Raw genomic sequence first — 144,179 nt, forward strand, 5'->3', positions numbered from 1 at the left:
CTCCTAGGATCCATAACCATAACAATCTCCTGTTCCCAGATACTAGATATGAATTCCCACAGTTACGGTTCAAAACATCTTTGACACGCTTGTGCAGCATTACATAATGATGAATAATATAAACATCCACTGCGGTTGCACAGTGAGATACAAAGATGGGGTGATGTAAACTTGTAAGGCGATTGCTGGCAATATGCCTTCTTTGTCTGCTGGCCTATAAAACAGGTGGTCACTAGACAGCGAATGGGGAACCCTTAGGGTTGAATGCACAAATGCTGTGTGTGCCTCAACTGGCCCCCATTGAGGCTTGGGGGGAACCTGGGTTTGCCTCAAATGGCCCCCATTGAGGTTTGAAGGGACCTAGGGGAAATACAAATTGTGCCTGTCTCCATGGACCCCACTGAGACCTAGGGGTAGTTGCCTTCCTTTCTCAGAGATCCCTGAGAGAAAGGTGATTAGGGAATGCCTTAGGAGTTTGTAGTCCCATTATCAGCAATCCTCTTCTGAGAAAACTAGACTAGAATAACGTCAGATTATTAACCCCTTCTTAGTCTTTCCTGTCTAACCAAATCTTGAGTGAATCTGTGCTAACAGCCCTCAAATGTGCTGTATTTATCTGTCTTACAAGCCTAAAAGTACTTGCCCACTTACACAAGCTGTTGAGAGGGATACGAACCCAAGATCTCTGGCTCCTCCAGAGTACCTTCCTTGTACACAATTGTCTCTGCCATGAGATGGGGGGAGCTTGGCTTTGCACTTCCGATGTTTAGCCTAGTGCCTGACCCGTCCCAGGCTTTGATTAAGGGTTTATGGACCGGCTGACAAATGCCACACATTTTCCAATGCTCCATGACCTTTCTAAAGTCCCTTTCTTCTCTATACTGCGATTCTGATTCTAGAGGCCTGGCAGAAGCAGGAAGGACACACAGCGGAGATGCGTCTGCAGTTTAGCCCGCTCCTGCACGACCTCCAACCTAGGCTCACGCCCACTTGATCCTCCCCTCCTCTGGGCCAATAGACCGTCCCCCCGAGGGCGGGGATGGGGCGGGGCCTGAGTATCCGAGCCCGCTGGTTGGGTGGAAGCTCCCTTTGGCCCCTCCCAAGCTGACTCTGGGGCTGAAGCTTAGGGGCGGAGCGCGTCGCGCGGGAGATTTGACCGAGAAGCGCGGGAAAGTTCCCAGGTCCGGCGCAGCTGGGCAGGCAGTCTTAGCTTTCTCCTGGTGGGCCGGCAGCTCAGCTGGAGAGGAGTTCCAGCCAAGGGCGATGGTAGAAGGGCCGGGATGCGCGCTGAATGCAGAGAAAATCCGGGCCCGGGTGCGCCCGGGTCAGGCGGTGACCGGAGTACGAGGCAGCGCGTTGCCGCCAGCTGGGGCACCTGCATCCTCTCCCTGGGTAAGTTTACCCAACTCCCATGAGGTTGAAGAGGGAGAACCGTAAATTTAGGGTTAGAGCAGACCTTTGAGCTCATCCCCCTTTTGCAGATGAGGAAACTGAGGCCTGTAAAGTAACTGGCCCAAGATCCCCCAGGGAGTCATTGGTAGAATCAAGATTTGAGCCCAGGTCCTTGAACTCCAAAGCAAACTTTCTTCCCTTCTGCTCTCCTAAAAGGAGAAAGTGGAAGTAAAGGGCCTTTTCATCTAACTGGACTTCCCTGGGGCTTCCTTCCTGGTTCAGACCCACCTGTGCTGGCCAAACAGCGACCCTAGCGGCGCGCCCAGTTTCCAGAGTTTGCTACTGTTGCCAAGAGTAACAAGCCGGGATTTGTTTGTTTCAAAAGTTGTTACAGAAGCTCCGTCTCCCATTGAACTTTCCGCTTCTGCTTGGCACCCAAATCTACTTCATTTGTGCGTAGTGGACAGTTCCTCGGCCTCCAGCCTCCTCTGTAGATGTATTTCCAGGGGTTAATATGTAGTCTGCATGGCAAGATCCTAATTTTAGAGTGGGGAGGGCTCTTGGAGGGGGGGTGGCCGTTATCTAGTTCATCCCACAGTTTAGGAAAAGGAAACCCACAGACTTTAAATGACTGCCTTATTCAAACAAGTAACAAAGTACAGTGCTAGGATTTGAACTGAGGTTCTCAGATGCCAAAACCAGGGTTCTTTTCCACTGTACCAGGTATTTCATAGATTTTTAGAGTAAGAATGGGCCTTGGACAGTATTTCCAAATTACCTTGTATTTATTTTGGTATATCTTTGTTTAGACTTATAAATGCCCCTCTTCCACCATAGAAAATGATTTCCTGGAAGCCAGAGCTGCTTCAGTTTCTTTTAGGATCCTCTGCACCTAACATAGTTCTGATGAATAATAGACATTTTATAAATGCTTTTTAGCTGATTGATCTAATGGGAACCGATGAGTGATAGGGCCAGGATTTCTATTCCAGACCTTTCTTGTCGAAACATAAAGAAAATAGAAGAATCTTTGAGATGACATAGGTTCATTTTGCAGGTGAAGAAACTGAGGCAGAGAGAAAGAAAGAAAAACTGAGACAGAAAGGCAGAGAGAAACTTGGCCAAGATAACATGGCTAAGTAGTATGATATAGTATAAGGAACAATTTGAAGACCCGAAATATTACAGTGGTCCTCAGTTTCCTCATCTATAACAAAAGCAGTTTAGAGGATGATGATCTCTGAGGTTCCCTTCAGCTATAAACAGATCTGTGATTCTGTGAAGTGACCTTGGGAACAGTGGGCTGTTTCTCTGCTTTCTTTCTCCTCTTTTTAAGTTGATGGATACACTTAACTTTGAAGCTTTCAACTATAATTGCCCTTTTCTGCCTCTCTTAATATTCCACAACTGCAACTGATATATATTTCACACCTAATATGTAACACTTCAAATGCATACCAGAGGCTTAGTTCAATTTTCCACTCATCACAATTTTGCATTCTAATAAATATCTCTAGGGACTTTTACTTCCCAGAAGTGGTTAGTGTCTTATTTATTTATTTATTTTTAATTTGCCTTAGCACAGCTATTATTTCTCGCTTTGTGATGCATTCATTGAAGATGAGGGGGCATTCCTTTGGTAAGAACTTCGAATCTGTTCTCCAAAGATTCAGTTTGAGCCATCCTGCAGAAGAACCCCCAGGAGGTATGGCTCCTTTAGTGGTACTGGATGGCTTTCACGTGGTAGTATACATTAATTCTCATTGCAAAACTTTCATTTTTGCCCTAGAAGGGAAAGGAAAGTAGCCAACCATGAAAACTAGCTTATCTTTTTTTTCTCTTCCCCCTCCAACCTCTCCCCCATACTTCCCCCCCCAACCTCTCCCCCATAATAAAGAAATTCATTCAACAAATTTTTATTGACCATCAGTTATGTTCCATGTATTAAAAGGAATCCAGCCAAGAATCTCAAGAAATCAATCTACTGACTTCCTGACTCCCTTCAAGTCCCAGCTAAAATCTCACTTTCTACAAGAAGCTTTTCTTAATTCCCTACTAATGCTAGTGCTTTCCCTCTGTTGACTGTCTCCAATTTATCCTGTCTATAGCTTATTTGTACCTAGTTTGCATCTTATCTCCCCCATTAACTCCTGGAGGAGGAACTGTCTTTTGCCTTGCTTTGCCTCTCTTATCACTTCAGGGTGCCTGGCATGTAAGTAGATATTTAATGAATGCTTGTTGACTGACTGATTAGTCCTAAAGAAATGGAATAAGCTTTCCATCTTTAACTTTTTTTCTTTTTTGAGGGGGAGGTTAGCCTTAATGGGAATGTTAATGTTAGGGCTGCAAAATCATCAGTTAAATGATGAAGAACCTAGGAGAATTGAAATGACTTGCCCAGCTGGGGATCATGGATTTCAGAGCTAGAAGAAACTAAACAGGTTATCTGGTTCCAACTCTTCATTTTACAAATGTGAAAAGTGAGGTCCAGAGGATTGAAATGATTTGCCCAATGTCATATTGGAAATAAATGACAGAACCAGGTTTGAAATTAGGTTTTCTGATGTAAGTGGCAGATCCAGGACTCCCAACCCAAGTGTTTTGACTATATATAATTCGTGATAATGTAATAATAGCTAGCATTTATATAGAATTTAAGGTTTGTTTACAAAGCACTTTACAAATATTATCTCTTTTTGTCCTCACAACAATTCTTGGAGGTAGATGCTCTTTTCCAATTTACACATGGGGAAACTGAATCAGGCAGCAGTTAAATGACTTGCCCAAGGTCACACCAGCTAAGATATCCTGAGGCTGGATTTGAACGCTCTATCCACTGGCCACTAGTGTTTTGTTCTCTATACCATCCAGTTTCCTTCCTGTGAGTGATTTATGTAGTTTTTTTTTTTGTTTGTTTTTTTTTTCCATAGAGAGTTCTTAAGATCTTGCTTTTGGTTTGGTCATAAAAGCATAGAGTTAAAGCTGGGGAAGACCTTTGAAATCATCTTGCTCAACTCTCTCCTTTTTATGGATGAGGAAACTGAGTCCCTATGTATTCCTGTTTATAACAACAATGAAAAACAATTTGTTAACTGCATACTGTATTTGAGGCATTATGCCAAGTGTGGATGATGCAAAGAAAAAGCAGGAATACCCCTTGCCCTCAAGGAACTTATATTCTGTTGGGGGTGGGGGGTGGGCTATATGTATTACCTCAAAAGATATGGATATTTCTCTGCATCCCTCTCTTAATAAATTTGTGTGTGTGTGTGTGTGTGTGTGTGTGTGTGTGTGTGTGTGTAAGAGAGAGAGAGCAAGGGAATGCACGTACAAGGTAAATACAGAGTAGATGGAAGGTAACCTTAGAGAGAAAGGCACTAACTTCTTTGTGGGAACTAACAAAGATCTCTTGGGGAGGGAGGATGTGACTAAGTCTTATTTTGAATTGAGTTTTGAGAGGGAGAGCATTGGGCATGGGAGGTAGTCAGTCCCAAGAGGCAAAGACAAGATAGATTGTTCTAAGGCCAATAAGGCTGAACTGAGTAGAGAGGACTGTTAAAAGGAATGTTAAAAAAAAAAATAGAAGATAGGAAGGAGCTGTATTTTAAAAGGCTTTAAATGCCAGTTGGAGTTTGTATTTGAGACTGAAGGTTATAGGTAACAATTGTAGTATATTGGAATGGGGGAAATGACCCATCTCAGGCCTTTAGTAACATCAACTTGGCCGCAGTGTGGAGGATGGATTGGAATAGAGACTTGAGGCAGGGAGTCAAACTAAGAGGCCATTGCGGTAACCCAGGTGAGAGGGGATGGGGACTGAATTAGAATGGTAGCTTTGTAAGCAGAAGGAATGTGACATATGCAAGAGATCTTGCAAAGGAGGTATTACAGGATTAGGCAACGGATTGTGTATAGGTGGGGTGAGCAAGGGAGAGGAATCCAGGATGACACTTAGGCTATGTATTTGGGTGTTAGAGACACTCAACACTAAAATGGTATCAAGGAAATTCATTACATTGGAGTTCAGAGGAATTGAACACTTTGGCCAAAGCAGACCCCCACCCTCTTTTCAGGAGGAGGGAGCACTGAATACAGAAGTGAGATGAGCTGTATACTGTTACTCCAAGACAGATCCTCCCACCAGGAGAGAGACTGGTTCATTCTTCATTCTTCATCTTCTCTACATGCCCATTACGTAACCACCCTTGGTGTCATTCCCCCCTCCCAAATATGCTCTAACATAGGACCCATGATCAGAAAATGGAGGGATAATTTTATGCGGGGTGTGTCTGCTTATATTCATGAGGTTCATTAAGCAAGCACAGTGAACGAAAGCTTTCTCCAAGTTATTCTAGGTCATTTTTCCTGACTGATTCAGGCCAGTTTCAGGCCTGGATCTTCTTAACAAAAATTTTGTGACTTCCTGAAGGCCATTGTCTGTCTCCTGATAGGTGAAGTTCACCTGTAATCTGCTGACTTTCTTATTATCTGACTTATTCTCAATGACTTCATCAACTAATAACTTCAGTGGAAACTTAACTTTTTGCTGTCTCTCACATTGGGTGACCAGAAGGATGGTATTACCCTCAACAGAAAAAGGGGAAGTTTGGAAGATTGCAGAGCTTTGGGGCAAAGATGATGAGTTTGAGATGGGACAATCACTTTGAAATGTCTGGTAGTCAATTGGCGATGTTGGACTGGAGCGTAGGAAATAGACTAGTTCTGGATAAATGTATCTGGGAATCATCTCCATTCAGATGATAATAGAACCCATACTTATGTTCTTGTTTATGGGTTAAATCAATATTTTTTTTCCTCCTAAATTCTGATTTCTTAACAAAATGGGAACTAATTTTTCAAATCAACAACCATGTTAATTGCTGGGGAAACAAAGATAAAAATGAAACAGAATCTGTTCTCAAAGAGTTTATGGTCTACTGGAGAGAAGGGGTGGAATGTGGAATAACAACTGATTTTAGATAGATTGTGGTTAAGAGGTTGGTTTGTTTTTCACATTATCTCCCCTTGTAAAAAATGAGCAGGGTCCTTTCTTTGTATCCCCAATATTTAACATAGTGATTGGAACATAATAAGCATTTTATAAATACTTGTTGACTGCCTGACTAAATAGGAAACCATTGAAGTTTTGGTGGGGGGCACTGAAGGTAGTGGATAATCAAGTTATAAAGATTATTGTCATGTATGTGAAAACTGTGTTAGAATGGGGAGAGACTAGTGGCATGGAGAACCTGAACAGATTTTCATGTGACTTTTAACAGTTTGCATTTCCTCCTTTGAAAATTATCTGGTTATGAAAAAATGCTCTAAATCACTATTGGTTAGAGAGATGCAAATCAAAACAACTCTGAGGTACCACATCACACCTATAAGATTGGCAAACATGACAGAACAAGAAAATGATAAATGCTGGAGAGGATGTGGGAGAGTTGGAACACTAATTCATTGTTGGTGGAGCTGTGAGCGCATCCAACCATTCTGGAGAGCAATTTGGAACTATGCCCAAAGGGCTACAAAAATGTGCATACCCTTTGACCCAGCAATATCGCTACTAGGACTATATCCCCAAGAGATCATAAAAATGGGAAAGGGTCCCACATGTACAAAAATATTTATAGCAGCACTCTATGTAGTTGCCAAAAACTGGAAGTCAAGGGGATGTCCATCAATTGGGGAATGGCTGAATAAATTATGGTATATGAATGTAATGGAGTACTATTGTGCCATAAGAAATGATGAACAAGAAGACTTCAGAGAGGCCTGGAAGGACTTATATGACCTGATGCTGAGTGAAAGGAGCAGAACCAGGAGAACTTTATGCACAGCAACAACCACAGTGTGTGAGAGTTTTTTCTGGTAGACTTAGATTTTTGTAATAACACAAGAACTTCTGAAAAAAAAAAAAAAAATCCCAATGGTGGACCTCAAGGCAAAAAGCCTTCCACACTCAGAGAGAGAAATATGGAAGTCACTCACATAATGTAGCAGATCATGTTTGTGTATGTGTATCTGTTTGTGTATCATGTTCTGATTTGTTATACGGATTCTTTCATTTATCTTAGTCTGACTACACAGCATGACGATAGTGAAAATATACTCAATAGGAAAGTTTATGTAGAATCTATACAGAATTGTATGCAGTCGTGGGGAGGGAGGGAGGTAGTGGGGGGTGGGTGGGGAGGGATAAAATCGCAATTGTATGGCAGTGATTGTTAAACATTAAAAAAAATAAAAAAATTAATAGGAAAAAAAAAAAAAAAAGAAAATTATCTGGTTATGTCCCTTGACCAGTTTTCTATTGGATAGTGAATGTTACAGTGTTACAAGTTACAATGACAAGTTCCTTTTAAATTCTAAATATCAGATCTTAATCTTTCTCAGCTGAGGACCCCTTCTCCTTCCTGAGAAAACTGAGCCCATTCGACATGAACTGCCTCTCCTTCCCTTCTCTTTCAGAATGCCTTTACACTGTTATTCATTCCCTGACTCTCTCCTCTCTTCCCCTAGACTCTAACAGTGACATGCCCCTTCTCCATGCAGGTGCCAATCCTTCTACTTGTATGCTCTGGCCTCTCTTATTCCTTTGTTTTTTTTTTCCCTCTCATCCTTTTTTTAAACAATCTTCCCCAATCTTCACCCCCTCTTTATCTTCTGTTTTCCTTCCCTACTATCTTAAAATCTTCCCAATTAGTAAACAGCCTTCCACAGATCTTAAAACCCCTTAAACTGTAAGTCTTATATCCCTCTTTCCTTTCACCAGTTCCTAGAAAAAGCTACCTATACTTGGTGCTTACACTTACTTTCTCATTGTCTTCTAAAATATCTGTAATTTAGCTTCTGACCAGATTATTCACTGAAACTGTTCCTCTTTCGCATTTCCAGTGATCTCTTACTTGCTAGATCTAATGGTCTTTTATTCAGTCTTCATCCTTCTGGACCTATTTGCTACATTTGACTCAACACCACTTCTCTTGGATATTCTCTGTTTGGGTTTTCTTAATGCTCTTCTCTCCTGGTTTTTCCCTTGCCTGACTCTTCCTCCTCAGTTTCCATTTTAGCTCATTCATACCCTAACTGAGGAGCAGCTAGGTGGCATAGTGCTGGACTTGGAGTCAGGAAGACTGATCTCCCTTTGTTCAGATCTGGCCTCATAAACTTACTAACTGTGTTACCCTGCTAAAGTAACTTAACCCTGTTTGCCTTGGTTTCCTCATCTGTAAAATGAGCTGGAGAAGGAAACGGCAAACCACTCTAGTATCTTTGCCAAGAAAATCCCAGATGGGGTTATACAGAATCAAACACAACTGAAATGATTGAACAACAACACCCTAATTGTAGATATTCTCAGAACTCTTTCCTAGATGTCTTCTCACCTCTCTCTGTAATTTCTTTCTGGGTAACCTCAGCAACTGCCATGGGTTTCACTGTCATCTCTTTACCAATGATTCATAGATCATTGTAGCCAGCCTTGGTCTGTCTCATGAGTACACGCCAGAATCATCTATTGAACATTTCAAACTGGATATCCTAAAGATGTCTCAACACAAAACGCAACACATTCCAGACTGGATCTTTCAGCACCACAATTCTGTTGAGCCCCCAAGTTAGCCTCATGCTGTATTTGTCATTCTTCCTCATCCCACATATCAAACAGTTGCTTTGTCTTTACCATGTCACATCTTTCACAACTCACATCTTCTCATTACTCACAGTCACCAGAACCTCACCACCTCTCACCATAGACTTTCAGTGACTTCCTTATTCATCTCCCTGCTTGTCTTTCACCCATTGTAATCCATCCTCTGCACTGCTGCCCAAGAGATTTTTCATAAGCCCAGAGGTGACCGTCATTCATCTACTTTTAAAAAAATTAAATTATATTTCTTTCAGTTAACAAAACTATTTTCTCTTCCTCCCACTTCACATTAAAAAAACCACCCCCAAACGCTTTAACATCAATGCATAATCAAGCAAAACAAACTCCGCCATTTAGCCATGTCCAAAAAGTTATTTTCTCATTCTGTAAACAGTTCATTATATTTGTGTCTTGGAAATGATCCCCTTTTCAGAGAGACTTTCTGCAGCTGGGGCACACTTCACTACTTAATAAACTCCAGTGTCTGGCTCCCTGTTGTCTCTAGGATAAACCATAAACCAGTCTATTTGTCAAGGAACAGGTCTGTCCTCTCTAAGTGCAAATGTAGTGTTTCATGCCTATACTACTTCACCCTACCTCTTTAATAAAAGATTGGCAGAGAATTTTCTTATTCTTTCTCTGGGGCCACACATAGAGGCCTGTGCTGTTTTAGCAGCATAGCAGATGACAAATTGGAGAGGGAGGAGACTAGAGGTCAGGAAACTAGTTAGGAGGCTTTTGCTTTTTATTGGTGTTTGGGGCTTTTTCACTATTGTGTTTATTTACAGGCTATTATCTACTTCCCCTGCTAGGGAAGTAGATTCATTTGAATTGGGCTCTTATGAGATGATTGTTAGGAGAGAGCAGCACAGCCTCGTACTCAAGCCTCACTAATGATTACTCAGTTATTATCATGTCACCTATAATGTGGTAATGAGATAGCCCAAAGAAGTCAAACCTCACAGACAAGAGGAAATAAACCTAAACTGTGCTGGGAGGGACTTAGCTGAGAAAATAAGAAGGGATTACCTCATTGGGAAAGATAACAGAAACTAGGATGGATCACAGAAGTTAAAACTGTACATCTATTTCTCTTTTAAAAATTAGATTTTAGAACAAATGTTCAGTTAGAATCTCTGAACTCTCAGTACAGTCTTAAATATTCTTTCTCTGACTTTTCATTTTCTGGTTCTTCTGATCCGAAGGATAATCTTTGGTAAAACATAATGAATAGAAAGATGTTATTTGGAAAGATGAATTTTGGAACATGACAAGTTTATGTACTGCCAGCAAGATCATGTTAGTGTCATAGTATTTATTAAGTGCCTACTGTGTGCTAGGCCCTTTGCTAGTTGCTGGAGGTACAAAAAAATTCAAGAGACAATCTCTTCCTTGGAGGAGGCAGCATGCAAACAGAAGTGTACAAGTAAGCGACATACAACATAAATAGGAACTAATCAATAGGCAGAAGCAACTAGAATTAAGTGGGATTGGGAAAGGCTTCCTGTAAAAGGTTGGGCTTAATCCAGAGAATCCTGGAGATGACTGAAGCAGGAGAACATTCCTAGCATGGGAAACAGCCACTGAAAATGCCTGGAGCTAAGTATCTGATTAAAGGAACTGAAAAGAGGCCAGTGTCACTAGATAGAGGATTATTTGGCAGGGCTATAAGGTGTATGAAGACTAAAAGGGTAGGGGAAACCAGGCTACAAAGAAGGGCTTTGAATAGCAAACAGGATTTTATACTTGATCCTGAAGGTAATAGGGAAACACTGGTGTGCTCTAGGAAAATCCCTTTGGTAGCTGAATGGAGAATAAACTCACGTGGCCAGAGACTTGTGGCGGAGAGACCACCCAGGAGGCTATTTTAACAATCCAGGTGTAAGGTGATTAGGGTCTGCACTAGGGTGGTAGTAATGTCAGAGAGAGATGTTACAAAGATGAAATCAGACATCCTTAGCCACAGATTGGATGGGAGGGAGGAGAGGGATAAAGAGAAAGTAAAGAGTTGAGGGTGACACCCAGATGAGCCTGGGGGATTGGAAAAATGGTGGTGTCCTCTACTATAATAGGGAAATTTGGAAGGGGAGGGTTTTGGGGGAGGAGGATAATGAGTTTAGTTTTGGACATGTTGAGTTTGAGATGTCCAGTTGGCAATTGGAGATAGGAGACTGAAAGTTAGCAGAGAGGTTGGAGCTGGTTAAGTAGGTTTGAGAATTAAATGAATCCTTGAATCCATGGGAGCTGATGAGATCACCAAGTGAAATAGTATAAAAGGAGAAGAGAAAACCCTGCACAAAGCCTTATGTGACACCCATGATCAGGAGTGATGTGGATAAAGATCCAGCAAAGAAAATGAGACAGAGAAGTCAGATAGATAGGAGGAGAACTAGGAGAAAGAATATAGTGTCACAAGAAGCTAGGGAAAAGAGAGTAATCAACTATGTCAAAGGCTGCAGAGAGGTCAAAAAGTATGAGACAGATTCCATGTTTTCTAGGCATTTGTGACAGAAAGCTGAAGATGCTAAAAGGTTTCTGCCATATTATTCCACAGATCAGCATTTAAAACATACTTAAGGAAACCACATAGTATGTTTCTTATAACTGAAGCCTAAATTACAGAAAGCATCCTAAGAAACATTTGTTTAACTTTAGATTAAGAAAAAAAAATAACATGGTGCAAGAAAAGAAACTGAGTCATTAGTAATTATCATAGGTTTCTAGTTCTTTATTTTACATATAACATATAACATGGGATCTTAGCTTTGAATCAGTGAAATTAAAAAATATATTTTGATAACTGTATTTCAGCATAATTGGTTCTCTTTGTAATCCTATGTATATTTTTTTATGCAATTAAAACATTATTCAAATCAATAAACATTTATTACCTGTTTACACTAGGAACTGGGCTAAATTTTGGGAATATAAATGCAAGGAAAAAGGAACACAATGTTTGCTCTTGAGCTTATGCCCCAAAGGAGGAAGATAATATATAAGAGAAAGTTGAAAAATATAGATTCTGAGAAGGTGACCAGAGGTTTCACTAGATTGCCAAAAGGGTTCATGACATACAAAAATGTTAAGAACCCTTGCCATAGAGTATATCTCTTCATTCCAATTTTTAAAAAATTACAAACAGTCCACCCAACAGGATGTCTTCATATAATCACCCTATTTTTATTACACATAAGTGTGAAAAGATTGGCCATATAAGGACCACTAGTTATGGTATTCTATGGGTTTGGAGCTATAGTACTCTTGCATAATCTTATGCAGATAGCAGTGTAAGCACATTTTGTAAAACTCTGTTGGATGTTGCAGAAACCTTATGGCCAGAAACAACTCTAGAATATAAATGAAACACATCTAATTGATGAGCTGTGAAGAATCATTCTTCCAGTTTCATTTAGCATCATAGAATTTTAACACTGGAAGGACATCTTAGAGATGATTGAATCCTATCCCTTCATTTTACAGATGAGGAAACTGATTTTGCCTTGCCTGAAACACATTCCCTTCATATAACCTTCTTAAAAATGCAACCAAAAACAATTAACCTACAAGATAATGCTCAAAGAGATAATATAATCAAAGAATCATTGGCCTTCAAAAAATAATGAAACAAAACCTAAATAATATTTTTTCAAGCCCTATAAAAAAGATAGTTGCCTAGAAGTATTTCTACCAGAGGGCAAAGTATAGATAAATTGGATAAAGGAACCACCCATTTAACTCACTTAGACATGGGATTGGGCAGCTATGTGACACCATGGATAGAACTCTGGACCTGGAGTTAGGAAGACCTGAGTTCAAATCCAGTCTCAGGCACTTAATAGCTGTGTGACCTTGGGCAAGTCATTTAATCCTGTTTGCTTCAGTTTCCTTGTAAAATGAGCTGAAGAAGGAAATGGCAAACCACTCCAGTATTTCTACCAAATGGGGTCACAAAGAGTCAAACTGAAAATGACAGAACAACAACACATCCCATACTGGGGAATTCTAGTCAACGAATAAAAACAGAAATTGGAATATGATATTATGCTGAAGAGGAAATCAATTGTACTGAAGGATAATTTGTTCCAAAAGAATATAATTCTGCAAGAAAACAAGTGATCTTTTAACAACTGAGAATTTCCATATGTTCCTTGTTGGGACTCTTCATTTTGTTTGAATATATTATGTATAATGAAACAGAATCAATACTAAATTTTTATTTTCCATGTCTAAATACTTAATAGGAAAAGATAACTATACATAATTTGAAATAACTTCTTTCAGATTTCAATAGCTATATCCAGGAAGATAGTGACTATAATATTATGAACAGAATGTTATAAAAATTAATATGGTAGAGTTTTGGGAATTACTGAATTGGAATGAATAGGAATCTACCTAATTTTTAACAAGACAGTTCCCTAACAAAGGAGGAAAGATTCCTCACAGTGTCTCCCTTTCAGAGACCTATAAAGTGTTTATGACTTACAGTACCACTCTGGGTGGGTGTCCAGTTATGGTTGTTACATAACTGTGCCTTTGCATTGCTTCTCTCTGCCTCCTTCAGACTATGCTGTTCTCAGCAGGCGTCTCTAGTTAGGGCTCCCCATTGTTCTCTCCATGCATTATTCTGCCCTACTTCTCTTCATTTCTAGCACTTCGCAGTCACTTTACTGTCACTGACATCCTTGGCAGCTTCTGTTAGTTAGCCTACTGTCAGTTCTTCTCTATTCCCCGGTCTAGTCACTTAGCAGTTCCATTTGCCTCCAGGAAATGCTCTGTATCACCTGGTTTTATTGCTCAGCTTATAGCTCTAAGCAGTTTGATTCTTCAGGTGATTGATATAGTATCGACTGTTCCTTGGCCCTTTCTGAAGCCATACCGGCTCTCAGGATGATGACCATCTTCCAGGTGAAGGATCATCCTGTTAAGGAGGTGTAACACCAATGTGATACCCACGGAAGCCACTGTGAATATGCATGCATATTTCCAGGGTAAATTCACAAAATATAAATAACTCTCTTCCTCAAAGGCAAAACCAAAATATTTGTTCAGATACCAGAAAGCCAGTTCCACCATGGCAACAATGAAGTTTATCCACATCAACAATCCAGAGAGCACCAACAATCCCTAAGCCTTCCTTCCATTAGGCCTTCTCACAAACAAGCTCCCTTAGGCAAAATTCCTCCCTCTCTCACTCATGCTAACTATTCTGCCTCAGCTCTGCCTTGTTCTCTTCAAGCTTTGCCCCTCTCTCTTCCTGCTCTACCCTTCTTGCCCCACCCATTTTACAAACTCCTCCCAGCATGCCATGTGACTCAGTGCTCCATCACAGCAGTCAACTGAGTCTGAGCTCAAAGCAGGTTACGTAGGCCTACTAATGGGCAGGAAAGATCTTCCTGTTCTATTAACATTACAGGAGGACACTAGCAAGAATCTTGCCAGCAATGACTAAGAGACAGACCCTGCTGTGATTGTCACCGGACGATCTATTTCTTTTACCTTTATAGAGATGACAATGGCAACATGCTTGAACTCATGGGGGATAATCTCCTCTTGCCATCTAACCTGGAAAATTTCAGTCAGCTTTTGTATGAGTAATGAGTCCCCTACCTTGTAAATCTCAGCTGGAATAGAATCAGCACCAGGTGTTTTGCCACATGAAAGGAGCCTAATGACACACAGGGCAAACATTCACATGGTGGTCAGAAGAAGTGATACAGGGGTACTCTCAAGATCTCTCAAGAACTTTGGAATTGATTGTATGACATGGGAGACACTGGCTCAGGACCGTTCAGCATGGCGTGCCCCCATCAGGAAAAGAAAACAGAATTGAAACAGCTCAAAGGAAAAACAGGATACACAAAATTGGGGTATCCACCCCAAATGTCCACATGAACTATTTGTGCCTGACCTGTGGTAGAGCATTCCGAGCTCATATTGGTCTGATGAGTCACAGTCAAAACTTGACTCTAGCATAGTGACAAATAGTGATGTCATTTTGGTCCTCTTCGAGAATGAAGGACAACTACCAGTCTTCAGTAGAGATAACCCCATCCCTTTTCATGGAACCTAGCCCATATGGGACAAATCTCTTAGTGTGTTCAAAGAATAACAACCATTATATCATAAATATTTATTATATAATAATCATTATTTTCAAGCCTGTTTTGTGTGCAGTATACATTCTTCCAAAACATCACACTGATTTAGCATATAGGAAAATGGTCATGGGGACTCCTTCTTCTCGTACCAGAGAAGCAAAATTCTGTTTCTAGTCCTAGAAGGCCTAGCAGGCATATGGTGAGTCATCACCACCAGCCTTCTCTATCCCTTAGCATTTCTGTGATTTGTACCCTGTTGGCATCACCACTTCTTAATAGACCTCAGGGTTTGGAGAGGATATCCCCTACTCTCTCCCAAATTGTTCCTTTATCCCCTGTCTTGCCTCCATGTCAGTGGGGCTGCTTCTGGAACATCAAGAAGAAAGGAAATAGAGAAACACTAGCATAAGTGAAATCTACCTAATTAAAGCACACTTGTATCAAGGACAACTCTGTCAGTGACTTTCTTCCCCTTGCTTTGATGCATCCATGATGTTTTTAGTGGAAGTACTCCCTCCACTGATGCAAATCATGTTCATTCCATGCCTTCTGCAATTCTTGTTGAGGGTTTTCTATTAATCTTTCATAAAAGATAAATTATTCACGAGCCTTTATTCTTCTTGTTTCAGTATCTCAGCAATTCTACTAGGCCATGCAAATTGCCTCCCTCTTTTCTCTCATTCAACCCACATGATCAGTCTGCCTCCTTTGTTGATCATACACATCCTTGATAATACCTTATATTGGTCCCTGTGTACAAGTTACTGTTGGTGACAACCTACAATCTGCTTATCTCTCCATGCTTCTTTCCATTTCCCAGTGGCTTGTTTGGAATGTAAATTGTTCTGATGGTAGCCTCATAATTTGCAGCCCCATGGCATTATTAATGGAAGATTGGCATGAAAAAGATGGTCTTTTGCTGTGGTGGGAAGTTAGTGGTCAATGAGAACACTAATTATTTATTAGTCATTTTTGTAGTTCAGCATAATGTCCTTCCTATTCAATTTCATTTTATTCATCTGCAGTGCTTTTTATCCAAAATGTGTCACATTGAAAAATAAGTTTAGTATGCTACTTCGTTAGTTCAGGCTATTCATTCAGTTGCATGTTGTAATCTGCCATTCATCCACTTTGTTTTTCAGTGTAGATGGTTACACTGCTTTTTTTGTATAATTGGGGATTTCTCTGAGGAGTACTTTTAGCATTCTAGGATTCAATACAATTAATACATCACCTAGTAATAGAGAACCTCATCATCAAAAGGATATTATTTTATTTTGCCCTTGCACTGAAGAAGCCTCCTGTAGTAATTTTTATATAATGATTTTCATATATGCTGGTCTACAGAGAGCTTGCTTGAATATATATTCAAGTATATACAATACAAACAGTATATACAGTAGGACCTACACCTCTAAGCCCGTTGTGTGTCCATACAAATGTGATCTGCTAGAAAAAGTCATCTGAAAGCATACCTGTCTCCTCATGTTTTCATCCATACAATAATAGAGACAATGTATTCATAGAAGTTTTATAGCCATGAGAAAATAAGGATATGGGTCTGTAGGTGATGACTGATTCTTTTCCACCCTCCTCCAACTTCCATTGAGAAAGCAAGCAAATAAAACAACATTAAAAACATGTATAGTCAAGCGAAACAAATTCCCACATTGGCCAGGTCCAAATATGTCTCAGTCTTCATTTTGAGGTGGTCAGCTCTTTATCAGGAGGTAGGTGCTTTATTTTTGTCATCAGTCTTCCAAAATTATGGTCAGTCATTGTGTTGATGAAAGTTCCTCCCTAAGTCTATCCACGTTGTTTGCCTTTACATTATTGATGTTCTCATATAATTTGTTCTCCTGGTTCAAAAACAGCCTATTTTCATTCTCTTCTTGTTGCAGTTGTCCCTTCCTTGAAATAATCCTGCATTGCCTTCACAATTCTATTTCTCCAAATAATTTTTTTTTTCCATATGTGAGAAAAAATAAATGTGACTTGCACTGGAGCTGAGATATTTATCTATGGAAAAACCTTACTCTTCAATGAGAAAGTCTATCTTCTCTGTGTTCAACCATGCATAGGCAGGATAAATGTAATCAGCACAATAAATCACATGTTGTTGCTCTAAAAATGTGTGTTGTTTTGAAGATTTCTTATTATTAAGCCATTCTAAAATGGTCAGGGGAAACCTCTCTCAATCATACTTAGGTATGACAAAGAAGGGATGGGGAAAAGTGTAAATGTCAAGTAATATATTAACTGCTGTATAGAATTACAAAGGACATCATGAGAAAGTCAAGTGTTCATTGTCTAATTGTTTATAGCTTGGGCCAAGATAAGTTTCCAGCAGCTAATTTTTGATTTACTTCTGGTTAGTTGTGGGTTCTGTTGAAAAAGATGATTATAGTTCATATTGGACTAATAAGCGACCATGCCTTCTCACTCATAAGCTAATGATAATATTCTCACCCTTGTACAAGAAAGTAGCTCTTAGAGATCCTAGATCTAGGATCAGAAGGGACCTCAGAAACCTTCTTGGCTAGCCCCCTCATTTTATAAATAAGGAAACCAAGGTCCAGGAAATACAGTTGACTTACCCAACGTCATATAGGCAGAGTATGCATCAGAGATAGGCTTTGAAATTAGGTGTTTTGAATCTAAAGCCAGAGTTCTTTCTGCTCTATCACACAGCCCTTCAGATTAACAGAAACAGAGAACAAATGGTGCTGGAACTTAACTCTCACCAGAAGTAAATAAAAGCCAACAAAGTTCATGAAGCTTAAGTATAAGAAAAAAGTTGAGAATTCTGCTTAGAGTCTTTGTCGTTAAGACTCCATTAATTCAAACTTGGTTAATTTAGAACTAGCAGTTTGGTGTATGAAAAAGACAATGGAAAGGGATTCTGGAGACTGGGCTTTATTCCTAGCCCCACCTTTATTTTAACTTCTACACACCTCAGTTTTCTCATCTATAGAACAAAGGACTTGCATTATATGATCTTGATGATCTGTTTTAGATTAAAAATTCTATAATTCTAAGTTATTAAATGAAAAGTACTCTTAAATTCATCTTTGGATTAGCTATTTTTTTAAATAAAAGAATTTAATAAATGCATGCCAAGTTCTTCCAAGGCTACATATCCTTTGTCCTAGAACTGGGTATCAGTCAGCTGCTTTGGGCTCCTTTTTAAAAGGGAATTGGTGGAAAGGGGTGGGGAGTGGGGAGGAATGAGTGATGTGAGGCATGGAGATTTATGAGAGATCCCTTGGGTGTCATAGGTTGGAAAACTTTGAGAACTACTGCAATCTTATGACCTATCTTACCTTGGTAGAAAGAGAGGGAGAGGAAAGAAGTCCAGTTTTTCATTCAGACATTGCCACTACCCAATATCTTCTGAGACAATAGCACCAGTCTCCACAAGGCCCTTAACTCTCTCCCAAGATCCACTGAGGACTCTTGGCTTCGCTATAAGAAATATAACTCTGGAAAGATGTGGATTGGAAGGCATATTTTTATATCTTGCCTTAGGAAAGAGAGTGTATGTGTGTACTTATGTGTGCATGCTGATGTATACAGACACAAAATTGTCACATACCTTTCAACTTTCTTTCAATAAAGAAATTCATGTTCAGAATTGTGGCCCTGAAAGAACAAATTTTATGACAAGAATTTTCAGTTTATTCCAGCTGTCTGCTAACTACTGCTCCTACCCCTCATTTCTTCCGGCTTCTCTTTTTAAATGATTGCATAGCAATTTGGCAGGATCTCCTCTCTTTGTAAGCAGCTGATTATATTACCTGACTTTTGGAGACAATCTCACCTCATTTAGATGCACCTGTGCGTGTGGTAATATATGTTTAAGAACTGAATTATAATTTTGTTTGTTGTGTTTGTATATGTGTATGTGTCTTTCCTGCCAGACTGCTGCAACGAACAGTAATAAAGATTCCTGTTGGAATTTCCCAGGACTGCTTAATGGATGCGTTTACAGTGGTGTAGAAACTTTGGGGAAGGAGCTTTTTATGTACTTTGGGCTAAAAGCTTTAAGGTAAGATAAATATGGATCAGCATGTTTGTGTTTTTAAGAGATGCTTCTAGGAGGATTCTTCCTACTGTTATATGATCTGGTAAACCATGACTGATAAGATCCCAAGTAAGTAATTGTGATGTTATTATGGAGTAGTGAGCAAATTCAGATTGTGATGTCATCATAAATGGAGACTTTGGGGGAAGGGCACACACAACTGTGTATTTTCATTTTTAAATGTCTGTTTATGAGAGATCACAAAATGTGTTTATGATATCTCCATTATTTACTTTTAAAATTTCATTTTTTAAAAATTATGATTTTTAAGAATGAACAAAAACATTCTCATTTTTAAAAATTAATAACTATTTATTTTTCTCCCACCTTTCCCCCATTGACAAAAAAAAGAGAAAACTATCATTACAAATATTCACAGTCAAGCAAAGCAAATTCCTGGAAACAAATATTTCAATATACAAATAACACAAAAATATTATATATGCAACTATTTATGTTATGCGTGTGGTAGCTCTGTGACTATAACTTTTTCTCTTGGTATATGGAGCAACTCTTTAGTACCCTAAATTGTGATGACCTGTGTAAGTGGAGGGAGTTTCTAGACAGATGAAATAAGAAGACCAGCCCAATAAAACCCTCAAAACAAACTCCTCCTTAGCTGTCAGGTTTATTATGAAGAAAAAGCTTTGTAGAATTTAAAGCACATTGTAAAAGAGTTATTACTTCTATAAATAGCAATTTATTGTATATCTGTGTATGTATCTATATGGATATGTACACATATATATATATATGAAAAGTCTCTGAGTTAAAATTTTGATGCCAGCCTGAGTCTGGGCTGTGATGATTTTTATTTACAAAGTCTAATATTGACTATCTTGAAAGTTATCATTCTATCTTTGAGGTATAGTCTTAAAGCATAAAATGAACAAATTGAAAACCTATAAACTTCTTTAAAAAAAGAAAAATATTAATGGGTCCTCTGCTCCTAAACAAAGGAGAATGCGCTTGTGACTACATCTTTTTTTAGTGCTTTACCCTGGGCAGTGTTTAGCATATTTGAGGTTTGTTTGGGTTTTTTTGGCTCCTCTTTTCTGCAAGGACATGTCTTTCTTCTTTCTTGGCAGCTTTCTTCTTGGACACCAACATCAGGTTATGATCCTTTTTTTCTGAAATTGGTAATGTCAGCAAATATCTGAAAGTACATGTAGTTATGATATGTTGCAGGTTTCATTGTTGATGTAGGAGAGAGATGTCATTGGGGGGAGGGTGTATAGGGTGGAATTGAGCTGTGAACAATACAATTTACACTGGAATCTGTGTTGGAGATGTATAAGCATTGATACATTATCAATGGGCCAGGTGTAAGGTGTGGATTTATTGTTCTGGAATGAGAAGGAGGTTTTATTTCAGTTTTAATTTTTTTTTTTTAAATCAAATGCTCTCCACTAGGCTTACAAGAGGAAAACAACAACACTTCTAAATCTAGGGATATCAGTTGTCTCTCATGTAGTGCTAAAATCAGAACACTCTTTGGCTTCTCGCTGAGCATTCCATTCCCATCCTTGGGGAATATGTAGCTCATCATCAAGATGGAGAAAACTCCTAAAGATTGCCTCTTTTGTACTCTTACCTACCAAAAGAAAGCAGAGATGTAGCATTTTCTGAGGCTGGTAGAAAGCATCTATTTGAAGCTGAACTTGGGGACCTAAAATCAACTGTACCTTCCATAGCAACCTAGCATAGTGTTCTGAATATAGTAGGCAGTTTATCTACAAAAACAGACCCATGTTAAAGATGGAAGGGATTTTAGAATTAAATTTCAGTTAAATAATTTTATTAATAATATCAGTGAAGTGAATTGCTCTATCACACAGCAAGTTAGTAACAAAGTCAAGACTAGAACGTGATACTCAGCCTGCAATACCAAATCTTTCCACAATCATTCCTTTCTTCTATTTTTATGTTTTTTTCTTTTAAAATGTGTCATTGATGCCCCTCTCTTTTTTGCATCATTCACACTTCCCAATGATTTTCCCAACTTCCTTACCCCACCCAAATAGAACCTACCCTTGTAAAATAATAATAATAAGCATAATTAGACAAAGCCTTCAGCACATTGACTGTATCTGAAAATGTATGGTCCACTCCACAACTATACTCCAGGAAGTAGAAGGCATAATTCATCATTGGTGTCTTGAAGTTAGGCTTAGTAACTGCATCAGTCATAATTCTGAAGCCTTTTAATGACTGTTCTCTTTTACACTAATATGTTCATCGTGTGAATTGTTCTCCTGGTGTTGCTAACTTCACTCTGCATCACTTCATACAAGTCTGTCCGAAGTTTCTCTAAATTTTTATATTATTCATTTTGTGCTGCCTAATTATATTCATGTGTGTACCCTGGACAAGTACCCTGATACATCCAGGATGACCTGCTGGCACATGTTCTTAGATCAGCTTTTCTAAAAGGAAAGCAACTTTTGAGGGGTCAACTATCACTTTAATCAAACACATATACCAACAGAAAATACAAACAGAGAAATAAGGACCGAAGGCAGGGCTTCTAACTGTTTGACCATAAGCAATACATAGAGATACAACTGTCTGACTATTACATACATATGTAGTTACCAGAGACAGAAGCACCAACATCTAGGTTTTCAAAGTGGGAGGGAGGTCTTCAACGGCTACCCAGAGTTTCATCTGGCACATGAACCTTCTTCTAAAGATTAAGCCCCAAAGCAAAACTTCACCTAAGAGTATATATACACATTTCAGAGCTGGAGGACATGCCCCTCCTTATCCAGTGCCTCATTAGCAATTAATAAAAAGTATGGCCCTTCCTACAAAACCAAGCTCACATAATCAAACTTCCCTTAATGGGCTCAACCCGAGACCCATTAATGGGGGAGGAGGGGGTAGAGCTTTATATTAAAATATGCCATGATTCAGCTATTCCACAATTCATAGGTACCTTTCAGTTCTTTGCTACTGCAGAAAGTGCTGTTATAAATGTTTGTTGTTATACAAGATAATTACCTATGTCTTCAGCCTCCGGGGATTTTTTTTTTTTTTAGCCTCCTATTGCTAATTGAGTTATTAGTGAATTTTTAAATTTAATTCCAAATTGTATTCCATAATGGTTGAACCAATTTGCAACTCTTAACAATGGGGTATTAGTATGTAGGTTTCCTATAGCTCTTCTGGTAATGACTATTGCTATTTTTTATCATCTTTCCAATTTTCTGGGTGTGAGTTGGAACTCCAGATCATTTTCTTTCTCTTATTAGTGATTTGAAATAATCTTTCATTTTCCATTAATTGCTTATATTTTGTCTTTTGAAAATGTACTGTTCATATCTTTTAATCACTTTTTCACTGGAGAGTGACTCTTGGTTCTTATATATTTATATCAACTTTCTCAACTTCTTCAAACAACATGGGTTCAGTCTCTTATGAGAAGCCTTTCCTGATCTCTTCCCATCCCCCAAGTATTAATACTTCTTCCCTTTGAAATTACACTGTTGGTTGTACATAAAACTGAAAAGATTTTGAATAAGCAAAGCCAATGCAACTAGAATTAAAAGACATATAATTAACTGGGAAAAATCTTTGCAGCAAACATACTTGATAGAAACAATTGATATCCAAGATCTTTCGGAAATTGATGTAAATATATAAGAACCAAGAGGCACTCTCCAGTGAAAAAGTGATTAAAAGATATGAACAGTACATTTTCAAAAGACAAAATATAGTACTCTCTTCCCCTTGAAATTACACTGTTGGATAAGTGAAACCAAGAAAACTACCTAAAGTGACTATAAGAATGGAAATGGAAAGAAAAACCATTAAAAAAATTGAAATAAAATGGTGTAAAATGACAAAGAACAAGTTTTGCTCCAAAGAAGAGATGTTAGAAGATGCTTCTCACTTCCTGGGTGATGTAGGGGAAGAAACTGAGGGATTTTCCATGGTGAAGGTAAGAAAGAAATATCTTCTAGACATGGGGGAGATCACTTAAGGGCAAACACTCTTTAGAAAGAGATGAAAGGTCACCTACTGGGAACAGCTCACAGGTCACTTCAACAGTACTAGAAAGTTCTTGGGGGGAGGGGGAGGATACAATGAAATAAGACTAGATTGATGTGCAAAACCAGATTATAAAGGGCTTTAAAAGAGTTATATTTACACAGTCGTACCTTTTGTGTAAAGTAACTTTGGTACTACCTAACATTTTCACTTCTGACTACTGTCCTACAGTTACTCCTAATGACATATATTTCTTTTTTTTTAAAATTATTTATTTATTTATTTAATTTTTAACATTCATTTTCACAAAATTTTGGGTTCCAAATTTTCTCCCCTTTTGTCCCCTCCCCCCACCCCAAAACACCGAGCGTTCTAATTGCCCCTGTCTGCCAATCTGCCCTCCCTCCCTCCCCACCCCTTCCCTTTGGAAGGCAAGCAATTCAGTATAGGCCAAATCTGTGTAGTTTTGCAAATGACTTCCATAATAGTAGTGTTGTGTAAGAACTAATTATATTTCCCTCCATCCTATCCTGTCCCCCATTACTTCTGTTCTCTCTTTTGATCCTGTCCCTCCCCATGAGTGTTGACCTCAAATTACTCCCTCCTCCCCATGCTCTCCCTTCCATCATCCCCCCCACCCTGCTTATCCCCTTCTCCCCCACTTTCCTGTATTGTAAGATAGGTTTTCATACCAAAATGAGTGTGCATTTTATTCCTTCCTTTAGTGGAATGTGATGAAAGTAAACTTCATGTTTTTCTCTCACCTCCCCTCTTTATCCCTCCACTAATAAGTCTTTTGCTTGCCTCTTTTATGAAAGATAATTTGCCCCATTCCATTTCTCCATTTCTCCTCCCAATATATTTCTCTCTCACTGCTTGATTTCATTTTTTTAAGATATGATCCCATCGTCTTCAGTTCACTCTGTCTCTATGTGTGTGTGCGTGTGCGTGTGCATGTGTGTGTGTGTGTGTGTGTGTGTAATCCCACCCACTACCCAGATACTGAATAGTTTCAAGAGTTACAAATATTGTCTTTCCATGTAGGAATGTAAACAGTTCAACTTTAGTAAAGTCCTTTATGACTTCTCTTTGCTATTTACTTTTTCATGCTTCTCTTCATTCTTGTGTTTGAAAGTCAAATTTTCTTTTCAGCTCTGGTCTTTTCATCAAGAATGCTTGAAAGTCCTCTATTTCATTGAAAGACCAATTTTTCCCCTGAAGTATTATACTCAGTTTTTGCTGGGTAGGTGGTTCTTGGTTGTAGTCCTAGTTCCTTTGACTTCTGGAATATCCTATTCCACGCCCTTCGATCCCTTACTGTGGAAGCTGCTAGATCTTGTGTTATCCTGATTGTATTTCCACAATACTTGAATTGTTTCTTTCTAGCTGCTTGCAATATTTTCTTCTTGACCTGGGAACTCTGGAATTTGGCCACAATGTTCCTTGGAGTTTCTCTTTTTGGATCTCTTTCAGGCAGTGATCTGTGGATTCCTTGAATACTTATTTTGCCCTCTGGTTCTAGAATCTCAGGGCAGTTTTCCTTGATAATTTCATGAAAAATGATGTCTAGGCTGTTTTTTGGATCATGGCTTTCAGGTAGGCCCATAATTTTTAAACTGTCTCTCCTGGATCTATTTTCCAGGTCAGTTGTTTTTCCAATGAGATATTTCACATTATCTTCCATTTTTTCATTCTTTTGATTTTGTTTTGTGATTTCTTGGTTTCTCATAAAGTCATTAGCCTCCATCTGTTCCATTCTAATTTTGAAAGAACTATTTTCTTCAGTGAGCTTTTGAATCTCCTTTTCCATTTGGCTAATTCTGCTTTTGAAAGCATTCTTCTCCTCATTGGCTTTTTGAACCTCTTTTCCCAATTGAGTTAGCCTATTTTTCAAGGTGTTATTTTCTTCAGCATTTTTTTGGGTCTCCTTTAGCAGGGTGTTTACTTGTTTTTCATGCTTTGCTTGCATGTCTTTCATTTCTCTTCCCAGTTTTTCCTCCACCTCTCTAACTTGATTTTCAAAATCCTTTTTGAGCTCTTCCATGGCCTGAGCCCATTGGGTGGGCTGGGATACAGAAGCCTTGATTTCTGTGTCTTTCCCTGATGGGAAGCATTGTTCTTCCTCATCAGAAAGGAAGGGAGGAAATGCCTGTTCACCAAGAAAGTAACCTTCTATAGTCTTATTTTTTTTCCCTTTTCTGGGCATTTTCCCAGCCAGTGACTTGACTTCTGAGTGTCCTCTCCACCCCGACCTCGCCTCCAGATCTGCCCAGCCAGCACTTGGGGTCTGAGATTCAAATGCTGCTTCCCAGCCTCAGGGCTTTGGGCGGGGGCAGGGCTGCTAGTCAGTATGAGATTAAGTTCAGGTGCTCAGGTCAGGGCAGGGCCGTCTCACCGTTCCCTCAGGGGGTTTATGCAGAGACCTTCAACAATGGATCTGGGGTCTTGCCTACTTGGGGAGCCCTGGTCTGCTCCCGCCTCTGCTGCTGCTTCCCGAGGGGGCCTGAGTTATGGGGGCATCCCACTCCCCTCTCAACCTGCCAAAGAGACCCTCTCACCGACCGTTGTCACCTGTGGGTGGAGGGACCTGCGTGGCTGCTGGAGATTCCGTCCCTGAAACCTGCTCAGATCTGCTCCTTTCAGCGCTGCGCCACCATGGCAGGGTTGGGCTCTGCTCCGGGTCCCGGGCGGGAGGGACCTTTTGCGAGAGGTTTTCAGGCTCTCTAGAGCAGAAATCTTGTCCGCTCCATTCTGTGGCTTCTGCTGCTCCAGAATTCTCTGGTGGTTCTTTTTTTTACAGGTATTTTATGGGCAGTGGGTTCGGAGATAGTGTATGTGTGTCTTTCTACTCCGCCATCTTGGCTCCGCCCCCCTAATGACATATATTTCTGAGTCCAGATCGACAGAGTTGTTTTTTCATTAAAGTATTTGCTGGAAAAGATTATTAAAAAAAAATCATTTCAAAAGATATTTGAGCTTTCTAGTTTATGATTATCTGACTTTCTCATTGTTTTGAAAATTCAAATACAGATAAGCTCCAAAAAGTATACTTGAAATGTTTTGCAGCATATGTCATTTTAGAGACTCTTACCATGGAGTGAATTGTATGATGTCTCAGAGTGTTGTGTGATGTGTACCTCTTAACAGAGCTGTGGAAGATAATACAGCCTGCTTTTTAGCAGGCTAAAAGATCCCTATGGAATCTGTTGAGTGCTACTTATAAGAAGTTTTACTGCCTAAATATGCCTTCACAGACTTTCACTTATGGGATAGTGGAATGTGGATTGCAAATAACAAAGATGATTCAGAAGATAATCAAATCTCTTTTAGTTTAAGAAATGGAGGTTCTTTTTTTTTTTTTTTTCTCTTTTTAAGACTTAAGATTGCCTTATCCATTACTGGGGCACATGTCTTTCTTATCTGTCCTCTTCTCAAAATTCTCTTTATCATCTGAGGGAATGAGGTGGCACTGTGAGTAGAGCACTGAACCTGGAAACAAAAAGACCTGAGTTCCAAACCAGCCCTGGATGCTTACTAGCTATGATTCTTAGAAAATTACTTAGCTACTTTCAGCCTCCATTTCTTCATCCACCTTGCAGGATTGTTAGGATCAAATGTGGCTAAAATAAGAAGCATTTATTAAGCATATTTATATACAAATAAGTATGACTATATATTTGTGTATAGTTTCCCTGATAGAATGGAATCTTCCTGAGGCCAAGGACTATTTCATTTTGATCTTAATACTGAATGTGTGGATGCTTAATAAATGTTTCTTATTACAATCCCCTTTAACACATTTTAGTGCATTTTTTAATGATTTTTTTTTCAGTGAACAAAAATTAGTTTCCTTCCTATCAGCTCTCCCATTGCCAAAGAAACCCTTTAACAAATATGCATAGTAAAAAAAATTGCTTATATCACCATGTCTAAAAAATTTTATACCCTTAGTTTATCACCTGTCTATCAGGAGAAGGGTAGAATGCATCATGATTCGTCCTCAGGAATTATGGTTGGTTGTTTCACTGATCAAAATGTCTGATTCTTCCAGAGCAGTTTGCTATAGAAATTATTCTCCTAATCCTGAACTGATCTGCATCAGTTCATATAAATCATCCCAGGTTTCTCTGAAACTGCCCCCTTCACTATTTCTTACAGTGCAATTATATTACATTACATTCACATAGCATAATTTATTAAGTCATTCCCTAATTGATAGGTACCTTCCCCCCACCCCAGTTTCTTCTAATTCCTTGCCAACATATAAAGGGAAGGTAGGAATAAATGATTTATAATTGTATATAATTATATATTACACATCATCGTAATACAATGAATTATAATTTGATTTATTAAGTGCCTACTATTTGTCAGGCACTGTGTTACATGCTTTACAAATATTTCACTCAAAAAAGAGCTACTATAAATATTTTTTACATGTTAGTCCTTTTCCCCTTTCTTTGATCTCTTTTGGTAATAGGTCCCATACTGGCATCATTTGGTCAAAGAATATGCTCAATTTAGTAACTTCTGAGGCTAAGTTACTTTCCAAAATGGGTATTTCTAGAATAGTACCAATAGTACATCAATGTGCCTGTTTTTCTAGACTTCCTGCAACATATGTCATTACCATTTTTTTGGTCAACTTGCTAAAACCTAATTTGTGTGAGGTGAGACTTCAGAGATGCTTTATTGCATTTCTCTAATTGTTTTTTTTTATTTGTTTTTTGGGAGCTTGGATGCCTTGCCTAAAAAACCTTCTATTCATATAGGGGCAGCTAGGTGGTGCAGTGGATAGAGCACCAGTGCAGGAGTCAGGAGGACCTGAATTCAAATCTCACCTCAGACACTTGACACTCACTAGCTGTGTGACCTTGGGCAAGTCACTTGACCCCAGTTGCCTCATCCTGGGTCATCTCTAGTCATCCTGATGAATATCTGGCCCCTGGATTCAGATGGCTCTGGAGGAGAAGTGAGGCTGCTGACCTGCACAGCCCTCCCTCACTCAAAACAAAGTCAAGTGCAAGTCATGTCATTGTTTCTCTGATGGCATGGTCTTCTTCAGCAACCAAGGATGAACACACACAAATCTGTTCATATACTTTGATTATTTTTCAGTTGGAAATGGCTCTTACTGTTATCAATTTTGAACCATTTTCTCATAAATATAGTTTGAAAATGAGACCCTCATCAGAAAAAACTTGCTATAAATGTTTTTTTTTTCCCAGTTACCTTTTTTCTTTCTAATTTTAACTATATTGATTTTATTTGCACAAAACCTTTTCAATTTTATGTAATCAAAATAGTCATTTTATCTCACTGTCCCTTGTTTGGTCATGAATTGTTCCCCTATCCATAGATCTGAAATTTAATTTCAAAAAATAATTTCTTCCATGCTCCTCCATTTTTTAATGATGTCACTTATCATGTTTAAGTCAGTTATCTATGTAAAACTTATTTCAGTTATATAGTAAGAATGTTGGTTTATACCTAGTTTCTACCAGACTACTTTCCAGTTGTCCCAGCTATTTTTGTCCAATAATGAATTTTTACCCAAGGAGCTAGGAGACCCTATTCCGTTTGCTAAACACAAGGCTACTTACTGTGTTCCTTTACTTCTTTGTGTTGAGTACCTAATCTGGTCTATTGATTGATCTCTCTGTTTCTTGACCAATGCTAAATTATTCTGATCAGTTGTGGTTTGTAGTATAGTTTGATGTGCAGTACTGCTTGGCCCTTTTCCTTCTTACTGTTTTTTTCATTCTTAGTAAATATGACTTGTTTGATTGGTATGTGTCTAGCCTTGGATCAGAGCATCATACAGCTAGAACTGGAAGGCTGTCTCAGAGGCCATCTAGTCAAACGTTACCATTTTACAGGTGAGGAAACTGAGGCCCAAAGATGCTAAGTAATTTACCCAAGGTTGTACAGGTAATAAGCATAAGAGTTAGGATTTGAACCTGGGCCCGCTGAATCCAGTGTCAACACTCTTTACCCTGTACTGTCTTACCTCTGACCTGCCCTGGGTTCCGTTTCTGAATCATGTAAGAAAGAAGTAAATGACATCATATAATTTTTCCTTCTAGATTTATAAAGAAACCGAGTCACAGAAAGGGTTTATGACTTGCCCAAATTTACACTGATAGGCTTATAAGAGTTAGACCTGTAACAGATCTTTGAGGTCATACCCCAGTTCTCTAGAGTCTAAAACTGATATTCTTTTGACTATACCTTTCAATCTCTCTCTGTAGGTCTATGATGTATATGTATGTGTGTGTGTAGGTGTATATATACATATATGTATGTATATATATACCTACACACATATACATTGCATATATATACATATATGATATGTGTGTAGGTATATATATGTGTGTGTGTGTATATGTGTATATATATATATATTATATATATATATATATATACATATTTGCATATATATATATATGCAAAATCAGAAATCTGGCAAGCAGTGCCCCTGCGTATGTATATACACACACTTGCACAAAGAGGAACCTGGAAGTCATACTTACTCCTCCAGAGATCAGAAGAGCATCAGTAGTACATCTTAACCAAAATTCATATCTTAGTAATATGTGATGATCAAGGGAAGCCATCTAGGCACTGCTTGTCAAGGTTTCTGGTTTTATATTATTTAAATTCCAGACAAATCCCAGACCACCAAAGTTCCAGACCAGCAGAACTGTCCAAAAGGTGCTGAAATCTTTGAGATGTAACTTGGAAGTTTTTCCAGTCATTCTGACATGCTTTGGATATGTTAATGAACTAGCCCCAAGGTGGCACAGATAAGAGTTGTTCTTTCCCCAATAAACCTTCTAAAAATGGGACCTCAAATTCCTATCCCCGAATCGGTCTTACATCTCTATCAGGTCTATAATGCTTAGTACTCCCAACTCTAATCCATGGTTATATGAAGGACATTCTCTACCTCTCCCCCTCACCATCCTCTTTCCTGTGCTTCTTGACTTACTTTATCATGTCGTCTCACTGTTCCCACACCATCTTCCTCTATTCCTTTGTCCCTGCTTGTTTCTGTACTTTTTGTGGTCTTTAAAGTGTGATTGCTACTCCATTCCCTGCTGCCAGTCATGGTTTTGCCTGGCAAGTACCCAAAGAACTGGGTGTGGCTGCCCCCATTTTATAATTTACAGATTATCAGTTCATCAATTCTTCCCTTTCCTAGTCCCCCAGGTGCCAGTGCCCCCCTTCCCAAAATTACTTTGTATTCACTTTGTACATTTATTATATTTACTTACAGGTATATGTCTTCCTTCCCTAAAGGAAATTTAAAAGTTCACTGAGAACAGGAGCTGTTTCACTTTTGTATTTCTGGCCCAAGTGCCTAATATAGTGCCTGATGGATGGGCACATAATTAATGCTTGTTGATTATTCTTACCACCAATCTTTTATCCCTCATACAGTAAAACCACATCTCCTTACAAATGCTTCTTATAATTTCTCAGAATGAATCCTACTTTTACAGGCCACTATTCAGCTACTAATATATATGGTTCATTTCTCATCCTTAGGTAATTTTAAGCCTCTTGGTAATTTCCATGAGGAACTACCCCATTTGCCATAATGCATTTCCCATTGAGAGTAATGAGAAACCAACTATTGATTCATTCAGACCTACGGATGCTTAAAATATACATCTCCTAATAGTGATATCACAGAAGAGTGTTTCCTTTGAAGTTCTCTTTATTTATGTTTAAAAATCAAATCTTGACCAAAATGCTAACATGTATTTTTAGGGAATCTTTTTGTTAAATGGAACTTTCTTGTTCTTTTATTTGCAAATAACTGTCTAAGATAGATCAATCAGTTTTCTCCTCAATAAAATGAGAGGTTACACTCCAGCTTTAAATTTGTGAGTCTTTAATCTTCATGAGAGTTTTTGCATATTAATCATGACTGATTGTCATGCTATATACCTTCATTCATTTATTTATTTTGGTAAAAAAAAAAAAAATTAGTACTTTAAGCCTAGCTCTTGGTCTGACTCTGATGATGACAAACACAAGTAATTATTGAACACAAATACAAAGACATTTAAGCTCTTCTTAGTAAAGGGGGTGAGGACAGCATTGGCAGGATTGCTATGGGGACTATTCATTGAATCTCAGATTTTGAAAGGGACTTTAGAGACCCATCTAATCCTAGTGGAACTCATGTGAATAGGAAGTCCTGTCTACAGTTAAAAGCCTGGGGAAAAAAAGCTCCAGTGGGAGAGATACTTTAACTACCTTTTGGGAGTGTCATCTACTTTTATATAGCTTTAATTATTATTAAGATTTATTCTTTTATCTCTGCAATTTCTAGTTCTTGATGTCTGAGATTAGATAAAACAATTTAATTCACCAGGTAAACTATTATCAGATTGAGTGAAATAGCTGTAGATCCACAGTGAAGGGAATGGCAGCTAATCATTTCAATATATACACATATATATATGTATATACATATATATAATTGTTAAACATTCTCTTATTTCCATTTTTATTTTTAAGGCATTTAATTTGCTATTCATGCTCTTTTAATGAAGAATCCTTTGAAAAAAAGAATGTTGTGGATAGAACACTAACCTTGGAGTCAGGAGGACCTGAGTTCAAATGTGACTTCAGACACTAGACACTTACTAGCACTGTGACCCTGGGAAAGTCACTTAACCCCAATTGCCTCACCAAAAAAGAGAAAGAGAACTTAATTCTGATATGAGAAACAGCTTGACGGTAGATAGATGGCTGGTGTTGGAGTCAAGAAGACCTGGGTGTAGGCTCTGTGTCTGATACATACCTTCTGTGTAGCCTTTGCTTAATGCTCAGGCAACTCTCAAAGAGTGTAAGTTAACTAAAAATTATAGATCTGCACTGGTAGAGGCATTTTCCACAACAGGAATTTCCTATGATAACCATCATAGGTATAGACAGCAAATCAGAATACAAAGTAATGAGGCTAACTGCACAAACAACTGTTGAAAAAAGGCTTATATAAGTGTGCCTTTATATCATGAGATCACATGGCTAAAAACTGAGACAGTGAGATTAATTAATTCATAGATGTCAAAGTAATTTTTGTTATACACAAGTCTGACCATCTTCTTCCCTTATTCAGTAAAGTCTGTTATCCTCTGCTTCCTGTGATATAATATGTAAACTCCTCTTTGTTTTTTTTCTGGTGTTTTTTCTTAACCCCACATCAGAATCGCTTAAAAATGGAGTGAATTTTTTCCTTATTTATGCTTTCCATGATAATTGTGCTTATTTACCTTTGTTCTATTTCTTTTGTTTGTTGTATTTGTACTAGGAATATTCTGCTCAGTTTTTTCCTTTTATTCAACATCAATTTCTTTGCATTAGTTCTAGGTTCCAGTTTGCAGGATACATTATTTTTGAATTGCAGTTTTAGCTCCTTTGCTTTGCAGAATGTCTTTCCATTCCTTCGTGTGATTTCTCATTGCTGAGAAATAATCTTGTGTTATTCAGATTTCCTTTCTTTTATATTTGAAGATCTTTCTCTTGGCTTCTTACAGAATTTGTTGTTTGTCATTGACATGATTGAATTTAATCACTATCTTCTGGTTTGAAGAGGTAGATTTTTTTTTTCTGGAGGCAATTTGTGGACTCTCAATTTATGCTTTGTTTTCTACATTCAGAAATTCTGTGCAGTTTTCTTGAATTATATCCTGCATTACCTAAGTTGTCTCTGCATATCCTATCTTCACAGTCAACTGCTTCAGTTTGCATAGAATTCATATGTTCTTGTAAACCTTTTTGCCTCTATACTAAAGTTTTTCTCCATCTTTTTGTGTTTCAAATTTTTAATCTCTCTCTTTTAGAGAAAACTTTACATTGTGAATTCAATTTTCTCTATTCTGTTAATTGATTTTTAAAAATTTTTCGTTGAAAACTCAAAGTTTTGAGCTACAGTCATTCCTGATTTCATCTTTTACATTTTTCATTTGTTTTTTGAATCATTGTCAAATTTTTTGTCATTCTACTATCTCTTTGGTGTGCAGTTTCATTAGGCATTGGTTCACTTTTTTGACCTTAGGACCCTTAGTGCCTAGCCTTGCTTCTAACCTTAAGATTTTATTTATCTACTTGTGCCCTGGTTTTTTGTTGTGTTTTGTTTTGGATAATTTTCCTTCTTGAAATCTTTGGTGTTTCAATTTAAAAAAAAAATATTCTCTCTGCACTCATTTTCTGATTTCCCTCCCCCACCCCACATCTATATACTTTTCTAACTGATACATATAAAGATACTTCAGTCTACTCAAAGACTGGGGAATTTAGGCTTCTCTAGCCTGAATCACTACCCTGAATAGCTTAAAGGAAGGACAGGACAGGCCTGTACCTGTACCTGGGTTCAGTTCCCAGATGAACACAGACATATGCTGATTCTCCTACTGTATTCCTTGGTTCTCCTTTCCTCTTTTGCTTGAGCTAAGTGAGTATTTCCAAAATTAACTAAACTTTTTGCAGGTGAGAGGATGATGATAAGAGTGTTCCAGGTAGAGTCCTTAACTTCATTCCTACCCAAAAAAAGCAATAATCCTCTCTTTCTCCTTACATGATTGGGCAGAGTGTCTATTCTTTGCTGTGGGGTGAGGGGCAGGCAGGAAATGGGGCATTCTGGCAGTCTGCCATGCAGAGAATCCCACAAAGTGACCTGGGCACAAACCTATAGATTAGTTTGTGCATTCCATCTGAGCACAAAAGACTGGAGTTCTCCAGTGTTAATTCTTTAGGGCTTTTATCTTTTAAAGGTTCTTATCTTTGGCCTGTGAACTTAGCTGCAAAATCACTCTACATCTGGGATATAATTCTTCCTCCCTCCCCCCCTTTTTTGGAGGGTTAGAGAGTAAAGGAACTCTGTAAAAAGAGATTAATCTACCATGTGACAAAGCGGTCTGTTTATTTTGAAAGCTCCTTATAACCTGACATCAACCTACCTTTCCAACCTCATACATTACTCTCTTTCCTGCAGTCTATGACCTATCAGAACTGGCCTTCTTAATCTTAAATATACAGAAGTGTGATGAGATAATCTACCAAAATTTCTAGGCTGTAACTAAAGAGTTCCTCAGAAGAAAAATTGTCTACCTAAAAAAATTAACAAAATAGAAGATGGATGATCAATGAACTAATTAAACATTTTAAAAAAATATCCAAGAAAGGAGAAGGGTCACCAGTATTAAGTGCCACAGAACAGTTGGGGAGAATGTGGTCAGAGAAAAGGAGACTGGATTTGGAAAAAAGAAATAGCATTGGAGAGAAATTGCATTAGAATAGTAGGGAATCAAGTCTGTTCTCACAGATTATGAAGGAATGGATGATGAAGTAAGAAAATAAATTTATTGTCTTTTCATTTATCCCTTCTTTAAATATCCTGGGTACTTATAGGGTATAGAAAAAGTATATCTAGTAGATTCAGAGGATTTAAATTTAGGAAGACCTTCAGATGTTGTCAAAGTCCAACCCTGCTGTTTTACAGAAGGGGAAACCCAGGTCTTCTGAGCGCAAATCCAGTGGGATTTTTTGTTTGTTTGTTTTGACACTATATGGCAGTGCTTCTCTAAACGAAAAGTAATAGTTTTGAGTTTTATAATATTAAAAACTAAAATATATACTGACAGGATAATGTATTCATAATAATTATTAATTTTGAAATCCCTAAGAGATAATGACGACAACTCACATTTATACATAATGCTGTAAGGTAAGTAGTGTAGATATTACTACATCCCATTTTATGAATATGGAAACTAAATCTCAAAGGAATGAAGTAACTTAATGGGAAATTTCAGAGATAAACTTTAAACCCAGTTGGATCTGTTGATGCCAAGTATAACTTGATTACGGTAATATCACACTCCACTTAAGTAGCTAATAACATGGTAAATAACCTAAATATGATTCATTCCATGGTGCTTAGTTACTTGCATATAATAGCTTTATATATGTATATAAATATATGCATATATTGCCTAATAGTTTCTGCTTATAGCAAAATAAAATCTGACAAATGATATGAGTTGCAATCATTTCTCCTTAAGTAAAGAAACTTGAACACCTGAAGGATCTTAAAAGTTGTCACTGTGGGTAGGACCCCAGTGTCAATTATCTCTCTCTCTTGAAAGCCTTAGTAATCAGTCTTCATGAGTGACTGTGGCCAAAAATCCATCACTTGGGGCTGAACCTCTTTATGAACCTCCCCAAAGTTAACTAGACTGGTCCTTGGATGGCAGACAAATAGTTGTTGCCAAGCCTGTACTTGAAGCATTTCTAGCTTTATAATAGCACCTGCCAAATCTGATGCCTAATCGGCATAGCCTTGAATAACTCAGGGTCACTTCCCCCCTATAATGAACCAGATGAGAAGTTTCCTGGTGGCTAAAGGAGGAGATGACATAAAAATCATTTGATTCTTTTTAAAGACTAATTTGTTTCCAGATACTTCTCAGTGTTAATCCAATTGTAGGACTAGAGGTTTTCCAGCCGACTCTCTCACGCAGATGAAGTTTCATTATAGAAGATGATGGAGGAGTTATTTTATGAGCCATGCAACTGAAAAGACTTTGGATATGATGACTTCTGGGCATGACAGTTGTGCACCTTTTCCAGGGATTGAACGTCCATGGAGTAAATTATGGAGTACTTATAGGCACCCATTTTTCCCTTCAGAAACCATGTGGCATGTTAAAAGCACTTATGATGGATAGCAGGGCATACAGAGTTTAAAACCTACATTTTTAAAGTGCGCCTGCTTAACCTTGTATGATGCTTTAACATGGCACTTTCAAATTAGAAGCATATAGCAGTAACATTTGTTGCCAACCTAGCTCTATTTATTAACTCAGTGGAGCTATGAGGAGGAGCGTTTGAAAGCCAAGATCTGGTTCTTCGTCTTGAAAATGATTTTTGATCTTTCTCATCTGAGGTCTTACATAAGCACTGTTAAAAAAAAAAAAAACTGGACATGCTAATAATCAATCCTATACAAACTGAAAGCTTATGAATTTTTCATAGCAACAATGTAACTTTAAAACTAACCGTAAATATTTATAAAGCTCTTCCTTCCAATGCTTCTTAAAAGGAGATCAGTGCCTGGCATGGCTGGGAAATAATGGTGTTTTAGCTGATTTTCCTTTGAAATGCAGAAAAGTCTTCAAATTTTCTCACATTATTCTCCCTAATGTACACTGTGAAGGATAAATATTATGACTTATGGTTAAGATAAATCTAGTAACGGTAAATATTATTGAAAGTACACTTTTCCCATTGGAGTGAATGGAAATAAGATATATTTTAAGGGATTTAAAGTATTTTCTTTAACATATAGTATGGATAATGCAGCCTAGCCTTTTTTTTCTTGTATAATTTTTACTCATAATTCAGAAAAGGCTAGGCTGCCCATAGACTAGTCTTTTAAACAAAAGACAGTTCTTTTCCAATTAAAAATGATCCAACTATAAAGGAAAAAGTAGGGTTATATTTACTTAGACTTCCTATTGTATCCTTTAGAAATACAGAGTAACATTTCTCTAGGGAGGTCAGTCTTACTTTGGTAAAAACAGTTCATCTGCAATTTTAATTTGAAATAGAACAAAAAGGCTCTGAGGTTGAAGACTTGCGCTGAATAACTATGGTACCAGAATATTTACTTACAGCCTGAAAGCTATCTCTTCTAGAAATAAGGCCCTAAAGAGTCTGTCCTTGTATCTGGCCAGCTTGGACATTTGCATATCTCAGAATTGTCTTTGTTTTTCAGAATTCACTTTGGAATGAATGGTGCTGTCCAGATTAACCCACTCAAGAGTAAATATCAAACTAGAGCACCCCCTGTTTTTGAAGTACAGCTCACCAAAGATTTGATTTGTTTCTATGACTCAAGTGTGGAATTCAGGTGAGATAAAATCCCTTCCAAAAAACAAAAATATCAACGTCCAGCATTTGAATGGGGACCAGGAAGATAAATGGAAAATAAATGTTTGTATCAAATATTAATGTTGGTGACCCTCATCCTAGAATGAGTGTTTTCTCCAGCTTCCTACCTTGTTATAAGGCAGGTATAAAAATATATATATATTTATTAGTGCTGTTGCTTTCCTTTTTTTTTTTTTTTGTACCTGTTGCAACCCAGTGATTCCTTCTACTCCTTTCTCATAGAACTCTCCTTCAAATTAAAGTATAGCCGAGCAAAACAAATCAACACATTGACCACATTTACAGATATTCTCTTTTGTACCTCTGCTATCCGTGACCACTATTAATAGCAAGAAAACATGCTTCAACAATTCACTAAAGTAAGATTAGTCACTGCATTGGTCAGACTTCCGATATCTTTCATTGTTGCTGTCTTTTTACTGTAGGGAACTTTACAGTGATCTCAAAATTTTCACAGGATCATACTTAGAACTGACAAGCTGAAAAAGCCCTTCTAGGTCATCAAATCCAGCTGACTTCATTTTTGCAGATGAGGAAACTGAGGCCCAGAGAAGTTAAGTGACTTGCCCTGAGTCACATAACTAGGCTGTGAGGCTTGATCAGAACTTAGGACTTTCTGACTTCAAACCTGGCTCTCTGTTCTCTATGCCACCAAGCTGCCTCATCAAGAGAAACACATTCTCCAAGTATTATGTCAGTATTCCATGTAAATGATTGTCACATTAAGGTTGTCATGATTTATCTGTATTTATGACAAAGCCCACAAAGTATGTGATTTCTTTCTCTTAATTAACAAAACTGTGAACTTACTCAAAGGTAGTATATTTTTCTTCTGCAGGAATTCTCTGGAAAGTAAACAGAGGATAAGAATGATGGAAGACTTAGATGTCTGCTCACCCAAATTTAACTTCTCAAGGGCAGAAAGTGAAGTGAGAAAGCAGAAGGACCGGATGTTATGTGATGTGTTATTGGACCAGAATGTGTTACCTGGGGTTGGAAACATCATCAAAAATGAAGCGCTCTTTGATAGTGGACTTCACCCAGCAGTTAAAGTATGTTTTAAAGGGGTATTTTATTTTTTATTTTTTATATTTCTCTGTTTGTAGAAACAGTAGGACCACTTTATACTGGTTGGGGATACTATACCACATTGTCATTCAGTGATTTTTTTATTTGTGTCTAATTCTTTGTGATCCCATTTGGGGTTTTCTTGGTAAAGATACTGGAGCAGTTTGTCATATCCTTCTCCATATTGTACCACATCAGCCTTTAAAAATTATTGATATCTCTTGTTTTTAAATCATCTTTATTCTGAAATATATACTCTACCGAGCCTTCTCTTGTAACGAAGAAAAAATAATCAAATCAGTAAAATCAGTCAGAACAGAAGCCATAACTGACTGTAAATATAATGTTCCACACCCATCACCCCCCACCTCTTCCAAGAAGAGAGAAATGTACAAACCGTATATGCCTTTTTGTGTATAATTGCGGTGGTGATAGGGTTAACCCAGAATACAGATCAGTCTGTGTAATCAGTATGTGTAAACTCTTACCTTAGTGTCTTACTTTATATGCAGAATAACATTAATAGCAACTCTTTCTGTGTAGGACAAATATATGCCCACCACAAAAGTGATGGCGCACTTAATTTAGCATTTCCAGGATTTATAGTTTCACCTGAGATAGATACTCTTTCCACTGATACAACAGCTTGCAACTCTGCCCTGCCATAGTGAATAACTTCATAAGCAGAGAGATACAGAGACAAAATAGATACATAGACAAGAGACTGTCAGACAAGAGAGAGACAGATGAGAAATAAGAATGACCAGAGAAAGAGGCAAACAAGAAAGAGTCAGAGGAGAAAAGTAAAGACAGACAGAAAACAGGGACAGAGAGAGAACATGTTGCCTGCTGATCAGCCTTCTAGTGACCCATGCTATGTAACCTGATAGAAGACCCTTTACTAGCACAGGCTTTGAGAACACAGAGTAACTTTTATATGATGAGGAAACACTGGAATTGAACTATATCGAGTGGTGATGTATTTAAATCCATGTTAGAGTTCTTTGAGGGAAAAAAAAGATTCTGATATGTTTTTATTGGTTTGGGGGGAGTTTTTTTTGCATCAAAATCTACTCCTTGCAAGCAGTTAAGCAGGCTGCCTAATGGCAGAATTGTGATTGAGAGTGTGTCCCAGTCAATGGCACCTTACAAATTTATGTTACGTAATTACTGTATTAGCAGACCAAGGGGTCTGTTCTGTTTTGTGTCATGGACTCTTTTGTAAGTCTGTGAATCTTGTGGAATCCTTCTCAGATTTATGTTGTTCTTTTTGTCCTCATTCATAATGGAAGGAAATATTAAATTTCAGTTAGATTTTAGGGAAAATAAGGATCAATTTTCTTCCATTCCAATTTATGGATCCCCTCAAATCTGTCTGCAGATCTTCATGGTACATGGATCCCAGGTTAAGAACCAACCCTAGAGCTAGACATTTTTCTGTGTCTGTCAAGTATGCCTTACTCTCCATGATCTCTGTATGAACCTATTTTATGTTTATCACATGTGACTGTAGATCTCTGTATGACTCCGTATGACATTTGCTCTAAAAGGTTTAACAGACAGGAAATCAAGGATGGATCAGTAGAAATACATTTGTACTACTAACGAAAAGTTAAATAAGTCAATACCCTACAAATAGAAAGTATGAAAATACATCTGTTTTTTTATTGCTGGTGGCATTTTTCTTTTTTTTTTTTAACAGTTACCATAAGACTGGAGAGTTAACTATTTTTGTTGATAATGGGTGGGCAGCAAAGTGTTTATTGCTATAAAGAGAGAGAAAAAGATGTCACTTGGGACTATTAGATTATCTAAATTCAGATTATAAGTCAATTAAATGCATAGACTCAGTTTTGCTTATTTTATTTCTTCGTTGTTTTGAAAGATGTTAATCTGGCTTCTTTGTGAAACGGAATGCTTTAATATCTATCAAGCTATTATAATCAGTAGTCACACTGATTCCAATTGACTACAAAGCTGCATGAAAATAAACCTTAACAGGTATTTTAATAAGCACACATTTCTCCCTTTATATTTTCTTTATTCTTGGTGTCTACTCAAAATCTCTTGTGAGACGTTGAAGGCTTTATCTGAATCTTTATCAAAGTTTTGCTTCTGTTAATTCTTCCTCTAGAGTTGGAGGTAGAGTTGTGAGGGTGAAGAGGATAGTAACTGGCAACATAGTAAGTAAGAGCCAAGTTACTAGCTCCATTGATATATCGCCCCCCTTTCTCCATCACAAGCAAAAAATACACCAGTGGTGGGGAAGGGAGAAATTTCTATAAACAAGGAGAAGCCAGGGAGCCTTTCTGTCATTTGAAACTCTAGACCGAAGAAGACCATCTTGACCTGTCCAGGGTCCTAGGCAGAACAAAACAGAGAAACTGCACCTGCTTGGTGTACAATTTTTTTACCCCTGTTATCAGTCAGATGTAGATTAGGTACAGCAGAATAAAGGAAGGTATGGTAAGTGAAATTTAACAAAAGGGCAATTTTCCAAGCAAACTATCATTTTTTAGCAGGGCATGCAGCCTGATAATAAAGGATGGATTGACTGTCCCTGCCTCTGGCCAGAAGACCTTGAATTGAGGGTGCAGTTCATTTTTATAAGCTTAGAACAAAGAACAGAAAAAAAAAATCTTGTAATTGGATAGCCATAGAGAAGTGAGAGATTATTGGTGACATCAAAGAAAGTAGGCATAGTCCATGGTGGGATGACAACCACCTGCCTTGATCTCTAAGAAATACTTTCGTGAATTTTATAGGTCCTAGCTGCATCCTGAGGTTATTGGTAAGGGCAGATTTATTGGCTGCTAGGGAATTACATAAGATCACCTTAATTGTTCAAGATGGGACAAAGTTAGGTAGTTTTTACATTCTCAAGGACACCTCACAGACCTTACAGGAAATGCTGAGATCATATGTTATGAGAGCATTGAGAACAGTTTTTTTCTTTAACTAACAAGCTTAAGCCTTAAGAGAGAGAAACTGAACTTTAGCCCACGTGAGCTGCTTCACTGAAATATCAGAGAAGAAGCTTCAGGTTTGACAGAATATGGTTATAGAATAATATCAAATGTAAACTATAGGAAAAAGCCCATTACCAGAGAAGTAGACATAGTAGGTTCATCAGCAGGCTATAGGATCATGGGTCTAGAGCTGGAAAGGACCTGAGAGATTATTGGATCTAATTCCTTCATTTTACAGATGAGGAAACTGAGCCTCAGATGTGAAATGATTGCTCAAGGTCACTCAAGTAGCAAGTGGCCAGGGCTAGGATTCAAACTAAGGTCTTCAAACTAAAGACCTTAAAGAAGGTCTTCAAGTGCTTGGTAGCAGCCCAAATAGCTTATCCCTCATAGACAAAACAACTACAGACATGCAAGGTGAATCTACATGACAGTGTTATTAGAAATAGCAAATAAATTAAATTATAGTATTTCACTGTATAATTGTCACACCCTGTGTTGTGGTGGTGGTGTTTTTTCCTAGTCCAAGAATTGGTTTATGACCTTTCATCGCATAGTTATCAGATGGCATAATTCTGCTCGTCACACTGTTTAAAAGGTGAATGACAGCAGAATGTTCACCAGTGGAATATGGATATGCCTTTATCTCTCACACTTTGTGAGCCCAGAATTCTCAGTGCACACACATTGCAGTATATTTCCCAAAGCCAGCTTGTGTGGTTTGTTTAGAGCACTGCAGTACTAAAGGTATTGTCGTTAAGTCCAATAAAGAGCAGTAGCACAAGGGGAATGGCAAGCAGGTGAAACGACTGTTCTAAACTGTACAGTTCCTCTGCCAGTATTACAGTTTAGTACTAAATGAATTTAAGTAGTACTGGCACATTTTTTTTTTAAGAAAGCATCACACAAGGGTCTCCCTTCTTTGCATAAAATTTGACATAAAATCTGCGACCATTATGGAGTTAAGTATAGTAGATTAAAAGAAGATTCTAATTTTACCCCTCCCCTCAAAAAATACATGAGAAAAAAGCAAACAACAATTGCAAAGCAGCAGAGAACTAAAACATCAATAGAAACATGAGAAAGCAAAATAGTGAAAATGTTAGTAGTCATGTATTTGCCTCAATAGCTTTTATTAGACAGACAAGATAATAAAATCTAAAAATAAGGTTAGGAAGTCAAGAGACTAAAGAAAAGTCATGGCAGCACAGATAGAATTGGGAGTCCTAAATGCAAAAGATCTCTCCCCAATAAAGAGAGGGTATAGATGCCTTGGAGAGTCATATAGATCCTGGTAGTGTGAAACACAAAAATTCAGCTTGGTTTAATTTGGTTTATTTAAATATCCTGAATTTAATGAACATAAAAGAGAAATATTTCCATATACAAAGCAGAAAGGAAAAAGAACCCCTCTTCTATATAGGTTGCTTTTTTAGAAATAATCAATTTTAACATATAACTTTCAGAGCTATTTCTACTTGTCAGCATTCCTTCTAAACTTCCTTTATTTCTCTCCTGTGCATTTTATTTTTTTAATTAATTTTTAGTTGACAAACATCCTTCTTCTTTTCCTCTTTCCCTTCAAATGAGAAAGAAAAATAAAACCTCTGTTACAAACTTGTAATGGTCAAGCTAAGCAAATGTCTTCGTTGACCATTTTTTTTTATTTTTTAAAGTCTCATTCTGCTCTCAGTACTTCACCTCTCTCAGGAGGGTGGGTATCATTTTTCATGCGTATTCTGTAATTGTACGCATCAGAATTTCTAAGTTTTTCAAGTTTATTTTTACATCATTGTCACCATGTAAATTGTTCTCATGGCTTTACTCACTTCATTCTGTATCAGTTCATGAAAATTTTCCTAAGTTTTTTTCAAACCATCCTTTTCATCATTTCTTACAGCACAATTGCCTTCCATTCATTTACTTGTTCAGCCATTCCCCTTTGTTTCCATTTCATTGCTGCAATGAAAAGTGATGCTATAAATATTTTTATGCATTCTCTCTTTTGGAATTTGGTTAGTTAATTAATAAGCATAACAACTCTCATTTACATATACTTTAAGGTTGACTGAGCGCTTTGCTCACAACAGCCCTGTAAGAGATACATTATTCCCATATTATTGTTCTAATTTTGTAGATAAGGAAACTGAAGGTCAAAGAGGGTAAGTAGACAACCCAAAGTCCCAGAGTTAATTAATGTCTGCACCGGAATTGGAAGCCAGATATCTCCTTACTCCAGACCCAGCCATCTTTTATCTAAACCATATTTTATTTCAAGTTGCCTTACTGTTTATGTACTGATTTCTGTTTCATGCCCTGCATCAAAAGCCAAGCCTGTTGCCCTTTAACTTGTATAGCATATTAGAAGCAGTGACATTCTCTCTATGTGTATATTTTAGTTCAACACAGAACTCTCTTTCCCCTGGCTCCAGTAAGGTCATTCTAAAAGCCCGCCATCAATATATCAAGTCCCATCTTACTTCCTTAGACTAGGTCATTTCACAGTCAATATCAACTCCCCAGAAGTCAGGTGTTAGAAGAATCAAAACTTCCTGGACCCTAGGAGTCAAGTTGCAAGGTATTAAGAAAAGAAAAAAAGAACAGAAAAACCTTGGATCTTTTCCAAGCTCAGATTGTCAGGAGGCAGAATAAGTTCCTCATTTCCCTATAAAATAGAAGTGCAGCAACCACAGCTTCCCACGGGTGTTATGAGAACTAAGAGAGATGAAGTATCATCAAGGACATCTAGACTCTTCTGTGTCTACATAAACTCAGAGTGTTGTAGGATGAAGTGGAAGGTACTTCCTCTGAAACAGTCTTAGAAAATACATGCCCAATATAACTAATTTTCCAAAGATAATGCTGAAATTTATTTAGAAATGCTATTAAAAATAAAAACCTTGATCAAGTCTATGCATAAGTTCTTCCATTAAAAAAATTACATACTGGTCATAGGATATTGACATTAGAAGGGATTTAAAACTTGTTTAGGTCAAATCCCTCTTTATACAGGTCAGGGAAGAATGACAGAAGTATATTGAGCACTGTCAAATCACCAAAAATTTGAATGCATAATGTATATTTGTATATAAGAATGATATTCTGAGAAAATTGAAAGGATGCCCATCATTTGGGAATGGCTAGACAAACTATGGTATATGATCATGATGGAATATTATTGTGATATAGGAAATGACAAGCAGGATGATTTTAGGAAAACCTGGAAAGACTTACATGAACTGATGCAAAATGAAATGAGAAGGACCAGGAAAACATCGTACATAGTAACAACAATATTGTTCAATGAAGAAATGTGAATGACTTAAGTGTTCTCAGCAATACAGTGATTCAGGACAGTCCCAAAGGACTAAGGATGAACCATACTATCCACTTCGATAGAAAGAACTGATATTATTTGAATACATACTGAAGCATGATATTTTTTACTTTCTTTCATTTTTTTTTATTTATTCAAGTCTTCTTGTACAAAATGACTAATACGAAAATGTTTTTACATGATTTTGCACTGTAGAACGCATATCAAATTGCTTACCAGTTCAGGAGGGTGAGGATGGAGCAAGAGGAATAAAATTTAGAACTCAAAACTTTAAAAACAAGTTAAATTTTTTTTTTAATATGTAATTGGGGAAAAATAAAATAAATACAATATATCATAAAAAGAATAATATTGTGTTTAGTGCTGGCATTTCAGAATTCAATATTTATTAATTAATATATGACAGCAGTCCAGGAAAGAGAATGTATTGGAACTTGGCTATCTCTTTGTCTGCTGTATTACATAACCTGTATGTATTTGTATACATACATACATGCATGCATAATCATTTTACAGATACCCTTTAAATATTTTGGACTTTTGCTTTTTTTCACTTTTCTCTCTCCTCTATGCCTCTCCAAAAGAAAAAAACAAAACTTATAACAAATATATATAGTCAAGCTAAACAAATTCCCATATTATCTGTATCTAAAAATGGATGTCTCATTCTGCATATTAATCCATCATTTCTCTCTCAGGAAGTAAGTAGCAGCCTTCATTGTCCATCCTACTGATGTGTTTTTAAATAAAATTTCAAAATAATAAACAAGTGATCAAGATATATTTAAGCATTTTTCCTTCATTTTAAGGTTTCTCAGCTAAAAGATGAACAGACATGTCACCTTGTGAAAATGATACGTGACTTCACAATCCTCTTTTATAGGGTAAGAGCAAAATATTTGAACTTATATAAACATTCAGCTTTATTTTTGTTGACAACAAAATGTGAAAGTTGTCTATAGCCATCTAATGGAGAGAATATAAAGCTGCCTGTTAGCAGAATTGCTATTTTAGGGGAAGAAATCAACTTCCCTTAAATCTTAATATATAGAGCATATGTTGATCCATGTTTGACCAAACACGGCAAGGCTGATGAAACTTATGCCCAATTTTTATTCAAAGGATCATACATGTGGAGCTGGAAGAGATATTAGATGTTATCAAATCCAACCCTCCCCTCATTTTATAGAAGGAAACTGAGGCCAGGGAAATTGTGATTTTCCCAGTGTCTCATTGCTAGTAAATGCAAGAGGTAGGATTTGAACTGAGGTGTTCTTGACTCCAAACTAGGTGTTCTATCCTCTACTTTCATTTCATGTATAAAGAACTAGTGTGGTGAACTAGGGGGCTTGGAGAGGGAGAGTACATTGGGAGAGACTGCCTTCAGAAAGTTAAAAATAGTTTGCTTTTAAAAAATATATTTAGATACATCTACCCTAGTAGTGACTATGCAACTGTATCACAGTATGTTAGCTTTAATATATTGTGAATCTATTGTGCACTCAGTTGTCATGTTTACGGTAATAAAAAAGATGGCTTCAGTTGGATTTAGAGCATTTGGCAATTTTTAGTATAGTCAAATGAAAGGTATGCGTACTTCCTGGCTCATTACTAGGTATCCCCAATGAGGAGCCCTAATGATCGTTTGTGTTATCATTTGCGTTTCTCATGCTCAATTTCTATTTTCATTTGTTCTCCCAGAGAGACTAGTTACACAAAATTTCCCATTTTGTCCATCCTGTAAATTTGAAATTTTAATACTTTGCTAAATTAATATTAAGTCTGTGTGTAATTTTCAGTTAACAGCATTTCTGGGTTTCTTCAATTTCATCCTGCTGATTGAAAGCCACAGTGTTCTCTTTAAATAGTCTGTGAGTAGGATTATATCTGACAGAAGCTGTCAAAATGTCTTTTGAAATGGCGTGGAAATTGTTCCTGAGTTGTACCTAAACAGAATATTTTCTGTACTGGAAATGTATTGAATGTTTTTAGAGTAGGTGTAAGGTGATGATGATGATAATATTAATAGCTACTGACATTTATATGGTACTTGATAATTAACAAAGTGATTTTATATGCATTATAGTATTTGAGCTATACAACAACTCTGTGAGGTAGGTGATAATACTAACAGTAATAGCAGTAACAACAACTAACATGGTCTGCAGTCTGCTTTATAGCTGTTCTTATTCCAACAACTTTGTGAAATAAGTCCTTATCATTAACCCAATTTTACAGACAAGGAAACTGAGGTTCAGAGGTCATACAGCTAGTTAAATGTATGAAGGAGGATTTAAACTTAGGTCTTCTAGACTCCAAGTCCAGTGCTTCTTCACGACCTAAACATATATCATTACCTCCATTTTACAGATGAGGAAACTGAGGCAGAAAGGGGGTAAGGAACTTGTCCAATGTCATATAGCTACTAAGTAGTGGAGCCAGAACTCAAAGCGAGATCTTATGAATTCAAATCTAATGTTCTTTATGTTGTACTGTAAAGCTTAATGCTTTAAACCATATCTAGGCAGGAAATTGGAATAAAACACTGCCCATGAGAGGAAGATGTCTTCTGGGTTATTGACATTTGACTTAAGAGAACAATTAGATTTTTCAAAAAATGACCAGGCATGGAATTCTCTAAATAACAGTTTGTTGCATTTGAAGTAAAATCCCATACAATCTTATGTGTCATTATAGAAAATAAGATGACTCTAAGCAAAGAACGGGAAAGGTAAACAAGGTATCAGGTTATGAAGCAATTGTGTCAGATGACAGGTGTTTAAGAATCTTGCCAACATCTTTTTCTAAAGATTAAAAAAATGCAAATCTTTTCAAGTTCTCTTCAGGCTATCCTATTTGTGGTTAACTTTGAAGTTTATAAATTTGATTCCTTAGCAACACAACGGTCATGGTAATTGGTAACATAAGGTCACATAATTGTTTTGTTTAAGTGCTGCAAAACAGGCTCAGCTCTTTATAGACACTATAAGGTGTACAAACGTTCTGACTGTGGTCAGTGCAGAAGCAAGATAACGGTATGTCGCTTGGGGGAGAATAACAGAATGACATACTTCTGTCCTCGGTGTCAAAAGGAAAATCCTCAGTCTATTGATATAAGGTAAGATATTCAACTTTAATACAGCTTTCTTATAACCCTGCCTCTTCAGAATGCCAAGAGGATTAATAAGAAACTACATCTAATATTGGTTAGCCCATTGTGAAGAAATCAACCACTGAATATTTATTAAGTCCTTAACACAGTGCCTGTGTTAGGCACTGGGGATTCCAAGACAGAAACAAAACAGTCTTTGCCCTCAAGAAGCTTATATTCTAATGGAGAAGATGGCATATATACTTAGAGGGTATGATACATGTAAAGTAGACACATGGTAACCATAGATGGGAAGGCACTAGCAGCTCAGGGATCAGGGAGAGTCTTCTGCAATAGTTAGTCCTTGAGAAAGATAAAATAGCCTCAAAATAAAGTCAGAAGAATATTTCGTCTGGAGGTTTTGTAGTCCAAATCCCTGTCCTCAGGTAGTTTAACACCTGTAACAGATAGAGGACCTTCGGTCATTGGGTCATTCCAGTCCTCAGCTAAATTACATTGGTCTCATGAGACAAGTACCAAGAGATCTAGCAGTATCATTTTGGAATCTCTGTGGAACATGGATTGGAAAGGGAAGAGGTTGACTAAAGGAGAGAATTGTAAGACTTTATGAAAGCCTGGGATGAGGGGCTGAATAAACCCCAAAACTTGGAATGTGAGTGGAGGGGGAATGAATATAAGAGGTGTTACAAAGAAGAAATTGACAACATTTTGGTGAAAGTCAAGGATAGGATTGTGAACTTAGGTGACTGGAAAGTTGGTGGCCCCTTTGACAAAAATACTGAATTTAGGAAGAGGGAGGGATTTAAAAAAATACGATTCTAAGAGGCAATTAGAGATATGATCCTTGAGGGTAAGAGACGGTAAGAGGGCTGGATATGTGTTTGGGAGTTACCTAAATAGAGATGATAGCTATTTCCAGAAGTGATGATTAAAGTAATCAGTCAGTAAGCATTTATTAAGCATTGCCTATCACCAAAACAGTGAGGAAAAGGATAGAATCTAGGATGTAGACCTGGTGTTCATCTATGCATAAAGGGCAAGACACAAGTGATAATCCTACAGTGGAGACCTAGAAGAGTAAGTCTAACAGGTAAGAAGATAAATCACAGCAGAGAATGTCATGAAAACCCCAAGAGGAGAAAATATCTCGCAAGAGGAGATATGTGAGACTGATAACCAGTGGGAAAGGCTATTGGATTCAGCAATAAGGAAACCATTGCTGACCTTGGGAGGAAACAGTTTCTGTCTAGTCATAGGGACAACAGACAGATTTCTAGGGATTAAGAAGTGAATGGGCAGTGAGAAAGTAGATGTCTCAGCTTTTTCTATGTGTTTGGCTATTAAAAGAAGGCAAAATGTAAGGCAGTAGTTTGAGGAGATGGTGGGATCAACTAAAGGATTTTTAGAGGCAGGGGAGAGTAAGGCAGAAGGAAAGGAGTGGATGGGGAAAAAGTGAATGAAAAACAGAGGAGGAATAAGTGTAATTAAAGAGCCAAGTTCTTGAAGAAGATATAGAAAAAATCAGGAGCATAAGAAAATGAGTTGATGTTGACAAGAAGGTCTCCCCCATCCTCATCTGATAAGAGCAAAGGAGGAGAGATTGGTGATGATGTTAAGGTGATTTGAAGTATAAAACTAGGGATGAGAGAGAGCTTTCAATGGGTTCACTTTTTTTCAGTGAGGTATAAGGTGAAGACCTTTGTTGATGGGGATGAGAGAGAAGGGTGGTATGAGGGCTTGCAGAGAGAAGGCTTAGAGCAACCTCTGTGAGGAGTGGAATAGAGAATTGATTAGAGTAAAAGGATTGACACAACATTGAGGGTCTAGTTGAAATTAGGTAGCACAAATTTCTAGGGGACTCAATTAGCATAGTAGTACTTGAGACAAATGGCAGGAACAGTCTAAAGTAAGGGTGGGGAACCTGCAGCCTTGAGGCCACGCATGGCCTTCAAGATCCTTGGATGGACTGAGTCCAAGTTTTACAGAACAAATCCTTTTTTTAAGGGGATTTGTTTTGTGAAGTTTGGATTCAGTCAGGGCTGCACTTGAGGACCTAGAGGGCCACATATGGCCTTGAGGCTACAGATATCCCACTCCTAGTCTAAAGTTTGCATTTGGAAAGAGATAAACAGATGAAGACTGAGAATGGATTTAGTAGAGATAAGCTGGAAGGACAGGTGGATATGGTCAAGAAAGGAATTTTAAAGTTATGGGTCACAGAGATAGAACACTTGTGGTGATGATATGATTAAGGTCATGGTTGTCCTTGACATATCGCTGAGTGTGGGTCAGTAGAATTGAGAGTGATGAACTGGGAAGCAAGGGTATTTGAAGAGACATCTGTATGTAAGTTGAAAGTCCTCAAGTTTGTGGACAAGGATTGGGATAGACAGGAATACTGTGAGCCAGATACTGAACTCTGAGGAAAGGAGAATAACCTGGGGACTGGGCACTACCAGCCACCAGGATCAGTTTAGAGTGACATAATGTGGGATTGAGTGGATTTCAGAAGGAGGAGAGTTAACCAAATAAAGGTGATTGGGGGAGGGCCTGGAAATCGTAACGAGGAGCAAGAAACATGGTTTTACAGACGTATCTAATTAGAGATGTACATAATAAAGGATCTTTCAGTTGTTCTTGTCTCTGAAATATCCAAAACCTATGGACAAAGTAGTTTAGAGTAGATCTGCTCATAATGTTTATTTTTAAATGTATCATCTTGCAGTAAGCTGCCTACAAGAAACAGTCTAATTGGCTGGGCATATAGCAGGGGGCTGTATCCTAATGAACATGTTGCTCAGAAAGCTGAGGAGGAATGGACGTGTGCTGTCTGCACCCTAATAAACAAGCCTTCTGTTAAGCATTGTGATGCTTGCATGACTTCAAGGCCCAATGGTAAGATTGAGTCTGGGTTTCTTTGATCATTCTATTTGCAAGACTGTTAATTATGCAAAGTCAAGTATCAATTTTACTTTTCCTGCTGCTCAATAATCCTAATGTAAGAATAATGCTTTCTTCCTGAAAGCTCAAAGGAATTATCTTAATTTGAGCAAGTCTCCATCGAACAAGTATTTATTCACTACAATATATGTATTTCTACATGTAAACTATCTCCATGGAGATCTGTAAGCACCTGTTTCTTCCCCCTTTTTATTTTAGGAGGAGGGAAAACATGCTTGTGCTAAAACAGTAAGTTCTTTTGTATCTCAAAAATTGAGATTATCACAGCTGTTCTCCTCCCCTGTTTCTAATGAATTATTCAATAAAGCTTTGTTTTATGCAGATTTCAGCAACTTTCTAGTTTGATATTCAGTCCAAGTGTTATAAATTGAAAGGGAGGTTTTCTAAAAGAATGTGTTTGCAGGTGGAATGGAAAAATTTCTCCTCTCTTCTTTATTTTCCTCACCCCCTTGTTATTAAAAGCTTTACATAGACAATTGTACTGATTTCATTGAAATCCTTTAAAATAACTCTTTGCAACTTGCAATCTTGTGTGTTCAGAGAAATGTAAAACCCTCCATGGAAACCTGTGATTAAGACCCATCTCATTGATGTTGATTCTATTGTGTTCTCAATGTGTTATTTTCCCCCTCAATTAGAACAGAACAAGTTCATTCTTGACTTATGTTCTCCCATACTTGGTAGACTGGAATGCTGCATCTTACCGTATGGGCTAAGGAAGCAGGCCTTGCTGAGAGCAGAGTTTCACAGCTTTCAGTAGAAGCTGCCTGGATGGTTCTTAGCTTCTTGTTCCAGTATTACAAAGCTTTTAGAGTCCTAAGAAAAAAGCAACCTTGGGTTTCTAAGTTTACTTTACCATTCAAAACATTCTTACTCTGCTAATAATCTTCCTTCGCATTTCTTTGGTAGCCTCTACAACAAAGATATAGATCAGAATAACATCCTGATAAAACTTCTTAACACAGGTTCAGTAGTTCTTAGATACAAGGAATGTGGTGCAGTCTCTGATTTTCAGCTCAGCAATATTTAATAACTGTGAATAGCCCTTTTCATTCATCTATATTCATATTGTTTAAAATAAGGCTTTCATTGTAAATCCAGTTACTCATAGAAACAAGGCTTGTAATGCCATTCACATTCTATCCCTTTATGAACCATAATAACTTCAACACCTCTACTGGTTTCAACTGCAGCTCCTTTTTAGAGAATTTTATAAAACCCAACATCACTATTGTTATTTCTGTAGTCTCCTCAGTTCCTAGAAGCTGATAGTTCAGTGTTACATATGTATTCTTGGAACATAATGAAAAGCAATGGAAAACTTTGTAAATCCCATCTGTGGTACCGTGAAACTCAAGCTACAGTCCTTGTACTAACTACTGGGTGGTATAGTGAATACAGTATTGAACTTGGAGTTAGGAAAGGTGTGGGGTTCTGTTGTTGTCTTTGAGACACACCAGTTGGGTGATCCTGAACAAGGCTCTTAACCATTCTCATCCTCAGTTTTCTTATCTGTAAAATGCATCTATCTCACAAGGATCAAACAAATTAAGACATGTAATTCCTTTTGCAAACCTTAAAGCGCTATATTGTTTTTCAGTCATTTCGTTGTGTCCAAATCTTCATGATCCTGTAGACCATCTTCATGATCCCATGGATCATAGCATTCCAAGCCCTTCTCACCTGAGGGGCTCATCTTCCAACGCCATGTCTTTTAGAATTTTTAATGATACTGTCCAGGGGGTTTTCTTAGCAAAGATCCTGGAATGGTTTGCCATTTCCTTCTTCACTTTTATGTAGGCAGAGGTCAAATGACTTGGCCTGGAGTCACACAGCTGGTAAGTGCATGAGGTCAGATTTGAACTCTGGTCTTTTTTACTTCAGGCCTCGTGCTCTGTTCACCGTGCCACTGAGCTGCCCCAAAGCTGTTATACTATTAACTGAAAGCAGTTAAATTTGAAGCACACAGAGCAAACTTTGTGCCCTAAGGAAAATATGTTATTTTTCAGTAAATTCTTTTTTTTCTAAAAATAACTAGCAAAACATTACCTGAAATGTAATAGCTAACATGTTTGTAACACTTTAGGATTTCTAAAGTACTTTACAGATGTTAATTCATTTTATCCTCACAACAACCCTAGGAGACAGGTGCTATTGTTATTCCAATTACAGGTAAGGAAACTGAGACAGGCAGAGGTTAAGTGTTTTGCCCAGGGTCACACAAGTAGAAAGTATCTGCTGTTGGATTTGAATTTAGATCTTCTTAATTCCAGGTTTAGGGCTGTATTCCCTCTAGCTTCTTCAATGTATTATAACTCCTTTTCTTTCCATTTCAAGATGCAAAAGCAGAGGAGAATGTCCATAATTCTATCGCCTATGACAACAATTTGATGAAGTATCCTTGTAACAGTTTTGTCAGACACCATCCAGAAGTGAAGATAAACCGGAAAACTGCATTTGGAATGACAACTCTGGTTTTGACAGACCTAAGCAATAACTCTAGTTCTTTAGAAAATATCAGAAACCAAAACACGAAGCCCAGTGGAGATTTTCAAAACTCTTCTGTTGGTAACATTTGTTTTAGTGATGTACACCATCCCTCCAAGGAGAAAGGAAAATATATGGCTCTACCATCAGGCAAAGTCAGTGGATTTGACTCTCAATCTAGTTTATTAAGTCCAGTATACAAAAAATTAAAGACTAACCACTCATTTCCAGAGCTCAATTGTTGCAGCCCTGGCTTCTCAAGAATGTGTAATCCTTCCAATAATGGTGCTACTTCTTTCAGGTATTTCACTTAAAGTTATAATAGGGTGGTTGCATAAGGGAGTAGGGGCTGCAGAAAGGTGGTGTAGAAAATAATATTCATTGGTGACATAGCTGGAATTGATTGTGGGTAGTATAAATCAATCTTTGAAAGATTGCTGTTATATTAACCAGTCTTTCTATTTATTCTCTCTTTTGGTACTGCTCACCACTGGAAAAAGCCATGGGAATTAGCAATTAAAAAAAAAAAAAGTAGTGCCCTTGGGAGGAGGCAGTTTCAATCTAGTTTTAGAGACAAAAGTCAGATTGCTAAGGTGTTAATAAGTGAATGAGCTATCAAAGCTTTAAACTGCACTCATTCTTTTGGGACACTGTATATGCTACTTGACTCTTAGAACTTGCCAAACCCATGAAAAGAAATTCTTCAAGTTTATCATAATAAGTCATGACCTGTATGTTAGCCTGAAAAGTCTCTTCCAGGCTTGTTGATAATATTATGATCCGATCTTTAAAAGAATCTTTTTTCTTATTGTGGTCTTCAGAAATAGGACATTTCAATATACAAAGAGAAAAGGATTATGTGTATTACTTTGAACTTAATTACACAAGGTTTTGTTTTGGTTTTTTGGAGGGGAAGTATACATTAAAAACCACTAACAAAATTGATTGAAGGCTGAAGGAAAAGTGAATGGCAGAGAATGAGATGAATGGATAATGTCATGAAAACAATAACACACATTTGGGCAGACTTTGAGAGAGAGTGGAGAACAGAAAAGCCTGGCATGTAATGATCTATAGAGTCACACACAACTAAACCGCAACAACATTCTGCTTCTCTGTGGATCTTCCAAACTTTGTACTTCCCTGTATTTTTTTTTTAATATTTCATTGGTTTTTTTCCCTTTTTTTTTTTTTACTATTATTTTCTCCCCCTCCATTTCTTCCCCACCAACTTCCCCAATGGAAGCTCTCTCCTCTGACAAATAAGTATGAATTCTATCCTTATTTCAAATGAAGACTTCACTCCCGAAGTGTGTACTGTTTTTTGATTTGGTGGTGAGAAATGTGAAAGTATATTAACATGCTATGTTAGATTAGTGATGTACACCAGTGATGTCAAACTCAAGGAGAAATATGGACCACTAAACCATGTTAGGATTCTACTTAGGAAGTATCTTAACATCGTGTGTGTGTGTGTGTGTGTGTGTGTGTGTGTGTGTGTGTGTGTGTGTTATATAGCATATATTAACATTATATATATATTTCATTGTATTATTATTATTGATTGATTGATTTTAATATTTCCCAATGACATTTTAATACGGTTTGAGCCAAACTCTGGAGTGTTGTTGACTGAATAGAATTCTTGTTTGGTATCTCTGGTATACACTGTAATAGGGCAAGGCCCAGCCACTGCTTCTTGCCAGAAACACTTTTTTTCTAGGATCTGAAATTTCATCAGTATAGGCACCCCTTCCACCAGTACAGACAACTCTTCTGTGCCTTAGACGACTGTCTTCCTGAGATGCTGTGGCCCCCCAAAACTCATTAACCAGTATTTAACTCATCTGTCAAACAGACTAGCCCTCTAGAGATAATCATCGAGTTGCATTTGTGATTGAAACTCTTTCATCTTGGGTAGGTCTTGCAAGAGCTTTTCTTTGACTAGCATAGGCTTCAAAGCCTTGGGGTCTCCTCCATTCCATTAGTATAGACCTTCAGTGGAGAGCCATACAAAATCATTATCAACAACCTATGAGTGATGATCGACATTCCTTTTGCCCCAGACCTCTCTGTCAAGAAGCTCCTAAGTCTAGACAACCAACAAAACAATCTCTCAAGCCTTGATTTGTAGTGTTTACTCATTTTTGAGGTATAAATACTCACACTACAGTTTAACAGACCCTGATTCAAACTGGCTCCAGCCTACTCCTACTTCTCTGTCTGAAGGCTCTCTTTTGTGAGCAGTATATTTTATTCACCAGAGAAAGACACTCACTAAACTTCTTTTAAAGATGATTCTTTTTCACTTTATTAGGTGCTATGCAAAATGTGAAGTAAGTAAGCAAAGTAGATCCTGATTTAATGGAGCTTGCATTCTGAATCAGCCATTCAATAGGCATCTATTAAGCATTTACTGTGTGCCAGGCACTTGGTGCGTGCACCAGGGATACAAAGAAAGGAAAAAGACCGTTCCTGCTCTCAAAGAGCTCACAGTCTAATGGGGGAGACAACCTGCAAACAAACTATATAAAAGCAAGACAGAATAAATTAGAGATAATCAATAGCAGGAAGACAGCATTAAGAGGAGATTTTCTTTGAGCAGGTAAGTATATATTTCAAAGAGAGACAGGGCTTAAGATAAATATAGATAACATTCTGTTTTAAAAAGGTAGTTTGTAAATTATTTTTATTGATTTTTTTGTTGTTACTGCAACCTTGTCACTTCCCAATGCTTCCCCCTGCTGGGCCAATGAGATCCTTCCTTATAAAATATATGTATAGTTAAGCAAAATATCTCAATGCATTGATTATACAAAAAATATATGCCTCATTCCACACTCAGAGTTGTGTGGCAAGAAGTATGCTTTATTTCAGTCCTCCAAAGCTACATTTGGTCCTTACATTGAGATTTTTCCATATTGTTTTCCTTTGCATCTGAAGTCATTAACTTTTATTGACCCTTTTGGCAGTCTAAAGAAGTCTTTGATACCCTTTTCACAATGATGCTTTTAATTGCATAAAATAAAATGCATAAGGTTCCCAAAATCCCGATTGTATTGAAATACAGTAATCAAAATATTAAAAAGAAAAGTTAACAGATTGCAGGTTAAAAATCCCAATATACATTATTGTGGCCATTGTGTAATGTTCTCCTGGTTCAATTTGTTTTGCTCCGGATCTGTTCCTATAAGTCTTACTACGTGTCTGAATTCTTAGTATCCATTATTCTTATGGTGCAGTTGAGTATTCCATTATATTAATGTAGTCCCAATTAGTCCAATTTGTTCAGCAAAATAGCATTTTTTATTGGATATGGATTTGCTAATGGAATTCCTTTTCTGACTAGTCAAATCAGCTACTCTTGAACAGCTCACTAGACCTGCTATGGCTAGATTGTCTTCCAGGAGTCATTAAAGCTTAATTCTTGACTAATGACAGTTCCACTCTAGCTTATTGGCTTGTCCCAAGTGGCAGCTCCCCAGCCTGTGTGCCACCACTTTTACTAGCTTAAACAGTAAAGTTCTCTCTTCAGGATGTTAACACCTGGGCAGAGGAGAGCACTTACTATCTCTGACTTGTACAGTGTTTGCTGGAATCCCACCTGATTTATTCTTTTCAGTCTATCAATCAACCTTTATTAAGCACCTACTATATGCCAGGCACTGGAAATACAAAAAGAAGCTAAAGACAGTCCCTGTCCTCCAGAAATTCACAATCTAATATGGAAGGTAACATGCAAACAAATATATACAAAAGGAGCTATCCACAGGATAAAAAGGAAATAATTAACAGGAGAGGAGGCACTGAAATTGAAGGAGTTGGGGAAGGCTTCTTATAGAAGGTAGGATTTTATTTGGGACTTAAAGGACTTTTTTTGGCAGTATGATAACTTCCATTGTCACCTCTAAGTCAAGTTACCCTTTGGATAAAGAAAAAGTTTGAGATAATTCATAGAGATGGACCTTTCAGGTGACTTGATGAATACATGATATTTTTTCATAAGACCATTTGGAGCTAGACAAAGCTAGAATTAGAACCTATCCAGACCATCCCGCATTTGATGAGAGGCTCAGTGACCTACCCAGGTCCCACAGCTAGTAGGAATCACAAGTAAGATTTCAACCTAAGGCTTCTTGCCTCTATCTGCTCTATCCACTCCACTTCATTGCCTCTCTACACTACTCTTGGTTCTAATTAGCATCCTGGTTGTAATCTTTCATAAAGGAGGGAAATAGCTAGAGAGCAGACCTTGAAGCCAAGAGGAACTGGCAACTTTCTAAGTAGTGGAGAATTTATCAGTATGCAATGGCACAAGGATTTTCCTTACCTGGAAGTTCTCAGTAATAGTTATAAGAAGAATAACCAATATTTATATAGAACTTTTAAGGTTTGCAAAATACTTTACATAAACTTAGTCATTTTATCCCTATAACTATCCTCAGAGTTAGGAGCTATTATTAATCACATTTTACAGATGAGGAAATAGAGTGGGCAGAAGCTAAGTGACTTGTCAGGGATCACACAGCTAGTAAGTTTCTGAATTTGAACTCGTGTCTTTCTGATGCCAACCCCAGTACTCTATCATCTAGCTGTCTATCTTATAGGATGAAATCAAAGCTGATTAAGGAAAGTGACGCTCTCCCTGATTTAGGAAAGTTTATACAACTTGAAAATAACCTCTGAACATCCTGCTTGGCTCCATATTTCCAAAGAAGACAGAAATAGCGATCATTCTTAAACAAACTAAAATTATGTGAAATTATTAGATTACTCTGTTTTTGCTAACTTAGCAAATCATGAGCAATTTAACTGAGGGCTTCAAATTGATAATTTAAAATCATTTCTTTGTAAACCATAGGTAACCAAACTATATGATTAAACATGACACAGTGTACTTCTTAGAAATACTGGTACATTGTATACAAGTTGACTATAGCTCAGTTGTGATTGGTTCACTACAATCTATCACGATCAAGTAGCAGAATAAATGTCAAAGGATGAAATAAATTCACCCTTTATATCCAGCTATTTTACAAGGAGTAAATGGTAAATTGTCATTTATTTAGTCTTTTTTCTCTTTGTCTGGGAGACTCAGTGTTTATCTGTTGGACAAGATTTCCAACAGATGCTCATGGAGTCCTACTTACTCTAGGAGGTGGTGGCCCAATCACAGACTTGGTTACCAGTCCAATTTGACCTTAATAATCATTTGACATGGTAGCTGTTTGAACTGTTACTATCATACGCATTGCATACTCAATACAGTCATTCTATGAGCCATTTTCCAACTAGATTAAAAATTAGTTAGTTGAACCAATTATTTTAGTAGTTAAGAGCTATGAGCTGTTTTAACAAGCATTTTAATAACTAGAAATAAAGCACAGTAATGTGATGTTAATGTATACTTTTTTCTTTTTTGTAGAAGAAAGAATGCTCTGAACCAATGAAAGTATCACTTTTAGAACAAGCGCTCTTAACATGGGCTTTATGAACATGTTAGTACTGGGTTTAAAAAACATTCTGATTAGCTATTTTAATATACTTGGTTTCCCTTGTAATTCTATGTTTTATGCATTTAAAAACATTCTGAGGTTATTAAAAAAGATTTAAAAACTCCTGCTCTAAAACTTGAAGGAAATTTGGAGACCAAATATAATTCTACTTCATTTCACAGATAAGTAAACTGAGGCCCAGGATATATATATATAACCTAAGGAAGTGAAAAGACTTTCAAAAAACCCACAAAAGTGACACTTTGTATTCAGTGACCTTTAAGGTGATGTTCAGATGGTCTTATTTAAATCTCAGTACTTGGCTTCTACCTGTCCTTTTTGGTGCTTTTCTGTTACTGAGGACTTAGATTTAGCCTGGTTTTATTACCTGAGCAAGCCCCTTCCCCTTTCTGGGTTTCTGTTTCCTAACCTTCAAATGAAGGAGCCGGACAAAAGGTATGTCTGTAAGATGCTGTGATTTATTTTATGCATGGATATTTAAGATCTGAAGGCAATGTGTTAGTCTTGAGTGAAGTTCATCTTAAGCCTACTTCTTCCACTCTTTCCTCCATGTTTTGTTATGTATACTCCTCACACATACCAATTAAGAGAAATGACACAGCTCCTCCTTATTCATTGCCCACATAAACTGGTTTTGGTAGTTTTCTCTTCTCTCTTGTGTTTGTATTGCAAAGTTCCTATCCAGCTTTCATCTTCTCATCAGAACTGCTTGAAAGCCCTCGATTAATTTGTTCTTCTCATATTATTATACTTAGGTTATGGGCTAAGTTATTTTTGGTTGTAAACCTCCCTCTTTTGCCTTTAGAAATATTGGATTTCAAGATCTCCTCATAGAAGTTGTCACATTTTATGTGATTCTGACTATGGTTCCTTTGTACTTGAACTTAATAGATGATCATAGTACTTTTTCTTGGACCATGGAAGCCCAGGATTTTGGCTCTTGCATGCCAGGGACATTTTTTCATTCTGGGTTTCTTTCAAGAGATGACTTTTCCCTCTGGCTGTATTGAATCTGGGTGACTTTTATTGATGATTTATTGAAATATAGAGTCCAGGCTTTTTTTAAAAAAATCAGATTTCAATCCAGCGATTTTTAAACTATCTTTCTGTGACCTGTTTTCGAGATCTTTTTTTTTTTTTGTCAGATAGCTTTCTCTTCTATTTTTTCCCATTTTTTAAAAATTTTGCTCTATTATTTCTTGTTGTCTCATAAAGTCATAGATTTCTGATTAGTCTGTTCTAGTTATCAAGGAATCCATTTCTTGGATAAGGTTATCACTTTGCTTTGTAAGTTACTTATTCTCATTTCAGTTGTTTTTTCCAAAGTGTAATTCATGTAGTCCTGGGAGTAAATCCATTTTTCCTTTGAGTCTGAAGGTGTTGTGTAGTTACTCTCTCTTTTGGGGGGAATCTCTAGATTTGCAGTAATTTTTATACTGATTAGTATTTTCTTTGATCTTATTATCTCTCTCACTTTAGTTCTAGAGTTGGAGTTTTTGCACCAGAGCCAGGCTCTTTCCTTTGCTGCATTTTGGTTCTTCTTGGACTTAACCTAGATCTGTTGGGTTCATGGTCTGGCTGACTTCCACCTCCAGAGGTTAAGGTCCCTGGATTTGTGAGGTGGATCTTCAGAGCCATCTATAGTGTCTCAGGACCGTGTTAGGGGATTTGAGAGCTCCTGAGCCTATATCTAAATCATATTTAGCCCTGTGGTCTGAGCACTGCATCACTGCACTGTTCCTTCCATAGTTTTTGACCGAGGGCTACCTTGGGTCTTTCTCAGAGAGTTTCTCCTCTCTTGCTTCTTACAGGCTACAACTCTAAGAGCCTTCTTGTCCATGAGTTTCTGGTTAACTTTCTATTCAATTCTGTAATGTAAAAAACCTCACTTACTTCAGTTTCTCAATGAATTTCATGATCATTATTCAGTCTGATATGAACTTGAGGGTTTTGCATTAGTCTTTATAGGATGGCTTGGGGATCTACTCTTGTTCAGTCAACCATGTTGGTAGGAAGTTCCTCTGTTCATGTCTGTTGATTATTCTTGCATTCCAAAAGAGAATAAAGCACAATTTAGTTTTAGATGCAAAAGATATTAAGTTCATTATGGTATTTACTATTTTTAAAAATGTAGCAATTCCTGAGAAGTCTCCACGGACATTATAGATAAAAGTTTCCTATTATTATCATCATCATTATTATTGCTGACTTTTTATTTTAAAGGGGCACCTCACTTTGTGATTTTTTTTAACCTTTGACTTTAATAACTGGAAAGCACTATTTCCCTCTGACTGATCCCGTAAAAGACTAAGTTAGTCATTAAAACGGCATTATGAAAAGATATAAAAAATTTAAAAATAAAGAATCATGATCATAAAGAAGGTATGCTGAAATTATAGTCCTACTTTGGATCTTTCCTTTTGCTCCCTGTATAAATGTATTGCCTCTAGATATCTTCATCATAAAAAATAAAATTTCCCTAGCAGCTTTATAAAATAGCCATCTCTATTCTGCTAGCCAGACTGTTTTTTTCTAAAATATGATTGGCACCATTATAGTGGCCTTGATCAAGGAGAAATGTGGAAAATCACCCTTAATTGGACCGTAAAGGGGATGTTCTCTATGGTTAGTAAGAATTATTTATTAGAGTTTAGTATGAGGTAAAAAATAATTATTGAAAAGAATTGAAGTTTTTTTGTGCTTGATAATTGGAAAAAATAAAATTTAATCTAAGAGAAAAGGCTAAAAGGGGAGAGAGCAGAAATTGAGAATATTTTAAAAGTGATAAAGTAGCAACACTTCAGTGTGAGGGAGGGCAAGAGAAAGGAACATAAGAAAATGTAGCCATTTTTGTGTCTTAAATGAAGATTTTAGTTATCACCTTACTCTTCAGAATACTCATTGTGGCCCTTAGAGAAAATTCTTGGGCATCATGAAAATCATTTGCAAAATGGCATAGAAAAGATTTATGCCATTTACATTCTTGTCTATGGTCTACCTGAGGTCCATTTCTGACCATTTTATTAGGAATTTGGCTTCGGGCGGGGGGGGGCCAGCGGTGGTGTTAATCATCCCATTAGAGCGATTAAGTTGGACTTATTTTGTAACCTGTCATTTCAGTGAACTTCAAGTTAACATGACAGATAGCACTTGTACCAAAAACATTAACGGTCCTCGCTGCAGTAAACACAACCGCCTCTGTGTTCTCCGAGTTGTGAGGAAGGATGGAGAAAGCAAGGGGAGGCAGTTTTATGCTTGTCCTTTACCTAGAGAAAGCCAGTGTGGATTTTTTGAAGTAAGTATAAGGGGGTAAGGTTCATTAAACATTGCTTAATAAAGATGGTAAAAAAAAAAAAAAAAACCTTTTTAAAAAAAAATATTTGCATGTATTGACGACAGGGTAATTAGGCAACAATTTTCCACCTTCTTTTCAGATTAAAAAAAAATAAAGCCCCTTTTGCTATGCTTTCTGAAGACCAGATAATGAATAACTTAAAAATCAATGAGACTCAGCAAAAAGTTTGTTAAAAACACAGTTAATAGGACTTACCACATCCCTTCTCCACAGAGCTTTTCAAACATTAATATGTCCCCATGAAAAAAGAAGTATTATCCTTAGCTTATGTATAAAGAATAGGATTAAGTGATTTAACCATACAGTAAGTCTGAGATAAGAATGTCACAGTCCTGACTTCCTGTGCTACCCCCATGCGTGTATAGGGAGTTTGAATAATAAAGGATGGGAGAAAAAATATATGGTTTTACTCCCCCAGTAGCTTTTATAGATATTGGACATTTAATCAATGCTAGTGACTGACACTAATACACTGGAATCTCACTGAAACATTGTAGTGTAAAATTCCACAAAGGTATGTCTATCTTAACCACTATCTCCCTTCCTCCCTCTTTTGAATAAGGGGAATTTAATATTGGACTATGTACTCAAAACTCAGCTTTAACATAATATTGTCCCAGAGTAGACTATATTTGGACGAATAAGACCTGTGTTCAAATTCTGCCTGCAATACTGACTAGCTGTGTAACTATGGCCAAAATTCTTATGAGTCTCTATGAGTCATACTCTATGAGTCTCCATTTCCTTACAGAAGAGTTATATGAAGGACTTGAACTAGTTGACCCTTAAGGTCACTTCTGTCTCTAAAGATATAACCCTGAAACTGGATTTATCTTTATATTTATCATAGATGTTAATCACTAAATATTTGTTAAGCACCCATTATGTGCTGGATGCTGGGTATACTATGTCTTAAACATCACATCTTGTAGCATGGACGCCAAGACCCGCATTGCAGTCAGTGTACGGTATGGTTGTCACTAATATCTTTATGAAAGTGGGGGAAAACCTGTAAAAAAATGTTTTTAGAAAAGCTAATTAAAAGGGACAATTAATGAAATTATCCAAGAAATTTTAGCCGATTGGGGAAGAGGGGGAAAGAGGAACTAACTTTTTTTTAAGCACTGAGCTTCGTGGGGGAAAGCTGTCATAGTGTAGCTATTCCCAACTATTATATGTATCATTATATCATCTTTATAAGTTTATAATATCTCTTTATTTTCCTTTTTCAGTGGGCTGATTTATCTTTTCCATTCTGTAACCATGGAAAACGCTCGATCATGAGGACTGTGTTGAAAGTTGGTCCTAATAATGGAAGAAACTTTTTTGTGTGTCCCCTCAGGAAGGAAAAACAGTGTGATTTTTTTCAGTGGGCCCCAAAGGACTAGGGATAGAAATTATCCCAGGATGCTGATTGTTTTCAATTTGTATAGTATATCTAGTTCTTAATCTCTTAAAATGGTAAATAAGGTGTTAATTCCTTTTTATTTAATTTTGTGATTAAATAATAGCCACAGTTGACTGGGAGTGTCAGCTTGAAGATTATTGTTGATATTACAAAGCTTTTAATAGATTCTTTCAGCTTCCTCTTTGTATTCATATGTAATCTTCCCCTTACTCCTGCACTGTTACTTTTTCTTTGTGAGGACATTATGTCTTGTCAAATATATTAATACCCCCTGTGTAACGAATGTATTTCATGATAAAAATAAAGCACTTTTAGCATAATAGTAATTATGGAAGCCTGGATTATGACTAGAGAGGGGATACCTGATACCTTTTTCAGCTATGTCTGGTATCTGTTCTTCACCAAAGGTCCAAAGCAGAGAGTGAGAATGAAGCAGACGATAACAAGAGATGAATTTGTATTCTAGGCATATCACTAATTATTGGTACAATCTTAGGCAAGTCATCTCACCCCTGTAAGCATCAGTTTCCCCAATTGTAAAATGAGAGAGTTGGACTAGATGAGTGACTTCTTGAAGATGGATGTGATTTCCTTACCCTCACTGCAATATCCATTGGCAAGACACCACCATTCCTGTCACACATTTTCGCTGAACTCACTCCCACTCTACTTCTATCCTATCCCCATCCGCCTCCTGTAAAAACAAGGACCCTGACGCATACAGGATGGCCTAGTGTCATAGGTTCTTAGATCTGCTTTTCTAAAAGGAAAGCAACATTTGAGGGGTCAAAATCACTTTAATCAAGCATGTATATCATTCACTTAGTTCAGAGGGAAAAGTCAGCACCCTGAACTTCAGAGAAAATACAAACAAAGAAACAAAGGTCAACCAACAGACAGGGCTTCCAACTGTCTGACCATAAGCAATACATACATCACAGATCAACAGACAGATAACTGTTTGACCATACATGTATAGTTACCAGAGAGAGAAGCACCAACATCTAGGTTTTCAAAGCCAGGGGGCTCTTCAGCTGCTGTCCAGTCTCATCTGGCCAAACACTTACAGTGAGTAAGCCCCAAAGTAAAACCTAACCTCATAGTATTTATACAGTCTTCAGAGCAAGAGGGCATCACATCCCTTGAGAACCAGTGCCTCATTAGAAAATTAACAAAAAGTGTGAGCCTCTCCTAATCAAGCTTCCCTTAATGAGTAGGCCCATTAATAGGTAAGGAAGATCTTTAACTCGCTGATTAACATCTCACCTCAGACACCTGACCCTCACCAGCTGTGTGACCTTGGGCAAGTCACTTAACCCCAACTGCCTCATCTTGGGTCATCTCCAGTCATCCTGATGAATATCTAGTCACTGGATCCAGGTGACTCTGGAGGAGAAGTGAAGCTGGTGACCTGTACAGCCCTTCCTCACTCAAAGTCAAGTGCAAGTCATGTCATTATTTCTCTGATGGCATGGTCTTCGGCAGCGAAGGACAAACACGCTTTGCACCTCCCCAAGCTCTGTGCAAATTCCCAGCCTTTCACTGAACACCTTTTCCTGACAGTTATAACTTGTCACCCAGGCCCTACTGGGAAAATTTATCCATCCCAACCCAGCATACTCCAAAATTCCCACCAGGTCCCTTCACTGGGACACCCAGTACTATGAAAAGACTGCCTCAGTTTCCAGCTTTGGTGGAAGTGATTTTTCAGTGTTGAAACTCACCTCCTTAGCTAGCTGCTTTGTTAAAATGATTGTTTAATCAATTGTTTGCAGTTATTTACAATTTCATTCTATTCCCAAGGAACATAAGAATTTTTCAGAAATAAAACATTTAATCATATTACTCTTTTTAAAATTATCAAGAACAATTTTATTACTAAATTATTTTTAATATTGTTTATTTCATCTTTTCCTCTTTTAATACTTTTATTTTATTATGTTTCATAAGAGGACTGCAAACAGAAGAAAAATGAAAAAGACTTGCTAAAATCATTATGCAAATTGTTTTCTCTACCAAGAAGAGTGGGAATAACACACCTGGACCTTAACATTCAGTCTCTAAGACACAGGAAATGGAAATAGCTTTGAAAAGAATGAAGGAAAAAGCATCCTGATTGGATCAAGTGTACATATAAAGGAGATTGATTATCAAGATGATACCATTATGAAGGTTTTGAGGGACCAATTTACAAGGTATCTAAAACAGGGGAATATATCATAAGCATAGAAAATTCAGACCTTACAGATTAAAAAAAAAAGTTAAGTGAGAAAAGATCAACAATTAACAACCTCTCTGCCTGTTCTCCCATCTATACAAAATCTTCATGAGAGTCATCCATCATATGAATTGGGGACCTCTTCAGTGACAGTATTAGTAAGGAACAAGCAGAATTTCCTGAATGATACTCAACAGGTAGGTATAGCTGCCATCTCACAATTGACTGAAAGATTGAGATGATACAAGATCCCATTGCCTTATTGTTTGCTGATAATGAAAAAGCACTGAACTCAGTGGAACAAAACACAGTCTTACAGGCTCTTACAAGTAAGTGCCTGCCAAACATCTATCAAGATCATTCAAGATTCTTTGGAATATGTAACAATAAATGATTCTGTTCAGTGACCTATTGATAAGAAAAATCAGATAAGGCCTAAAGCAAGGAAATGTAAGCTTGCAAAAAGCATTTGCTATAATGATGGATGAGATTCAACAGAATCTAGGTTGAAGAAGAATTCCCTGTCAATTGTATCAAACCTCAAAATATTGTAAAGTCTTGTGGAAGAGATCTGTAATCACCTAGAACTTAGCACAGTTCCTGGCACATGGTATGTGCTTAACAAACGTTTATTGACTTACTGAATGAGAGGAATTTGACCTGTTCTTCCACATAGAAGGCATCAAAGGCATGAAGAGTGTCGATTATTCAGATTTTAACAAGCTTCTGAATGGACACCCTATACAGCTTGTTCAACAGTATAAATCTAGGACTGATAATACATATGATCCCAAAATTGAAAGGGAGAAAGAGAGAAGACTGGATCATTCTCAGGAGTTTGCAAAGCATTGTTACTGACCCCCAAGTTGCCCTTAGTAACAAAGGTCCATATTTTCAATGGGAACGTTTTCCTGGTATTGCTGTATGGCAGTAAAATCCAGAATACCACTATCTGAAAAACTAAAAATGAGCATCATACAAAGGGCAATGGAAAATCACATGGTGCATTTGAGCAGATTGCAACATAACCAAGGAGGAATTCAGAAGACCAAGAGTAAAACATTATGTTAAAGAACTGTATGAGAGAAAGAAAAGTATATAGTCTATAAATACTTGAGCAGACCTGTGACCTTATGGATAGAGAGCTAGTCTTGAAATCAAGAAGACCTAAATTCAAATCCTGCCTGTGATTAAAAGAAACACCCAGTCGTATGACTATGGGCAAGTCATTAAGCCTCCCAGTATTCTAGGTAACTTTCTAAGACTGAGTTTCAAAAAAGGTGCTGCCAATATTACAAAAGGAAGCTTCTTCACCCAATAATTCTCTAATCACTGACATCACAGATCCAGTACCTATAAATGTTTTATGTATACACATGAAACACACACATACACAAATGCATGTTGTTTCCCCCAATAAAATGTAAGCTCCATGAGGTGAGAGACTTTCACTTTCATAATCTTTATTGATTAGCTCTATACCTGTTACATAGCAGGCACTTAATAAAAATGTGTTGACTGACATATGGAATGATGAAAGTCTCCTCTGACTCATACTGGTTGTGAAAGTCTTGGCAAATTGCTTAACCTTTTAGTGTCTTAAGGTAACTTTCTAAAACTTAGTTGGCTATCTGAACTGCCAGTTGTAGTTTCACTGGGAATTTCCTAAATGGATAAAATGATAGGTCTAGACATCCTTCCCCCAATTCTGTAGTAATATTTTTCTGGTTTTCAAAGGACTGGAAGAAAAAGATTATACAAAGCTATTCATCTTAACTGTTAACTATAGGTCTAAGTGACAGAAGTGTGACTGTTCATAACCTCAATTCCTAGAACTGAGCAGTGTCTGTGGTGCTGATTGAGCCATCTACAGTTTGGGAAATGGGAAAAGGGACAAATGAGAAGTTCCTATAGGCAGAGGTCGTGTACATGGGATGAATGAACCACTAAATCACTAAATATCATAAGAATGGTGATGTCTGTAGATGGTGTCTCCACACTTATGAAATAATTCCTTAAAGTATTTTTAAACAGGTTTGGGTTTTTTTGTATTTTTTCCTTAGCACCACTGTGTAAAGACTGGTTAAGAGGACTGCTGTACCCCATGGTTCAGAGGGCCAGGTCAAGTAAGGGGATTAGATGGGACACTCACTCCCAATACCCCTTTGAATGATTCTGTGGGCCTCAGATGTGAGGTAGCTATATTCTTTCCTTTAGATGGGGATTTGAATAGGTAAGGTGCATGCAGCACCTTGCCTTGCTTTCCTGGAAGAAGTTTGGAAGGAACAGTGACGAAAAGTAGGGGTTATATTACCTGGGCCAGTCAGAATTAACATTAGGTCTTCTGGTCAAGTTTTCTAGGAGCAGTTGTTATTCTCAGATCCTTCTTTCTACATCCCCCCCACACAATCTCATGAATTGAAGCCCCTTTCACTCCCCACCCCATTTTACCCTAGTTCCTTCTGAACTGTTCAAGATGAAGAATTCACTAAAGATAATCTTCCGTTGTCCCTTCTTTGGAATCCCTTTTCCTCTCTTTCACTATAGAAAATATACTAAAGTTGGAAATGTGAGGGTGAAAGCTTTCTGCATTCTAATCTCCAAGAAAAAACAAGAACATGTATAGAAAAAAGAGTTCACAAGCAACTTAACCTCTCAATTTTCTAGGCAACTCTAAAACTCGGAAATTGCAGAGAATGTGATAACTTGCATGGTAGAGAGAATTTCCTCACCTAGCAATTCCTTATACCAACGAAATCAGGCCCAGTCTTCATGTCTGCTTTAAAGTTTAAGAATTGTGATACAGTAGGTAGACTTTGCCTCACGGTCAGAAAGACCTGGATTCTCTCTACTAAGGCCAGTATCTGACACATGCTGTCTGTTTGACTGGGCAAGTCACTTAATCTGTTTCCCTAGGTAATTTTCTAACACTATAAATTGCACTGTAAGTACAAGCTTGCATTGGAGAAAGGAATTTCCTTCCCTGGGAGTTCCCCACACCAATGAATTACACAAGCAGTTGCAGGTGTGGGAGATTAAGATGGACAAAGCACTTTTTGGGTAGTAGAAGGGTTGGTTCAATCTGCCAGATGAGGAAACTGAGACAGAGAGGTGACAACTTTAGTCGAATCATAAGAAAGCTTCAGAGCTGAACCTTGAACCCAGACCTCTGGCTCTAACTATAATGCAATTTCCACCACATGACTCTGTAAATAAATAACTCATAAAACATGTATATTATTTTAAAAGCATTTAGATTGGTAAAAATGTTTAGTTGGAAGACATACTTCAGTTCTAGGAATGGTTAAGATGGACATTTTCTTTTAGTTAGTTTGGGTACGCCCTTTTTAGATTTTCCTGGGAGGATTTCGATTCTGCTGTAAGTTCCCCTTCTTTCCATGGGCTGCATTTTGTGTCACTGCATGCTTATGTTGGTATTGCAAAGAAGTTCAATGGGTGCAGGACCTGAAATAAAAATACATTCCAGTCTGAGTCCCTGTAGATTTTTAACACAATCTGTCAGTTGCTGTTACACATTTTTTCACCTTGCTAACACTCTTTAAACATAAATTCCACTTAAATGTCATCTAAAGAGTATTTCAGGTTTATTACAAATGGAGAAAAATCTGCAGTGATTAAAGATTGCTGAATCTTTCTAGTAATTTAAATGACAGTTTCCACAATTGTCATTTTCTTGAGCAATTTTAGAGGAATAAGCTTACAAAAAGATAGGCCCAAACTAATCAGATTAAAGGGTATATATTCACAGAAAAGGAAGAAGAGACAAAAATAACTCCACTTTTATGCTTCATTGTATTGGATCACAGAAAGAAAATGAATAGACGGTAATTATTACTCATGATGCCCAGGATTTGCGTGTGATACAGTAGCAAAACCGTGTACTTGGGGAAATACAGTTTTGGGTCCTGGCTTTAACGCTTATTTGCTGTGTGCCCCAGTTTCCTCATTAAGATTATTAAGATAATACTTGCTCAGCCATCATACAGTTATGTTGCAAAGGAAGTTATTTAAAAAGCTTGATGATCACAGAGTTAGATCTGGAAAGGACCTCAGAAGCTGTGAATGTCTTTTACCTTCTTTCTATCCCCAGCCCTTAGCCCAGGTCTAGCACATATTTCCTCTTGATAAATGCCCATTGACTGTTACTGACAAATAGTCCATCCCTCTTGTTTTTGTTTTTTTACGGGTCAGGAAGCTGAGATCTAGGGAGCTTAATTAACATGCTCAAAGTCACATAGGTAACATCAGTGGTAGGATTTGAACCCAAGTCCCTGGACTTCAGAGTCTTCTTTGTGTGTGTACACATGTGCTGATTTAATTACCTCATTTGATAGGAAACTAAGTCAGATGACTAAGTTAGGTTATAGTCTCAATGAGTAAGTCATCTCACCTTCTCTCCTGTCCTCTCCTCTCCTATCCTCTCCTGCCCTGTCTTGTCCTGGCCTGTCCTTTCTTTTCCTTTCCCAAAACCTTGAATGTACTCCACTCTGAAGCTGGGACACCAATGGGCCCCTTCCTAAGAGCTCTTCTGGACCCCCCTAGCTTTAGAGTATATCAATAGTAACTGTTGCTGTTTCCCTCCCAGCCTGATGTCTTTCTTTTTCTTGGGCTCGTTAAAGGGGCTATGGCCTGCTGCTTCTTAAATAGGTCTATTCAATGAATGTGCGTTACCTCACCCTAAGTGAGTACCTGCAAAGACCTTGGCCTAAAGGGCCATCTCCAGTCATCCTGATGAATATCTGGTCACTGGATCCAGATGGCTCTGGAGGAGAAGTGAGGCTGGTGACCTGCACAGCCCTCCCTCACTCAAAACAAAGTCAAATGCAAGTCATGTCATCTTTTCTCCCTTGGCAGGGAAGGATGAACAACAAGAAGTCATCTCACAAAACTAACCTAGGGAACTTTCAATTCCTAGATTCAGAATTCTGCTGACTGAGAAATTTGAAGAGGGAAAACTAAAACCCCATCACTCATAGGTCTGAGAAAAGGTCAAGGAGGTGGCCTGACACTAACGCTGGAGCCTGAGCACCTAAATTCAAATCCTGCCTCTGCTGATTGTGTTACCTCAAGCAAGATACAACCTTCCTCATCTGTAAAATGGGAAGGAGTGTACTTTCATGGTCTTTGTAGTCCATTCCAACTCTATATCCATAACCCTCAAAAAAAAGTTTGAGCATTTTCTGTTCTTTGGGGAAGGGAGTTGTTTTAAGTAGACTGTTAAGTCCAGAGAGTAGGTGGCACAGTATATAGAGTGCTGGGTCTGGAATTAAGAAGACTCATCTTTCTGAGTTCAAATCTGACCTCAGACACTTAATAAGTGTGTGACCATGGGCAAGTCATTTATCCTTCTTACCTCTGTTTCCTTGTCTGTAAAATGAGCTGGAGAAGGAAATGGCAAACCATTCAACTATCTTTGCCAAGAAAACCCTGAATGGGTTCATGAAGAGTCAGACACTGACCAGCCTAATTGCCGTGGGCTGCCGGGTCCTCTTACCTATGTCAGGTCTTCAGTGGCCAGCCAGATAAACAAATGAGAGAAGAGACCCCCAGAGTCAAACAGAGGTGTAGGCTTTATTCCAGATACAAGCTACATGTCAGCATGCAGGGCTAGTGCTCCCCACGGGAGACCCCTTCTCCCTCCCGAGGAGCAAGGAAGAACAACAATCTCTCAGGCTTTCCTATCCCCATTTAAACTCTCCCAGCTGCATAGTTCGCTCATGGACACCGTGCATGCTCTCAGCCGCTTAGCTAATTAACAAAAGGTGTGCTCAGACCATGGACCAATCTCAAGGGTGGGATGCTCTCCCCAGCAAGTTTCCACTGAGAAGAGGTGGAAGACGAGATTACTCGTGTCTCACTCCTCAATTCCCAGCTGTTCTCTGGGGGACCTCGTACCTGACCTGAGACCATTCATGTGAGAACTGAGCTTACCTTAATGAGACACAACTGAAAAAAAAAAAGCTCAAAACCCTCGTTTTATTAAAGAAAGCAAATTAAGGCCTAGAGAGATAGTCATTGCCCAAGGTCGTGTGGTCATGTAGTTTCAGAGCTGGGACTAGAACCCATCTGCACCAACAAAGTGCATGGACTTACTTTCTGTAATTAGTGGTGAAATAAAAAATACAGACCATAGTGCTCCATTTCACCAAGTTTACCCTATATCATATCATACCTGATACTGGGCTAAGAATGACAATTTTTATTGAAAAATTTAAACACCGTTCTCAGCTGGGACTATACAAAAGCAGGTGATAGGCTGGATTTGGCTCACACTACATGACCCCTGGAATATAGGGTTAACCAGCATTTGTTTGCTGTTAAAAGGCAGGATCCCAGTTGTTACATAGCAAATTTAACCTTAGTTGATAAATCCTTGGCTTTTTAGAACTGTCCCAATTATCAAAGAAGTAATTGGTTTTATGAAACAGCTTGTTTTGCAAAGCATTTCATACACACACACACACACACACACACACACACACACACACACACATCTTTTGATCCTCACAATAACCTTGTGAAAAACATATTATTGTCTCCATCTTCACGTCTGAAAAAAAAAAAAACAGTCTCTGAGGGGTGAGACTGTGCCTATGGTCTTAGAGGCAGGGGATTAACCTAGCTATAGCAAGTTTAGTGCTAGCCCCCACCCTCTTCCCCAGTGAAACATTCAACCTTTCCCAGTGATGAAAGTTGGAAAGCTACTGGAACCCCAAGACTGCAGTTCAATACGCGGACTGTCTGGAAAAGAATTTGGGGATTCAAGCTTTCTTGAGGTCAAGGTGGTGAATATTTATTATGCTTTTTAGGGGGCAAGAGTTCTTAGGGAGCCTGTAACCTTAGAGGGGTACAGTTATATAGAATATTCTATAGTAAGACATGTGCCAAACATGCTACCTAGGTGATTCAGAGTGGGATTAGGGAGTGGTTAACTCTTAAAGGAATATGCACTTTTAGTATCTACTGTGCAGGTATACCCAGAGCTCATTGAGAGCCCAAGGAGTGGGGGGCTACATGGAGGTGTAGTTTTAGGCCTGAGACATCACTAAGTCAACAGTCCCCACTGACTATGTAGTACCCAGGCTGCTTTCATCAATGTGTTGTTAGACAAGATAAATGTAAGGGAGTATGCACATGTCTAAGTCTAGAATACATATGATTGGTCAGTGAGTAGTAAATGTTATGACCAGGACACAGTCAGTTCAGCCAGTACACAGCTGTTTCAAATTGATGAATTCTATAGGTGCCTCTGGTACTGTATAAAGAAGACAGATAAAAGTTTTGCTAGAGCAGGCTGTTCTTAGGCTGGGGAGAAAAAGCCAGGAACTAGCAGGGAGATATGTGATTTTTAGAGAGAAATGTGATTTTAGATTTGGGGTCCAAGCACCCCATCATCAGGACTTTCATAAGCCTCTTATTTCTCCATCTTTAATAGGCTTCCATACACTGAGGATTGTGGCATTACTTGAGCAAAATTTGAATATGTGCAAGTGATCTCTCCCTTTCTTTCCACTCCTTATTGGGAAAGCATAGACCATAAATGATTTAGAAAAGAGAAACTGTCTTCATGCCCAGAAGCCCAACTGAGAGATTCAAAGCACCTGAATAATTCTGGCTTCTATTAAAATTCATCAAAGAAAAAGGATGTAACACTTGTGTCTTGGACCACAGTGGCACAAAGAACTTGAGGTAAACTTTGAGGGATTTTCTTCTTGGGTTCACCCAAGATAGTTGGGGAGAAAAAAATAGTGATGGTCTTCTCCATGGTGAATTGAGAGCAATTCTCTTATTGCAAGCACAAAGTTCACAGCATTTCTAAAGAAAATAATGTTTAAAAAAGAAAAAAAATAATCCTTTGAGTAATTTTTAGTCTCAATAGTCTATGTCAGGGATTCTTAACCAGAGGTCCATGGATTCCCAAAGGGTCTGTGAATAGATTTTAGGAAATCTGTGAACTTGGATGGGGGGGGGGAGGGAATTACATCTCTATTTCCACTAACGTTTATGTTCCTTTGTAGTCCTACATAAAGATGCATTTTTTCCTTAGTTAAATTTTGATAAATGCCAGAATTATTCTATGTCACCCAGTTTGTAAGTGCAGGGGCTGCTCCCCAGTACAATCTCACTACTGATTAGCACAGAAGCTTTGAATGGCTGATTTCCAACTAGAACCTGTTCACTGCTCAGGTAACCTTGTTCTTCGCTCCCCTTGCCCCTCCAAAAGCTTACCATGTTAATGCTGGATTCGGTGCAGAGATCTGATCAGATTAGCCCAGTGTGGTTCAGAACTCCCAGGTTTAAGGAGTCATCAGCCTCAATCTTTCCAGAAGCAGCAACACCATGTGTGTAACTCCATCCCCAATATTCTCTGTATTTTATACATTTAAAAACATTATTCTGAGAAGGGCTCCTGCTGTAGGAATTCATGACACAAAACTGGTTACTAATCCCCTTTCCCATAAATGCTCAGAATCACTTAGTCTCACCTAAGAAGACTTGTGCCAATGTTCCCTCTACCTCCAGTTCCCCTTGGCCTGCTGATCTCTATTGGTTAAAATGTAATAGGGGGCTTTTTTTTCTTCCTCCATCTTTACTGTTCCTTACTGACTCCCTTTAGCTGTGGAGTATGGCTCAGCCCCAGTGGTTTCTCAAGCAAGGCAAGGCAGGGATGGGTGTGAGTCTGCACAGGATGAAAGCAGAAGCTCCTGAGTTCCTATCTCTCTAGAAGCAGCAACTCCATGTGTGTGAAGCTCCATGCTACCCATTCTCAAAGAGAGAGGTGTTGGACTAACTGCAGAATAAGTCACACATTTTTTTTGGATAGTGCCAGTATGGGAATTTGTTTTGTTTTACTATGCATATTTGTCACAAGTTTTCTTTTTCTTTTTCTTCCCCTAGTGGCTGGTGGAGGGGAGGTGAGGAGAGTTTGTTAAATTTTTTTAAAAAATTAAAATTTTAAAAAATCTGATCAAGGAGGCCTTAAAAATCTGCCTGCACAGATCTGCCATATTTGGTACCTTAGAGGATAGCAGACACAACAACGGAAAAAACAGCGAGAGGACCAGTAACTAACTGAAGATATAGCAATAAAATCCATATCCATATAAAACTGGAACATAATTAATAAACAGTGAACTAGAGATCTTAATGCAAGGAAACATTTTTTTTTTTTAACATTTTACCCCAAACAATACTGAGCTGAAGTTAACTGATTAAATCAATTAAAGATTCTTTTCCATTTTTATTCCACTCCTTATCCCTTGCCTGCCCTCAGGCTTTCTTCCCTCATACACACTCCTAAAAGGGGACAGAGGGGAAGGGGGCAAAGAGAAGAAGATGCAGGCTAGACCACATGTTTTCTAGAATATTGACTACAAATTATAAATGGAAAAAATTCAACCTATGTATCTCTTCCAAGTGACGTGGATTTCTCCTAAATATGGGGAGAAATTAGAAAACAGATCTTGGGAACCAAAGACTAGAAGGGTAAGTTATCAATCAAGAAGAATTTATTAAGCATTTACTCTATGTGCTAGGCAGCGTGCTAAGCACTATAGGTTACAAATACAATCCTTACTCTGAAAGAGCTTACTTTCTAATGGGGAGCTTCAGACATAAATAAGATATAATCTCTATTTTCAAAAACTTTATTGTCAAGAAATGGTTAGAATGGATACATTTCCTTACTTTTTAGCATATGTAAATACAAACAGGGATAGGGAAAGAAAAATGAAATCCATGGTTTTAATACAGATTTATAAACTAGATAATCATAAAATGGATAAATTGCTAAAGAAAGCAGGTGTCCCTAGGCAATATTTCTATATCTACCTACTAGGTGATGAATACATGCAACTCCAAGTCATCAGCATAGGTATCTCAGTTTATATTTTAATAAATACTTCTCTACTTTTACTATGTATTTATTTGTCTCATTATTCCACTACACTTAAGTTGTTTGACAACATTTAAAAAAATTATTTTGTTATCAATGAAAGAAAGCAATTTAGGAAACGGAACAGTGCAGAAAAAACTCTAAGTATTTGAGTGGGTTACTGACTCATTAGTTTAATAACTCATTTTCTCAAACTTGAATAATTTAAATGCATTAGAAATGATACAGCACTAAAAAGTGCATTCTTAAACTGGTAAACACTGGATCTTGGATGTGAGCTTGTAGTTATTACTTATTTAAAATAAACAAGCAAATTCCATTGAGATATGGTCTCATTTCCAGGAATGGTCTATTAGCAGGCGGCAGTGAGTACAACAATTAACCATATCAGCACATTAAAGCCTGATGTGTAAACTCAAACATAGCAACAAACACACATCCTACCATGGCCTATTAAGTAATCAGAAATGATTGCAGATAATTAGCTTGTGAACAGCTGCATAAACTCAAGTATTCCATTTTTTATCAGTCATGGAGACTTCAAATAGAAAGGAGGTTTATCAAGTGTGGTTTGTATCAGGAATGTCAAAACAAAACAGATGGGCAGCAGATTCAAACTTTTGCCAAATCCTCCATCTCCTTCATTTGCAGAATTTCCTCAGATAAAATTTCTAATATTTTCATGCTGTAGGTATGAGAGAGGATAATATCAAGAAGAGGATAATATCAATAAACAATTTTAAATTATTTCAAAACAAGACTGATGCGGAGCAAGTTGCTAAAAAAAGGACTCAGAATAGAATCTGGAATGTGGATGAGATCTTTTGAAGAAGATTTTAAAGGGACCATTCATTCCCATGTGCATCATTTCTGCTTGGTTGTGTTTTTGAGTTTAAACTTTCTTCTCCCACTCCCAAGTGTCACTTCTGAATGGCATTGTTTACGGAGTTCCAGGTTTTGAAAACTTAGTTATATCTGAAGTGACAAGGAGCATAATTCATGACAAGCTTTTCAGCTTTGATAGAGACTTTTCTTTAAGCCTAGAAAAGAGAAGGTTTTGGATAAGCTTTAGAAGTGCCTTTTGAATATTAGGCAATGGGGTATAGTGGAAAGAGCCCTAGAGGTGAAGCCAACAGTTGGTCTTCCTTCTCTGTAAAATGATAGGGTTAGATCAGAAGACCACTAAGGTTCCCTCTAGCTCTAGAACTCATTGTGATTATAAATCTAGATTTGAGTTTGAGTCCAAGTTTTACTGCTTTACTATTTATATAGGAAGTTTTATTCGGCGAACCTTTTTCAACGTGTGATCCTATAGACCTCTGACACTAGCTGTGACTGTGGGAAAGTCATTTAACCTCTGTGTATATAAACCCTGTACTAATGATATCACATCTCTTTAGGAGTATTACAATTATAGGATGTACACTTCCTTTAATATTAGACACATATGACCACATGGGTTGCATAAATCACTCTCACGGGCAGTGCAAATGGATGTCTCTGGAATCTAGACAAGCCCTTTCCAAGGAGACTATAAATGCCACATTGAAGGGAGCCAAAAGCAATGGTTAGGTGTTTCCTGCTCCCTTCACCTATCTCCAAAAGTATTTTGAACTAGATTTATATTTCCACTCCCATTGTATGTGTGTATGTAAAGCTAGATATAGATATTTATATCTATGTATACACATATATGTATATATGTGTGTGTATGTGTGTGTTTGCTAGTTTGGAAGTATGTCTGATTCAAAACAAATAAAAAACACATTTTCCTGGTCACAAGTCATTAAGTTTACACTTGCCAATCTTTCAACCAAATATTTGTCACACAAAAGACCATCCCAAATAGAAAATAATAGGAGCAAACTCATTTATCTAAGAAAATAGGAAATAGAAATTGGAGAAGTTATACAGATTATAATATACCAGAAAATACATAAGATTAAATGAGCTTTTCTTTCTGGGAGCAAGATGAGATCTCTGTTCAAACCAAAAAAGGAACTTCAGTCTTACCAAAGGGGAAAATCTACCAAGTCTCTAGGGAAGCAAGCTGGAAATCAGAAGTTGGTTTCTCCAAAGCCTCTTTTTCTTCTTGATCTACAGGTCTCTACTGGAGAGTATCTGGCATCACCTCCCACCCTTATGCAGGTATACAATATCACAACAAGCCCTGTATTCTCTCCACCCCTTTGGAGTCTCACTTTCTGTATCTGGAGAAACACTCAAAATGCCCCAGGTTTGGGTGAAAGCTCAGCTACATGAGGGTAAGTAAAAAAAAAAAGTCAACTCCAAAAATGATTCCATACTTCCTTCTTATCATTCCAGAGCCTCTTCTACCAATTTGTTTCTGAGCCACGTTTGCACTTTTATTCTGAAGTCTTTGCTAAATCGTTCTTTTTTTTTTTTACTTGACTTTGATTCATTACAAACCACTCATCCTTTCCCTTCCAAACTTAAACCACTGGGAGGTGGGGGCTGAATTTTCCTTCTGCCTCTTTTCTATAGCCCAATGCAATCATTCTTCTAAAATCCAGGGATTCTGCTATATTTAACCAAATACTAGGATGATAATTAGGTGGCCCTGATGGATTAGCAACTAACTTTTAAAAAAGTGGACTCTTTTGAAGTGCAGTGGACTGCTTTAACACCAGCTGTTTAGCATAATTAAATCAAATGCTGTGTCTTTTGACATTTCTTTGATCTTCCAAACTTCTGTCACATAATTTAAAAGTCTCCAGCCTCTGTCTTCATTATACCCTACAGATTCTTTCTCGTCTTTTAGCCTTCTGGGTTTTTATTCCTCATATACATCTTTATTTTTTACTAACTTCTAAACTGAAATTTAACATCTCCTTCAATTATGAATGCAGGCAACAATTATTGTGAGAAGGAGGTCATAGGTTTCACTAGATTGTCAAAGGAGTCTATGATGCAAAAATAGCAAAGAAGCCCTGATATAGAGGAAAAGACCAGAAGATCTAAGTTTAAATTCTAGTTCTGTCACTCACAACCTGTGTGACCTTGGGTAGGTCACCACCTTTCTGAGTTTCAACTGTAAATGAGCGGGTTGGGCTTCAAGCTCTAAATCTTTAGAGTTCATGAAAAATTCCCTAGGTGACCCAGTGAGAAACCTCTACACATTTAGCTTAGCCAATGCACACAAAACACCATTAGGCCTTTATTCAAGTAATTTCTGGCTTGATAAAACCTCTTATATATTGTGTCCCGTGGACATAGCCTCCTCCAAGAACCCAGGGTCATCTATAGGCTAGGTTGAGATATTAAAGGAGGACTTTCATTGAAGTCCTGAATTATTTAACAAGTTGCTGCCAGCTCTCAACCTTTAAATATACACAACTCGCATTCTGATACTCACAATGTGCTATTAGACAAAAAGCACTCATAGTCAAATGGTATAGTGATGCTTACTAACAACGTGGACATAGTTAATATAGATGATAGATCAACAAATTACAGGGAATAAGAGCTCAGGAGAAGAAAAAATATCCTCCAGATTAATCACACAGTAAGTAAGGAGAGGCAATAAGATCACAGGGCAAGCAGTTAAAAGATTTGGGTTTAAATTCAGAGTCCTAACACATATTGGCTGCCAAATCACATACGAATCCCAAACATTGCTTTCTTACTTTGTAAAATGTTATTTTTCTTTGTACAACCTATCTCACATGGTTATTTTGAAGTGATCACTTTATAAGTCTTAGAATGAATGAAAATGCATTTAATATAAGACAGGATGTGTGTAAAGTTCTGAGGATACAGATAAAGAATCCCTTTCCTCAAGAAGCTTATATACTAATGAGGGAGAAAATATATATGGAGACTGTATGTATGTGTGTGCATATACACACACATATATTTAAATGTATGTATGTATACTACTGTACTTGTGGTCAAGGAAAGCTATTTTGGTCTGGGAAATCAAATGAATAGTGAATGAAGCAATGGAGTAATGTTCTATTATATTCATAAATTATAATTTGTTCATCTGTTCCCTGGTAGGTAACCTCTTGGTTTCCAGTTATTTACTACTACACAATAGTTTTATTTATATGGATCCTTTTCTTCTTTCTTTATTTTCTTTTGGTATCACTGGATCAAAGAGCATGAGCAGTTCAGCAACTTTTGGGGCATAGTTCCAAATTGTTCCCCAGAATAACTGGACTAATCCACAGCTTTATCATCAATGCATTAAAATGCTTGTTTTCCTATAACCCTTCCGGCATTTGTCATTTTCTATTTTTTGTTCACTTTTTAATCTGATGAGTGTGAGGAGGAACCTCAGAGTGCCTTTAACTTGCATTTCCCTAACTAGTAATGACTTACAGACTTATTTTATTTAAAATATGGCTATTGATAACATGGGAAGGTAGGAGGCACAATGGATAAAGTGATGAGCCTGGAGTCAGGAAGATAGATCTTCCTAAGTTCAAATCTAGCCTCAAATATTTACTAGTTATGTGATCCTGGGCAAATCACTTAACTCTGTTTGCCTCAGTTTACTCATTTGTAAAATGAACTGGAGAAGGAAATGGCAAACCACTTTGGAAGTTTCATCAAAAATCTTTGCCAAGAAAGTCCTAAACGGAGTCACAGAGAATCAGACATGACTGAAAAACTGACTGAACTTCAACATTGACAGCATAGATTTCTTCCTTAGAATCTCAATGTTTTAAATCTTTTGAGGGTAGCATCAATTAGATTGCAGTTCCCAAAGCAAGAGGTGAAAAGTTGGGGAGGCTCTTGCATGGTAATAGAGAAGGCTGGGGTGTAGAAGAATAATCTCAGGGAAGGGAGAGTTTGTAGTTAAGTGACTTACGTTGTGTATGGTCTCTGGAGGTCTGATTTGAAGAGTGAAGGAGCGACAGGATAAAGGTAGAACCATGGTTATAATCACACACACCCCCCCCGTTAGGAAGTGGAGAGAGAAGCTTACACTTCTATTTCTAAAAAACAAAACAAAACAAAAAAAACCCCAAACTAGTTTTGTATCTCTCTGTTCAAGATGTCTTTATTCAATGCCTATTAAGCCTCTCCTTTTCAAAGGGACTTAACTTTAGAAAGTAAACCATCCAAAAGAAGTGGCCATTAAGTTCCCTTACAGAAAACTTAATGTAGTGAGGATGATATAAATGATCCCTTGTATACCTGGCCTCAGGGCAGCTAGGTGGTGCAGAGGATAGGGCACTGGACCTGAAATCAGGAAGACTCATTTTCCTGAGTTCAAATCCAGCCTCAGACACTTAATAGTTGTGTGACCCTGAACAAGTCACTTACCCCTGTTTGCCTCAGTTTCTCTCATCTGCAAAATGAGCAGGAGAAGAAAATAGCAAACATTCCAGTATCTTTGCCAAGACTGTCCCTTCAATAAAAAGGGGTCACAAAGAGTTCTATATGACTGAAATGACTAAATAACAACAAAACTTGGTCCTAGACAGTCATTTTGTTTGTTCTCTATGCTCTTCTGAGCTTTCAACCATCTCCCTTTTCTTTGGGAAATTTCATGTATTTGATTCTGACATCTGCCACTTTTATTCCTGGTCTCTGCCCCTGCTTTTCTCATGTTTCTCTCAGTATTTTCTTTCAGTCCCATGCACAGTCCTATTCTGGTCTTCCACTCCTAAACATAATTCTAGTTCTGCTTAAGTACCGTTGATACTCTGCCTTATGCTGTGTGCTTGGTTGATCTACAAATTTATAATAACTCTGCTGTGCTTCCAACAGGAAATTATCGAGGAAGGCTCTATTTGAGCATCACTTTGCAACTTTTTCTTTAATACTCTCCTTTTTTTGCTTCCAAATTAGTTTAATGCTCAATTGATTTGTTTCTACCTTATAAGGGGGAGTATAACATAATATAGTTATGGGTTTTTTGTTCTGTTTTCTGTCACTGTCCACATTTCATTTCAGAAGAGAACATGAATGGTTTTGATCTATGATTCACTTTCAAAATGGCCTTGTTTTTAAAAACTTTGACTAAGTAGATATATCTGACAAGTACAATCAATATTGTTAGGTAAATTTACCATTTGGTGCCTTGAGTAAGGAGACCATTGTTCACACTTTTTCTTACACAAGTCACGTGTAACCTCCTTGTCCTCAGTTTCTTCATCTTTAAAATGAAGAAGGTGCATCAGAGGGCCTCTCAGACTCCTTTCTGCTTTAACTCTATGATTCCATGGCATGATATTATCTCAACATAATAATCCTAAACAATTTCTATTTTTATATCAATATTTTGTTCCAGATATTTTAGTTCATCTAATTTATACACAAGGCAACAAGTAACAATGGGTAGAGAATTCACTATGCAGCCAGGAAGACCTGAATTCAAGGTCTGCCTCTGACAAACACTGTCTATGTGATTCTGGGCAAAAACCAACAAAATTTTCAGTGTTATAGACAGCTCTCTTAAGACTGTAAATTGCAGAGAAGGTGCTGACCTGGATTGGAATAAAGAGGCTCCTCACCTGAGAGTACTGCTTGTGTTCATGAAATCACTGGGCCAGTCCCTTATCCAGTCATAGACTTCATCTTCTTGGGCAGCCTGACTTTGCTTCTTCAACTTGCTTTCCTCCTAGTTGGCCTCCAATCCCTCTACTTTAATAAGCTGTAGATTATTCAGAGGAAACTAAGCCATCCCACTACTTTATTAAATCCTTTATTACATTCTTCCTCCCAACTCTTTAGCTGTTTTTCATGTTCTTTCTCCTCCCTTTCCCGCCCCAACCTTTTTCAGAAAATGAAAACTCATCTGAAAGGATCAATCAAGATGTCAGCCCTTTTCCCTTCTAAACTGACACTGCCACCAAGAGCAACCACTTTTCCCAATTATTCTTGGGGTGTTACTAGACAACCCACACTTTAAACTTTCCAAACAGTGTTTTGGATGACATTGTATCCTCCTCCCATTCAGGAGAGTATTTTTTGTTTTTGTTCATAGGTGCTTCTGCTTTCCTCTGCATTTTTCTCAGTACCTTGTACACAAGAGGCATTTAATAAATATTTGCTTATTGAAATTAATTTATATTATGATCTCACACTGAGATGACACTGAAATTAACACTGAACAAATTCAGTTCAGGGCTTATTGAGATTCTATATACTGAACTCTATGCTACGTACTGGAGGAGACACAAACTTTCATTGCTATATGGGCCCTGCCCTGCTGGGCCTATAGTCTACAGCCTACAGTCTAATGAGGAATGACATATTTGTGCAAAAGAAAATGCCATGTGAAGGGTTTTTTTTGGGGAGGGGGAGGTTTATCAATTGATGATATCAGGAAAGCCTTCACAGAGAACATAGTATCTGAATTGACCTTTGAGGATAGGTAAAAAATCAGCACTTAAATGAGGGAAAGGAAGGAGACATTCCAGACATAATAAATAATGTGAATAAATGAAAGAATAAGGGCTCACAAGTGAGTTAGATCAGTTCACGTGGAGGCAGGAAGGACAGGTGTAGAGTACTCTAGTTCAGCTGGAACATACAGAATACATGCAGGAGAGTCAGTCAATAAGAATTTATTAAGCATCCATTATGGGTCAGGCATTATGCTAAAGATTGAGAATAAATGGTATAGAACAGGATGAAACTGAAAAAAGGAAGGATTGGGCCCAGTCACTGTGAACCATAGGAAACTGAAGTTTTAGGCAACAACTACAGTATTTTTCATTTTTAGTAAAGGAGTATAATGGCCAGGACTATGAATAAGACAGACATGTCAAGTAGAAGAACAAGGAACTGACTGGGAGACTGGGGGGGAGGCGGGTAGAGACGGGGATGAAAGACCTGAAAGAAGGCTGCCAATAACACAGGAGAATGATAATGTGGTCAGAAGTCAGTTTTATAGTGAAAAAAAATGAAAGGAAGTAATAGTAATAGATCCTTTTATTATTTTTTTTCAGTATCCCAAGGGCTTTACAAGCTAGGGAACAAGAGACAACTCACAAAGCTGTTTACTTGATGTGTTATTTATTTCTTAAATATCTCAAGGTCTTGTAGGGACAGAATTCCTCATCTCTTTTATTTTCTTTATGTGTCTACTGAGGGAAACGTAGTTGGAACTGAAGGAATTTTTTGTTTGTTTTTGTTTTATTTCATAAGATCAGAGGGTTAACAAAGGCAAGAATTTCTCTTCTGATTTTTGTTGTTGTTTTCAGGGCTTCAGAATGTAAACTAGTAGCCTTTAGAATGTGAATTCATCTACGTGGCATTCGGAGTCCTCCACAATCTGGCTCTTGCCTATCTCTCCAGCCTTGCTTTATTCACTCTCTGTTCTAATCATATTGGCCTGTTGTTTATTGCTCACAAACTAAATTCCACGTCCCATTTCAGAACCTTTGCATCTGTGGTCTTTTCACCCCCCTCTTCACACCTTTGCATAGAATCCCATTTCTTTCAAAGCAATTTTGATGAATGTTATGTTGACGGAAGGTGGCAAAGAGTCCTTTGTGCTATCTCTCTCTTGAGATTTGTTGTTGTTAAGTCATTTTTTAAGTTGTGTACAACTCTTTCATTTCCATTTGGGGTTTTCTTGACAAAGATACTGGAGTTGTTTGCCATGTCCTTCTCCAGCTCATTTTATACATGAGGAGACTGAAACAGAGTTAAGTGACTTCTCCTGAGTTACACAGCCACTAAGTAGCTAAGACTGGACTTGAACTGAGAAAGAGGAGACTTCCTGATTCCAGATCCAGAATTCTAACCACTGCCACCTGACTTTCTCTTCAGATTACTTTGTATAATTGTATATATGTTGTACATTTACCTTGTATTTACTTTTCTGTGTATATATTGTGTTCTAGTAGTAGAATGTAATCTCCTTGATGAAGGAGATTTTTTCATACTTTTGTCTTTGCATCCCCAGCAACAAAGATGGTGCCTTGAATGTAGTAAGTACTCAATAGATGTTTTGAATTTACTAAAAAGATTTCTTTATTAGTGTACAATGACTTTCATGGTGAATCTTAATTAGTCACAGGAATTATTTTACTCCATGAAGGCTGATTGTTTCAGTGTTAAATTATTTGCATGCTGTTAATTAATTTTGAGGTTGAGAAGGCTGGGAACAATTTTTTTCTATGCTCCTTCTGCCACCCCTACGTTTCCATTGCTGCTAACTTCTTCTAAAACAAAAGGGGTTTAGATGCAGAAAGATCAAATGAAGTAAATCAAAAACATTAATCTTTTTTCAGTTTTCTCCCTATTTCTTGACAGACAGTCTGAACAACATGAGTAGTAGAATATTGAGCTTGAAATTAGGAGACTTGGATGGAATCCTGGCTCAAACACTTAACTAAGTGTCTTATGCCATGGGCAATACCACTGCTGTGGACATTTCAATTCAACAAACATTTATTGATCACCCACAAGGTGCAAGACATTATTCTGGGCCATGAAGATTCAAAATCAAGAACACAAAAAGGAGCTAATTTATATTCTATTGGCAAGTTACTTAACCTCTCAGTCTCTGTTTCCTCATCTGTAGAATGGGGATGCTAATATCTTCACTATCTACTTCAAAAGATTGTTGTAAGGAAACACCGTGCAAATATATAAATGTGTAGTAGTAGTAGTAATGGTGGTGGTGGTGGTAGTAGTAATCGTAGTAGTAGTAGTAGTAGTAGTAGTAGTAGTAGCAGTAGTACTAGTAGTAGTAGTAGCAACAGTAATGAATATTATAACATAAACATGAAACAAAAATTAAAGACACAATAACACTTAGGATTTAAATGACTTTTCAGTAATATAGATTTTTTTCTTTTATGCTTTAAACTTTCACTGCACTAACTCTTCAAACTTCCTCCTGAATTGGATCAATGTTTATATCACATACACTTCAAAAGTTTGTCAATGGCTTGAATGAAGTCTGAATATTGCTGCTTACTTTTTCACATATTCACATTGTTTTTGCTCTACAGAAACCTCAGTTAACCAGAAGATAGACAACCAGGGGAAGAGTTAAAGAGGTATAACAACTCCATAGTCAAAAGTCATATGCTTTACTCATCAGAATAAAGTCTTCAGGCCCTCACTCAGAACCTATTAACTCTTAATTTGCACACAATTCTAACAAATCTTTTTAACAGGCTTCCAAATCCATTGAGTCTTGGTAGAATCAAATTAGAAATAGGAAGATGATTGACATGACAACTCACAGATAACAGTAATAATGTTAACAAACATTTATAAAGTTTGCAAAACACTTTACATATATTATCTCATTTGATTCTCAAAACAACATTGTGCATTAAGTACTATGATTCCCCATACTTTGCAGATGAGAAAGCTGAGGCTGAGAATGTTAAAGTGACTTGCCTATTGTCACACAATTAGTAAATCTTAGTCAGGATTAGAAGTTGTGTCTTCCTAATTTCAAGTTGATTGTGATATCTATCATACCATCTAACTACCTAAAATGAGGGAGAAGACAAAGAAAAGAAAAAAATGATTAAAAATCAAACATAAGATCTCAAAACTCTCAGCTACTTAGGGCCTCCAAATCTTAGTAGACTCAGTGAATGTCACTGAAAGAGACGATACTATAAATGACATTGCATATGCCCCTCCTTTAAAAAGCATAATAGTACGCATATTTCTTGGGCTCAAGATCAAAAGGGTCATCATGGTGCTAAAATGGTTAAAATGTATTTTGATGATTATAAAATTTGTGGTTAAAATGATGGATAAAAAGATAGGCCCTCAGGTTTCCTGAAAACTCAGCTATATGGAATGGCCCATTCTTAGAGAGTAGAAAATTTCCCATAATAATAACATTTACCCCCACTTAATTTCTTTTTAAAATTGCTTTTCAATTAATAAGCACTCATGTTTATTCTCTCTCATCTTCCCCACACATACCCTGAAAAGGACAGTAAAGCTCACATGATGGATATTCATAATCTAACAAAACAGTTGTCTTCATTGGACATGTTCTAAAATGTATGTCTCATCCTGAGCCCCTCACTTGTTAGGAGGTAGGGATCATGCACCATCATTGGTGCTCTCCATTTAAGTTCTTTCCTAATGTGTTGTCTTGGCAAGAGGGTGAGTCTGTGTTCCTGAATCCAATACCAGTAGAGAAGAAGCGCCATCTCCTACCAAATTGGAGAAGCTTTGAAGATCAGCCTTATGAGAGACTCTAAATCTATTATCTGGGATTGGGCATACCTCATTTCAGTGAGTTTTATCATGACAATAGTGGCTACCAGGTCATTCCCCCCCCCCCATTCTTTGTCTACCCACTAAGGCTCAGAGGGGTCATGATCTGCATTAGTAGAGGGAACATGTATCCTGATAAAACCATTTGCCCTTGATCTGTTGAAATAAATTGTCCATGATAGATCTAAAAGATCCCACAGGTCTATCTTAACTCCTCCTCTATTGTCTTTTTCTAAATTTTCTTTAAAAAAAAAATCTAGAACTTAACAAACACATATATACACATAGACCAAACAAGAACTTCCAGGTACAAAATAGAAGAGGAGAAAAAGAAGCATTTAGATGGCAAAATAGTTAGAGAGTTAGACCTGGAATCAGGAAGTCTAGAGTTCTAATCCTGCCTCAGATACTTATTTACCAGCTATGTGACCCTAAGCAAGGCACTTAAACTTTGTCTCCATTTCTTCATCTATAAAATGTGGATAATAACTGTACCTACCTCTCAGAGTTTTTGTGAGGATCAAACCTTAAAGTGCTAGCTGCTAATGATGAAGGTGATTATGTTAAACTTCAAAATTCTATTGGATTCCCTCTATACTTTCTTTCTTTTTGATTTTCATAAAAAATGCAAAAGAGATCTATATTTCAAAATCTCCTGTGGTAAATACAGTCTCATCTCCTTGCTGTGTAATATAGTGTTGTTTTGACCACCAAAGATAAAAACCAATCTTTGGATCATCCATTTAAGATAAAATCTTAGACAAGAGCCAGAAAAGGCTTTAAGCTGACAACAAACCACACCAAAAAACAGAGATCAAACAAGCTTTTTGTATTATGATTTTTTCAAATAATAAGATCCAAGAGTAGAATAAGGAAAAATTTAGGATTAAGTGGATGCTGGGAAAGGTAGGTAGGTTACAGAGGTAAGCAAATGAAAGAAAGTCTTAACTATGAAGAAAAGATAAAAAAAAAAGTCATTGAATAAATATTGCAGAATAAGGTAAAAAATGTGAAGCCTGTATAGAGTTGGGGGTAGAGGGAGATGAAATGGAGGAACAGTCATCTAGCTGTATAATTCCGGTTCTTCTGAAATTCAAGATTAAAGATTTAAGAAGTAAAAAAAAAAAATGAAGAGGCAAGTATTTGATATAGAAAATGATTAGGATATAAATAAGGGTCTCGGAAATAACACTTTCTGTCAATGCTCAGGAATGGATGGCAGATGGTGGGAGGTAATAGGAAAGTTCAAAGTCAAGGAAAACATAAATATGTTTTGGCCTTAAGAGGAAAGGGGGAAAAAGATGATAAAGATTGGCAGGAAAGAATCAAGACCAAAAAACTTTCCAATGTACCTAGAAACTGGACTTTACTCTTTGAAGACTGAGGAATGAAGACTTGCTATAAAAGTGCGAGATGATACCAGAAGCACAACAGAAAAAAAAAATAGTATGAGAGAGGAGTGAATATGGAAATGAAATGAAAGGGTAGGCTTACTGAATATTGTCATTAGAATTAAAGAGATCCAAATTTTGATTATTTTGAAAATATAAATTGCCATTTAAAATTGCTTTGTTTTGTGTTTGTTTTACTACAACAATTCACAAAACTCAGGTGTGGAGAGGTTGTATACATACATACATACATACATACATATATATATATATATATATATATATATATGTAAGTTTCATTTTTATCTTTATATGTGCAATGTCTGCCACAGTACAGATAGTGTTTAATTAATACTTATTTCCTTGGGGAAGACATTTTAAAAACTTAAACATGCAAATTGTTCAAGTACATCAGTGCTAAATATTTATCTCAAGGAAATATTTTAAAAGTCAGAATCAGGTGAGTTAAGGAAATGCTGCCCTGCTGATTCAATTAAATTCAAATCAACAAACATTTAAGTGCTTACTATATGCCAGACACTTTGTTAGGCTCTGAAAATATAAAAATTTAATATGAAAGAAAACCTTCTCTCAAGAAGCTTATATTTTACTGGATAATCTTCTCTTGCCATATAACCCGGAAAATTTCAGTCAGCTTTTGTATGAGCAATTGTCCCCCTACCTTGCAAATCTCAGCTGGAATAGAAGCAGCACCAGGTGCTTTGCCACATGAAAGGAGCCTAATGGCCCTCAAAACCTCTTCTTCAGTTGGAAGTTCAGCTAAGGAGGGATTTATTTCAACCTGAGGTAAACAGACAATGGCCTCAGCATTGATTGATGATGGTCTGTTGAGAACACTATAGAAGTGTTCAACCCATCTCTCTAGGATCATGTCCTTATCACTAATCCATGTGGCTCCATCAGCACTGAGTAGTTGTGATACACCATAGGTTTTTGGTCCATAAACAGCTTTCAGGGAATCATAAAAGCCTGAAATTTTCCAGATTATATGACAAGAGGAGATTATCCCCCAGGAGTTCAAGGATGCCTCCATTGTCCATCTCTATAAGGGTAAAGGGAATAGGTTGTCCTGCGACAATCGCAGGGCAATCTCTCTCTTAGTCATTGTTGGCAAAACTGTTGCTAGAGTCCTCCTTAATAGGCTGATCCTTCACCTGGAAGATGGTCACATACCTGAGAGCCAGTGTGGCTTCAGAAAGGGCCAAGGAACAGTCAATATGGTGTTTGCTGCCCAACAACTCCAGGAGAAATGCCAGGAGCAGAAGAGAGGTCTGTAGACAATGTTTGTGGATCTGACCAAGGCCTTTGCCACTGTTAGTTGTGAGGGCTTATGGAAAATTATGTCAAAATTTGGTTGCCTGGAGAAGTTCATCAATATTGTACATCAATTTCACGATGGCATGTTTGCCCGGGTTGCTCTCGTGCCTTCCCAGTCACCAGTGGAGTGAAACAGGGCTGCATCCTTGCTCCCATGCTTTTTAGCATGATGTTTTCAGCCATGTTGACAAATGCTTTCAATGAGGATGAACACAGCATCGAGGTCAACTGCCGTACTGATGGTAAGTTCTTCAATTTGAAAAGGCTACAAACCAAGACCAAAGTGGAGGGAGTGTTGGTGCATGATTTTCTGTTTGAAGATGGTTATGCACTCAGTGCAGCCTCTGAAGCTGAGATGCAGCAAAGTATGGATCAATTCTTGGCTGCCTGTGCTAATTTTGGCCTAATAATTAACACCAAAAAAACACAGATGCTCCATCAGCCATGATTACACCATCCATATGTGGAACCATCAATTACAACAAATGGAGAAGTTTTGAATTCTGTGGATAAGTTCACTTACCTTGATAGTGTACTTTCCAGGGATGTACACATTGACAATGAGGTTGATGCACACATTGCCAGAGCTAGTTCAGTGTTTGGGAGGCTCCAAAGAAAAGTTTGGGAGAGAAGAGGTATTAGACTGACTACCAAATTGAAGGTCTACAGAGCCATTGTGCTGTCCTCATTGTTGTATGCTTGTGAAACATGGACAGTCTACCAGCACCATGCCAGGAAACTGAATCATTTCCATTTGAACTGTCTTAGGAAGATTCTGAGAATCACCTGGCAGGATAAGGTACCAGGCACTGAAGTCCTTGCTTGAGCTGAACTGCCAAAGTATTCAAACTATGCTTCAGAGAACACAACTCCAATGGGCTGTCCACATTGTTCGAATGCAAAATTTACCCTTGCCAAAAAGACTATTTTATGGAGAACCTGCATGGGGCAGGTGATCACATGGTGGCCAGAAGAAACGATACAGGGACACTCTCAAGATCTCTCTCAAGAACTTTGGATTTGACTGTGCAACATGGGAGACACTGGCATAGCATGGTGTGCCCACATAAGAAAAGGTGCTGTGCTCTTTGAGCAAAGCAGAATTGAAACAGCACAAAGTAAATGTAGGATGTGCAGATTTGGGATATTCACCCCAAATATTCACATGGACTATCTGTGCCCAACCTGTGGTAGAGCATTCTGAGCTCATATTGGCCTGATCAGCCACAGTCAGATACACTGAAATTTCACTTTACAATGGTGATGTCATTTTGGTCCTCTTAGAAGACAAAGGACAACAATCAACCAACCATTCTACTGGAGGAAACAACATGCAAATAGATAGTATATGCAAAATATATGTAGAATACTTTGGAGGAGAAGGAAATTCTAATTGCTGGGGAACTCAGAGAGTTAAGAAAGTGGCTGTTACTAGAGTGAGCCTTCTAGGCATGGGAGACAAATTCATCAAAGACACCAGAGGGAACTACATCCCACTCAAATGCACATAGGCTGTTGTACCTGGTGGTTCACTGAAGAGTATGTACCAATAAGTTCACTTTTCAGAATACTCATCTCTACCTCCCCCCCACCTAATAATTAGATAGTGATCATAAAAAAGAAGAAGCTGCCAATCTTTGGTGGATATTATTCACAGATGTACACACAATCATTTTTCCCTTGTGTACACAGAAAAAAATGGAACAGTATCCCTTGCTTTCATCTATTCCACTTATTTATTCTAATATTTTCATTAATTACATAGAGATGATTGTACATGGAACTTTACAATAAATATTCAAGCATCAGAAGCAGTAAAGTATAGCCATGCAATTTAAGTGACCTATTAATGCAGCATTATTCCTTAGAGACTTGTAACCTGAAAAGTTAATTATTTGGAATGGAATTTGTAAGGCAATGAAAAGGTATCTTTGGATTCACTGAAACCAAAGAGAACTTGTAATTGCAAAGGTCTAGACTGCAAAAATATAACTTTCCTTGGAATAAAACTGGCAAACAACCTTTTAACATATTCTCTTATGTGAAAGGATTTTGAATGCTATACATTTAACATTTAAGAAACAAGAACAGAACCGTATTGGAAACCAATAGTTTATTGGACCATTTCCAGGGACTTAGGGGAACATAAATTTCGTCTTTTCCCAATTACTGAATCTGTTGTTATAACAGGAGTATGCGCATTTGCTATGCATGAAGGAGTCTTGTAAGAATAAAAACAAAGGTAGCAAGAGTGCCCACAATTTCAAGATGAAAATTTTAGAACATAACTTTTATGCCATGATGAAATGACTAGGCAAACTCCTCTCTGTTCAGCACTTTACTGAAAGACAACATGGCAGTTAATTCTTGGCCATGCTAATGGAAAGGATCATGGCACAGATAATCCAAATCATAACCAGAAACTTTTCCTATTTGAGTACAGATGTGGTTCATATTCTAGGACTTCATAGAATTTTAAAGAAAATAATGGAGGCATATTCTGAAGACTCAATTTAGGAATAGCTGGAAAATTTCCCTGAGGGCTCCCTGCTCAATTTTTCCCTTCACTACTCTCATGATCCAGTTATTCAGCCAGTTTTGAATTCACATAACTGAATTATCAATCCAACTGGGATTTCTATATCTTGTCCACAAAGGCTACCTTGAGAGGCAGTGTGGTATAGTGGAAATAAACCTGGCTTTCAAGTCAAAGAACTTGACTTTAAATCTCACCTCTGATGCCTCTTACCTGTGAGACCTTGGGCAGATAACCTCCCTGAGCTTCAGTTACCTCTTTTATAAAACAAGATGCTTAGACCAGATAGCCTCTAAGATATCTTCCAGCTCTAAGTTGATGATCTTAGTGTATGACAATAAAAATCTTACTGAATTCAGATTCATTCCTTTGTAGACACTTTTTGCAATGCAAAGGTCCCCTTGCCTTGAATAGGCTGAGGCTGATCAAAGTGCTTGCCTGGGCAGAGTTATCCTTTCTAGGTTGAGCGGAAGAAAATCAATGGGAGATAATCAACTGGGGTTTGTTTGTATAAAATTAATGAATGAATGAATAAAGCATTTATTAAACACTCACTATATGTAAGCAGTGTGCTAAGCTCTGGGGATACAAATGGAAAAGTAATATGGCCCCTGCTCTCAAAGAACTTTTATTATAGCAGGGGAGACAACACACATGGAATGTTTCAGTTACAAGTCAATCAGAGATGTCCCTTGGTCCTTAGAGTGAATGCCTCTTTAATGTCATCCCTACTGATAAAATCATATCACTTTTTATTTTACCCACAAAGATTTCAAAGTGTCTTCCATTGTTGATTAGTAGGATTAACTACAATTATAAGAAAATACATAAGGAGAGTAGCATCTCTGAGGGTAATGATGATCAACAGTCATTCTAGACACTATCAGCAGAGTAGTAATGTTATTGGTGATGACCTTCAGTTGTAGCCATGCCTCTTTTAATGACTACTTAGGCGATGAGAATCAATCAGTGCTTCCTGCTGGCTTAGCCTGCTTGCTGATGTAGAATTTGCTGATGAGGAACATGTCAGGGTTATTTTTATTGAATAAGGGACACAAGGTTTTGATTAAAAAAATGAGAAATAGTAACTACATCTTTATTCTAATTTCATTCACACTACATGGGAAACATTTCCCAATATCTTTTCTAAGTGCTCACTGAAAATGATACTAAATTTGTGGTTCCATGTGACTAGGTTCCATAGCAGGACTTTTAAGAGAGTATTTTTTTCTTTTTATTGATATATTTTATGTGGTTTTTATATCAGTCATTTTGTAATAACCTTTGCCCAAAATCATATATACATACTTTGAACTCTCCTATGTGTAACCTGGATTTGTCTGGGAATGCTCAGTTTGACTAAAATGGAGCCCTGTGTCTCCCAGTGTATTGATAATACATTTTTGCTTATTGTTCATATAATTTTGCTTCTTAATGGAAAGATCTTCCCCACCCATTAATGGGCCTGCCCATTAAGGGGAGTTTGATTAGAGAAGATTTGTAGGAAGGCTCACACCTTTTGTTAATTTCAAATGAGGCACTGGTTCTCAAGAGTTGTGATGCCCTCTGGCTCTGAAAAATGTATAAATACTCTGAGGGTGAGAGGTTTTGTTTTTGGGCTTATACTTTGGAAGTGTTTGTTTGTCCAGATGCGACTCTAGGTAGCCACTAAAGAGCCCATCCCCACTTTGAAAACCCAGATGTTGGTGCTTCTCTCTCTGGTAACTATGTATGTACATAATAGTAGACAGTTGGGTCTGTATGTTGATCTGTGATGTATGTATTACTTACATCAGGCAGCTGGAAACACTCTGTTTATCTTTATTTCTCTGTATTTTCTCTAAAGTTCAGGGTGCTGACTTTTTCCCCTGAACTAAGTAAATGATATATGTGCTTGATTGAAGTGATTGTTGACCCCTCAAAAGTTGCCTTTCCTTTTAGCAAAGCAGATATAAAAACCTGTGCTAGCAGGTCCTCCTGTGTATGTTGGGGTCCTTGCTTTTACACCCTCATATGTGGGTAGCTCCCTTTGATTGCCTGCATACATCTTTAACAGCTGGCAGACTGGGAGAGCCCAAGCCAATTCCTCCTTTTCTGCTGTGCTCTTTCCAATAACTCTTGTCTGCTGCATCCTAAAAAGATGACCATTTACCCACAGCTTTGGCACCTTGAACTGACTCTTTGAGAGGGGACGGGATTTCCTTCCCTTGCTCCCTCTCTTTTATCCTGGCCCCAAGAAATGGGTCTGGGGTTTTTTGTTTCTGTTGGATGTTGATTTTCCTCCTCGGTTTCTGGTGCTGGAGGTGATCCTTGTGGAAAGAGAGTTGACCTTGGCCATGCTGCCTTCGGAGCCAGGGCTGCAGGCAGGATAGTGCAGCCAGCCAGGCCAGCATGGAAGCCCTGGGAAGCCAAGGTGCCTGGGAACAGTATCCAAGAAGGTGTGGGGTGGGGTTGTATTTGGAACTCAGACTGATCTCTGTGAGCACTGAGCTATGCTATGAACCTAATTCCCTTCCCCTCCATAGAGACTGAGATGTAGAGGGGGCAAGGATTGGGCCTCCCATGGCTTGGGAAAATGTTTGTATACTTATGATTATACCTTCTGAAGTAAATATTTCTGTATAAAAGTTAATCTTACTGTTAATGGCTAGTGAAACTGGAGGGCAGAGGACTTCCTACAATTGAAGGAACACAATTAGTGGGGACTGGAGGTATTTGCAGATAGCCTGGATACCCCAATCAATCAATTCCCCTTATAGCTTCCCTTACAGGTTACAGAGAACCGTAGGGAAGAGTGAAATTTAACCTACTTGTTCTTCAGGTGGTGAGGGACAAGGTGATGTCTATGGCACTTGTAATAAAGAAAAACAAGCCATGACAGTTCACCAACAAGACAACCACATCTCACAATGTAGGCAACATGCCAGACAGCAAATGTAGCATTCTGTACCTGTAACCCCCTCTCTAAACACTGGAAGGATGTGTTCCAAGTGTTTCTGAAAGAAGCCTAGTGGTGAAGAAGGTATTTAACCAAGATTATTCATTGCAATTAATGTGAGTCGTTTCCTTGTAGAGCTATCTACATCAATAGTGCCACAGTCAGATATATGGTTCTGAGGTGTTTCGTTTGCTTACACTGTATCAGTTCATGGCGTGTTTCTTTGAATTTGCCATGGTCACAATTTCTTAATGGAAAATATATTCTAGTTCATTTGTTACCCAATCAATGGGTACTCACTTGCTTTCCAGATTTTAATAAAGGACATAAAGGCTGTATGGAAACTGAGTGAAATATTTTTTCACCCCACCTAATTACACCCCTGCCATCCAAATACTTAGAAACAAAATCAATATTTTCATTTAGTGATGTAGAGTTGTACAAACCACAGATGATAGATTTAGAATACAAAGGGACCTTAGAGGCCATTTAGACTAAACCCTTTCATTATAGAGATGAAGAAACTGAGACCCAGGAGACTGACATCTAAATCAACATAAGAGGTAGAATTTGAACACAACTCCTCTGACTCCAAAGCCAGTGCTCCTTATGCTGCTATGATGCTGAAATCCCCAATGAAATCTCACTCACTGGTACTTAGCTAATTTGAAAAGTGCGATAATTCTATATCTGGGCTTCAGTTTCTCTTTGCATTATTTATGAAAAAAATAAAAATAAATGAATAGTGTAAATGATATTGTAAGCAAAATATTTACCTACAAAAGAGAACTATTATCAAGTTCTTCTGAAGCGTTTACTTCCATGCAAGCAACATAATTGCAATGTAAACAGAGGCTAGCTATGCTTAGCTACCCACTTTGGTATGCTAATTACCAATCATTTTTATCTGTTCATTAAAGCAGGGCTACCTCTACCAAGCAATACCATTCCCATGACTGTAGGCATTTGAAAGTAATGAAACAGTTTCCTTAAAAAACAAATTCTATGATTTTGACTTTTTATCTGTTCACACTGGCCTTTTCCCCAATTAGTTTTGGTTAATGAGATTTCCCTTAGTTTCTGTTTCTCCTCTTCAAGACAGTACACTTTGCCACAAGATGATATTCTGCAAAATAAGAATTTTATTCTAATTTGACAGAGGACAATTGCCGGTGATCAAATTTAGTTTTGTCCAAGGGTGATTATGAGGTCAGCTGCCTCCCAAGAAGAAAGGGGCTAAGGTTCCTTCCACATCCATTTCAAAGTCCTCAGTACAGAAGGGATGCCTCACAGTTACCATCTCTTCCCTAGAAAAAGAAAATATGGGTACTCTATAGAGCCAACTAACCTTGTTTTCTCATTATCTTGACAATGATCAAGAAGGATTTTGTTCTGAATAAACAGAGGAAGAAAATCATCATATGGTTTCTACACTTTTTATTATTTCCCATAAATCTAGGCTTGTCCTATAGTTTAGTTTCATCTATAAAATGAGGGGGTAGGACAGCTTGGTTTCTAAGGTCTGTTCTAGATCAAAATTCTATGATGTTACAATCCTGGGTACAAGTGAATAGGTAGAGATTAGGTTATGATGGAAAGTTGACATTTCGCAATTTTTTTTCAAATGATTTTTTTTCCAGCAATATATTAAGATATTCTCTTAAAATAGACATCCTTGGGGCAGCTAGGTGGTGCAGTGAATAGAGCAGCAGCCCTGGAGTCAGGAGGACCTGAATTTAAATCCAGCCTCACATACTTGGCACTTACTAGCTGTGTGACCTTGGGCAATTCACTTAGCCCCAATTATCTTTCCTTTCCCCACTCCAAAAAAAAAAAAAAAAATTAGACATCCTTCCACCCTAGAGAAGTTTTTTTAAAAAACCCAATAGGTGATATCAATGATTTAGGGGACTCCAGATGAGGTATCAGTGCAAATTGGTATATATTCTGCAATTTATAGCATTATTGAGTAACCAGGGAGCACTTAGAAATTAAAAGATTTGCCCAGGGTCACACAGTCAGTTCCCAGAAGTGGGACTTGGATACAGGTCTTCCTGTCTCCAACGTCAGCTCTCTATAGATTACTTGGTATTATGTCTCTTTCAAGCATTCTCCCTTCCAAAAATCTCTTTAGTGTATCTCTATATATCAGAACTGACCTGAAGCCTGATCCCCTTAAACAGGGCCAAGACAAGCCCCGAGTCAACCAATCCATGTCATATGGGATGTTTCCTAAGGTATGACATTTTATTTCCATTTCCTAGGAAATGGGGTGTCTGTACTTTCCCTGTGACCATTGCACATGGCAGCTTGCCCACATTTGCTTGGTTACTATGTCAGACTCTGATGGGCAGCAGAGCGACTAGAAGTAAAGTTATAGATGGGTAGTTTGGGGACAGAAATGATAGTTCAGAGACGAAAACGACAGCACAATAGGGAGCTTTTATATTATGCCTGGAGATGGTAGGGACTGCTGCTGAATACAGAAGTGTTTAGTTAAGGAGAGGGTGATTTTTTTTTTCATATTATGCTTCTTCCTAACACGCTCATTTATTTTCAGAAGTAGTCTATGATAACTTACTTCGGTATTCTCTCCATGAGAACAAACCTCTAGGAGCAATACCAAGCTGGTTGCTTATTGCTGTGCTGTGAAATAGTATACCCTGACCAATCTCTTTCAAAGGACAATACTCCAGGCATGACATGGGATGCAAATGTGATGGAGCTGTTTGATTTTCAGGTAGCACAGCGTGGCCAAGTCAGAGTTGCAGGTCACAGTCACCACACAGGAATAAATGTCTCCCAACAAAATTTTAACATTGAAGAAGAAGTAGCATTCTTAACTTCCCTAAAATAATCATTGATCCAGCCTTTAGGTATGGGGCAAGCTTGGAAAAGTCAGGTCAACCCCTCATGCTAAGTTGCTTTTCCTCTCAAAGATGGACATAGAATATTGGTAGCTTTATATACTAAAATGCATGATGTGAAAAAAGATTTTTTGACTAAGAACTGCTACAAGAAAAGAAAATAGAGATTAATATTTAATTCTTTCCATCAAAACTTTTTCACTACTCCCAATACTATGAAGCATGTCTCTTCCAGGTCACTTGTTCAGATATAGAAATCTCAAGGTCAATTTTGACTTCTTACTTATCATACCACATACAAATAATTACAAAACCTTGCCTCCCTTCCTCTATGACAGTTCTAATAACTATACATTCTTCTCCGGGGTCAAATATTTGGCCCAAGTTTTTGCCAAGTCTCCTGCAATTTTCTACTCCACTTAGTTCAAACTGCCACTGTGAAAAACTGTCTCTCCAGGCTGTCAGTTCATACTGGCCATGTCACTTAGCTCCTCCATCTCTCCCTGGCACCCTCTTAGCCCAATGTATCAAACTCAATTTCATGTCTCTGGGTTCCACTCTGCCATTCTCTCCCCAGCTTTATCCACTCATTCATCTTACTGCATTTTCTCACCTGCCCCTGCATGAGCATAGTCCTTTCTTTCCAGTCCTTCTCTGAACATTAATGAGCTGTGGGATCCTAGGCAAGTCACACTGCTTTTCAGAAGTAAAAAGAAATGTTTGTTTAGCTGTAAAATTGTATTTGCTCATCTGTTGAATGGGCTTAGTAATAACCAAATTCCTCACATCACAAGACTAGTGAGAGCAAAATGTTTGCTAAACTTCAAAGCCTATGTAAATACCAAGTTGGCTTTCTTGATGGCTTTCACACACTAATGTTTTATCTCTTGTCCCTGAATCTTTGCATGATGGCTGCCCCTCCCTCATGCCTTCCTCAATTTTGTCACTTAGAAACCCTTAGAATCTCTTGATTTTTTCAAAGCACATTTCAAGGACCTTTCCTCATCTCCCAGGTATTAGTCTCCAATTACTTTATGATAGTCAGCATTAATATAACAGTATACATTTACAAAGAATACTTAATATTTACTTTGCAGATATTTTATAGATATTGATATGCATAAATATTTGCCCTGATAGCTCGTTGAGAGCAGAGACAGCATCATTCTTATCCTTCTATACTTAACACCTAGCAAAATACCCAGAACATTGAAGGGGTTTAATAAATTATTGTTGACTAAGGGATAAAAATGTAAGCTATTGCCTAGTTCATAGGGTTATTGTAAGTAAAGTATTTTGTAAATCTTAAGGATCTTATTATTATTATTACTTGTCTAGCCAATCAAATCTTCTCTGGGTTCTTTCTATTATTCTCTCACTTTGTATTCAGTACCTTTTCTCCCCAAAACATCTAATATGCTTGGGATAGTCTCCCACTTACCAGGCCACAGACCCTAATTCATCCAAATCCCTGCCTCTTCATAAACTCTGTCCCAGCTTTTAAGGGCTGAGGATACAGTAATTCTGATTAACTATGAACCAACTAGCTGGTGCTGCAATTCAATTTCAAGAGAAAGAGGCAAATAACAGCAGGGTGTAGAATTCCTATCAGAAATCTAAGTAAAAAAAAAAAGACCACAAAAATTTTCTGGGGTCAGGAGATTTTTCAGTGAGATCTCCTACAACTCTACAGTACACTGAACTATTCAGTCTGAATAATTATAATGATCATATCAGTTTACTCTTACATATCACTTTGAGGTTTAAAAATGCTTTAACTTTTCAATAAATATGTGATTTAATTAAAATTAAGTAATTGAGAAGTTATGGGCACAAAAAGTGATGCAGTTCCTGCTTATGAGGAGTTTGCAATCTAGCAAGGACTGAGACATAATAATAATTTCTGTAGAGCTTTATAGTAACAATGCCATAAGGTAGACAGTACAATTATCCCTGCTTTACAAATGAGAATACTGAGGCTGAAAAGGATTAATTGACCTATCCAAGGTCAAAAAGATAATACTTCTAACATCACAGGTGCCTGAGCCCTCACCAGTGTGCTTTGAATAAACACTTAGCCAGGAGACTTAATTAAGTTTTAGCAAAGGCATTTACTACGACAATATAGCAAGAACAGTTGGTATAAAATGTTCTCCTCTCCCATTCTCCATCAAAATCTAGAGTATATTCTTCCACAAATACAGTCAGGTTCATAGGAAGAGTGGGACTCAAAATTAGAATATAGTCATTGTGAGCATACAGGTAAGGGAAACACCTAGCCAATGGATTACTTACAATGCCAGGTTCTAGAAGGATTTTTTTTTTTTTACTATTGTAGCATCCTTAGAAGGTTCTCCATAGGAGCAGTTTTCTGCAGAGTGGGTTTCTCATCTGATCTCCTAGGATGATTCTTTTTTTTTAATCTAGAACTAATATTTTTCTCTAACATCAGGCATAATGCTACCTAAAATTGCCTTCTTCCTCAGAAATCTTTCCACATCTCTGTCTGCCCTTAGTATGTCTCTCCATTCCTTTTGTAGCTTCTTCTGCCTATAGCCAACATGGCCCCAGGTACACTGTGGCTACTGTTTCCCAGGCATTCCAGGACACTGAGGTTTTCTGGAGTCCAAAAGAGCACTGCCAGTCCTGCACATATCCTCTGTGAGATACTTGCTTAGGTAAGATCAGGAGGGAACAAACCCAAAATAAATAGAGGTTGCCATGTCCTCCTAGCCACATGGAGGCCACAGAAGCAACAGGGTAACCACCTACTCCCATATATAACTGGAATCAGCCCAGTAGGAATATCCATGTTCACTCCAGGGACTGGCCAATTCACACATCATGCACACCCATGTACACACACATGCATCTGTGTACACACATATAGCATATCATGTAACTATGCATATCAGTGTACATATGTATGCATATGCATACATACAAACACATGTACATACTGTGGGATATGAATTTGTATAAATAGGTCAGTTCATTCATGCTCTATATTTAGATATGTTCTATATCTATACATATAAATATACATATACATAGCATAGACTCTCATTTGCCTAAGATCTAGCCCTATAGGCAACTTCATCCATTTTAAAAATATTTAAATTTGTATATACATATGGAAATTTGTAAAAGGGGAGAGTTTGGGAAAAGGCTGATGTCATGCAATCTTTACTGGATATCACAACATCCATTCCTACTCATCCTATACAACTCACTCTTGTCCCACACAAAATGAAAAGAGGAGAAAGGTGATTCTTTTTTTTTTTTTTTTTAGCATTGAATAAATATTTCTTTTTCTTTGTTTGTTTGTTTTTTAAATTAATTTATTTAACTTTTAACATTCATTTTCACAAAGTTTTGGGTTTCAAATTTTCTCCTCATCTCTCCCCTCCCCCCACCCAAAACACCAAGCATTCTAATTGCCCCTATCACCAATCTGCCCTCTCTTCTATCATTCCTCCCTTCCCTTGTCCCCATCTTCTCTTTTGTCCTGTAGGGCCAGATTACTTTCTATACCCCTTTACCTGTATTTCTTATTTCCTAGTAGCAAGAACAGTACTTGACAGTTGTTCCTAAAACTTTGAGTTCCAACTTCTCTTCATCCTTCCCTCCCCACCCATTCCCTTTGGAAGGCAAGCAACTCAATATAGGCCATATCTGTGTAGTTTTGCAAATGACTTCCATAATAGTCGTGTTGTATAAAACTAACTATATTTCCCTCCATCCCATCCTGCCCCTCATTGCTTCTATTCTCTCTTTTGATCCTGTCCCTCCCCAAGAGTGTTGACTTCAAATTGCTCCCTCCTCCCCATGCCCTCCCTTCCATCATCCCCCCCACCCTGCTTATCCCCTTCTCCCCCACTTTCCTGTATTGTAAGGTAGGTTTTCATACCAAAATGAGTGTGCATTTTATTCCTTCCTTTAGTGGAATGTGATGAGAGTAAACTTCATGTTTTTCTTTCACCTCCCTTCTTTTTCCCTCCACTAATTGCTTACCTCTTTTATGAGAGACAATTTGCCCCATTCCATTTCTCCCTTTCTCCTCCTGATATATTTCTCTCTCACCACTTAATTTCATTTTTTTTAAGATATGATCCTATCCTATTCAATTCACTCTGTGCTCTGTGTGTGTGTGTGTGTGTGTGTGTGTAATCCCACCCACTACCCAGATACTGAATAGTTTCAAGAGTTACAAATATTTTCTTTCTATGTAGGAATGTAAACAATTCAACTTTAGTAAGTCCCTTATGACTTCTCTTTGCTGTTTACCTTTTCATGCTTTTCTCTTCATTCTTGTGTTTGAAAGTCAAATTTTCTTTTCAGCTCTGGTCTTTTCATCAAGAATGCTTGAAAGTCCTCTATTTCATTGAAAGACCAATTTTTCCCCTGAAGTATTATACTCAGTTTTGCTGGGTAGGTGATTCTTGGTTTTAGTCCTAGTTCCTTTGACTTCTGGAATATGATATTCCACACCCTTCGATCCCTTAATGTGGAAGCTGCTAGATCTTGTGTTATCCTGATTGTATTTCCACAATACTTGAATTGTTTCTTTGTAGCTACTTGCAATATTTTCTCCTTGACCAAGGAACTCTGGAATTTGGCCACAATGTTCCTAGGAGTTTCTCTTTTTGGATCTCTTTCAGGCGGTGATCAGTGGATTCCTTGAATACTTATTTTGCCCTCTAGTTCTAGAATCTCAGGGCAGTTTTCCTTGATAATTTCATGAAAGATGATGTCTAGGCTCTTTTTTTGATCATGGCTTTCAGGTAGGCCCATAATTTTTAAATTGTCTCTCCTGGATCTATTTTCCAGGTCAGTTGTTTTTCCAATGAGATATTTCACATTATCTTCCATTTTTTCATTATTTTGGTTTTGTTTTGTGATTTCTTGGTTTCTCATAAAGTCATTAGCCTCCATCTGTTCCATTCTAATTTTGAAAGAACTATTTTCTTCAGTGAGCTTTTGAGCCTCCTTTTCCATTTGGTTAATTTTGCTTTTGAAAGCATTCTTCTCCTCGTTGGTTTTTTGAGCCTCTTTTGCCAATTGAGTTAGCCTATTTTTCAAGGTGTTATTTTCTTCAGCATTTTTTTGGGTCTCCTTTAGCAAGGTTTTGACCTGCTTTTCATGCTTTTCTTTCATCTCTCTCATTTCTCTTCCCAGTTTTTCCTCCACCTCTCTAACTTGATTTTCAAAATCCTTTTTGAGCTCTTCCATAGCCTGAGCCCATGGTATATTTATTTTGGATGTGTGGGATACAGAAGCCTTGATTTCCGTGTCTTTCCCTGATGGTAAGCATTGTTTTTCCTCATCAGAAAGGAAGGGAAGAAATACCTGTTCACCAAGAAAGTAACCTTCTGTGGTCTTATTTTTTTTCCCTTTTCTGGGCATTTTCCCAGCCAGTGACTTGACTTCTGAGTTTTCTTTCCACACCCACCATGCCTCCAGATCTGCCCAGCCAGCAATTGGGGTCTGAGATTCAAATGCTGCTTCCCAGCCTCAGGGCTTTTGGTGGGGGCGGGGCTGCTACTCAGTGTGAGATTAAGTTCAGGTGCTCAGGTGGGGGCAGGGCCACCTCATGGGCTCAGTTCCCTCAGGGGGTTTATGCAGAGACCTTCAACAATGGATCCAAGCTCCTGCCTGTTTGGGGAGCCCTTGTCCACTGCTGCCTCTGCTGCTGCCTCCTGAGGGGGCCTGAGTTATGGGGACACCCCACGCCCCTCTCGACCAGCCAAAGAGACCCTCTCACTGACCCTTGTCACCTGTGGGTGGAGGGACCTGCGCAGCCGCTGAAGATTCTGTCTGCTGAGATCTCTCGGTGCCCCACGGCCAAAGCAGGGCTGGGCTCTGCTCTGGGTCCCGTGCGTGAAGTACCTTTCGTGTCAGGTTTTCAGGTCTCTCTGGAATAGAAATCTCCTCTGCTTTGTTGTTCTGTGGCTTCTGCTGCTCCAGAATTTGTTGGGAGTTCTTCTTTACAGATATTTTATGGGCTATGGGTTTGGAGCTAGCATATGTGTGTCTTTCTACTCCACCATCTTGGCTCCTTCCCCCGAGAAAGGTGATTCTGATATATTTATCTGGACCTAAGAGATCACCTTCTCAGAGGGCACTTGCTATAGCCATAAGGTAATCGGTAAGTGGGGCTGGCTATGCTTGGGGTAGGGGTGTGTGTGGAATTTTTCTGATGGTATTGGCCCAGCAGATCCTGCTGCAGATACAAGGGTATCTAGAAGGTGTAAGGGGGGTATGATTTACCAAGAAGAGGGAAAGAGTAGGGAAAGTGACCAGATTGGCCCGTGCCTTCCTTCACACAACTTTCTGGTTGCTTAAGATCATAAAAAATCCCACACATGTAGAGTCCATATATCTCATATTTGGTGGGTGCCTGAGACCATTGGAATTACCACACATTGGAGGGAAGTAAGAGAGGCCCTACCAAAACTGAAGCTAAGTACTACTGTTGATATCTTTTCTATGTTTAGCTAAGTAAACCCCTTTTGTTAATTTGAAACCAGTAATGTCTTATTTCATCCCAACACTGACCCTGAACTAACAAGGCACAGGGCATTAGACTGACTGAACCATCAAATTTAAACTTTGAAGGCACACTAATAATAGGCAATAATAATACCTTGTTTAGGCATAATAATTTACAAAGTTCTTTTATGAATGTTTGATCTACATAATAACCAATTGAGGAAAAGCAGAAATAAGCTTATTATACCCATTTCATGCATATAAAGAAACTGAGGCTTAGAGACACAAAATGTCTTCCCTGTGGTCACAGAGCAAGTAAGTGGCTGAGGTAGGATTTGAACCCATCATCTGATGGCCTGTGGTTATTCTACAAGCTGCAGAAGCATGTGAATGAATGATAAAGATTGAATTAACAACAGATACCTAGAGTAATTACAGTAATAATTCTTTTTTTCTATATATGTATGACAACTTCCTTCTGAAAAATTTAAACCAATTTTAAAAGATAATCTAATTCATTTTCATGCTGTCCCTCCAAGGCTAGTGGCAAACTTTATTATCTTTTATTTAAGAATAAGCTGGAGGAGATAGATTACCAAGGACATCTGCAAGAGGGGTGGGTTGGAAAATCTAGGTTCCCATCTCCTAGGCCATTATTGACCTACCCACAAAGACTCAAAGGTAGCAGTGATTCAACTATTAAGAAAGTGTTATCTGGAAAAATGAATTGACTCATTGAATTTAAGATAGAAATGATGAAAATATTCATTTTCCTCCTCCCTCGAATGTGTATCTGTATTGCAGCCCTGAGTTTCTATTATCTGGTTATTACAACAGAAGACCAAAGCATGGGTAGTGCTCATGGCTCAATAATGAAGAAGGGAATTCCTTGAGGTGATAAGAGAAAGTAATGATTTATCAAGACTGGAGCAAGAGATTGATGGCATGAAAAAGAATTTCAGGCAGGCAACGGAAATGACTAAAAATAAAAACCTCAAGCTTTATTGGGTCTTCTAAAGATATGTTTTGAAGCTGCTAGAGGGAACAAATTCATAGCCTCATTGACCACACAGCTGTTAAAAAGTTCTACTAAGATTTGCCAAGCTATATCTGGTGCATGCTTTTGACCAAATAGTAAAAGGTCATTCCTATTTTTTCCAATGTGTCTTTCTGAATTCTCTTAATATACTGACTTTCTAACATGTATTTTCTTCTTTATTTTATTCTACAATGTTTTAGTGGTACATCAAAAATTTAATGAATATGAACACAATAGTAAATGGGTGTAATCCTAAGAAGCCTCCCTCCTAATTGCATTCTCTGAACCTAGTGCAGAATAGTCCTTTAGATTTAAGGTCAATTCTAGATTTTATGCTTTCTTGGGGGCTCTGGACGGACACCTTTGAGAGAGAGGGGATCTGACCTCTTTGTAATGATGCGGTCATTTATGTTAGCAAAAATGAAAAAAGGTAAGCTTAGGGATAGCCTGGAAAAAAAAGGTTTTTCTCTGCAGAAATTTCTATCATTGTTACCTTTGCAGATGGATAAAAACTCATTTTAGTTGTTTTGCGATTTGATGACTTTCTGGTTTAGTCATTTCTCCTAATTTCATTTTTCATCTACTTTCACGTTTGCTGAGTGACTTTAAACACTCAGTTAATCGAATTTATTTCATATTATAAATCTCTTGTTTGTAGACTTTTGTGCTTGGAGTCAATTGAGTGGTGCAGTAGATGGAGTCTTAGATTTGGATTCAGGGATTAGAGTTCAAAATCTGCCACAGACATTTACTAGCTCTGTGACCATGGGCAAGTCATTGAACCTCTCAGACTTATTTTCCTTTTCTCTAAAATAGGAATAACAATAACACCTACCTCAAAGACTATTGTGAAGATCAAATGAGATGGTGTATGTTAACAGAGGAAATTTTATGTTTTCTTTTCCTCATCATTTTATAGTTGTCCCCCTTTAAAGCACTCCAAGATAGTGAGGTGATCCTGGAGTATGAGGCCATATTATAGGGTGGAGAGAACCCTAGATTTAGATCCAGAGGATTTAGATTTGAACTCTGACCCCCCCCACTTCATATCTGTGTGACCCTGAGTAAGTCACTAAACTTCTCTTGGCCTCTTTTTCTCATCTGCAAGCTGAAGGACTTAACAGTCTCTCACATCTCTTTCATCTCTGAATCAAAGCTCACTGTATTTTATGCCAACAGAGAACAATGATTGACAGCTGGAAGGTCTTTAAGTGATAGCCAACATCTGAGGATACAGCTTTCATTTCAGAGAAGCCCAACACCAGAACTTTAGCCACTAGGTAATGCGTTTTATTTGACATTTTTGGCCACAACAATTCCCAGAGACTCTGTTAAGACATGGAATGTTGCCAATTTGCAATCTTTTGCAGTATTGAAATATTGAAGAAGCTAAGGGCTTTTATGGGAAAAGAGAAAGGCTCTGGACTTCCGATCTAAGAGCAAATAAATGGCCATGGCCTCTGTCAGGCCAAGAGTCCAGATTGCCTACTAGTTCATTTCTGACAGTGACATCAAGAGACATCTAATAGGGGAGCAAGATCATCCTCCACGGTCACCTTTTTGTTCCACGAACAAGACACCTCATCTAGGTATTTTCTGGGTATTTTCTCTGGCTATTTCCTTTCCTGGAGTGCTCTCCCACCTCATCTCCTCCTGGCCTTCCTGGCTTCCCTCAAGTCTTAGCTAAAATTTCATCTTTTACAGGAAGCATTTCCAAACCCCTCTTAATTCTAGGGCCTTCCCTTTATTAATTATTTTCTTTTTATCCTGCATGTAGCTTGTTTGTACATATATGTCTGCTTCTTGTCTTCCCCATTAGATTGTGAAGTGAAGGCAGGCACTATTTTTTTTTTTTTGCTTTTCTTTGTATCCCTAGTGCGTAGCGCAACCCCTCTCATAATAACTGGTTGTTGACTGATTATCTCAAAAGAACAGACATACCTCAAACATCTCTTTCTCTTGAACAATCAATTATCAATGATTTTTTTTTCCAATTTCCCTTCTTATAACAAATAAATATAGTAAAGCAAAACAAATCCCTATCTTGGCTGTATCTAAAATAAATATCTCATTCCACGTATTGAGCCCATGATCTGTTTGTCAAGAAGGGGGCATCTTACTACAACATCTGTCCTCTGGAATCATAGTTGGTCATTACATTGATCAGAAATCTTAACTCTTTCAAAGTTCTTTCTCTAGACAAAGTTGTTATTTAAATTATTCTCCTGGTTTTGTTCTTTCTGTCTGAATCAGTTAATAAAAGTCTTTCCAAGTTTTTTTAACATCTATTTCATCATTTCTTATGGAACGGTAGTATTCCATTACATTTAGATATCATGATTTATTCAAACCCTTCCCCAGATAATAAGAACTTCCCTTTAGCTTCCAATTCCTTGCTACAACAAAGAGAGGTGCTATAAATATTTTTATACATATGGGTCCTTTTTCTCTTTCTTTGATCTTTTTGATATGTAGTCCAGATAGCAATTTTGCTGAACCATAAAGTAAATTGAATATTTGGTCAGAGTTACAAATACCAGAGTGACTAAAATAATTCATAGCCACTAACAGTGAAATCATGTGTCTGTTGTCCTAAATTAATGTGTCTGTTTCCTATCATGAATTTCTCTAAACCTTCTTTGTTATGTTAAAGCATATCACCTCTCTAAGTAATGGGTTCTCACAAATTTAACCCATGAGGAAAAGGAGTTTCCTTTTATGTTTCTCAAACTAAATGTTTCCATTTTCAAGGTGTATCTTTCAGCAGTGTTCTGGAATTTGATGAATAAGTTTGTTCAATGAATTCAATTCAATTCAACAAAAATATATCATGTGCCTACCATGATCAGAACACTTGTTACAATCATTTGGGAGGAGAAGAAAAATTTAGATCAGACATGGTCTGTGCTCTCATATGGAGTATAGCTCAATAGGAGGATATCATGAATATGCAAATGATTCCAATACAAAATTATATATAATCAGTTCATCATAGAATTGCAAGTATAACACCAACCTAGGAGGTTGGGACTGCACATTCCCATTCAGGGATTCAGTTTCAGTTTTGAGGGAGGTTAGCCTTTAAAGAGAATTATTAGAAACCTTGAAAAATGAAAATGTAAAACTCCTCAGCTAAGAAATAAAATAGAAATTCTGAAAAATAAAGAAGAGATAAATAAAATTCAAAGCAGAATAACCATCAAAATTGACACATAAAGCTGAGAACTATTTTTTCCTTGAAAAAGAAATTAATGAGAAATAATTAGCTAATCTGGTACAAAAAAAGACAAGAAAACTAAATTGTTCATATAAAAAATTTCACAAAAATAGAAGAAATAAAGGAAATTATCTAAAACAATTCTGCCCAGTTATATGCTAGTGGAATTAACAACTTAGAGGAAATGAATGAATATTTTTAAAAAATGTAAATACTAAAATTAAGAAAAGAAGAAATAGACTAACTCGATATGTATTAAAAATTAATTTGGATGACTCATGAATGAACTCAAAAAGGAAAAAAAAAATCCAAGACTAGATGGATTTACAAGTAAAATTTATCAATATCCAAAGATCAATTAATTCTAACATTATACAGGCTATTCAATCTCTTCCGATCTCTTTGTGATACAGATATGGTCTTGATTCCTAAGTCAGTTAAAGAAAAACAGAGAAAGAAAACTACAGATCAATATCCTAAATGAATTTAGAACAAAAATGTTAAATAAAATATTAGCAAATAGACTAAAATAAACTAGTAGGTTATGACCAGGTTATATTTATACTATGAACGTAGGGTTGGTTTAATGTAAGCAAGATTATCATTGTAATAAGCCATGTTAATAACATAAACAATAAACATCATATGATTGTATTTAAATAATATAATTTTTTTATTTGATCCTATTTCCAATTAATTGATTTTGTCTTGCAACTAAGTCATGATTCTTTGTCTCTGAACTCAGTTCAGAAATTCAGCTGGCCTGCAGTGAACTAAGTTTAAAAATTCCATTCTCTTTTTAATAACTGTTCTCTTCTTGTGTCAAGGAAATCTGTTTCACTTGAAGAATGCTGCTGGATACCAGGGAGTCTGGTCTAGTATATTTATACCACCAACCTATCCTTTAAGAACATCTGGTTTGTTATACAAAGAATTCTGGTCCACTATCTCTAACCTTGCAGGTAGACTCAAACAATGACAAATTTCTTTGTCATAGGAGGGAAGGAAGGGTTTTTGCTAGATCCTCATTCCCAGTTTCCAACCAATAATATTGTCCCCCCCCCCGCCCCATGCCTTAGCTCTGCAATAATATTTTTATATATATTTATAAATATATTTAAAATCAATAATATTGATTTTACTATTTATTAAATTGATCTCTTTTAATTAATCACAACTTCCCCCCACCTATGAAATCCTGTTTTTCATTCTATACTTCCCAAAGAGCTATAAAAAATGGTAGCCATTTCCTACCTCACAGGATCTTAGCTTTGCTAAAGAAACTGATATCTTATTTATCTGAAAATTCACTCTTTATGAATAAATGGATAGTGCTTAGAACTTTGTGCTTCAGTTTCCCTTATTTTGACTGTAACAATATTAATAGTTACAGAAAAGACTTTTGCTTAAATCAACATATTTCTATCAAAAATTCAATAAATAATAATAACTATCATTCATATAGAACTTTAAGTTTTACAAAGCAGTCTCAAAGATATCATATCATTTATGGTTGGTTGGTTATTTTCCTTCATTTTCCAAGAGGACTAAAATGACATCACCATGATAAAGTGAAGTTTCAGTGTGTCTGACTGCGGCTGACCAATATGAGCTCAGAATGCTCTACCACAGATTGGGCACAGATAGTCCATGCGAATATTTGGGGTGGATACTCTAAATTTGCACATCCTACATTTTCTTTGTGCTATCTCAATTCTGCTTTGCTCATAGAGCACATCACCCTTTCTGATGTAGGCATGTCATGCTGGGTGGTCCTCTGCCAGTGGCTCCCATGTTGCACAGTAAAATCCAAAGTTCTTGAGAGACCTTGAGAATGTCTTTGTATCACTTCTTCCAACCACCGTGGTATCACCTGCCCCATGTGAGTTCTCCATAAAATAGTCTTTTTGGCAAGCCTACATTTGGCATTTGAACAACGTGGCCAGCCCATCAGAGTTTTGCTCTCTGATGCACAGTTTGAATGCTTGGCAGTTCAGCTCGAGCAAGGACTTCAGTTTCTGGTACATTATCTTGCCAGGTGATCCTCAGAATCTTCCTAAGACAGCTCAAATGGAAGCAATTCAGTTTCCTGGCATGGTGCTGGTAGACTGTCCATGTTTCACAGGCATACAACAATGAAGTCAGCACAATGGCTCTGTAGACCTTCAATTTGGTAGTCAGTCTAATACCTCTTCTCTCCCAAACTTTTCTTTGGAGCCTCTCAAACACTGAGCTAGCTCTGGCAGTGTATGCATCAACCTCATTATTAATGTGTACATCCCTGGAAAGTACACTACCAAGGTAAGTGAACTTATCCATAGCATTCAAAACTTCTCCATTTGTTGTAATCAATAGTTCCATATATGGATGATGCAGTGGTGGTTAATGGAACACTTGTGTTTTCTTGGTGTTAATTATTAGGCCAAAATTAGCACAAGTGACAGAGAATTGATCCATACTTTGTTGAATCTCAGTTTCAGAGGCTGCATTGAGTGCACAATAATCTGCAAACAGAAAATCATGCACCAATACTCCCTCCACTTTGGTCTTGGCTTGTAGCCTTTTCAATTTAAAAATATGAAGAGGAAATCTTCAAAGGAATAAATCCAAGCTATCAAAAACCATAAGAAAAAATGATCTAAATCAAATAATTAGATGAATGAGAATTAAAACAGCTTTGAGGTTCCACTTCATAACCCTCAGACTGGCAAAGACTACAAACAAGGAGAATGACACATGGTGGAGGGGTTACAGAAAAACGAATACATTAGGCAATTGTGAAGCTGTGAGTTCATCCAGTTAGTCATTGTGGAAAGGAATTAAGAATTATGCTCCTAAAGCTGCTAAACTGTGTATGTCTTTTGAACCAGCTATGTCACGTCTAGGTCCATATTCCCCAAATTATTTTTTTAAAAGAGAAAAATAGTCCATGTATTAAAAATATTTATAGCAGCTTGTTTCGTGGGAGCCAAAAACTGGAAATTAAGGGGGTGTCCATCTATTGGGAGAATAGCATATTCAATGGCATATTAATGTAAAGAAATATGATCATACCAAAAGAAATGAATAAGTGAACAGTTTCAAAAAAATCTGGGAAGACTTATATGAACTGATGCAGAGTTGTGTCTAGGACAAGAGCAATAATATATAGAATGATAATATTACAGGGGGGGGAAGTATGAAAGACTTCAGAACTCTGATCAATAAAATGATAAACCCAGAGTTCAGAGATGAAACTTGCCATTCACCTCCTGCCAGAGAGATGATAAACTTACTATGCAGCGAGACACATTTATTTTCAGACATAGCCAATGTAGAAATTTGTTTTGTCTGACTAAGACTTTATGTCATTTTTTTTTCCTTTTTAAATTTAATTGGGTTTTGGGGAGGAATGTAGAGGGAGTATTGGGAAGAACAGATTAATAAAAGAAAAAAATATAAAAGGGATGGCTCTTTGAGAGGGGAAAGGGTAGCATAGAGGGAAATTCAGGTCATTTAAAAAATAAAACATATCAAGAAAATTTTTATAAATAAAAATGGAAATGTTACATTGTTTTTATTCATTGTTTTCTACTTTTACATTCTATTTATTTCCAAACAGAGATGGTCCTCTTCTCATTGAACCATCCTTTGTAATGGAAATTAAGAAAGGAAAAGAAAAAAAATCCACACTGCTGGCCTCACAGTTTTTTTAAGAGAGCAAACAGATGCATTTTAAACTCTTTTCTGAGGTAAAGATTCATCACTATTATTCCACAGTATCCAGTTTTATTTTTCATTCTTTCCATTTCCATTGCTATAGTTAAGGGGTATATGAATTCCCTTTCCATTTACTTAACCCTGCATCAGTTCATACAAGTTATCCTAGGTTTCTTTGAATTCTTCATATTCATTGTTTGTTGTGGTACAGTAGTAACATAATATTACATTCATACCTGACAGTTTTTTTCACCATTCCTCAATCAGTGGACACCTATTTTATTTCTAGTTCTTGTGATGACAAGCAAAATAGAATCTTTTTGCTGTTTTTGCCTTTATCAATCAAGAGTCTTTACTAGGAGTAAAGTACAGAAACAAGAGTTTCTTTAACTAAAAATAGTATATATATTTGTATTGCTTATTATTTTAATGTGATTAGCAATCTTCCCCACCCATTAATGGACCTGCCCATTAAGGGGAGTTTGATTAGGGAAGATTTGTGGGAAGGCCCAAACCTTTTGTTAATGAGGCACTGGTTCTCAAGGGTTGTGATGCCCTCTAGCTCTAAAAAAAGGTATAAATACTCCGTGTTGAGGTTATGCTTTGGGGCTTGCTGACTGAAAGTGTTTGTTTGGCCAGACAAGGAGTCTGGGAAGCTGCTAAGGAGCCCTAGCTTTGAAAACTCAGAGGTTGGTGCTTCCCTCTCTGTTAACTATGGTCAGACAGTTAGACCTATCTGTTAATGGTCAGGCAGAGGAAGCCATGTCTGTTGATCTTTGATTTCTCTGTATTTTCTTTGAAGTTCAGGGTGATGACTCCTCTGAACTAGGTGAATGATATATGTGCTTGGTTAAGGGAATGATACATGAGCTTGATTAAAGGAGACTGTTAACCCCTCAAAAGTTGCCTTTCCTTTTATGAATACAAATCAAAGAACCTGTGATAGCAGGCCCCCTGTGTCTATCAGGGTGCTTACTGCTGCAATATCACATAGTTGGCAGGATATGATTTACATTGTTTAGAGGACTTTTGGTTGTATAGGAAGGAAATAAGAACAATATTTACTGAAATATATATGAGAATCCCTAAGAATCATTTTGGACAAATATTACCTAAATCAGAATTAGCAGCTCAGGGAATACATGTATTGGCTGGAGTGATAGATTCTAATTATCAAGGAGAAATTATTGTGACATTTCAAAACTTAGGTGATGAACCCACACAGTTTTGTAAAAATGATAGAATAGTTCAACTGATTATTATTCCTTGTAAAACAAGACCACTTGTGAAAACTGATCCTCTTTCCGAAATAACTAGCAAAGGAACTGAAGGATTGGGTTCTATGGATAGAATAAAACTGAGAGCTAAAGTATGGGTAAAATGAAAGCCAAAGGCTGTGGAAATTATAAAACATGGGAAAGATAATACTGTAACTGTTGTTTATTCAGAAGAGAATAATTACCAGATTGTGCACTTAACTCATATACTCTACTGTTAATGAGGCTATGATAGTGGGTTAACTGACTCCAGAACCACAGCTGACCCTATATCTACCCTGCTTCTGGTGATTGTTTCCTTGGGTTTTTTTGGCTTTTCATCTGTTAAACTTCTTTGCTAGAATTTTTTCCTATAGGCTTAGTACCCTCTACCCATAGATGCCTGATCACTTAAGTCAGATGTCACTACCTATCCATGATGGTGATGTGTCATCTCTGGATCTGAAGTCTACCAAACTTCAGATGCCAGGTGAAGAACAGATCTCTCAAATGGGACCTCTTGAGGCAGGGAGAGCTATACATCCAATCTCAGCAGGAAGTAGTTATGGAAGAAGAGAATTTCACTCTTTACACCAAGATTTTTGAGCCCCATTTGTTGATGGGGAATAATGGGGTGCTTGTCCTCAAGTCCTACCCCAAAATATTACTTTATGTTCTCATTTTGTGTGATCCCCATTATACCATTGTGGAGTTCTGTTGACACCAGTGGCCTAAGATATTTTTTATATGCTTATTTTCTGTTATCCTTGTTAAAGTTCTGTTAATACCAATTGCCCCACCAACCTATATAATGAATGTGAAAGATCTTGGGGCCAAATGTAATTGTAATTTAAATGGAAAGATCTTTCTCATTCATTAATAGGACCATATGATTTGCTTAAATCACCTGGAAGCCTAAGTCACATGAGTTGGGAGGAGTTTGCTGAACAGGCAGAACAGGAAGGGTGGAGAAGAAACCAGAGGAAGTGAGAAGGAAGTGAGCACATTTGGGACACAGGAGTGAGGATGCAGGCAGGCAGGCAGGCAGGTAGGCAGGTACAGCAAGGTTCAAACTCAAGTTTGCTTGTGAAAAGGCCTTCACTGAGTGGGGAGGCTTGGGAATGACTTTGCTCACTGTGGTGATCATGTTTATTAACTTCTTGATCACCTTGACAGATTTTGCTTTCTGGTTCTGGGATTTGATTTTTCTGGTGTCTAAGTAAGTGTTTTTATTCTGCCTTCTATATGGAGAGTCTTTTACATTTTGTGATTGAGAACTATGCTGGCATATTCACAGTCACCACTAATGCTGTGAATGTTGCCTTGGTAATACAGTTCTTTTCTGCAATAATGCCTATTGCTATTATAACAGCTAGCATTTATGCAACACTTTAAAGTTTGTAAGGTACTTTGCATGTATTATCTTTAGTATCATTTACTTTCCAGAATTATACCAATTCATAGTTCCACCAAAGTCAACCAGAATATTTGTGTATTATTAATGTATTTTTGTTTAATTTGATGATCTTTCCCATACTTTAATAGGCCCTTGTGACCTGATTAAATCTCGTGGAAGCCTAAGTCAACTTGAGGAAGGAGGAACTTGCTGAATGGATGGAACAGGAAGGGTGGAGCAGAGTTGGGAGGAAGTTGGTGAGAGCAGTTAGAGTGGAGGGAGAGAGAGGACACAGGCAGGCAGACAGCTAGAGTGTGAGTGTTTGCTTGTGGAAAGTTCCAGGATGGGGTGGGGAAGGGGAAAAGTTTGGGAATGGCAGTATCCCCTGCAATGATAATGTGTATTGGTTTCTTGGTTACTATGATGGATTTGGGTCTATGGTGTTGGGATTTGGCTTTCTGGGGTTTGAATAAATGCTTTTCTTCTGCCTTCTATATGGAGAGTCTGTTATATTTTGTGATTCAGAACTATGCTGGTATATTCAGAGTTGCTGTTAGTCCTGTGAATATTGCCTTGGTGATACAGTTTGTTTTCCTGTAACCTTTCTAGCGTTTATCATGCCCCTCTTTTGTCATCTTTGCCAGTCTGATTGGTATAAGGTAGAACCTCAAAGTTGCTTTAATTTGAATTTATCTAATTATTGACAGAGTATTTTTCATATGGTTGTTGGTAGCTTATATTTCTTCTTTTGATGATTGCCTCTTCATATGTCTCCTTGGATCATTATCAATTGGAGAATGACTCAGTCTTAAAAATCTAAGTCATTTTCTTATGTATCTTGGGCATGAGATATTTATCAGAGAAATTTGCCACAAAGATTTTCTCCAATGACTTATTTCTCTTCTAATTTTAACTAAATTAAATTTGTTTGTGTAGACTTTTAAATTCTCACAACCAACCTGGGAGGTAGGTGTTATTATTATCTTCATTTTATCAATGGAGAAACTGGTGTAGACAGAGATTAAGTGACTTATCCAAGTCACAGAGCTAGTAAGGGTTTGAGATGGAATTTGAACTCAGGTGTCCTTGACTGAGACGCCTATGCTTTCTCCACTCTCTCCACTGCCAATAGATGTGTTGGTGCCTTTGGTACCTTGTGCCTTTTTGTCTTTGACCTAATATGTCTAATAGTAAGGTCTCTGGAGTAAAGAATATAGATATTTTAGTTAGTTTTTAGTATAATTTTCTTCCAAAATCATGAAGCTAATTAATCATTCTAGCAACATATCTCTGCTTGTTTTTCTGCAGCAACTCCTACATCAACCATTTCTATCTTTTTCAGTTATTGGGTGTGAAGTGACACCATGGAATTTGAATATATATATATATATATTCATAGTCTCATCTAGTAGCATCATCTAGTAGAAAGAACCCTAGGTTAGTCAGGAGAGCTGGGTTCAAATTCTACACCTATCATCTAATAGTCATGCAATCTTGAAAAAGTCTGCAAGGCACAATATTCCTTTGTATACAATTGAGAATTAAATACTTGCCTTTCTTACTTTACAGGATTTCTCTGAATATGAAATAAGAAAATCTTTGAAGACAGAAAAACACTATAAAAATATGATGCATTATTATAGACTAAGTACTTTTTCTTTCCCCTTAATCATATTAGTTTTCCAGTTCTAAATGTCGTTTTCAAGTAGTTTACTCCGATTTAAAAAATGCTTGTTATAAGGGATGCAATGATACACATGCTGGATATACTGAGGAGAAGATAATGTTATGACTTACAGTAAAGTACCAGAGGGTAGAAAAAGTGTTTTAAATACAATTATGTGAATTTTGTTCTTTCTACTAATATGGGGGAAACTATCTTCAGTCTTAGAAAATGGTATTGAACTGTCACTGAGAGAGGACATCATTTTATAATCCCTAGAAGTGGTTATTACATATTTTTAAGCTATATTTGTAACAGACAAGGCTTAGTCCTCCAAGAATAACCAATAAGGACCACTAAGAGACAAGTTAGCCTGTCTTGACTATTTTCTTAAACAAAATTACTTCTGGTATTAGTTCTACCTTAAAAGATTTTGCTATTCTCTTATAGTATGTTTAAGGGGTAGAGGCTCAATGTGTAGCGTAATTAGTCACCCCTTCTAAAGGGTTATCCCTCCTAGGCTTAGATTGCTTTTCTTACCTCAATGCCCTTTGTCAATCTGGTGAAGTCTATGGGCCCTTTTCATAATGATGCTTCTAAGTGCATAAAATAAATAGGATTAAAAAGGAAAGCAATTTCAATGAAATATCTATATCTATATCTATATCTATCTATCTATCTATCTATCTATCTATCTATCTATCTATCTATCTATCTATCTATCATCTATTTATCTATCTAGAGATAAGTGTGTATAATGCCAAGGCAATATATTCACAGCACCAACAGTGATTATGAACATGCCAATGTCGTTCTGAAGTGCAAAGTATAAAAGACTATCCATACAGAAGGAAGAAGGAAAACATATACTCAGACACCATAAAGTTAGATCCCAACACCGTAAAGCCAAATCTGTCATAGTAACCAAGAAGTCAATATACATTAGCACTGCAGGGGACAAAGCCATTCCCAAGCCTTCCCCTCCACACCAAGACCTTCTCACAAGAGCTGTATCTGCCTGCCTGCATCTTCTGTCCTCCACCCTAACTGCTCTCATCAACTTCCTCCCAGTTCTGCTCCACCTTTCCTGTTTCACCCATTCATCAAGCTCTTCCCATCACATGTGACTTAGGCTTCCATGTGATTTAAGCAGGTCATATGGGACTATTAAAGATCTTCCCATTTAAATTACCATAATAGCGTGCACAGATTCATACCTATCTACCTATATACGTGTACATATGTCCATATAGGCACTGTATATATGCATGCATATATGGACACACATACATATATGTATAGATGGTTGTATACATATGTTAATATATGTATATGTAGGTGTATATATACACAGTCATAGGTCATCTGTTAACTCCTGATTTAAGCTTACATATATGTGTGTGCATATACATATACACACAATATATACACACATATACCATATATATGTGTACATATATATACATGCACACACACATACATGCACACATACACACATTGTTGTCTCTTTCTGCTTACTGTTTATGAAAACTTGTGCTTGCCTAGAGGTGTAATATTAGTATTGATCACTTGTTTTGGTGACTTCCTTATGGGATTACTTTTTTCTCTTTTCCCTACTTCCTCATGCTTCAGACCTATAAAGAAGGAATGTATCTCCTCTATCTCTCTAAGTAGCAAAATCTCTTTCCAAATTTCTACCCCCAGCTGTCATTAGCCATAAAAGTAAAAGACTTTGGCAACTACTAGATTCTCTTTTATATGGGGGGTTGCATCATTCATAAGTAATAAAAGTGGCAAATAATTGAGAAGCAAATTTTTTTTTATTTTAAGTTTTCAACATTCATTTGCACAGGATAAACTATACTCAACAGAGGAAAGGCAGTGGAATTAAGCCTTTTCTTTCTATGTGAAAGGTTTCTTTAAAAAGTGGGATTTTATTTGGGACCTAAAGGAAGCCAGAAACGTCAGAGGGTGGACATGAGGAGAGAGAGCATATGAAAATCAGAAAGGTAATGAAAATACCTTGAGTCTGGAGGTAAAATTTATTTTTTTGAGGAATCACAAAGAGGTCAGTGTCACTGGATAGTGAGACTTTGACAGCTGAATGGAGGATGGATTGGAGTGAGGAGAGACTTGTGGCAGGAAGACCAACTAGTAGGTTATTGCAATAGTCTAGGTAATGAGGACCTAAACCAAGATGGTGGCAATATCAAAGGAGAGAAAGGAACATATAAAAAAAGTGTTATGAAGGTAAAATTGACAAGACTTGGCAATAGATTGCATATGGAGAGAGTTAAAAGTTGAAGATGACACCTCAGTTGTGAGCCTGGGAGCATGGTACCCTCAAAAGTGCCAGGGAAGTTAGGAGGAGGGGCGGATTTTGGAGAAAGATAATGAGTTCAGATTTGGATATGCTGAATTTAATATACCTATGGGATATTTGTTTGATGATGTCCAGTAGGCGGCTGAATATGTGATATTGGAGGTCAGTACAGAAGCTGACCTGGCTAAGTAGATTTGAGAATCATCAGCATCATCATACTTGAATCTATGGATGCTGATGACATCACTAAATGAAAGAGTAGAGGAGAAAAGAAGAGGGCACAGAACAGAGTCCTGTGGAGTATATGTGGATACTAGGTGTGATCTAGCAGGACCCAGTTGTGATTGTGTTACAAAATTCTGCAATAGACTCAGTCAGAATGGTTGAACAATATTCTCTACCTTCATTCAGCAGCATGTGAGTGGAACCAAAGACAGCTGATGGTGGGAGTGATTCAAATCCAAAGCTTGGTGGATGTCATCAGCGATTATAATAAGGAGGTCAGAGACTTAAGAGAGAGGCCTCAAAGGCAGCATCTTGGATGGTGGGGGGCCTCAACCAGCTGGTTCTCCCCTCATCTTATGGCTAATAAACTCTCAATACCGGTTCCCCATATTCCAATAACTCACAGTTGCTGACTGCAAAGGTGAAAAATCTCTCCTTTTGCTATATACCCCAGACTTCCCATCCCTAGCTCCTTGCCTTACCCCTCCACAGTTCATACTGTACTCTGCCCTCTCTCTCCATTGTGCCTTCTAAAACCTGGACTCTATTTTTAACAAACTCTTGTTTATTTTAGATCTTTTCATTATAAACTGTTATCTTCTAGAAGTCATAGAAATCTGCTCCCCTCTAGAAGACACTGCGTCCTTGGTTCTCTCTATTACTAAGTACTCTTTTTCTCATGATCTCCAAAATAGTGGGCCAGGAGGAGAGACAATAGTTTTTTTTTTTCTCTTTACACTTTGCCCCTATCACTCAGTAACACCAGAAGCTTCCTCAGAAGTTCGCTCCTTCTATCCATATTGCCAGATACAGATTGCTGCTGCCGTCATTTCTGAGCTCCAACCAGATCATTTTCTCTCTTTTCTCAATAGTTCAGTACCTGACTCAGAATCTTAATTCCTGCCTCATTCTTGGGGACTTCAATATATGTATACTGATTTCCTCTCAAACACCCAGATATCTCAACTTATCAAACTATGATCTACATATTTAATCCACACATAGAGACAGCTGCAACTTGTCACATTTTAAATCATAACAACATCTATAACTGTCTTTGTTCCATGATCTTAAGCTCTGAAACTCTTCCCACTCATAATTTCACCTTTTTCTCTTTTCTTATTCTCTTTTCTTCTCTCTTCTTCTCTCTTCCTTAACTCCCTTCTCCTCTCCTCTCCTTCTCTCTCTCTTTCTCTGTCTCTATCACTAGCTTCTGTTAGGCACCTTGCTGACTATGACCACTACAAATTTATGATATCTTTTTTCAGCTGTGCTGTTATTACTACATGCCAATATTTTTACTTTTCTCTGATTGAGTTTTTATTTATATTACTGGAAACTACTATTCTAAATCTTCTTTCTTCTCCTCAAGTCTTCTGCATTATCTCCTAAGCCCTCACTCTTACCAAAACTCACCTCCAGGAGGTGGAGTCAAGATGGCAGAGTAGAAGCAGGGACCTGCCTGAGCTCTCCACCCTAACCCCTCAAAATACTGTAAAAAATGACTCTAAACAAATCCTAGAGCAGAAGAAGCCACAAAATGACCGAGTGAAACAGGTTTCCAGTCCAAGATAATCTGAAAGGCTGACAGGAAGAGTCTATTACACTGACTCAGAGCAGAGTGCAGCCCAGAATGGGCTGCACCAGCATAGACAGGACTGGAGCAGGCTTCAGGTCACTGAATCACTAGCAACTGCATTGGTTTCCAAACTTCTCAACCCACAGACACCAAAGACAACTTCAAAGGTCAGTGGGAAAGCTATCTTACCTGGGTAGGAGAGGAACATGGTCTGGCCCTACCCCCTGTCCCAGCCCCAGGGCTACTTCTGGAGCTCTCAGACCTGCAGACAGTGGGAGAATTGAGAGGCTGATCTAGGTCTCAGTCCTGGGTGGTGGCACTGGGGCAAGGAGGAGCACTGGTATGGTGAAGGTGGTAGTGGCTGTGGAGAGGGAATTCTACTCACAGATCCAGGGCAGAAAAGAATGCTTGTGGTTGCTTACAGAACAGAATGCAGACCAGGAGAGGAGTAAACACCTGTCCTTTGATCATACCACTTTGGAGGAGATAAGAATTTATAAGTGCCTGGAGATATCTCTGAAAGCAGCTGCACAAAGCCATTAAAACATAGGACAGTGCACCCTTCACTTAACTAGGAGCTCAGAGGTCAAGTAATTGCCTGGGAAAATGACCCAAAGGAGAAAAAATAAGATTATAGAAGGTTTACTTTCTTGTTGAAAAGGTATTTTCTTACAACAAGGAAGATCAAAGCATGCAAATAAAGAAAGTCAGCAAGGTCAAGGCTCATACATCCAAGCCTCCAAAAAGCTATGAATTGGTCTCAGACCATGGAAGAGTTCAAAAGGATTTTGAAAATCAAGTAAGAGAAGCAGAGGAAAAATTGGGAAGATAAATGAGATCAATTTAAGAAAATCATGAAAAATGAGTGAACAGTTTTCTAAAGGAGACCCCCAAAATGCTGAAGGAAATAATACTTTTAAAAATAGACTAAATCAAATGGCAAAAGAGGTTCAAAAAGCCAATGAGGAGAAGATTGCCTTAAAAAGCAGAATTGGTCAAATGGAAAAGGAGGTTCAAAAGATCATTGAAGAAAATAATTCCTTCAAATTTAGAATGGAGCAAATGGAAGCCAATGACATTGTGAAAAATCAAGAAATTATAAAACAAAATCAAAAGAATGAAAAAATAGAAGTCAAAGTAAAATATTTCATTGCAAAACCACTGACCCAGAAAATAGATCCAGGAAAGATAATGTAAAAATTATTGGACTACTTGAAAGCCATGAACAAAAAAGAACCTAGACATCATCTTTCAAGAAAAGAAAACTGCCCTGATATTCTAGAACTAGATCCACCAATCACCTCCTGAAAGAGATTTTTAAAAGAAAATTTCTAGGAATGTTGTAACCAAATTCCAGAAGTCCCAGGTCAAGGAGAAAAGATTACAAGAAACCAGAAAGAAGCAATTCAAATATTATGGAAACACAATCAGGATAACACAGGATTTAGCAACTTCTATATTAAGGGATCAGAGGGCTTAGAATATGATATTCTAGAAGTCAAAGAAACTAGGATTAAAACCAAGAATCACCTACCCAGCAAAACTGAGTATAATACTTCAGGGAGAAAAAAAATGGAATTTCAATGAAATAGAGGACTTCCAAGCATTGTTGAAAAGACTAGAGCTCTATCCACTGCAACATCTAGCTGCCCATAAAGAGTTTTTACAATGGAGGAGAAGAGGGGGGAGGTGAAAGGGAATATGTGAGCCTTACTCTCATTAGATTTGGTTTAAAGAGGCAATAACACACATTCAATTGGGTATGGAAATCTATCTTACCCTACAGGAAGGCAGGGAATAAGAGGATAGGAGAGGGAGAATAATAGAAGGGCTGGCAGATTGGGGAAAGGGGTAATTAGAAATAAACACTATTGTGGGGGGACAGGTCAAGAGAGAGAATGGAATAAATAGAGGGCAGGACAGGATAGAGGGAAATGTGGTTAGTCTTTAGAAACATGACTATTATGGAAGTGTTTTGCATGGCTACACAGGTATGACCTACACTGAATCTCTTGCTTTCTCAATGAAGGTGGGTAGGGAGGGAGGAAAGTAGAGTACGTGGAACTCAAAGCTTTAGAAATGAATGTTAAAATTTGTTTTTGCATACAAATGAGAAATAAATTGCACAGGCAATGGGGTATAGAAATCTATCCTGTCTTACAGGAAAATAGAGGAAAGAAGGACAGGAAAAGGGGGGGTGATAGAAGGGAGAACAGATTGGTTAAAGGGGTGGTTGGAGTGCATGACATCCTAAGGTGGGGGGAGGGGAGAGATGGGGAGAAAATTTGGAAATCTTGAGGAAGTGAACGTTGAAAACTGAAAATAAATAAATTATATTTAAAAAACCGAACCTTCTAATTTGCTGAAACAATAGAAAACTTCTGCCAAGAGCTCCCTCTTCTCCCCTACTCTATACTCAAAATCATACCTACTACATCATTTCCTAGTTCTTTGCTTTGCTTTAATAACTGAGGAGGAGTTGGCCCTTTTTCTTGCCAAGGCCATATTGTTTGATTGAAAAATATTTTACCTTCAAAAAAAAATCCAAATTGAAGGCCTAAGTTCCTAAGAGAATATTCTTGTATAAGGTTTCATTTCCATTTTAATCTTTATTCTCTTGTTATTCAGCATGACATGCCATGGTTTTATGGGTGATTTGTATTCATCACAGAATTTTCCATCAGTATATTTGGATCCCATTGGGGGATGTGTAGGGCTGGCAGAAAGTGGTTCATCACTCAGAATTTGCGATGAAACTACAGTTAGGTGACTTCCAGACACTCAGTCATATTAACACTTCTAGAGGGCATCATGGGAAAAGAACACTGGCTTTCTATCAGTATTCTTGTCATCAAGAGCTATTGAATTGACCTCCAAGCCCCCTAAGTTGTACTTTTATTGTAAATGTTATAGATACTGCAACTTTTTATCACAAATTCATCAGATGCCAAGAAATATAAAGAGTGACTTTTCTCCATTTCATTTTTGACTAAATTTCTCTGTCACTATGGTAAATGGGCTGTTCTAGCAAGCACCATCCTTGACGTGCCACCTAATTGGTCTAGCATAGCAGGAGAGCCCTATTCAAATCATTGACATTTTCTCAAGTTCTTTCAAGAGATGAAGGCTACATTCCTCTTCCCGAGTTTCAATAATTATGTACAATATTGCTAAATTTTCCTCTTATGTGCATGGAAGAGTACTCTCAGTAAAGAAGAGTTAGGCTGCTCTATTCTTCTTGAATTGTTGGGGGTGTAAGCTCAGTTTTCATGTGGACAGTCTCAGGCAGGTAAAAGTGAGAACTTCTAAACCTCAGAGTTCTCATGAGGCCCCCCAGGGAACAGCTGGGGATTGAGCCGTGAAACATGAGCTATCTTTCCACCTCTTCTCAGTGGGAAACTTGCTGGGAAGAGCATCCCACCCTTGAGATTGGTCCGTGGTCTGAGCAAACCTGTTGTTAATTAGCTAGGGGCTGAGAGCGTGCATGGTATTCACATGCAAACTATGCGGCTGGGAGAGCTTAAGTAGGGACAGGAAAGCCTGAAGGCCCTCTTCTTGCTGTGGGGCCCTTAGAGGGAAGAGGGTCCCTCCCCTCTTCCACTCCCATCCTCTTGCTGTATGATCCTTGCCCCTTGGGAGTAGGAGGGTTCTTTTCTCCTGGGGAAGAACTTGCCCTGCATATGGATACGTAACTAAGACCCTGAATAAAGCCTAACCCTTGTTTGACTCTGGAAAGTCTCTTCTCTCAATACGTTTATTCGGATGGCCACTGAAGACCAGTGAAAAGGTAAGAAGATTCGGGTAGCCTATCAGCCTCTAGGCCGAACACTGAATAATTCTCCTTTCTAACAATGGTGAATTGAAGGGAGACTTCTTTTAGGCAGTTGGGTGTTTAGGTTATCTGTCTGGCTACTAATAAAGGGGGGAAAATGTGATTATCTCAGCTGGGCACATCTTTTTTCCATTTTCTAGGTCTTAAGATAATCTGACCAAACAGAAGATGCCACATCCAACTATTGATTCAGTGACAGTATCTTTCGTGACTGAGGCCTTTCTAGGTATTAGTGTGTCAGGTGGTTCAGTGACTCTACACTCTGCAAAAGCATAAAAAGAAAACTGAAGTAAGTTTTTCTCTGATTTCAGTAGAACTAGAATAAGCTATTTATTAGCATACGTAAGCCATTTATGAACATTATTGCCTTTCTCTGTATCTTTAGCACTTAGTACTGTATTTAACACATACATAGTAAGCACTTAGTAAATGCTTGCAGAATGCTTATTGACATCTGACTTTTTATTGATATTGTCCCCTACTCCTCAATACTCCACTTAACCACCCACTAAAAAAACCCCAAATCTTGGCAAAATTGCCTGATCCAGAGCTCTCTATACTGTACCACAACAGTGTTGGCCTTGGAGTTAAGAGAAACCTAGGTTCAAATATCACCTTCAACATTTACTAATCACATGACAGAGGGCAGTCACTTAATCTGAGCCTTAGTTATAGATTCCCATTTCTAAAACATGGATAATAATACCTGTAGTGCTTACCTAAAAAGATTGTTGTGAGGAGCAAATGGGACGAAGTACTTGCATGCATTAAGGCCTTATATGTATTTTAGAAAGCAATATTGTTATTATTATCATTAAGTATGAAATTTTAGGGATAGAGGCCCTTACTACCAAATCCCCTTGAAATAGCACCACACAAACAGTTGTCTACTCTAGTTGCATATAAGAATGGACTTGAGTGAAGTATAGTCCCATGTAAGAAAGTTGCTATAAATCCTTCACCACCATCCCCTATCCCAAACTCATAGCTATATTGATAATAATCAAACAAGGAATATCCTTTTGTAGTTCTTCCAATTCAACAGTATTCTCTCATCCCCAATACTATCATTGCTCTCTCACCCCTAATCCTTCTCCATCCCAGCTTCATCACTATCCAAGATGGGGAAGATTTCAAATGATCTTGAGACTTTCCCAAAGGTCAGTCCACAGATTGACTCTGGCCTGCAGCAGATTTTTAACAGTCTGTAACCTTTTTTTTTTTTTTTGCCAGTGGTCCTTAACTTATTAAAACCTATTAAGTGAGTCTTTTTTTTTAAATTACCAGTGGTCTTTACTTATTAAAACCTATTAAATGAGTCTTTTTCTTGTTATTTTCTTTTTTCCCTTTGGTCAACTCTTCCCATCACTGGTTTACAGTTCTTAGGATCATAGAACATCACAGATTATGACCTAAAAGGGACCTTAGAGGTTATATATTCCAACACTGTGGTTTTTACAGATGAGTAAATTGAGACTCAAAGAGTTGAAGTGATTTATCCAAGGTCACACAGCTTGGAAGTGGTAGATCTGGGGCAAGAATTCAGCTTCTCTGATTGCAAATTCAGAACACTTTCAGCTCTACTAGACTACTTCTCTATTGACTGTGAAAATAGGGCAGACTATGCCATAGTATTGATTTTAGAGAATTTGCTTGTTTGGTTTATGAAACATGGTAGTGGAGCATATCAAAAGAACAGTGGTGGGGAGTCTTCCACTCAGATAAATCTTATAGTTCTTAATAAACCCTTGTTAACTGACAGATAAAATCACCTAGAGAAACAAGATGAATGAAGAGATACTGCTTCTCAAATTCAACATGCCTAAAGCAATTTAATACTGTAGATTGGCTTTCTCCATGTTCTTGGAAAACCATTCCCTAGTCAACTATATATGTATGTATGTATGTATATGTATATATGTATAAATGTATGTATGTATTATGTATATACATATGTACTGATGTGAAGTATATTTGGAAAACTCAGTTTTCTCCTCCCTCATCCTTACCCCTGTGCTAATCTTACTTTGCTAATTCATAAAGACTTCCATGTAAATCTGACAACTGTGATTAGTCAGTTCAAGCTTCAGATTAGAAGTTTGAATTAGAAATTAGAACCTGTATTTCTAATTTAGATTTATTTATTGTAATTTATAATAGAATGCTTATTGACATCTTTGACTTTTTATTAATATCATCGCCCTACAATAAACAAATTAGAAACTAGAACCTGCAATAAAATCTCCCTGTGCTATTTCTTCAGCTCCTATCTATTCCATAATCCCTATTGTGTCCTGGGGCTTAAGTAAAGGACCTTTTCCCCTGGTGTCAACCCTGCTGAATATAATATAAGAATGTTAGGGTAATGAAGGTTAAAATTGGGCAATAATTATGGACAGGATCATAGATCATTGATCCAGAGTTACAAGAGACCTCAGGGACTATCTAATCTGATATTCTCATTTGACAAATGAGTAAACTGAAATTTAGTAAACTTGAAGGACTTGCCTAAGTTCACAGAGGTCCCAAGCGTCAGAGAAAAAGATCGTAATCGCCCACTCTGATGCCCCTTTTTGGTATGGAAGTAAACAACTCACACTCTTGAAAGCTACATATACCAATGGGGCACAAACCCTGGAAAATACTATCAAGCAAGAAAGGCTACAAGTATGAACTGGACAACAGATTGTATATCTACCCTTTGAGGTCCATCACAGCTAAGACTGGACAGGCTAATCCCCTGTATGACAAAAAGGTAATGATTTTTTTTTTTTTGGCTGAAGCTTCTCATGACAACTGTTTGCTAATATGTAGAGTGGCTACAATTTGTGTTGGTGGAAGTAATGCCCACATTAATGAAATCACAGATCCCAGGAGTTTTAAAGTAGCAAAACAAATGACCCTTCCTTAAAGCACTCTATAACTTAAAAAGTTCTTTCCTTACTAGAACTTTCTAAAGAGAGTATAAATAATTTTGCCCTCATTTTACAGGTGTCAAAATAGAGGCTAAGAGATTAAATGCCTTGCCCATTGTCATTAAGAACCCAGTCTCCTTTTTTCAGGTTGATATGTTTCCCACTATTCCCCACTGCCTCCCATTCAAACTAGCTTTGTTGCATGGACGATGAACAAAACACACTAGAAAAATGTCCTGAAATCACAAGTGACTTGCCAAAAATAACATTTAAAAGCAGGTAAGTCTTTTGCAATAAAAACTTCAGTCTGAAGAAGCCTATTTAGCCATTTTCCTTATCATTAACACTCTCCTCAAACACTCAAATGCCAAAAAGAATTTAAATAGTACAGCTGGCTATACCAGAAATCCAAAAGGGATGATGGAAATTGGAGGAAAACACTGGGGTCTGATGGATCAGTGGGCAGATTTTATAAAAAATTCAAAGATTGCCCAGGGGATAGACTGTGTATGATGTTTAATGCAGTTTTTATGTGTGGAAAGCTGCCAGTATGCTCAGAAATGCTATAGGATTAGTCATTTTGAAATAAGTTAGGTATAAAGGAGATAATGGGGATTATAGGCCAATGTTACTGATTAATGATAATTGCAAAATATCGCAAAAGTGCTATTATCCTTTGAAATATGGCACAATTTGCTTTTCCACATTTCAAGTAAACCTAACTGGTTTCTCAGGTTGATGGTCTCTTATAGACCTAATTTAGTCCCTTTCTTTCCCTACACCCAGTTTGGTGTACACTTAATCCATAGAGAAGTTTAGAACTCTCCCCTAGGCATGGCCACTTCACCCTGATGCAGAGACAAAGTGCATATTCATGATAATAGCCTGTTGAGCCATCCATGAGAGAATCCAAGTAATCAGAACACTTCCAGATTTACACTCTACGTTTCATGGGTTGGGGAAAGGAATTAAGTTAGAAATGAAGCCTGAAGAGGAGAAAAGTATTTCTTAGTGTTATAAAGTGGGGTGGAGAGGGGATTCTCCTGATTTCCTTTAGGCGAGATAGCTATTTTTCATTTTTGTTTGGGAGGTAAACATCCTCATAGATAAATTGCAACACAATTAATTAGTAGGCATTTTGTACCACTCCCACCCCCACCTGCCCCACCCATGCCCCATAACATAGGGAAGTGGTATCTACATTGGAAAATCTTGGCTTGACTTGATTATAGACTTGCTAGAAACCACAGTTACAGCTTCATTCAAAGCATTCATGTGTACATATGCATATTTATGTGTATGTCTGCTTTTCAATAATAATACCACATGGTAGATATTTAATAAATTTCAATAAATTTTCTCCATGATATAATTGAAGAAAATCCTAATAAAGACTACAGTTTCCAATTTGTGTTGAGACTAACTGAATCAAGACTAGTTTAGAAAATATTTAACACTATTTGCTTTTTAGCTGTGCCTCATTGCTGCAGAATGACATTTTGCTTGATACTAGAAAGAGAAATATCAAAATTCAATCCCTCACTATACTTTCTAGCTAATTTCCCCCCTCCCAGTCAAAACACTACTTCAGCCACACCAGCAAGATAGTTATCTTTTCCCATTCTCCTCCCCATCAATAGATCTAAAAAAATTATATTATAGTTAATGGTGTGTAGATTGTATCCTAGTACTAGACGAGGGCAAGGAAATATCTTATCTGCAATTTGTACTGCTCCTAATGCCAAATGAACTGTTATGTAATCACTCAATGTTTAATTTATTGAACAGCTGATAACATTTTCCCCATATTTTTTCCCCTTTTGGCACTGATAAATAAAGCCATATATTTCTTTTTCCTTTTCATACATATCTTGCTTGTTTCATTCAAGTTATCTCCAGGCTTCAGAAGTAATAGTTTCTTAGAAGAGAAATCAGGGAGGCAAATGTTGCAAAGATGAGAATAGGACTCGATGGGATAAGGATGTTGACAAACTAGAGGCACAATGTACTTCCCTGAAAACCATCTTTTCACTCTAAATCCCCAGACTTTGAAGTATTCACCTTTAAGATTTTTAACTAATTTTTTTTAAATGAAGATCTACCTTCTTTCCCTCCCTACCCACAAATGATAAAGCAATAAAAACAAAATCCCCTTCTACAGACATGTATATTCAGGCAAAATTAATTCCAACAGCACACAGTGTGTATGTGTGTGTGTGTGTGTATGTGTATCTCAGCATGCACACTGAATGCTTCACCTTTCTATCAGGAGTTGGATAACCAATTTCACTGAGTCCTCTGAAACTATGTCAGTATTTAAGCTACTTTACAATATTGTTGTTGTAATAGTTCTCTTGGTTCTGCTTATTTCACTTTGTATCAGTTCATACAAGTTTTCCTAGATTTTCCTGAAGCCATCCCTTTCATCATTTCTTGTAACCCTATTAGTATTCCATAGCAATCATATATCATAACTTCTTCAGCCACTCCACATTTGAAGGGCACTTTGAGGGAGTGATCTTACTCAAGTTCAAGGACTGAATTGAATTGTAGCTAGAATAGGGGCTTAGTAAGGTGAGCTCAGCTTGGGTGTTTTGTGGTTTCTATGCTCTGAGTTTCTTTTTCTGACCACAGATAACTGAATAGTGATCCCAAGTGACAGACTACCTTGGTTTCTCAGTAATTCCTGAATTCCTTCTCCTTCTGTGCCAGATATACTTGTAACTGCTATAGTACTTCTTGTAGAAGATTACAGCTGGAAAAAGGATGAGCTTAAATCTTGGCCTGTCTTGGCAGAAAAAATGAACTTTGAGAGAGATGGTACAGAGCTAAAATGAAATATAACAATGTCTGTTCAATAGTTCTGCAAACAGCTTCATGTTCTAATGTTTACATTTCAACTTTCAACCTCCAGAATAATATAATAGTAGCTCTACACTACAATTTGTTTAGGGCTTTTTGTCAGCTTGCATTTATGAATTTTTGTGTTATATATTTATCTTGTAGGAAGGAAATAAATAGCTGCCTCATACCTGATTTACTTTGGATAGTGAGTACCTTTCTCCTACCTCCTTTTGAGGAGACACTGGAAATGAATCAAAATTAAGTGTTGAATAATTTTCCTCCCTTAAGCTTCAGGGAAGGGGCAAAAAGAACCAGTAACTGCGGGGAAAAAAAAAAAAAAGATCTTGACCCTTCTCTTTTTGGCAGCTAGAATACCCCAGAACTACAGAAAGTCCACATATGCCTAGGTTCAAGTGCTGCGAGGGGCCCTTAGGAGAAAGGAAAAGGATAAATGCCTCAGTCTCTCTGGGCCTGTAGGAAGGTTATTTATTGCTTTGCTAAGATCAATAGACTTGGAGCTGGAAGGCTCTCTTAAAAGCTATCTAGTCCAACCTCCTCATTTTACAGATGAGAAATTTCCAACCCAGGTGTTTTGATTCCAGAGCCAGTGTTCTTTTTACTATACCACAGTGTTTCCAGGGCCTCCTACCTTTCCTTCATTCTTTTTGTTGTTGTTGCTGTTTTTCCTTTTTATTTAATCTCATCTGATTCTTTTCTACATTGAACCCCAGACAGTCCTGTTGGTTTTTCTAATTCTTTTTGCTCTTCTTATATCTTCCAGCTTTTTTTTCTTCCTGTCACTAAAACCTAGAGGGGGAAAAATCCCCACAGAGATATCTATGTGGTATTTATTAATGGTCCTAGTAATGCTCATTAGCTAGGGAAAATTGGGTCGCAAATAGAAAGCCATGTTGAGAATGGCTGGGTGAAATTTCTTTCTCTGGCAATGCTTAAGCACTGAGCTGGAGAAAACTGCCTACTAGAAAAAGTGAACCAAACCAATTCATCGTAAGAGAAAATAAAAACCAAATGTACAGCATACAGAAAACAAAAAATGAACAGAATGTTGTCATTGTGAGTACATTTATTGAGATGCCAGCAGTAAGTTAAACAAGATAATATTCAGTTAAAATCAAAAGACACAGGGTTATCTTGACTTGCTAGAATTCATCTGTCAATGGAGGATCATATATATTTAATACAAACCTGCAAGTTATTGAAGTGTTTTCCTAGTTGGCCAAAGTAGAAGTACAAATCAAATCATCTACTGATCTCCCTCGTAGCAGAAGGTCAAGACCTATTCTATCACCTCAGGAAAATTCTCATCCATTCTGCAAAGAGAAGGAAGAGGTCAAGCATAGGTTTAAACCACCCAATAACATTGCATGCTTTTATGGCTCACAAACTATTCCCTGTCGTCTCACAAAGATGGCATTCTCATCTATAAAACAAGGAACTCAAATTTAACAACCCAGTTATCATTTCTTGCTAACTCCCTATAAATAATGATAGTTTTTCCTCTTTAATCTCACATCTACTAGCACTTCCTTCATCTTACCCAAGCAGTTTTCAGGGAATTTCTGGGCCTCCAAAATATGCATGGTATTTTTTATATTTTAATGTTCATGCAAATTATCATAATGCAGGAAAAAAGTAATTGAGCTATTTTATCAGGAAATAAATTAGAGGTGCTTTAAGTTTTTAGAGAAGAATTGAATGATAATGAAACTTTTTTTTTTATTAATTCAAGGCTACATTTTTTTCTTACTTCACAGAAAACATTCAGGAAACAAAACAAAAACTAAACTCAGTTAAGAACACACAGGGCAGTTCTTCCCAATCAAAGAGATGTCTGGGGTAGGTTTTAGAAGTGGAAGGAAACTTGGAAATCACCAAATCAAATTTCTTCATTTTGTAGATTTGGAAATTGAGACTTAAAAGGGTTTAGTGACTTGCCCAAGGTCCCTGAGATTTGAACCCGGGTTCTCTGCCTCCACACCTAGAACTTTTTCACTTGATCCTCATAATAACTATGAGGTAGGTGATATTATTATCCTCATTTTACAGATGAGGAACTGAAGCACAGAGTGATTAAATAACTTCATCAGGATTAGATGGTAGGTGGACAAGTGAAATCTGAATCCAGGTCTTCATGCCTCAAAGTCCTGCTCTCCCTAAATGAAAACAGAAAACTATTCAAAGTTTCCAGATGAGGAATTATTAAATTTAAAGCAAAATCAAGCACAACACTGATCTGTCTGCCCCAATTTAGAACCTTTGTAAGAAACAAAAAGTAACATTTGCACAGTCATATTTTAGCAAAATTGGCAGAAAAACCCCTTAATTCCAATTTTTCAAAAGAATTCTTTCTTACTCAAAAGAGCACTTGAAGACCCATCAGTGACAGGAAATGTCTCTCAAATCCTCCCTCAACAACTGTCACATTAACCAGGTGACATTTTCTTTTTCTTCACCTAACACCATCTGACACAGTAACATATCAGCAATATACTACAGGGAAGATAATTGAAATCAAGAAAGTAAGTACTCCTTCTGCTTCAACTGTCAAGGAAGAAAAACGAAGACACAGCAAATACTTTTAAAAGCACAACACTCAAATGTCAATTTCCTGACTCAGCACCTCAAACGAAAATGATAGAACTAGTCCCAAAGACACCCAAACCTGACACATCTGGCACTTGGTGGGACATATTCTTTGCCAGCACACTTCAATGACAATTGTATGTAGGGGAGTAGGTGAAATATCCCCTCTCCAAACTCCCTACCCTACCTCACTGTACCATCCCCCTCCTCCACCAACTTCTAGTAAGGATGTGAATTGCATACAGTCCTATAATTCCAGCTAAGTTAAGGCTCAAAACAGACACTTCAGTTTGACAAGTTTTAGCAGTCATTTCATGAGAGTGACTCCAAGGGTGGAGAAAGAGGGATGCATTTGACTTTGAACTAACACTTATGGTGACCTGTTTCACAAAGCCATCATGGTTGCACAAGAAGAAAAGATTATAGATCTAGAAGGGTCCCAAGAAATCCACTTTACTTCCACTTTAAGCTTACAGAAGAGAAACTGAGGCCCAGAGAGCTTCAATATCTTGCCCAATGTTTTGTGTTCGTCCTTCGTTGCTGAAGAAGTCCATGTCATCAGAGAAATAGTGACATGATTTGCACTTGACTTTGTTTTGAGTGAGGGAGGGCTGTGCAGGTCAGCAGCCTCACTTCTCCTCCAGAGGCATCTGAATCCAGTGACCAGATATATTCATCAGGATGACTGGAGATGACCCAGGATGAGGCAATTGGGATTAAGTGACTTGCCCAAGGTCACATGACTAGTGAGTGTCAAGTGTCTGAGGTGAGATTTGAACTCAGCTCCTTCTGATTCCTGCACTGGTGCTCTATCCACTGTATCACCTGGCTGCCTCAATGTTGCATAAATAGAAAAAGAAGTAGAATTTGAACCCAGGGCTTCTGACTCTTAACCAAATAATCTTTCTACTCTATCATACTGCCTTTAAGGAGTCACATACAAATAGCCAGGATGGCTCTAGTTCCCTGAAGCAAAGACTCCTTGGTCCTCACTGTAAATATCTCTTCACCATTCAGTATCCTTGAATAAAGGTCTCCTACTTTCATACCTTTATCCATGACATTCACTATACCTGATTTATCCCTCATCTCTATCTGTTCAGCTCTTACGCATCCTTCAAGATCTAACAGATGCTACTTTCTCCACATAACCCTCTCTAATTCCCCTTGACCAGAAGTTTCCATTGCCCAACTCTTATCCTCTTCTTTTAGAGTGGTTCCTATCCTTGTCCTACTTTTTTCTCCACACTTACTCCTTTCTCTCAGCAATCTCATTCACTTCACAGCTGCAACTACTACCTGCCTGCACATGATTCATAAATCTATTTCTTCAGCCCTAGGCTTTCTCCTCAACTCCAGTTGCCTACAGTCATGTTAATAGTGGAAAAAACAGTGGATTTTGGGTCAAGACACTTGAATGTAAATCCCAGATCTGACAAGTACAGTTACTAAGGGAGAGTCACAGCTTCTCTAAACCTCAGGGTGTTTTTGTTTGTTTGTCCATAGAATGAGTATAAAAATCTGACTTATAGTGTTACTATGAGAAAACTACTTTGTAAAATTTAGAGGGCAATATAAATGTAAGTTGTTGGTATAATTATGTTAGATGGAGCAGTTAGGTGGTAAACTGGATAGAGTACCAGGCCTGGAGTCAGGAAGGCTCATCTTCCAAATCAGGGCCAGTCACTTAACCTGTTTGCCTGAGTTGCCTTATCTGTAAATGAGCTGGAGAAGGAAGTGGCAACCTTTCCAGTATCTTTACCAAGAAAATCCCAAGCAGGGTCATGAAGAGTTAGAAAGGACTAAAAAGTGAGTAAACAACAAACAACTAGTAAAGTTGTACAGGCCTGTCCTATGAGCACCTTAAATGCAATATGTTTCAAAGTTTATGGTATTTTTCTCTAGAATTCTTCTGAGGTCACCATTTCTGTGTAATCACCATATCGTACCAGAGTATCATGAATATAGAACTAGAAAGAACCATAGAGATTTGCTAGTCCAATCCTTCCTTTGATAGATGAGGAAACTGAGACTCAGAGTGATGAAATTGCTTGTCTAAATTTATATAAGTAGTAGATGTCAGAGCCAGGACTCAAACTGAATTAAATCCTCAGACTCTCAAGTTAGTACTTTCCACCATCCAGTGCTATGTGGGACACCACTATGTATCTAGCTTTCAGGATCAAAGCTTCATGTTATGTTAGCCCTTCCCCCTCCCTCAGCTCTCTTATATAATGTTAGCAAAATTGTGTCAACTTTACCTCCACACTATCTTCTCTGTCCTTAGTGTTGTTAGTATAGCCCCTTATAGCTTACTAATATATTGTCTTTTTAACATCCTTGCTTCTTTGTTACCCTTTTCCTCACCCACCTCCTCAATCCATCCTCCACAGCAGTGCTAGACATTTTCTGCATTCATCTGTGTTTCTTACTACTCAAAATTCTGTAATGGTTCCTCATTACCTTTACCTGCCATTCAAAGCTATCTACAATTCAACCTTATCTCATATTCTTTCTCCCCTTATACTCAATGTCACAGGAAAATTAGATTACTTGTCATAAGATATTTATATATATATATATATACATACACATATATATATACATACATATATGTATATATCCTCTTGTTTTCCTGTTTCTGTACCTATACTCAAAGTGTTTCCTGTTAGGATAGAAGGAACACCTCTTTGGCATATAGGAAGCTTTAGTATTCAGACAAAGTAAAGATCTTAGACCTCAGAAGAAATCAGACAAGCCAAGATAGATTTGAAAGTTACATGTTCAGTGTTTTATATACTTAAAAAGGTGATTTCTACATAATTGTTACATATATAGTAATTTCGTGTATAATCTCTGTTCAACAGTGTACTTGGAAATGCTCATTTTGAGCATTTTTTAGGTATTTTTTAGGTTCAGAATAAAAAAAATAAAGGAAAAAAGCATGCACTGTAAAATAAAGGCAATAAATGGGCACAATATACTTATTGCTCTAGTATTCACTGTTGGTAGGAAGCTTTGCTTTGAAGATGGTTCTTCCAAAATGGAGGCTTGTTTTGAGAGAGTTTTAGTAATCTACAACTGAGACACAGCATGTGATAATGAATAGGGCATTGGATTTGGAGTCAGGAAGACCTGCATTTAAATTCCACCTTGCACACTTGTTAGTTTTGTGAACCTAGGCAAGTCACTTAAACCTCTCTGTGCCTCAGTTTTCTCATCTGCAAAATGAGCAGGTTGGACTTGATTGCCTCTACAACTACGATCCTATGAATTTTTCTGCAGGTAACACAGAGAAGAGTTGATTTTTTTTTTTTTATGACAATGGAGAATGACTAGACAGGGGTAGGGAACCTGAGGCTTTGAGTGTCCTCAAGCGCAAATAGAGAGCCACATGTGGCCTGGAAGCTGCAGGTCCCACCTCTGGATTAGGAGAATGCTGATGCCATAAACAGAAATAGGGAAGTTGGAGGAATATCAGGTTTTTGGAGGGAAGAGAGATTTGGGACATGTTGATTTTGAGGTGCTGAATAGAGAGATTCATCAGGTAATTAAGGATAAGGAACTAGATCTAATTGAAGAGATTGGGGCTAGGTATATAGATTTGAGAGTAATTTGTAATTGATAATTGAAGTCATGGGACTTGATGGGTTCACCAAAGGAATGAATACATGGAGAAAAAGAGGTTAAGACCAAGACTGGGTGATAACCACACTTGGAGATGGAAGACTAACAATGAAACTAAGCTCCAACAGTGGAAGCTTTTCCCCAGCTGGAAAAGGTTATGTAATTTCCTCAAGGCAGATTATGCCTGCTTGTTACAAGGGGAGCCCACCTAAGTACAGAGAAACTCATCATCAGCAGGTTAGCGAGCAGGAGTTGAATTATTTGGCCATGGCATCCCATTGAAATAATAAATATAAAAACACATCTTCTTTTGGTTTGTGCAGTGATCTTGGCAAAGTGGTTGCAGGATGTAAAATAAACCCACATAAATCATCAGCAATTTTATATATTACTAATGAAGTTCAGCAAGAAGAGATAGAAAGAGAAATTCCATTTAAAATAACTGCAGACCATATAAAATATTTGGGTGTCTACTTGCAAAGACAAACACAGGAACCATATGAACACAATTACAAAACACTTTTCACACAAATAAAGTCACATCTAAACAATTAGAAAAATATCAATTGCTCATCGGTAGACTGAGGTAATATAATAAAAATGACAATTCTACCTAAACTAATTTATATATTCAGTGCCATACCAATCAAACTACCAAAATTTATTTTATAGAGCCAGAAAAATAATAAAATTCATTTGGAAGAACAAAAGGTCAAGAATATCAGGGGAATTAATAAAAAAATGCAAAAGCTAAGAAATAGAGTGGTGAATCAGTGGAAGAGATTAGGTACAAAAGACACAGCAGTAAATGACTATAGTAATCTGCTGTTTGATAAACACAAAATTTCTAGCTTCTGAGATAAGAATTCACTATTTGACAAAAAACTGCTAGGAAAAATTGGAAAAACTATGGCAAAAATAGGCATAGACCAACATCTCATACCCTACACCAAGGTAAGGTTAAAATAGGTATATGATTTAGACATAAATTGTAATACCATAAGCATATTAGGAGAGCCACAAATACTTTATCTTCGGAGAAGTAGAGAACTCATGACCAGACAAGAGATAGAGAACATGATGAAATGCAAAATGGATAATTTTGGTTACATAAAATTAAAGTTTTTACACAAACAAAACCAATGTAACAAATATTAGAAGGAAATGAGAAAGCTGAGAAACAATTTTTATAGTCAGTGTCTCTGATAAAAGCCTCATTTCTAAAATATATAGAGAACTGAGTCAAATTTGTAATAACATAAAGTCATTCCTCAGTTGATAAATCGATATGGATATGAAGGGTATATCAAAGGATATGAACAGGTAGTTTACAGATGAAATTAAAACTATACATGAAAAAATGCTCTAAATCAGTATTAACTAGAGAAATGCAAATTAAAACAACTCTGTGGTAACTCTCACATCTATCATTTTGGCTAACATGACAAAAAAGGAAAATGATAAATATTGGAGAAGATGTAGGAAAACTGGAACACTAATGCATTGTTGGTGGAGTTGTGAACTGATCCAACCACTCTAGAGAGTGACTTGGAATTATGCCTAGCTAGAAAACTGTGCATACCCTTTGATCCAGCAATACCATTACTAGGTCTGTATTCAAAAGAGATCATAAAAAAGGATAAGGACCAACATATACAAAACTGTTTGTAGCAGCTCTTTTACTGTTGACCAAGAATTGGAAATTGAGGAAATGCCTATCAACTGGAGAATGGCTGAACAAGTTGTGATATATGAATATAATGGAATACTGTTGTGCTATAAAAAATAATGAGTAGGCAGTTTCCAGAAAAACCTGGAAAGACTTGAATGAACTGATGCTGAGTGAAGTGAATAGAACCAAGAGAACATTGTACACAGTAATGTTCTGTTGTGTGATTATCAGCTTTAATAGACTTAGCTCTTCTCAGCAATACATTGATCTAAGACAATTCCAAAAGACTCATGAAGGAAAATGCTGTCCATATCCAGAGAAAGAACTATGGAGTCTGAATGCAGATCAAAGCATACTATTTTCTCTCTTTTTTTCCCTTTCTAGTAGTTTTCCCCCTTTGTTCTAATTCTTCTTTCACAACATTACTAATGTGGAAATATGTTTAATATGATTATACATGTATAGCCTATATCAGATTGCTTGCCATCTTTGGGAGGGGGAAGGAAGAGAAGAGGAAAGAGAGGGGAGGAGAGGAGGAGGGGGGAGGAGGGAGGGACAAAAAATATTTGGAACTCAAAATCTTATAAAAATGAATGTTGAAAACTATCTTTACATGTAATTAGAAAAAATAAAATACTATTAAGTGGGGGGAAGAATAAAAAAGAAACTTGAATTGTGGGGGGAAAAAGAAATAGAAAACATATAGGTCACTTCCAATGCATGGGATTATGATGTTTAAATCCCAATGTTCATCAAGAAAATTAGTGGAGGTAATAAATAAAAAATTTTGGATGGATTAAAAAAAGATCTATGGAGTCTGAATACGGATCAAAGCATACTATTTTCATGTTTGTTTGTTTTTTTTTTCTGTTTTTCCCTTTTGTTCTGATTCTTTTCTCACAACATGACAATTATATAAATAAGTTTAACGTGACTATACATATATAACCTATATTACCTTGCTTGCTGCTTTGGTGAGGGGAGATGCAATGGAGGAAAGAAGAAAAATTTGAAACTCAAAATCTTTCAGAAATGAATTTTGAAAACTATCTTTACATGTAATTGGGGAAAATAGTATTAAGTGAAAAAAATAAACCTCAATAAATTAGTGAAAAAATGGTAAAAAAAAAAAAAAGGTAAAAAATTAAGGAGTTTTAAACTTTCTAGAAGTACCAACAGAACAATTCAATGGCTGCTTAGGTTGGAAGGCTTGATGGAACATTATATATGCCACCACAAGCTATGATATGTACAGCTCGTTTTTAAAAGGCATTAAGATCAGCTGTGAACTTATACCTCCAAAGTGAGGAAGGCTACACTTTCCCCTCAGAGTTCTAAGGGTTCTTCCTGAAAGGGTGAATCTATTTCTCCAAGAAGAGATTGAGCCCTCATTTTGGAGTTAACTGTTAAGTAATTAATTCTCCAGTTATATTTACCAATTTGCTTTTACAAAAGGCTATTTACCTCAAAGTTATAGCAAGAACAAAAGTATGAATATTTCCTTCCAAAACCTAGAGGTACACTCTCATACCACTTTAGTCCCTGGGGAAAGCAGGCTCAGGCAATGCAGTTTCTCTATAGCTTTGATTCCTCCAAGTTCATTTCCAAAAAAGGTATGGTCCACTACTCAGCTATGACTAGGCTAGGTCCTGAAGGTCTTTTCCTCAGCATCTTTTACATTGGCTGGTTGTAAAACCCAGCATGGACTTCACTTGATGTCTTGCTTTCCCGACCTTTCAAAGCTCACAAGATAATAGCCATCTCTAATCTTTTTTCACCTAGAATTTAGGAATGGATGAACACAACAGAAATAGAACCATCCATAGAACCTTGCATTCTTGGCTCCAGGTGAGAGAGGGCTTGAGACCATTCCTATACCTAGAGGTTCTCATAACTTCCCTTCTTCGATACCAGTAGGACCAGAAAGAACCTGAAAAGAACCCTGACTGACTAGTGCCTTTTTGAATATGCCCTACTTCCAGCTCCATAGCCAATCAAAGATTCTCCCCTATACTACATGGTTAGCAGACCAGAACTAGTCACAGAATGTATGTGCATCTCCAAAGTCCACTTGGGCATTGCATTATCCAAGCATTCTGTGCATGATCTAAAGGTTAGGTTTTGAAGATGCAAGGACAAAATAACACTGTCCCTGCCTACAAAGAGCTTACATTATTCTTGGAGTAGAAGAGGAGGAAGATGGTATAGTAAGTACACAGAAGAAGAAAGAAGATGATGTAATTTGAGAGACTGAGTTCATTGGCCAGTCCTCCATTACATAGAAATCAAATGTAGTACTAACACTGCCCTATTTATCTGTATTCCCTTCAGAATTTCCTTTTATTTTTCTCCGTGTACTTACAAAATGTTTCATTCATATTCCTCTTTCTTTCTCCTTGTCATCATTGCTGTCCTCCTCTTCTTCATCTCCTTTCTCTCCTGCATAAATCTCTCCCTCTTCACCCTAAAGTTAAAGACCTCCCTTTAAAATAATCATATTCTCACAGAACAATTATATTCACTGGCCACATCTGAAAATTTATAGTTGAAGTCAAGAAAGTGGATGAGATCATCAAGGGAGAATGCTGATTGAGAGGTCCCATGGCAGAATCTAGGAGGGAAGGTACATTTAAGAGTCTCTGATTATTCAGCAGGGTATAAAGAAGATATATACATACATACACACACACATATATGTATGCATATGAGTAGAGGGGAAGGGCCAGCTTTCCTTTCTGAGAAACTATGTCTGAGAACAGAATAGAAAAAAAGCAATAATTTCTGCTCCCATGTCACCACTCCCAATTTTGGAAGTCAAAATAAACCCTGAGATTCCCTATTTTTCCCACTAGATGGCAGGCATAGGATGAAATGTCTGTCTAGTCTTCATTTTTGCCGTTTGGGGAGACCAATAGAAATTGATAAACGAGCAAATTAGAGTCGTGAGAAATATGGGTGTCATTTAGTCATTATAAGATTAGTAGATGAGGAGAATGTGAAATGGAGAACAATAGATATTTTGTGTAAAGAGAAAGCCAGAAATAGTATGTACAGAACATATGTACACTTTGGCCACTGCATCTTGTCAAGCATTCTGTGCAAACTTATTAGGACTGGGCTCATTGATTCTATGCTGTAGTAAGAGAGGGTAGAGAATGTATCATTTAAAGGACTGATCATTTGCTGCCCTTGTTTCCACTTTCAGCATTCTCCCTTTTTAATAGTCCTACCAAAGCTTTCTTATAGGTCCTGTGGTCCTGGGCACCGAGGCAACACCTATGCATGTGTATGCATCTGAAGTGACAGTGAGGGGCAGTGTTTGCATCATCTTCCTCTCTGAGGTTTGACTTCTTCCAAATGTCCTTATTTCTACTGATTTAATGACCATTTTCCAAGTCATCTGGGTTTACAACCCATGGTTCTTTCCTAGTCTTCACCGCTCATATTCAATTAGTTGATAGGTCTTATTGCCTTTACCTCTACAACATTTCATGTCTGTCCCCTTTACTCTAATTACACCACCATCACCCTTGCTCAGGCTTTTAACACCTCTTGTCTACAGTCTTGTAATAGGCACCTAATTGTCCTTTCTGCCTCTAGGCTATCTCTTTCCAACTCATTCTTCACAGAGCTGTCAAAATAATACTCTTAATACATGGATATGAATATTGCTTTCTGCTCAAAAGCCTTTAGTGGGTCCCTATTGACTCTAAAAATACAAGCCTGGTTCTTAAGGCCCTCCACAAAGTAACTCCAACCAATTTTCCTAGCCTTATACAGTCTTCCAAACAGTCTATATTCTAGTCCAACTGGATTAATAGGAGGATGAGAGAGATTATCTCCTGCTGACATGCATTCACACATCTCCCATGTACAGTCTTTGTCACTGGTGATTAGCATCCTCATCTTCCTTCCTGGCTCAGCTCACATGCCCTTTCTGTTAAATCTCTGATTTCACTCTTCTCAAATTTAACACATGTAGTACAGAGTGCTTTCTCCCTTCTCAAATTACAGCATCTTTTTTCTTCTGTGTATTTGCTATACCATCTTTCTCCTCTTCCCCTCCAAGAATAGCGTAAGGTCTTTGTAGGCAGGGACCAAGTTATTTTGTCTTTGTATCTCTAAAACCTATAGGTGCTTAACAAATGTTTGAATTGAATAAAGTTTAGTTGAATTGAATTGAGCTGAATTAAACTGATAAGGGGAGTGGGGGAGTTATGCCTCACATAAAACTGGATGAGCTCTCCATTGTCAGGTTGGATAGAGAACTGGACAGATTAATTCAAAGTGAAATCAAAGATTTTTCTTCCCTATATATCTCAAAGTGGTTGAAAAAAAACTTACAACTAACTGTTAAAAGTTTTTTTTTAAATCAACTTGCAATGTAATATTTCATATGTTGGTTTAGTAATGGTGCTTACTGTGTTGTAATGGCATCCTATTATCACACTTGCGCCTAACACCCTGAGCATGAATTACCACAGTCTAATTCACAGTCTGTCACATCCTACTGCTTAATTGTCATATACAGATGTAAACAGAAAACAATTTATTGAGTCTGTAATAGGGCATGTTTATGTTATGGGTTCTATTTTCCCCTTCAAGTTCAGGATGGTGAATGGCAGTCATTCAGTGAAGGGTCCTCAAACTTGTATCCCTTGCGTGACTAAGAGGACAGAACACATGAAACGATGTGTCAGCTAGTGCTGTTTCAGAAAGGCAAGTCCTCTTTGTTGTCTGTACCCTAGATTGAGAGTCAGGTGGCTGAGGTTCCCTTGGACAAGTCAATTAACTTCTCTGGGCCTCTGCTTCTTGATTTGTAATAAAGGAAGGAGATGAACTAGAGTCTCTTTAAGGAGCCTTCTAGCTCTGACATTTTCTGATTTATATTTGACGTTTATATAGCATTGGCTTTCCTCATAACACCTGATGAGGTAAACGATACAAGTGATATAATCTACATTTTATAACTAAGCAAACTGAGGCTCAGTAGAGCTAAGGGACTCATAGACCTAATAAGTGGCAAAATTGCCTTTTCTATGACTATTTATTGACTGTGATCTTTTTGGCTTTTCCTCTTCCCTACCCTAGCTGATTTCAGGACTGCCTGCTGCTCTGCATTTATAGGTGCTGACCTGTATCCCTGCCACATCATGATTTCTAGTCTCAATTTCTACTTAGTCTATATTTCTGACTTTGTCCAGGCAAGAGCTGATACAAGTAAACCATGAGACTGCTACTAGTTCTCCAAGTCCCAGGAAAAGTCACCCTTACCCATCAAAAATCCATGTCCAAAAGTCACATCTTCACCTAATATGGAAAATGACCAGACTAATATCAACCTAGTTGTCTAATGACATGTAATAAATTTAACTTTAATCTTGTGTATGGAGTCATTTATGTCAGTGCTTTTGTTTTTCTGTGGGAGTGAGGTGGAGACAGAGAGAGTGGGAGGGAGACAGAGACAGAGAAGAAGTGGGGAGAGGAAAGGAGGGGAGGGGAAGAGAGAGAAGAGGAGAGGAGACACAGATGGGGAAAGATAAGAGGTGGGAGGAAAGAGAAGAGAGAGAAAAGGGGAACAGGAGAGAGGAAAAAAAGAAGAGAGGGGGAGAGAGGAGACAGAGAGACAAACACAGACATAGACAAATACAGACAGAGAGACAGACACTCAGAATGTGTGTGAAGACCCATAACACACTTTTTCTCAGGTGTTCTACTCTTTGAAAGTGTACCTTAAAACTCCCATTGTCATTGAAAACTCCCCCCCTCCAGTACTGATTTCCCATTATCTTCCTTTATGGCTAAGCTGAAAAAAAATACAACTCTTGGGGGTTTTAAAGTAACTTTGACCCCTTTACAAGGTAGCTATTCCAAACCTTGCTAGAAGGACTATAGTATAAATAATAAAAACCATTTAAGAAACCTTAAAACAACTGTGCCAAAGATTGAGTTCCATGCCACAGCGGGCCAGGGAGAGAGAGGAAACCCTATTTATAA

General features: G+C 37.6%; 1 protein-coding gene across 3 annotated transcripts; it reads left to right on the forward strand.

Annotated features, from left to right (window-relative positions):
- The first annotated feature begins 1,040 nt into the window (after positions 1-1,040).
- On the forward strand, positions 1,041-63,737 carry NEIL3 (nei like DNA glycosylase 3). Of its 3 annotated transcripts, XR_011970546.1 has the most exons (11): positions 1,152-1,392; positions 19,068-19,195; positions 37,023-37,157; positions 38,037-38,250; positions 45,382-45,456; positions 47,524-47,690; positions 50,410-50,579; positions 52,983-53,433; positions 61,769-61,943; positions 62,854-62,971; positions 63,236-63,737. XR_011970546.1 is itself a non-coding variant. In XM_072624517.1 (10 exons), exons 1-10 carry the CDS (start codon positions 1,264-1,266, stop codon positions 63,389-63,391), a joined length of 1,800 nt encoding a protein of 599 aa, XP_072480618.1. In that variant the 5' UTR covers positions 1,041-1,263; the 3' UTR covers positions 63,392-63,737. The 3 variants fall into 3 exon arrangements, 2 of the variants coding, with proteins under 2 accessions (XP_072480618.1, XP_072480617.1); XM_072624517.1 differs by lacking the exon at positions 62,854-62,971 and having other exon boundaries at positions 1,041-1,392; XM_072624516.1 differs by lacking the exons at positions 19,068-19,195; positions 62,854-62,971 and having other exon boundaries at positions 1,299-1,392.
- Positions 63,738-144,179: the final 80,442 nt, after the last annotated feature.

Source organism: Notamacropus eugenii, chromosome 7, assembly GCF_028372415.1.
Source record: "Notamacropus eugenii isolate mMacEug1 chromosome 7, mMacEug1.pri_v2, whole genome shotgun sequence".
Taxonomy (NCBI): domain Eukaryota; kingdom Metazoa; phylum Chordata; class Mammalia; order Diprotodontia; family Macropodidae; genus Notamacropus; species Notamacropus eugenii.

Excerpts from the sequence above, each read along its gene's own strand:
- NEIL3 (XM_072624517.1), top strand. The coding sequence starts at position 1,264 with ATGGTAGAAGGGCCGGGATGCGCGCTGAATGCAGAGAAAATCCGGGCC. Across the intron at positions 1,393-19,067 it reads CACCTGCATCCTCTCCCTGG|ACTGCTGCAACGAACAGTAA; the intron begins GTAAGTTTACCC and ends CTTTCCTGCCAG. Across the intron at positions 47,691-50,409 it reads CCTCAGTCTATTGATATAAG|TAAGCTGCCTACAAGAAACA; the intron begins GTAAGATATTCA and ends ATCATCTTGCAG.